The 126235-nt window shown below is 42.6% G+C and overlaps 7 protein-coding genes and 1 long non-coding RNA gene across 13 annotated transcripts; 4 read left to right on the top strand and 4 right to left on the bottom strand.

Annotated features, from left to right (window-relative positions):
* Positions 1 to 9213: 9213 nt before the first annotated feature.
* On the top strand, positions 9214 to 27622 carry LOC109874679 (ceramide synthase 2). Of its 2 annotated transcripts, none has more exons than XM_031810324.1 (11): positions 9214 to 9438; positions 16223 to 16384; positions 17368 to 17485; positions 17833 to 17951; positions 20635 to 20692; positions 21202 to 21252; positions 22315 to 22407; positions 22880 to 23008; positions 25496 to 25605; positions 25898 to 26054; positions 26147 to 27622. In XM_031810324.1, exons 2-11 carry the CDS (start codon positions 16224 to 16226, stop codon positions 26363 to 26365), a joined length of 1215 nt encoding a protein of 404 aa, XP_031666184.1. In that variant the 5' UTR covers positions 9214 to 9438; position 16223; the 3' UTR covers positions 26366 to 27622. The 2 variants fall into 2 exon arrangements, with proteins under 2 accessions (XP_031666184.1, XP_031666185.1); XM_031810325.1 differs by lacking the exon at positions 9214 to 9438 and adding an exon at positions 15099 to 15372 and having other exon boundaries at positions 26147 to 27296.
* An 888-nt stretch (positions 27623 to 28510) lies between these two features.
* Positions 28511 to 30710, top strand: LOC109874682 (ubiquitin-60S ribosomal protein L40-like). Its single transcript, XM_020466708.2, has 5 exons — positions 28511 to 28642; positions 29253 to 29364; positions 29717 to 29803; positions 30187 to 30289; positions 30418 to 30710. Exons 2-5 carry the CDS (start codon positions 29262 to 29264, stop codon positions 30509 to 30511), a joined length of 387 nt encoding a protein of 128 aa, XP_020322297.1. The 5' UTR covers positions 28511 to 28642; positions 29253 to 29261; the 3' UTR covers positions 30512 to 30710.
* LOC109874681 (homer protein homolog 3) lies at positions 30625 to 68339 on the bottom strand. 3 transcript variants are annotated; one of them, XM_020466707.2, is made up of 12 exons: positions 68023 to 68339; positions 67786 to 67926; positions 67376 to 67424; positions 59861 to 60017; positions 58401 to 58532; positions 58125 to 58232; positions 55839 to 55847; positions 44011 to 44144; positions 43138 to 43294; positions 34409 to 34516; positions 33974 to 34054; positions 30625 to 32304 (listed from the first exon to the last, which is right to left on the bottom strand). In XM_020466707.2, exons 3-12 carry the CDS (start codon positions 67396 to 67398, stop codon positions 32119 to 32121), a joined length of 1095 nt encoding a protein of 364 aa, XP_020322296.1. In that variant the 5' UTR covers positions 67399 to 67424; positions 67786 to 67926; positions 68023 to 68339; the 3' UTR covers positions 30625 to 32118. The 3 variants fall into 3 exon arrangements, with proteins under 3 accessions (XP_020322296.1, XP_031666182.1, XP_031666183.1); XM_031810322.1 differs by lacking the exon at positions 55839 to 55847; XM_031810323.1 differs by lacking the exon at positions 55839 to 55847 and having other exon boundaries at positions 67786 to 68319.
* LOC116358613 (uncharacterized) lies at positions 48507 to 64597 on the top strand. The gene is made up of 3 exons (XR_004206367.1): positions 48507 to 48744; positions 62404 to 62912; positions 63655 to 64597. It is a non-coding gene; the product is annotated as an uncharacterized LOC116358613 (long non-coding RNA).
* A 4074-nt stretch (positions 68340 to 72413) lies between the features above and the next one.
* On the bottom strand, positions 72414 to 83540 carry LOC109874537 (regulator of nonsense transcripts 1). 2 transcript variants are annotated; one of them, XM_031810320.1, is made up of 23 exons: positions 83107 to 83540; positions 82423 to 82559; positions 82183 to 82272; positions 81712 to 81879; positions 81360 to 81540; positions 81043 to 81204; positions 80841 to 80925; positions 80485 to 80583; positions 80179 to 80287; positions 79930 to 80089; positions 79705 to 79823; positions 79349 to 79513; positions 78961 to 79075; positions 78680 to 78823; positions 78137 to 78350; positions 77674 to 77791; positions 77396 to 77552; positions 77057 to 77199; positions 76633 to 76807; positions 76371 to 76452; positions 75884 to 76281; positions 75646 to 75765; positions 72414 to 75474 (listed from the first exon to the last, which is right to left on the bottom strand). In XM_031810320.1, exons 1-22 carry the CDS (start codon positions 83272 to 83274, stop codon positions 75649 to 75651), a joined length of 3306 nt encoding a protein of 1101 aa, XP_031666180.1. In that variant the 5' UTR covers positions 83275 to 83540; the 3' UTR covers positions 72414 to 75474; positions 75646 to 75648. The 2 variants fall into 2 exon arrangements, with proteins under 2 accessions (XP_031666180.1, XP_020322078.1); XM_020466489.2 differs by having other exon boundaries at positions 80838 to 80925; positions 83107 to 83538.
* A 205-nt stretch (positions 83541 to 83745) lies between these two features.
* On the bottom strand, positions 83746 to 88250 carry LOC109875363 (pyroglutamyl-peptidase 1-like). Of its 2 annotated transcripts, none has more exons than XM_020467702.2 (5): positions 88079 to 88250; positions 87344 to 87880; positions 86776 to 86892; positions 86257 to 86489; positions 83746 to 84714 (listed from the first exon to the last, which is right to left on the bottom strand). In XM_020467702.2, the coding sequence occupies exons 2-5, from the start codon at positions 87407 to 87409 to the stop codon at positions 84495 to 84497; spliced, it is 636 nt and encodes a 211-aa protein (XP_020323291.1). In that variant the 5' UTR covers positions 87410 to 87880; positions 88079 to 88250; the 3' UTR covers positions 83746 to 84494. The 2 variants fall into 2 exon arrangements, with proteins under 2 accessions (XP_020323291.1, XP_020323289.1); XM_020467700.2 differs by having other exon boundaries at positions 87344 to 87396.
* A 7931-nt stretch (positions 88251 to 96181) lies between these two features.
* LOC109874926 (transcription factor jun-D) lies at positions 96182 to 98392 on the top strand. The gene has a single exon (XM_020466992.2). It carries the CDS (start codon positions 96536 to 96538, stop codon positions 97439 to 97441), a length of 906 nt encoding a protein of 301 aa, XP_020322581.1. The 5' UTR covers positions 96182 to 96535; the 3' UTR covers positions 97442 to 98392.
* A 3741-nt stretch (positions 98393 to 102133) lies between these two features.
* Positions 102134 to 121766, bottom strand: LOC109875097 (ras-related protein Rab-3A-like). Its single transcript, XM_020467286.2, has 5 exons — positions 121441 to 121766; positions 109469 to 109693; positions 104226 to 104344; positions 102738 to 102862; positions 102134 to 102480 (listed from the first exon to the last, which is right to left on the bottom strand). The coding sequence occupies exons 2-5, from the start codon at positions 109691 to 109693 to the stop codon at positions 102290 to 102292; spliced, it is 660 nt and encodes a 219-aa protein (XP_020322875.1). The 5' UTR covers positions 121441 to 121766; the 3' UTR covers positions 102134 to 102289.
* Between the last annotated feature and the right edge of the window lie 4469 nt (positions 121767 to 126235).

Below are 126235 nucleotides of genomic sequence, written 5' to 3'. Positions count from 1 at the left end.
CCACAAAGGACCGCCGCACCACCGGGTGAGTCCAAAAATGTCTTGTATGCTGCTGCATAAATTATGTAATATGCCAGGGAGATGAGTATATGGATGCTAAGAAAGTAATACTGTTAGTAGGCCATGTGCCTCACCCTAATAATTTGGTCTATTTTCACCAATGCGGTATTGTAAACACATCATTCGTGGCCAGTGTGTGCTTGTTTGCAAACTTTTTTTGTACAGCTTTTGTACTGCTACAGATGGTAGTGGTGGCGCTTGGCTTGCACGTGCAAATTCAGCACACACAACATTCTATAATAGAATTGTGTTATTTGATGCATCAAATAGTGTTATGTAACTTGTATATTTTTTGGCACGCAAAGATCCAAACGGTGTTCAATGTGCCTCACCCTAATAATTAGGTCTATTTTCACCTCTTAATTTCACCTACTGTTCTAACTTGGTGGTGCACATGTAGCTTATAATCTGTTTTAGATAAATGTAATCATAGAATATTGTAAGAGCTTTCATTGTCTGTTTATATGCCCCCTTTATTTATCCTACGGTTCTGACTTGTTGTACAGGGAGAACACTGTAAGAACAGCCCTTGTTCGGAATTATGTTGCTGTACATTTCAAAAGTGCTGAACAAAATAGTTATATTGACTACGTCTGTCATCGTTTGCTCATTGTCTTAATCGGAATTACGGATTGCCTCTTACACGCTTGTCGTCCCTTTATGCCATAGTTTGTACATCTCAATTGTCAGTAGAAACCACATTTGTTTAAGCAAGTCAGCCATATCAGCTATGTTTTTTTAAAGGCAGTAAATGAGGCTGAAAGAACTTACGCTGCAGACAGGGCTCCGCTGAAAGCCAGGTGTAGCAGTGGTAAGGTGTTGGAACTTCTGTTAGGATAGCTTTATGTAGACCCTAGCAGGTTGTGGGCACCGTTTGTTGCTGTTGTAGTGCAATTAATGTGTTGTGTAGTGGCTTTGCTAGCATGCATCACACTTTTTTTTTTTTGCCCCACCAAGATTTGCATGATAAAATCAGCACTGATAATAACTACATATAATTTTAATGTAGCACGTGTGGGTGTAAGCACATCGTTTTTGTTTTTCATCTGTAAAACTGACACACATTGTTTGGATTTGGCCATTGAGGCTGATAAATAAGCTATGGATTTGCCAATATAGGCTGATAAAGTTTCAAACAACACACACAGGGCCAATAACAGGGGAGCCTATTCCACTGCTGTCTCCTGTGATAAATGGCTCAGGCCATCAGTGCTACTCCTCTGTCCTCCTTTCTCCTCTACTCTTTTCTCTTACTGATCTCTCTCCGGAGCCTGAGAACACAGGCGCACACACACACACACACACACACACACACACACACACACACACACACACACACACACACACACACACACACACACACACACACACACACACACAGGGAAACACAAAGTAGATGCATTTCAGTGAATACCCACAAACAAAAAGGTTAAACACTTTAGTATGGACTACCGGAGTTGTTCACAGAACTTTACTTTTGAGTAGAGTACACTGACCCTTTTTTTTATAAACATCTGGACTGTGATCCTTTGTGGCCCTGATCCAGTCTTTAGAACGGCACACTGAACCGTAGCGGAGCTGAAAGGAGATTAAGTGCACCAACAGAAAAGTCAAGAGCAAAGTCCTTGCAGCTTAATGTCTTTCATGCGCTACCAGACTATGACTTCAGTATTAGAAGAGACACACTAGAAGGTGCATTCTGTGCTGTGCAGTAGGTCATGTAAAAATAGCCCATAGGGAGAACAGGTGACAGATTGACAGAATCAATGGGGATGTTTTGCTCTTGGCAAGTGCCTTCCATGGCTCGCTCACTATGTAGCTGCTGTCCATGGTCCTGATTGGTTATGGTTAGGTTCTGTTCATTGTATCCAGATTGATTGATTGGATGCAGTCTTGCCAGAAGATTCCGACCCTTCCTTTACCGCTCGTTTACACTGTGCTGCACTAGGGTCGGAAAGCAATCATGGTTAGATTAAGACACCGTGGAGCCAGCACGAGCTATGGGTCAGAAAACGTACCTGAACGCAGGGATGGTATAGGCCACTGTACTCCAAATTTGACCTTTATCCACACTGCTCCATCAAGATGATTGAAATACTGCAGTTTTCCCTGAAAGAACATGTTGCATGTTCTTGAGTCTCAGCTTTTCATAGATAGCTTTTAATAGTTTGTAGCTTTAATACGTTCTCTCATTTTTGTTAAAAAATCTTTTTTTAAAGACCCTTCCCCGGGCCCCTTCCAGATCCGCCCTTGTCTCACAAACAAATACGATGTTACAGAAGTCTGTAGCTCAAACACACAGTGTTTAAAAGGGGTTAAAAGTGTCTTGGGTTTTATAACCACGTCTTAATAGAAATTCAATAATGATGAGACAGGAGTCAGTTCAACCATATATCTGAGACATACAAGGTATACAACATCACAACCCCCATGATACTCTGCGGCACAGCGCCAATACACCACATCTTCTCCCCCTCCTGCTTAAATCATCCACATTATTCACCTAGTAACAGTTCTTGACCACTCATGACTGACTGGTGGTTCTGTCAGTGTTGCTTTACTCAACAGTAACTGATCTGTGTGCTTTTCCAGATGAAGTCTGTAGGCCGTCATTGTAAATAAGAATTTGTTCTTAACTGACTTTCCCAGTTAAATAAAGGTGAAATATATATATTTTAAATATCCACTGCAGTCTGAACAGTGTAGGACACAGGACCAGTCTGAGAAAGGACTGCAGCAGGAACCCACTTTGGTCCTTTGAGGTAGTTCCTAGCTAAGGCAGTTTCTCCAGGATTGAAAGCTCTGTCCTTCACAGCGTTTGACTTGACTCTCCTGTTGACATCTCCTTTGTGTTCTGAGGTAAGGATACTCTTGAGTTGTACTTATGTTAGGCCCTGATCTGGCTATGACATAGGGCTGGGAGCTACACTAGTTCATTTAGCAGATAAGGTTTGCTTAGAATTCTGTGGCATTTTTATTTTATAGTATTTTATAGTATGAAGAATACAATTGAACATAGCTGAATAAAAAACAGAAAGGATATTTTCTTCAAACGACACATGCGCGCTATTCTGTGTTGATCGGTTAACAAAGAAACAGGTCCTCCTATATGCTTAATTTAGAATTGTTCATGCAACTTTAGTTATGATAAAAAAACGTTGCGATATGTTTTGATTTTTTTATACATTCTAAGGCTGCATGATGCGACTAATGATAATTTGAAAAAAGTAACATGAAAGGCATGAGCTCTGCTTTGTTATTTGCGCGTCTCTCATTCACACTTTGACAAGCACTTGATAATGCCTCGAATTTAATAATAATGCCTCGATTTCCCAGCGGCATCCCCTTTGTGTGGCCGTAATGCCCCTAAAAGAATCCATGCCTTTTGCGGCCAGTGGTCATTGTGCCCTTGGGCTGAATATGATCATTATAATTCTCTTCTCCTGGCTGCATGCTCCGAAGCACCTCTCACTCACATGGCTCTCTCAGATAGTTCAATTCTTATCAGCCAATGCCCATCACCTGATTGGGTCTTTCTCACAGGCTACAAGTGAAGACCGACACATCGGGTACGCAACTGCACGTCCTTATCCAATTCCCGAGGCGCATATTGGAAGAACTGTCCACATTTACTTTTCGGCAGCCAACAAGATGAGTAGACCTAACGAACAGCAAAAGCACTAGCCTATCAACTTTTGTACTGTGGGGGATAGTATATAGTCATAGGCTGCCAATGTCAATCTACTATCCCCCATAGTATAAAAGCTGACATTCTGTGCGAGATATTAAATATCCAAACAAGGTCTGGGAAAGTTGTGGGATGTGATATATCCCAAACGAATACAACCACTAGCATCCAAAAAACTTGTTTAAGCAATGAGGCTGACACACAACAGATCGGAACATTTAGCTTAAAATGTTGCTGGCATGAAGAACATGTATTCGCTTTCTCCTCAATGCTTCAATCCAATCAGATAATACCGGGTCATGTCTGGTGTTTCTCCGAGCTTGTTTTGAAGTGACTGATGTGTTTTCCACTTGTCTGAAGTAGAAGATGTCCACTTGGCTTGACTCCAGCTTGAGCACAGGTAGTGGTAACCTGGAAAGATTTGCAGTGCAGCTCAGACTTGCAGTACTTGACGCTGTAGGTGTGTGCAAACAACAACAAAGCCATCGTTGCTAACCTCGGAATAAAGCATCCGTAGTAATTCAGTAACCCCAGGTAAGAACTTTGACTTTTAATTCCCGTGCATCTGCAAGTAAGCTTGGCAGAAGTCGATTTTGCTGAACTTTTGACCTCCAGCTAAGCCCATGAAAAAGATTGTCGATGTGTTGTAGCGGATACTGTTCAGTGGACAACACCGAGACTCCACATATCCTGATTCCACCGTCCTTCTTAAGGACTGGTACGATGGGTGTTGCCCATTCACTCACGTTGACCGGCCCCATGACTTTGTTCTTTCCTAGAGTGTCCAAGTCATCCTTGACCTTTGGTCTGATAGCATAAGGTACGGGTCGTGCTTTCAGAAACTTTGGTTTGCTGTCTGGCTTAGTGCCTAGCTTCACTGTAATGTCTTTCATACTACCCAACTCTCCAGGAAAGACTCCTCCACGTTTCTTTAAGATGGCAGGTAGGCTTATCTCCACGTCTTAGCGTTCACACTGATGGCCTGTCCAGTGTGATTTTCTCCAACCACAAACGTCCCAGTAGTGGTAGATAGTCCCCTTTCACGACGTAGGGCGGCAGCTTGTCAGTTTATTGGCAGCTTATTCAGTTTAACTGAACTGTGACATCAGTGATGCCTGTCACGGAAACGGTTTCACCTGTGTAAGTCTTTAACGCGATATGTGTGCTGGCTGATGTGGAAGGTGTTTCATTGTCTTTTTGTTGACTGTGTCTGACACCAGAGATACAGCTACCCCTGTATCAATCTCCATACGCACCGGCTGTCCCTCTAGCAAGTGAGACATAGTAGCTGTGCGAACCCCGCCCCAGCAACAGTCAGTATATTCAGTGTGACACCCTCGTCTGATGAGTCACTCCCCTCTATGTTCTCTTGCTCAACAGCGTGAACATGTCTCTCTATCTTTTGTTGGAATGTCACTTTCTTGTTTTCAGGCTTTGACGTTTTCTCTGAGCTACTTTTGTTTCTGCAGGCTCGTTAGGAGTTTTTAACCACAGGCTCAGAAATCCATGTCCTTACAGCAGCATGTACAGAGCCTTCAGAAAGTATTCATACCCCTTGACTTATTCCACATTTTGTTGTGTTACAGCCTGAATTCAAAATGGATTGTTGACACAGTACACACAATACCCCGTAATGACAAAGTGAAAACATTTTTAGAAATGCTGAAATATCTAATTTACATATACTACTGTTCAAAAGTTTGGGGTCACTTAGAAATGTCCTTGTTTTTGAAAGAAAAGCACATTTAGTTCTCCATTAAAATAACATCAAATTGATCAGAAATACAGTATAGACATTGTTAATGTTGTAAATGACTATTGTAGCTGGAAATGGCAGATTTTTTTTCATGGAATATCTACATAGGTGTACAGGGGCCCATTATCAGCAACCATCACTCCTGTGTTTCAATGGGACGTTGTGTTAGCTAATCCAAGTTTATCATTTTAAAAGGCTAATTGATCATTAGAAAACCCTTTTGCAATTATGTTAGCACAGCTGAAAACTGTTCTTCTGATTAAAGAAGCAATAAAACTTCTTTAGACTAGTTGAGTATCTGGAGCAGCAGCATTTGTGGGTTCGATTACAGGCTCAAAATGGCCAGAAACAAAGAACTTTCTTCTGAAACTCATCAGTCTATTCTTGTTCTGAGAAATGAAGGCTACTCTATGCGAGAAATTGCACTTACGAAGGTGGTTTGAAATATCTGATTCCATGTGCTTGCTGGTGTTCAGACTGCAGGAAAAAGAACAGATTCGAATCAGATTTGCAAAAAAATAAAGGATTTGAGTCACTTCAAATTGCCAATGTGAACAAGGCTTAATAGTATCAACTATTAGTCTTGTCTTGTCATCTTGCCTCAAATTAGGACAATTGCTAGAGGTGGACAATGAGTTCAGAGCTGGTAGCTGTTTCTATTTTTGCTAACCAATGACCTCATCTGGTAACCTGGGGTACTTACAGCTCCATTTAGTGCCAGTCCTTCGTAGCTTGTTTCATCACCAGTGTTGTTTTGTGGTAATGCAGACTAACAGAAATCCATGAATTCATGACGTGATTATATGGGCATGTAAACATATGTAATGACTAGGGTCAGGAGTTTTTCACTGACCATGTGAACTGACCAGGAAAGACTCTGGGCCCTCACTCATTACATTTCTAGTACTATTATCAATTGCTGTACCTTACTTTTCTCAGGTAAGTTGGTGTACACACAGCAACCTCCCAGGAGTGTAATTCCAATATGTTTCCTGCAATTCCACCTCCTAGTGAGTGAGTGACCTACAACAGTTGACAATGGGCCTCTGTGAACGCATATCCATTGGCCCTTTGTAATTACAGCTTTAGCAATGGAAATGAATGGTGTGTGACCAGTGGCAGAAATTATGCTATTGTAATAAGACAAAGAGTTATCACCAAGTTAAAATTGCATGTGAATTGCTTCCAGTTGACGGGAGCCCAATAGGATGATCTGAATAACAGCCACACCTCCCATCCCATTAGGCAAGCAATTAGCGAGGCAGATTGTGCCACAGTGGGTTCTGACAATGTAGTAACCTGGTAGGCACAAAGCTAATGGGACTCTTCATTCCTACCACGGACCAAAGCGTTGACACTGCATGGAATATCACGTGTTGAACCCTAACCTCGAAACATTTTGGATGGTTGACATGCTTAGAAAATAAATAATCCAGTATGTATTCCCCATAAAAAGAGAGAATATTTGCGGTAACTTTATCAGAGTGATGAATAGAGGATAAAGTAGTGGCTCTCAGGGTAGGTCTTTGTGTAGGGGTAACTCACTCCTTCTGCCACCAATGTAGCACCCTCTGCTGTTAATTCCCACGTCAACTCAGAGACCATTTCCTACATACGTTTTCATCTTTGAATCTACTGAACAAAAATATAAACGCAACAATGCAACATTTTCAAAGGTTTTGCTGAGTCACAGTTCATATATGGAAATCAGTCAATTGAAAAAAATGAGGCCCTAATTTATTGATTTCACATGACTGGGCAGGAGTGTAACCATGGGTGGGCCTGGCTGCCAAGTGGATGCGCCCATGGGTTTTTCGCACCTATGAGTTTTTCCCCACAAAAGGGCTTTAATACAGATAGAAATACTCTTCAGTTTCATTAGCTGTCCAGGTGGCTAGTCTCAGACGATCCCGCAGGTGAAGAAGCCAGATGCAGAGGTCCTTGACTGGCGTGGTTACATGTGGTCTGCGGTTGTGAAGCTGGTTGGACGTACTGCCAGATTCTCTAAAATGATATTGGAGGCACCTTATAGGAGAGAAATGAACATTACATTCTCTGACAACGGCTCTGGTGGACAGAGCAGTCAGCATGAGAATTGCCCTCTCCCTCAAAACTTGCGACATCTGTGCATTCGTGAGACAAAACTGCACATTTTAAAGTGGCCTTTTATTGTCCCCAGCACAAGGTGCACCTGTGTAATGATCGTGCTGTTTAATCATTTTGATATGCCACCCTTTTCAGATGGATGGATTATCTTGGCAAAGGAGAAATGCTCACAAACAGGGATGTAAACACATTTGTGCACAAACTTTGAGAGAAATAAGCTTTTTGTGTGTATGGAACATTTCTGGGATTTTTTATTTCAGCTCATGAAACATGGGACCAACACTTTACATGTTGCTTTATATTTTTTTTCAGTGTATAAGCCGAATCATCTTGCCAGCTCACTGTCATAATATTATGGATCAGATGTACTATCCATGTACACGTGCATAAGAAAAGTGATTGTGGCATCTGCATAACAATGGCGATTACATCTAGTGACAGTCGTCTGGCTCCTTATCACACCAGCATAACTATTTTACCGGCCTGTGTGGCTGGCTGGCAGTAAGTGTGGAGGGTGGGCGGCAGTGTGCACAACTCGTGTTTATGTTCCTTGACTGCTGATCCACTTGAGTACACAGAAGGAGTGGCTGACCAAACATAGACCTATACTTCAAGTTGGCTTGGTTTCTTTTGACATTTTCAAAGGGAAGGCAAGCAAAGCTTGACGATGCCAATAAAAGCTCCATGGTGAAGAGGGGACCAACGTTGACGCTGCAAGGGAGGGCATTTTCAATTTGAACTGATGAAAGTAAATCAACAAAGCAAAGAAGGGTGTGACTGAGTGCCATGTTTGAAAAAGTGAATGTTCAGCAAGTCTGTCTTTCCCCGTCCTCGTACGAACCATCCTGATCTCATGAGCTCACATTCTGTGTCGCAAAAACGGAATGTGAGCTCGCAAGATCAGGATGGTTCGTACGATACTAGTTATTTCCCAGATGGAATAGATTTTCAGTAGCATTGGAGAAATTCAAAAATGTAACCTGTGTTTGGAGACAGAGAGCGAAATGGTCCCTGCTTCTGCAAAATAATATATTTATTAGATCACTAAACTTGTGACCTCACAACACATTCCTTAGCTTAGAGGTTTCATTTACATGCGTGTTGAATACTCAGAGCCTGGATCCTCTCTAAGTTCTCTTCCTAGGTTCCTGCCTTTCTAGGGAGTTTTTCTCAGCCACCGTGCTCCTACATCTGCATTGCTTCCTGTTTGGGGTTTTAGCCAGGGTTTCTGAATAGCACTTTGTGCCATCTGCTGATGTAAAAAGGATAACGTTCATGCATGTCTCAGAACAATACAAAAGAACTCCATACAGGCACTAAATAATTTAATGTCTGTGTCACACAATGGTCAAGTAGCACACTGACATTACATTTGGCCTTGATTCAAGGATGGACAAAGTGCTATCCTCAAACAAGTTATACTGTAAGCATATAGCCATCAATATTCTATATGGTCATTTTCAGTCACATTTCAATTACTGGTAGATATACAAATTTTTTTACTTGGTGGTTAGGGAGAGGAATTTAAGCAGAGCACCTTTTAAAAAATGGAGCCATATAAAACCATGACCGTTTTTCCTTCTGGTCTTCGTTCCTCAGTGGAGCTTAAAAACTTTCGCACACTGAACACACCCCTTTTGTTAAATCGCAAACGCTGTTTTGGCATCAGTGGAATCAAAGGGCACAGCGCAGTTGGATCTTCAATTGATCCCCGACGGAGTTTTACAAAGAAAAGAGAGAGGGAAAACTCGCTGCTGGATGGATTAATTGCTGATTCGTCTTTTTATTTGGCAACGCACCCTCAATTACTCCAGCCAAGCTCCGACAGGTAGGTCGTTATAACTGTTCTTGTTGCAACCGTTTTTACCTAAACTATTAGTTCTCAATATAAATATTATGTTATTTGTATAGAATCAACAGTCAACAAGTCAACAAGTCAACAGTCAACAAGTTATATAATTAATATATATTTTGATATAGGTCAACCAGGTGAAATAGTGTTGCCTATTTGACTTTCCATTAAAATAACAAAATGCATTGATCTCGTTAATTTATACACTTTTCCCCCACAAAGATTATTGTTTCTCATCAAATCAAATCAAAATCAAATTTATTTATATAGCCCTTCGTACATCAGCTGATATCTCAAAGTGCTGTACAGAAACCCAGCCTAAAACCCCAAACAGCAAGCAATGCAGGTGTAGAAGCACGGTGATCATGATCACATGATTAACATCCTCACACTGTAGCCTAACTTTTCAGCAATTCTGATGGGTTTTTCATTATTAAAGCCCCCATGCAGTCTTTGTCATTTTATTTTTTAATCATCACTTTGTCTAATAAATCAATGTGTGTGCTTATTTAATGAAAATAACTCCAAAATATGTATTTTTTAAAATCATTTATTTCCCTGAGCCTCCTTTGGCCCTTGAAATGCTCAGTCTGATCATGTGGGTATTTGGAAACAAATGTGAAGATATTTACATACACATCCCTGATTGGCTGATATGATGGTATAGAGCCCACCCGATTACCCAAATGAACAGCCACTGGTCTATTACAGAGTCATACAGTTGAAGTCGGAAGTTTACATACACTTTGGTTGGAGTCATTAAAACTTGTTTTTCAACCACTCCACAAATGTCTTGTTAACAAACTATAGTTTTGGCATGTCGGCTGGGACATCTACTTTGTGCATGACACAAGTAATTTTTCAAACAATTGTTTACAGATAGATTATTGCGCTTATAATTCACTGTATCACAATTCCAGTGGGTCAGAAGTTTACATACACTAAGTTGACTGTACCTTTAAACAGCTTGGAAAATTTCTGAAAATTATGTCATGGTTTTAGAAGATTCTGATAGGTTAATTGACATAATTTGAGTCAATTGGAGGTGTAACTGTGGATGTATTTCAAGGCCTACCTTCAAACTCAGTGCCTCTTTGCTTGACATCATTGGAAAATCAAAAGGAATCAGCCAAGACTTCCGAAATAATTTTGTGGACCTCCACAAGTCTGGTTTATCCTTGGGAGCAATTACTAAACGCCTGAAGGTACCACATTCATCTGTACAAATAATAGTACGCAAGTATAAACACCATGGGACCACGCAGCCGTCATACAGCTCAGGAAGGAGACACATTCTGTCTCCTAGAGATGAAAATACTTTGGTGGGAAAAAGGGCAAATCAATCCCAGAACAACAGCAAAAGACCTTGTGAAGATGCTGGAGGAAACAGGTACAAAAGTATCTATATCCACAGTAAAACAAGTCCTATATTGACATAACCTGAAAGGCCGCTCAGCAAGGAAGAAGCCACTGCTCCAAAACCGCCATAAAAAAGCCAGACTACGGTTTGCAACTGCACATGGGGACAAAGATCATACTTTTTGGAGAAATGTCCTCTGGTCTGATGAAACAAACATAAAACTGTTTGGCCATAATGACCATCGTTATATGTGGAGGAAAAAGGGGAAGGCTTGCAAGCCAAAGAAGACCATCCGGGGGGGGACTGCATCATGTTGTGGGGGTGCTTTGCTGCAGTAGGGACTGGTGCACTTCACAAAATAGATGGCATCATGAGGGAGTACAATTATGTGGATATATTGAAGCAACATCTCAAGACATCAATCAGGAAGTTAAAGCTTGGTCGCAAATGGGTCTTCCAAATGGACAATGACCCCAAGCGTACTTCCAAAGTTGTGGCAAAATGGCTTAAGGACAACAAAGTCAAGGTATTGGAGTGGCCATCACAAAGCCCTAACCTCAACCCTGGGGCACCAGGGTAGCCTAGTGGTTAAAGCATTGGACTAGTAACCGGAAGGTTGCAAGTTTGAATCCCCGAGCTGACAAGGTACATATCTGTTGTTCTGCCCCTGAACAGGCAGTTAATCCACTGCTCCTAGGCCGTCATTGAACATAAGAATTTGTTCTTAACTGACTTCCCTAGTTAAATAAAGGTCAAATAAATAAAATAAAAATTCTATAGAAAATGTGTGGGCATAACTGAAAAAGCGTGTGTGAGCAAGGAGGCCTGCAAACCTGTGTCAGTTACGCCAGCTCTGTCAGGAGGAATGGGCCAAAATTCACCCAACTTCTTGTGGGAAGCTTGTGGAAGGCTACCTGAAACATTTGACCCAAGTTAAACAATTTAAAGGCAATGCTACCAAATACTAATTGAGTGTATGTAAACTTCTGACCCATTGGGAATGTGATGAAATAAATAAAAGCTTAAATAAATTATTCTCTACTATTATTCTGACATTTCACATTCTTAAAATAAAGTGGTGATCCTAACTGACCTAAAACAGGGAATTTACTAGGATTCAATGTCAGGAATTGTGAAAAACTGAGTTTAAAATGTATTTGGCTAAGGTGTATGTAAACGTGCGACTTCAACTGTGTATATATATATATATATGAGAGAGAGAGAGTTCAGCCAGGTTTAAAACAGCTGCCATGTTAGTGCCTTTATTCTAAAAATGTTGGTGACGTAACAATATGAGAGTGTCTCTGACGCCTCTGACAAAATGAATTGAACCACTGTAAACAAGCAAAACAGAACAGCGAATTTAACAGACATTTTTTTTATTGATTAGCATTCAGGACAATGTGTATCCAAGTCTGTACTGTCTGTTATGGTGTCAACAAATTGCATATCTGCTTTCACTGGACATCTTAAAAGGTTTGGAGACGTCTCCGAAATAGAGAGCACACGCTTAGCAATGGCTGTGGAGGAGAAAGTGTCCATCTCTGAAATGTCTGACAGAAACCGCATTGGCCAAACGCTCTATACAGTACATGTCTCGGATCTATTATAATCAGTTCACATTGTGACGTCATGATGTGGGGCCAAAAGTTCCATCCCACCTGAGCAGACTGATATTACAGAATTGTCTTCTAACAGCTCGTACACAAAAAGGACATCATCATCATTTTCAGAATTTCAGGGTGTCATTTCGTCCTCATAGTGTAGAAATGTACTTTTTTTTAAAGGCAGAGACATTCAAGTTTCTGTTTTTACTCACCCTCTTCTGAACCATCAACCAATTTGATGGACATTGATGTATGATGTAGCCTGTTTCTGCCTCCTATTTCTGAACAGTTGAAATAAAAACTTGGTGGCAATTTGAATGAACATTTCCCCCCCAGAGTACACAGTACCAGTCAACAGTTTGGACACACCTACTCATTCAAGGGTTTTTCAGAATTGTTCTATTTTCTACATTGTATAATAATAGTGAAGACATCAAAACTATGAAATAACACATGGAATCATGTAGTAACAAAAAGTGTTAATCAAATACAAATATATTTTATATTTGAGATTCTTCAAAGTAGCCACCCTTTGCCTTGATGACAGCTTTGCACACCCTTGGCATTCTCTCAACCAGCTTCATGAGGTAGTCACTTGGAATGGCGTGCCTTTCCTTCTTAATGCGTTTGAGCCAATCAGTTGTCTTGTGACAAGGTAGAGGTGATGTACAGAAGATAGCCCTATTTAGTAAAATACCAAGTCCATTATATGGCAAGAACAGCTCAAATAAGCAAAGAGAAACAACAGTCGCTCATTACTTTAAGACATGAATGTCAGTCAATCAGGAAAATTTCACGGTTCCTCAAGTGCAGTCTCAAAAACCATCAAGCGCTATGATGAAACTGGCTCTCATGGGGACCGCCACAGGAAAGCTAGACCCAGAGTTACCTCTGCTGCAGAGGATAAGTTCATTAGAGTTAACTGCACCTCAGATTGCAGCCCAAATAAATGCTTCACAGAGTTCAAATAACAGACACATCTCAACATCAACTGTTCAGAGGAAACTGCATGAATCAGGCCTTCATGGTCGAATTGCTGCAATGAAACCACCACTAAAGGACACCAATAAGAAGAAGAGACTTGCTTGGGCCAAGAAACTTGAGCAATGGACATTTGACCGGTGAAAATCTGTCCTTTGGTCTGATGAGTCCAAATTTGAGATTTTTGGTTCCAACCGCCGTGTCTTTGTGAGACGCAGAGTAGAAGAATGGAGGAGGAGGTATGATGATGTGGGGAAGCTTTGCTGGTGACACTGTCTGTGATTTATTTAGAATTCAAGGCACACTTAACCAGCATCGCTACCACAGCATTCTGCAGCGATACGACATCCCATTGGGTTTGTGCTTAGTGGGACTATCATTTGTTTTTCAACAGGACAATGACCCAAAACACACCTCCAGGCTGTGTAAGGGCTATTTGACCAAGAACGAGAGTGATAGAGTGCTGTATCAGATGACTTGGCCTCCACAATCACCTGACCTCAACCCTATTGAGATGGTTTGGGATGAAAAGCAGCCAACAAGTGCTTAGCATATGTGGGCACTCCTTCAAGACTGTTGGAAAAGCATTCCAGGTGAAGCTTGTTAAGAGTGTGCAAAGCTGTCATCAAGGCAAAGGGTGGCTACTTGAAGAATCTAAAATCTAAAATCTATTTAGATTTGTTTAACACTTGTTTTGGTTACTACATGATTCCATATGTGTTATTTCATCATTTTGATGTCTTCACTATTATTCTACAATGTAGAAAATAGTTTTAAAAAATAAGAAAAACCCTTGAATGAGTAGGTCTGTCCAAACTTTTGACTGGTACTGTAATGCCGTAGCACAAGCAAGACACAGTCTACACATTGCTTTGGGACAAATCTACCAGAGTTTTGAGTGATGTAATCTTCATAGAAATGCTGCTATCAGTGGAGGCTGCTGAGGGGAGGACGGCTCATAATAATGGCTGGAAGGGTATTTGACACCATTCCACTGACTCCGCTCCAGCCATTTACCACGAGCCTGTCCTCCCCCATTAAGGTGCCACCAATCTCCTGTGGCTGACATATAGCCAGAGTGGCTGAAAGAGGAACTCTGCTTCCCAATGGCCAATGTTTGCACATTAAATCGCTATTGACTGCCTGTCTTGCTTGTTGATATGCTGTGTACATACACTGAGTATACAAAACATTAGGAACACCTGCTCTTTCCGTGACATCGACTGACCAGGTGAATCCAGGTAAAAGCTGTGATCCCTTATTGATGTCACTTGTTAAATCCACTTCAAATCAGTGTAGTTGAAGGGGAGGAGTCAGGTTAAAGAATGATTTTTAAGCCTTGAGACATGGATTGTGTATGTGTGCCATTCGGAAAGTGAAATGGCTAGACACAAGATTAAAGTGCCTTTCAACAGGATATGGCAGTAGGTGCCAGGCATACCGGTTTGTGTCAAAAACTGTAACGCTGCTGGGTTTTTCACACTCAACAGTTTCCTGTGTGTATCAAGAATGGTCCACCACCCAAAGGACATCCAGCCAACTTGACACAACTGTGGGAAGCATTGGAGTCAACATGGGCCAGCATCTCTGTGGAATGTTTTCGACACCTTGTAGAGTCCATGACGAATTGAGGCTGAGGGCAAAAGGGGGGGTGCGACTCAGTATTAGGAAGGTGTTCCTAATGTTTGGTGTACTCAGTGCATAGCTTGTCTAAATAGCTGCATGCAGGCTAACTCCCCTCCTGAACAAAATAACATGAAATCGCTAGACTGCCTGTTGTGTGGCGCTTATGTTTGCTTTGATAACTGTTAAGACAGACTAAGAACTACGTTTGTTCGAACAAGTGGCAGCGGAGTCACGGAGTGAGCGAGCGCGGAGCAGCAGCTGAAAGGACTCGGAGGGGGAAGCATGCAGATGATCGTGCACATATTTAGCTTAATAAAATACATGTTTTCCTACTAGGTAAGTCCTTATTAGGTGCCAATTAAAGTAACAGGGTTGATGATTTCATCTTAAATCAGCCATAAATCCCCGTGTGACAGGGGGAATGGAAGCTTGTTGTGTATAACAGGGAGGGACAATTGAATCACTAATCACATGAAATAAATAATAACTCAATGAACTAATCACATGTAATAAATAATAACTCAATCAACTAATCACATGTAATAAATAATAACTCAATCAACTAATCACATGTAATAAATAATAACTCAATCAACTAATCACATGTAATAAATAATAACTCAATCAACTAATCACATGTAATAAATAATAACTCAATCAACTAATCACATGTAATAAATAATAATCTGCAGAAATTACTTTGCAAAAGCAACAAAATAAGGAGGGCTTTACAATGATGGTGAAAAATTGGAGACATTTTGAGGTTATGCAGATACAATTCTTCCTAGGAGTCACAGAGTGCACAGAGGGACATGTCAAAAGGCTGAATCTTGGCACTTAAGCAAGTCTTTATGTTAAAAATCAGATTTATTGGATTTTCCATGTGATCTATATTAAAGGGCACTTCATTTAATATAACAGGCTTTTACAATTCATTACTCGTGTACAATTTCTACTTATAATATCAAAAGGGACTCATTTCATGGAATGACCGAAATGTATTGCTGGTACTACACATATTACCTGCTATGTCAACCTTATCGTAAAGATGACACAAAAATGTTATCTGATTAAGAAGCATTCAGAGCATAGTCACACTGTCAGACTGACATCCACGATTCACAAATTCAACTCAAATCAATGATATATCATTAAGCCACTTATCCCTCTTCACGCCTTCATCCAGCATGGACCTCCTGCCAGATCTGTGGAGGCATGAGTACTGGCTGCCTCCTGGGATCACCTGGAGAGACATGGAGCAGATGCAGGAGTGTCCGCGACCCCGTGACCTGCTGTTCGCCTTGCCTCTGGCTCTAGGGTTCATTGTCCTCCGTCTAGTATTTGACAGGTAACTTTTTTGGAACTACTGTATGGACCACATCTTGGATACGATCTTCGTTTGCAACAATACTTTGGCCAGTAATCAACAAGAATGTGTGTCTGAAATATGAATCAGTGACTTGTAAAAAGGGGAAGATTCAGCTCACATAATGGAACAATCTGATTGCACAGAAATGTGAAACTGAACCCTTTCACTGAAATCAAGGGAAAGAGTGAAAATGTTCGAGTAATGGCATCAAGTATTTTTAGAGTTGAAGAATAGCATGATCTTTCCACAGTGGGACTGTTCCGCAGCACGGGTTTGATTGAATTCCCGATGAGGTCTTGTCATGTAACATCACCCGACGACAAACAGCAGCAGTGAAATGAAATCCGCACAGGTGGAGGCTGTATTGTTGGTTGCCCTGCCCTGTATGCCTGCGGGTGTTGTTGGCGGGTGTTGTTGGCGGTAGTGTAGGCCAGTTGGGAATAGTAGAGGGAGCAGGTGTCAGCACTTTGCTGAAAGAGAAGAGCAGCAGCAGGTAGAGAGGAGAGAGGACGGGCTCTGTTGCTACAGCAGCCGTGTCCTAAGGTAACCCGACTGATCCCCCATAAGCTTTCTCTGGCCTAACAAATGGCTTAAAGAGGTTATTATGGCAACACACAGACAAGTTTTAAGTTAAAGTGTTATTAGTCGTACGTACAGGATACACAATAATAATAATAATAAAATACAAGCACAGCTATTCTGTATAGTACACACACACACACACACACACACACACACACACACACACACACACACACACACACACACACACACACACACACACACACACACACACACACACACACACACACACACACACACACACACACACACACACACACACACACACACCATGTATAGATTATCAAAGAACTATAGAAACACACCTATATTGTCATTAGTAATACTACACCTCTTGCTATGAAGGTCAACATTTGCTCGTATGTTTTCCTCACCGTTAGGGTTGTGGCTCCCCCTCTGGGCAGATGTGTGGGGCTGAGGAACCGATTACGCATGGCTGTCGCTCCCGCCACAAAGCTCGAGTCATTCTACACCCAACAAAACCGACAACCATCTCAGGTTAGTGTCCAGAGACATCAAACTCTGACAATGGTATGTGCCGGTCTTGGCCTCTTACGTCAACATAGCTGCTGGAAGTGTTTGCACTGTGGGAATGGAAGGGTGACGGGGACATGCCTGCTATGATAGTGAAATAGATCGTGCACAAGCATCCTGCTCTACGAGTTCCTGGGAAATGTTGATACAGGTGCATAACCACAGAATTAAGTTACTGTGTAACTACATTGCAATAGTAACAGTTGCAAATAGGTTTGGACATATTTTGGACGAATAAATAATGACTTTTAGCGAGAGCTGTAGTATATTTACAGCGGTAGTAATGTTCTGTCTATATCCTTCATATTTAGAGTGATATCATCAGTCTAATGGCACAATGTGATAAATCCCAGAGACAAATTGAGACCTGGTTCCGTCACCGCAGAAACCACGACAGGCCCAGCTACACCAAGAGGTTCTGCGAGGCTTGGTAAGTCCCGTCTTTACTAAGCAAAGGCTTTTTGCCCATTCATTTAGCTTCATTCACTTGTATGACAATTTTTTCCCCTTATAATTTAATATAACCTTCATTTAACCAGTCAGTTGAGAACAAATTCTTGTTTATTTTACAATGAAGATCTGGTTATCCGGAAGAGGACTGTAAAATTCAATGAAGTTTGATGTCATTCCACTTTCATGTTGCCAATGCAGCTCAAGTTGTAAGACTTTAAGCGGCAATTCCACCACTTTTCAACATTTTCATTATCTCCAGCACAATACCAGTGTCTACATATGTGAAAACGGCAATATTTCTACCTTTTGTAGAAAGAAATATATAAAGTTAAAAAGCTCTACCCGATGACTTTATACATATATATTTTTAAATCACTGTTTAATTACTTTTAATCCTACCCTATGAGGAACTTTCTTATCTTTTTAACCACAGATCATAGAAATGCACTGTTTTCACATACAGTACCAGTCAAAATGTTTCAAACAAATCAAAATATATTTTATTTTCGAGATTCTTCAAAGTACTCGCCCTTTGCCATGATAACAGCTTTGCACACTCTTGGCATTCTAAACTAGCTTCATGAGGTAGTCACCTGGATTGCATTTCAATTAACAGGAGTGCCTTGTTAAAAGTTTATTTGTGGAATTTCTTTCCTTCTTAATGCGTTTGAGCCAGTCAGTTGTGTTGTGACAAGGTAGGGGTGGTATACAGAAAATAGCCCTATTTGGGAAAGACAAAGTCCATATTATGGCAAGAACAGCTCAAATAAGGAAAGAGAAATTACAGTCCATCATTACTTTAAGACATAAATCTGGAAAATGTCAAGAACTTTGAAAGGTTCTTCAAGTGCAGTCACAAAAACCATCAAGCGCTATGATGAAACTGGCTCTCATAAGGACCACCACAGGAAAGCAAGACCCAGAGTTACCTCTGCTGCAAAGGACAAGTTCATTAGAGTTAACTGCACCTCAGAATTTGCAGCCCAAATAAATGCTTCAGAGTTCAAGTAACAGACACATCTAAACCACAACTGTTCAGAGGAGACTGCGTGAATCAGGCCTTTGTGGCCGAATTACTGCAAAGAATCCACCTCTAAAGGACACCAATAAGAAGAAGAGATGTGCTTGTGCCAAGAAACATGAGCAAGGGACATAGACCCTGCTAGGTAAAGCCCCGCCTTATCTCAGCTCGCTGAGTCACCATGGCAGCACCCACCTGTAGCACGCGCTCCAGCAGGTATATCTCACTGGTCACCCCCAAAGCCAATTCCTCCTTTCCTCTCCTTCCAGTTCTCTGCTGCCAATGACTGGAACGAACTACAAAAATCATTGAAACTGGAGACACTTATCTCCCTCACTAGCTTTAAGCACCAGCTGTCAGAGCAGCTCACAGATCACTGCACCTGTACATAGCCCATCTGTAAATAGCCCAAACAACTACCTCATCCCCTACTGTATTTATTTATTTATCTTGCTCCTTTGCACCCCAGTATTTTTACTTGCACTTTCATCAAGTGCACATCTACCATTCCAGTGTTTCATTGCTATATTGTATTTACTTCGCCACCATGGCCTATTTATTGCCTTACCTCCCCTATCTCACCTCATTTGCACACTTTGTAGATAGATTTGTTTTTCTACTGTATTATTGACTGTATGTTTGTTTACTCCATGTGTAACTCTGTGTTGTTGTATTTGTCAAACTGCTTTGCTTTATCTTGGCCAGGTCACAGTTGTAGATGATAACTTGTTCTCAACTTGCCTACCTGGTTAAATAAAGGTGAAATAAAATCTCTAATAAAAAAAACATTAGACCGGTGGAAATATGTCCTTTGGTCCAAATTTGAGATTTTTGCTACCAACTGCTGTGTCTTTGTGAGACGCAGAGTAGGTGAACGAATTATCTCTGCATATGTGGTTCCCACCGTGAAGCATGGAGGAGGTGTGATGGTGCTTTTCTGGTGACACAGTCTGTGATTTATTTAGACTTCAAGGCACACTTAACCAGCATGGCTACCACAGCCTTCTGCTGCGATACGACATCCCATCTGGTTTGCGCTTAGTGGGACTATCATTTGTTTTTCAACAGGACAATGACCCAAAACACACATCCAGGCTGTGTAAGGGCTATTTGACCAAGGAGAGTGATTGAGTGCTGCATCAAATGACCAGGCCTCCACAATCAATCACCTGTCCTCAACCCAATTGCGATGGTTTGTGATTAGTTGGACCGCAGAGTGAAGGAAAAGCAGCCAACAAGTGCGCAGCATATGTGGGAACTCCTTCAAGACTGTTGGGAAAGCATTCCCCATGAAGCTGGTTGAGAGAATGCCAAGCGTGTGCAAAGCTGTCATCAAGGAAAATGTTGGCTACTTGAAGAATCTAAAATCTTAAATATATTTATATTTATTTAACACTTTTTTGGTTACTACATGATTCCATATGTGTTATTGCATAGTTTTAATGTCTTCACTATTATCCTACAATGTAGAAAATAGTCTAAATAAAGAAAAACCCTTGAATGAGTAGGTGTGTCCAAACCTTTGACTGGTACTGTATGTAGACACTGGTTTGGTGCTGGATATGATGAATTGATATGATGGTTGAAAAGTGGCGGAATTGCCCTTTAAATTGTAACTAAAACCTGTGTCATTTTGCAGTTGGAGATTTTTCTTCTACCTCATAGCGTTCCTAGCTGGACTTGCAACTTTGATCAATGTGGGTATTAGTATGAACCACAACCCTTCAGAAATGTGTTCAAATACATGTGTTTTTGATTATGTGTAATTTATATACTTTGAGCATTTTCAAATAATGTGGCCTGAATAAACTACTTCTGTTGGAAGTATTTTCAATTACTTTCCAATAAACAGCCTACTATCTGAAAGAATGTTCAAATACTTATTTCCAAATATATTATTTCAAAACCAATCACACCTGGTTCAAATGCATGGGAGTATATAAATATTTGTGTATTTGAGTTTTTTCAAATTACCTGCCATTACTTTCCAAGTCTATTTCCAAATACATTCTAATATCAAATCAAATGTTATATATTTTTTTAAATATATAACTACTTGTGTTTTCAAATACAAAATATCAAAATACTTACTTCCACATGTCTTTGAAAGTAATTTAAATACCGTAAATAGTTTTTGAACCTAGGTCTGTTCAGGTCACATGGGCTTCATCTCCATGAGAAACTTGTTTAACTCCTTTCCCTTTAGAAATCCTGGTTTTGGGACCAGAGAGAATGCTGGACAGGATATCCACAACAAGTAAGCTCACATGTTCTGTTTTCCCTTCAATCCATGTCTAGGGGTTGAATATTTGTTGATTTAAGACATTTCAGCTTTAAATTTGTTCGTAATTAGAAAAATGACAAAAAACATCATTCCACTTTGACATTCATGGGGTATTGTGTGTAGGCCAGTGACACAAAATCTAAATTTATTCCATTTTAAATTCAGGCTGTAACTCAACAAAACATGGAAAAAGTTTTAGGGGTGTGAATACTTTCTGAAGGCACTGTACCTTTCTGTACTGTTTTTGTCCCTTTAGTGTACATTACATACTGTAGGCTTAACCTTATACCAACAATGATGTGACCTACTACACAATGGAAATATTCTCTGTTAGATCCAATCAAAAACCAGGTGTTGGTATTTGGTGCATATTCGTGATAGAACAAAACCTAAGTATGAGGATGGTCCATTATGGTTTGGAATTCCCACTCATTAATTTCCCCATTCATTTGGTGATGGACAAAGACATTCCCCGCAAAACACTTAGCTCAGAGCAACGGCTCATTGTCATCAGCAAAAATAACATTCTGTACACTTTAACTGTATAATCCCAAGTGTGCTTATTCAAGTACTGTATTTAACTTTTCTATTATGGTTCTAAAATCTTGTTTTTTTTTGCAGATGAAAATGTATATTTTCCTTGATATTCAGCACCGGTACATAGCCAGTGGAAGTGCATATGTTACACCCAATCATAGTCATGCTGTAGGCTAACACTGTGTTTCCCTATCCTCAAATCAAATCAAATACAATTTTATTGGTCACATACACATGGTTAGCAGACGTTAATGCGAGTGTAGCAAAATACTTGTGCTTCTAGTTCCGACAGTGCAGTAATATCTAACAAGTAATCTAACAAATTCACAACAGCTACCTTGTACACACACACACGTGTAAAGGGATGAATAAGAATATGTACATATAACTATATGCATGAGCGATGGCCGAGCGGCAACGGCAAGATGCAGTAGATGGTATAGAATACAGCATATACATACGAGATGACTAAATGTAGGATGTGTAAATCCTCTGCAGCCAATTGAGAGGGCCCACTTTTGGTACTACCAGCTGGAGCTGGGCTTCTACCTCTCCCTGCTTCTCTGTGTCTCTGTGGACGTCAAGAGGAAAGTAAGTCCCTTTCATCTGCCTGCTCCTCACTTCCTGCCAGGACCATGATAATAAGCCATCCCTATTTAGCACACGTGCTAATAGAGAAGGGCAAGGGTCGGGGTGCGGCATTATTTGCCGCTCCCGCATATTTCAGACACGATCAGCTCTACTGGCTGTTCTGCTATTTAAAAGACACTGTACATGTCACTTGTACTCCGGTTAACAATAGACTCAAAGACCTGTCCGGTGAATGGATCATCGACTTCAAAGCTCACATTTCTTCCTCTGAGAAATAAAGGGTGAACAGGGTCTTTCAATGATTGAATCTCTGGTCTGCCGAGTCGTTGAGATCACGTTGAACAAATACGGCATAGCAAAGCATATGGTATTCCCCAGAAAGGGTTTCTTCATGTTTGGATGTACACTACACAAAGTCGTACTTTTGACATTTTAGCGATCACATTACTCTACTTAGCTCTCTCATTTCTAGGATTTCAAGGAGCAGGTGATTCACCACATTGCCACCATCTTCCTGCTTGGTTTCTCCTACTGTTCCAACTACGTACGGATAGGCACTCTGGTGATGCTGCTTCACGACTCCTCTGACTTCCTCCTAGAGGTAAGAGCTGGATCAGAGCCCAGCCAATCTCCCCATAAACATCAGTCTGTATGTTCTAAGATATTCAAAACCATGTATTTCACTTGGGACCGGTGAAATGTACTGCACCTAAACAGGTTAGAGCTTGTCTGACATGTTGGGAAAATGTCTCTTCCCCCCCCCCCCCACTGGTCTCACTATTTTTGTCATTCAATGAGGAACATAATGGTCAAATTAGCATGGCATGTCTTATGACTCACTAGCCCTGTTTATACCTGGTTCTAATTTGTATCCTTTGTCCTGATCTTGTCCACATTCTGATTGTGTCCACATACAGTTGAAGTCATAAGTTTACATACACTTAGGTTGGAGTCACTAAATTTTCAATCACTCCACAAATACAGACAGATTATTTCACTTATAATTCACTGTATCACATTTCCAGTGGGTCAGAAGTTTACATACACTAAGTTGACTGTGTATTTAAACAGCTTGGAAAATTCCAGAAAATTATGTCATGGCTTTTGAGCTTTGGAGGTCAATTGGAGGTGTACCTGTGGATGTATTTCAAGGCCGACCTTCAAATTCAGTGCCTCTTTGCTTGACATCATGGGAAAATCAAAAGAAATCAGTCAAGACTTCAGAAAAAAAAATGGTAGACCTCCACAAGTCTGGTTCATCCTTGGGAGCAATTTCCAAACACCTCAAGGTACCACGTTCATCTGTACAAACAATAGTACGCAAGTATAAACACCATGGGACCACGCAGCCTTCATACCGCTCAGGAAGGAGACGCGTTCTGTCTCCTAGAGATTAACATACTTTGGTGCGAAAAGTGCAAATCAATCCCAGAGCAACAGCAAAGACCTTGTGAAGATGCTGGAGGGAACAGGTACAAAAGTATCTATATCCACATTAAAACGAGTCCAATATCGACATAACCTGAAAGGCCGCTCAGCAAGGAAGAAGCCACTGCACCAAAACTGCCATAAAAAAGCCAGACTACGGTTTGCAACTGCACATGGGGACAAAGATTGTACATTTTGGAGAAATGTCCTCTGGTCTGATGAAACAAACATAGAACTGTTTGGCCATAATGACCATCGTTATGTGTGGAGGAAAAAGGGGGACGCTTGCAAGCCAAAGAAGACCATCCCAACCGTGAATCATGGGGGTTGCAGCATCATGTTGTGGGGGTGCTTTGCTGCAGGAGGGACTGGTGCACTTCACAAAATAGATGGCACACGAGGAAGGAAAATTATGTGGATATATTGAAGAAACATCTCAAGACATCAGTCAGGAAGTTAAAGCTTGGTCTCAAATGGGTCTACCAAATGGACAATGACCCCAAGCATACTTCCAAAGTTGTGGCCATCACAAAGCCCTCAATCACATAGACCTCAAAGACCTCAATCACATAGAACATTTGTGGACAGAACTGAAAAAGCGTGTGCGAGTAAGGAGCCTACAATCCTGACTAAGTTACACCAGCTCTGTCAGGAGGAATGGGCCAAAATTCACCCAACTTATTGTGGGAAGCTTGTGGAAGGCTACTCAAAATATTTGACTCAAGTGAAACAATTTAAAGGCAATGCTACCAAATACTAATCGAGTGTATGTAAGCTTCTGACCCACTATGATGAAATAAATAAAAGCTGAAATAAATAATTCTCTCTACTATTATTCTGACATTTCACATTCTTAAAATAAAGTGGTGATCCTAACCGACCTAAAACAGGGAATTTTTACTAGGATTAAATGTCAGGAATTGTGAAAAGCTGAGTTTAATGTATTTGGCTAAGGTGTATGTAAACTTCCTACTTCAAATGTATTTAGACAGGTGTAGACCATCAAAAGACACATTGTGATCTGATTGTGATCAGATCTTCCTAACCATCCCCGGAGATAGACAGACATGCATTGTGTCTGAATATCTTACAAGTGTAGACAGATATGGACAGAGAAACCATTTGAATCATAATTATTCCGCCCTCTAATATTATTGACAGGTAGCACCATTGACTGGTTAAATCAATATGTGTCTTACAATAAGTAAATATCACTTTGAAAGAATAGCTATGAAATCATTTGCATAAAGGAAGGACCAGGAAATCTGGTCACAATCCAGACACAGTGGATGGAAAACACACGTTTTAATACCATGTGTAGACACGTTTCTGGAGATGTGGGCACAATTAAAGAATGTAGGCAAGATCAGGACAAAGGACCCATGTTAGCACCAGGTATAAACGAGACTTCTTATTCATAGTCAGACATTAGTGTGCCCTTGGTTTACCTGTAGTGCCAAGAATGTGAACCAGTCTGTCAATTATAATTCAACACCAATAGAGAGAGAATTCAAGAGACCAAAAGCTAAGTGTAATGAATTTTATGCACATTCATACATATTAGCCTCATCGCCTAATTTATTCCAATAGAAACATGTTTCAATGTTAAGCATTTGTTTGCATTATGGATCCATCTTAGAATATATGACTGTTTTTACAGTCTGCAAAGATGTTCAACTACGGCACGGGCTGGAGGAAGACATGCGACACGTTGTTTGTCATTTTTGCTGCTGTTTTCCTGGTGACACGCCTGGTGGTGTTTCCCAGCAAGTAAGACCAACTCAGTGGTGTCTCTTAGTTCTAAATGTTTTTTCATGATATTATAATACCATTAACATTGTGTGCAATTGTGAATTTTTTCATAATTGATAGTGAATGCTTTTCATTGGTTACTTAATTGTATCAAATCGACTTTATTGGGCATCTAGTCCACAACAATGTTTGTTGGAGCAACAATTTAATAAACAAAATGTCTTAGAATATAATGGTTTACAACTGGGATATATTGACTCTAATCATTGCATTACTTGCTTCCTCTTCCCCTCCCTGCCCTGATTTCTAGAATAATCCACACAACTCTTGTGTTGTCCATGGAAGTCTTTGAACCCTTTGCTGGCTACTACTTTTTCAACCTTCTTCTGATGGTGCTACAAGCACTTCATGTCTTCTGGGCCATGTTAATCCTACGGATGGCCAACAAGTTTCTATTCCTGGGCAAAGTGAGTATATGAGGTCACAAAATGTCCAGGAAACAAGTAGCCTATCACATGTTTCAAGAGTGTTCATGGTGTGTATCTTTTTGTGTCTTTAGCTGGATAAGGATGAACGCAGCGATGAAGAGAGTGAGCTGGAAGAAGAGGACGACGACAAGGGAGAGGGGGAGGAGAAAGACGAAGAGGGGGAGTGTTGTTGGGAGAGGAGTAAAGATGCCCTGAACTCCAAACTGAAAATGCTGAACAAAAGCTTTGTCTTAAACAACCTGAACAATCACAGAGCTGCTATTGTGAGCAAGATGCGCAAAGCGAGGTAGAATTATGAACCTAGACAGAGTGATTGTTTTCTGTCAACAATTAAGTTACATTATAGACCCGTTCGAATGGAGTACTTTTTCTCCATCTGGCCACTATTCCTCTCCGCATAGTCTACTTGATAGCAATTGGTCTGCCTATTTCAGTCTTTTCAAGACTGGAAAACTCTGTATGAAAGTGTATGAAAGAGATTGCTTTCATATTTTGACTACAGATTATTTGTTAAATTAAGAGATTCATGCTTCAGTATACTGAATGTTTGTCACAAAACGGTTTGATATCTCTAGGAATTGTTTTGAGTGCAGTTTTTGTAATTGTTTTGTAATTTAACATGTCGTTTTTCAACTATATAATTGTATTTCATGGTCAAGATTTATAATAGTGGGCTTATCGTGATGCTCCAGAGCATTAATAATTTAATTTAATTAATAATTTCAGCCAGTAATTTAGAAAGTAGTGCTCGAGAGTCCCCTAAAATGGTACACAATAGTGTACTATGTCATCCAATTCGTACAATATGTTATGAATTTGTAAGTGATACATCTCTTCTCTTAACACGTATGGACCCAGAATCCAGCATCTGACCAATTACACAAGACTTTAGTTCTGGGTTAACCAAGGTTAGAGTAGGCTACACTGTTGTAAATGATAGGGCTATATAACATCTGTAATGCAATTGCAGAAAAACAGATTTGACTAGTTTTGCATGGATCAACAAAATACACTTAACAAATTATAGTATAGTGTGCTAGCCTAGCTGGCCTAGATTACACATGTCCTAAAATGTATCTCCGAGTGTGACTGGTGTTCTTTTCGTTTGACCAATGTATGACGTTTTTACCAAGACATTGGTAAAAAGTATGATTTTGGAACAATACATGATTTAATTCACTGAAGTCCTGCTATGCTAACACTTTGAGTTTTCAATATTTAATGATCTTTTGCGTGTTGTTTAAGTGCGTGTTGTTGGTGTGGTCCCACAGACGAGGCCTACCTGTTTTTAAAACCTCTACAGGATTGGTGGTTCCCCCGTGGGACGGTTGAGCTAACGTAGGCTTATGTGATTAGCATGAGGTTGTAAGTAACGAGAACATTTCCCAGAACATAGACATATCTGATATTGGCAGAAAGCTTAAATTCTTGTTAATCTAATTGCACTGAAATTTACAGTAGCTATTACAGTGAAAGAATACCCTGCTATTGTTTGAGGAGAGTGCACAGTTATGAACTTGAAAATGTATTAATAAACCAATTAGGCACATTTGGGCAGTCTTGATACAAAATCTTGAACAGAAATGCAATGGTTCATTTGATCAGTCTAAAACTTTACACATACACTGCTGCCATCTAGTGGCCAAAATCTAAATTGCACCTGGGCTGGCATAATACATTATGGCCTTTCCCTTGCATTTCAAAGATAATGTATTATATTTTACCAGATCTAATGTGTTATATTCTCCTACATTCATTTAACATTTCCACAAGCTTCAAAGTGTTTCCTTTCAAATGGTATCAAGAATATGCATATCCTTGCTTCAGGTCCTGAGCTACAGGCAACTGTTTTTGGTGAACTCAGTCGGGGTCTCAATTCACTGTCGAGAGTTAGAATACTATAACAGAATACTCAAGGTGCAATTTCGAAATGTGGTTTTGCATCATGCATCAGCAGTAACAATTTTTTGTGGCCTCCAGCCCCATCAAGGTAGCCAATCTCTGGTTTAGAGGGAGAACGTCTTCGAACTGCTTGCCTTTGTCTAGCCTACCTAACGTGAGTATATTTGGATGAACTGGTAGTGTGTACGACTGAAGAAGCACAACTTTACTTTTGACTGAAGAAGTGAAACTTGCGGCACTACCTGAGCTGCATCGGCTTTCTCGGCTCAAGGCCAAGCGTCCACCTGCCCCGCCAGGTGACTGTGATGAGTGAGCTCTGGCTCTGTTGTTGGTGAGGTTCAATTTGATAGAAACCACAAAGGGTAGACATTGCAACACCTATGACATCTGCTTGCTGGATTGCTTTCCAAAGACAACATATATAGAAAAAGACAAAGCCCGGGAGGCATTTGTACACTGATTAAGGCAATTATCTTCCAGCATGGCATGATTTGCAACACTGTGATCAGCCATCCCAATTTGCAATCCTTTCATGTCTGGTGGTCAAGGCGCCAAGAATCCTCCAGACCAGTAGATGGCGATAACTGTGCATGATATGTTAGAAGGAAGAACACGTTCAAGTTCCTGATGTTCTGTTCTCCTGAAGCCAGCAGTGGTGTTTGACGGTGAGTTGTTTAACCAGCTAGTTAAAGCGTCAATATAGCCCCCGTTATGAATATATGTTGAGGATCGGCTATCAGCAGTTATGTGTCTAGATATCTGAAACTGACTGGTTGATAGCTCCACTGTGTGTGAGAACAGGTGGTTGGCTAGTGGGCTAACATTAGCTGATGGCTAGCTTGCTAACACCCGTGGCCCAGTGTGCCATTTCCAAATGAGCTAAGCCAACAGCCATATTACGAATATATAGCATGATAATCATGTTATCTAGGAATAGTTATCAGACGAGTGACTGGTGAAATAAACTACTGTAACGTTATTCAGACACGTAGTTAACTAAACAGCCCGGACCAAGCTGACAATCATTGCCAGTTTTTCATTAGCTAGCTGACGTTAACTAGTAACGTTAACGCTAGATGTATGAAACTAGTAGCCTGCTTATTTCCCAGACAGACGCATGATAAAGCTAAGTAGATATTCTCATTAGAGCATGCATTTTTTTGTTGTCCAGGACTAGGATTAATATTTTTCTAGGAAACTGTCCTTGCTATGTTTGCGAAACAAGCAACTACTGTCAATTTAATAAATGCAACCCCCGCCTTGTTTCTACTACAGCCATCAAATATGCAGATCTTTGTGAAAACCTTGACGGGTAAAACCATCACCCTTGATGTGGAACCCAGTGATACTATCGAGAATGTGAAGGCCAAGATTCAAGACAAAGAAGGTAAATCAATCTCAGCAAACGTTGCTTGGCCCAGATCTAGGATCAGTTTACCCCAGGGCTGTCAAACATGTTCCTGGAGAGCTACTGTACTGTAGGTTTTCACACCAACCCTAATCTAGCGCACACTTCTCTAATAATTAACTGGTTGATAAATATGAATCAATTTAGTTACAACTGGGGTTGGAGGGAAAACCTACAGGAGGAGAGGAACAGGGTTGGAGAGCCCAGGCTTTCCCTCTCTAAATCCTTCTAAAATCCACATGAGATCTTTGTAGATGGGCAACTACTTAATTTGGGGTACATGTGGATGGTTTCTGCCAAACATACTTATGTTTGCTGCTTACCCTTTCAGGTATTCCTCCTGACCAACAGCGACTCATCTTCGCTGGCAAACAGTTGGAGGATGGCCGCACGTTGTCAGACTACAACATTCAGAAAGGTACTACTTGACAAATCCAATGATCAATAATGCTGTTTGTTCAGACCATGATGGACAATTGCTCAGTCTTCAGTGTTTACCCTAATCATGGCATTGAGGCTTATATCATGTCTTCATAGTCCATGGGAACATGTGGACCTTCTGTCTAATGGTATGCATGCTGTAATATTCACAGATCACATATTAGCAGGTTTGTCTCCTACATTATTGAAATGTTTATATAAATACAATGTCAGTTCAAATGTCCAACTTTTAGAAACATATTTTGTGATACTCCATGGAAAACAGTGCCAAGTGTTATGGAGTGGACCATCCTTTATTTCAAATACAATGAAATAAAGAATACTGTGTAATTTTGTTCGTGTCACCACTTTGCTTCCCAGAGTCCACTCTTCATCTCGTCCTGCGTCTGAGAGGAGGTATCATCGAGCCTTCCCTGAGACAGCTGGCGCAGAAATACAACTGTGACAAAATGATCTGCCGCAAGTATGTCTGCTTCCATTTAACTGAGGACGAAATAAAAATGTCCACCAAGTCGCAGCCATCTACTGATCCATGTCTGTGTGGAGCTTGGGGTCTTATCATTGAGGATGTTGGTGCTCTCTGCATTACAGATGCTATGCACGTCTTCACCCCCGTGCAGTCAACTGCCGCAAAAAGAAGTGTGGGCACACCAGCAACCTGCGCCCCAAGAAGAAGCTGAAGTAAACTAGCATTCTCTTTTGTCAATGTTTTCAATAATAATAAAATTGAATTGGAAAGGGGGAGGACTGTCATTCATGCTGCCATAAACCTTGACTTACTATACAGAACGAGGCAAATTTTCTGATTATTCCATCTCCTTTATTATTATTTGTTTTACAATTTCTTTGAACAAGGCTCATTAAAAATGCAACATTTTGCTCCACTTGTGTGCCTTGATCTAAATATCATATGTGCAATTAAACTTGCAATTTCATCAGGCGTTCTTTAACAGTAAATACAAATACAGCCACTCACATAAGGCATATAGTATTGTCTCTAAGCTAAACATTAAGCCCCACCTACTGCTATTACTGGTAGATGCTGGAGGGAAATAACCACTGATCAGATGAATTGATTCAAGTGTCAATGATACATTTCTATCAATTAAATCTCATTACTGGACAATCTGGCTAGAGACAACCGCTCAAATCTTAATTTATACATTGATTTATTGCAAGAGCAAGCACTTACATGTAATTCTTATCGCCTAAATCATCTACCTAATTACCAGGACTAATCTAAGCTTTAGTTTAACATTCTATGAACACAGGAGAAGCTGAGTCAAGCTTTCGAAAGCTCTTTGAGAACTCCACTCTCTTTGGTGTCTTTAGTTCATAGATGGATGGAGCATTCACAGGAATTCAAGATACCCTCATGCTTCATACCTCTTGTATCACACTACTACCAGCATGCCATGGTACCAACACATTTCTATATCTACAACTCAAACCCGGAGACGGCTGACGTGCCAAAACAGTACCGTGAATCCTTTGTTTCTTTACAGATCGCTCATTCTTTGACGCATGGGTTTTAGTTGATTGGATACATGAATCGTTAACATGTCACAGGTCAACTCCACTGCGGCGGCATAACCTTCGGCCTCTTGACACTTTCACTAACTTTGCTCAGATGTATATAAAAAAAAAAGGTGAATAATTTGTCAATTAAGGCAAATTTATTTTCCTCTTCAATACCAATTGTCTTGAGTTGTATTCTAATTGGATGAGGTGATAGCTGTCAACCACATTTAAATAAAATAAATATCTATTTTCTGCATTGTGTACTGCTTCTTTCCAAATACATAGTTTGGTTGCACTGAAAGATCTCTCAAAACCATTTTTTAAATCTCATCTCACGGGAGAATTAAAAGATCATCCACGTTGCTCATTATAGCATTACATTCCCAATTTTGTATAAAATCAGTTGATTTCAAAAGTATGGAAACTATATCTACAAGCACCTAATGATCTTATTGTTCTCATTCATGACAATATTCCTAATCTCAAATGAACAGTCTAGCATTTAGATTATTGCCTTGAATGTTAAGACAGCAACATGAATTACAGCACAACATCGGACATAGCAGACACACTGCCTAGGTAACACCACAACCTACGCTTAACAAGCTGTACAGTGATGCTGCTGCTGCTGTAAGGACCCAGAGCAGCCATCTTCCCACAGCAGAAGTGGTGTTGTGCTTTACAGCAAGAGAGGACCAGCTCGTTCTCTTTTCCAAATTCCTCTCTTTGCATTTGGCCATCCCTAAGAGACCCATCCTCTTCTCTTTCACACTATTTGTCAATGAGCTTGACCAGGCTCTGCCGAAGGTCGTTCAGGTCAAAGATCTTGACGTCCAGGATCTCGATGGCCCTCTGCACTTCACTCTCCGTGCGGTCCCGCTCCTCCAGGGAGGCGGACAGGTTCTGCTCCACGTTCTGCACCCGCCGCTCCAGCTCCAGGTTACGTATCTCCATCTCCTGTGAAACCACAGAGCATCCTACTTGCTTGTTGTTCAAATCAAATTGTATTGGTCACATATTTAGCAGATGTTATTGCGGGTGTAGCGAAAATGCTTGTGTTCCAAGCTCCAACTGCAGTAATATCTAACAATTCATAACAAGCTCCAACTGCAGTAATATCTAACAATTCATAACAAGCTCCAACTGCAGTAATATCTAACAATTCATAACAAGCTCCAACTGCAGTAATATCTAACAATTCATAACAAGCTCCAACTGCAGTAATATCTAACAATTCATAACAAGCTCCAACCGTGCAGTAGTATCTAACAATTCATAACAAGCTCCAACCGTGCAGTAGTATCTAACAATTCACAACAAGCTCCAACTGCAGTAATATCTAACAATTCATAACAAGCTCCAACCGTGCAGTAGTATCTAACAATTCATAACAAGCTCCAACCGTGCAGTAGTATCTAACAATTCATAACAAGCTCCAACCGTGCAGTAGTATCTAACAATTCATAACAAGCTCCAACTGCAGTAATATCTAACAATTCATAACAAGCTCCAACCGTGCAGTAGTATCTAACAATTCATAACAAGCTCCAACCGTGCAGTAGTATCTAACAATTCACAACAAGCTCCAACTGCAGTAATATCTAACAATTCATAACAAGCTCCAACCGTGCAGTAGTATCTAACAATTCATAACAAGCTCCAACCGTGCAGTAGTATCTAACAATTCATAACAAGCTCCAACCGTGCAGTAGTATCTAACAATTCATAACAAGCTCCAACTGCAGTAGTATCTAACAATTCACAACAAGCTCCAACTGCAGTAATATCTAACAATTCATAACAATAAACACATGTAAAAGTAAAATAATAGAATTAAGAAATATGTACACTACCGTCCAAAAGTTTGGGGTCACTTAGAAATGGACATTTTGAACCTGTAATTGAACCCCTAAATGCTGATGCTCCAGATACTCAACTAGTCTAAAGGCCAGTTTTATTGCTTCTTTAATTAGAACAACAGTTTTCAGCTGTGCTAACATAATTGCAAAAGGGTTTTCTAATGATCAATTAGCCTTTTAAAAGGATAAACTTGGATTAGCTAACACAACATGCCATTGGAACACAGGAGTGATGGTTGCTGATAATGGGCCTCTGTACGCCTATGTAGATATTCCATAAAAAATCTGCCGTTTCCAGCTATAATAGTGTTGTAAATGACTAACAATGTCTACACTGTATTTCTGATCAATTGTATGTTATTTTAATGGACAAAAAATTTGCTTTTCTTTCAAAAAACAAGGACATTTCTAAATGACCTCAAACTTTTGAACGGTTGTGTAAATATTAGGACCAGCAATGTCGGAGTGGTATTTGAGTAAAATACAGTAGAATAGAATACAGTATATACATGAAATGAGTAAAGCAGTATGTACACATTATTAAAGTGACTAGTGTTCCATTATTAAACCAGTGATTCCATGTCTATGTACATAGGGCGGCAGCCTCTAAGGTGCAGGGTTGAGTAACTGGGTGGTAGTTAGCTAGTAATGGCTATTTAACAGTCTGATGGCCTTGCGATAGAAGCTGTTTTTCAGTCTTTTTCAGTCTCTTGTTCTTGCTCATGCAAGGTTTTACCAAATGCGCCTTCTTCAGTGTGCAGGTCTACCTGTAATCGGTGTATGGCCTCTTCTCTCTCCTGCTCCATCTCATGGTATTCTTCTTTCTTGTTCTGCAGAATGTGGATTTCCTGGAAAACAAGCATAATCATTCACAAGTTAGCCCAAGGACCTTTGCGTCAGCACCACAAAACAAAGGAAGTTTACAGGTTCACATTGGCCTTTCTTCCATTTAAAGACCACAACTGATTTGATCTCAATTGCCAGCTTTGTGATACGACTATGTTCTCCATCTATAAAATGGTATAAAATCCCATTTAAAACATTTAAACTCAGCTACTTTCGGCCTTGGTCTGATCTAGAAACGTCTCCCCCTACCCTCATCCATAAGCATGAGTAGAACAGCCTTGCACTTATTGCCGGAGGGCATATAAATGTACCTACAATACCTCCCTTTTCCCCTGTGTGTATCTTGCCCCCCTGACCTCATCTTTAGCCTTGAGCAGGGCCTCCAGTTCCTCCAGAGAACGAGTCAACTCGTCTTTGAGCGTGTCACTAGGGCCGTGTCCGCCATGTGCCTCCAGATCAGCCACCTGCCAAAAGACGAGAGGTTTCAGTCACGACCAGGGGAAATGATCATAGACTTGAGACTGCAGCTCCTGTCAGATCTCTACAGGGAGCGGGAATGTTATTGTGACATGTGTGACAGGACCCCTGGGTCCAACTTTCTTGTTGACACTTTATAGATTGCACTCATGAATGGTACTATACTTGAGTCCAGAAAGGAATTATCCCTGGTCTTTACAGCTTGCCCCTGCCATTTTACAGTGTGTTCCCAGTTGTGGTCATTCAAATCCTTCAGAATCTTTTCTCTTTAATAGGGTCTTTCCACCTCAAAAAGCACAAGAAAGAGGATTTCGACTCCCACCATCTCAGATTGTTCTGAAACGGTTTCTGATGTTGGACACAGATTAGCATTACTGCAACATTATTTGGTTGAAATATAAGATAATTGTATTGCACGCTAATTGGCTAGTTTAATGTAAAGGATTCATATAACATTCAATAAATATAGTATCTAACATCTGATTTGGAGCTAACTTTTTTTCTAACAATGAGTTAGACATGAGGAATCCAAAGAAATGGTCAAAAGCTACTCACGGACCTCCCACACCTCACGCCAATCCCACCCCAACAGCACGTTTATAGTATCAGTTCTCTGTGTCTGACAAGTAGTATGGGGCTGCGGCTCGCAGTATTGTTTCTTCATCCTATGTAATGTATTCTCAGTGAATTAGGTGATGTCCCCCCCCCCCGCCCTTTAGAGAAATTTGTCATTGAAGTTGTTCGGTTTGTCCCATCCTACATCCTGATATTTACAGGTTATTGAGAACAATCCATGCGTTTGGCTTTGTTTTACCACACTGCAGGTAAAGGAAAATACAAAACCCTTTCCCCCATCTGTGGATAAAAATGTCCTTGGTTATACAGGAAAAGTGAGGAACCCTGCCATCTTTCAACCTGGATAATTCCCGCAGGATACCCCCCCCCTCCAACCCCCTTATCCCTCTTCAACCCAATTAAGTAACAGCAGTGCCCCCTAAAAATACTGTTCATAGACATGCAAAAAAAAGCAGCATCTCTTGCTAACCAAACAATGAGTCATACACACGAAACATATACAACAGTACAAAGCCCCAAATGCAAAAACTGGCAAGCAACAAAGCTCTAGTACAGAGTAGTTAACAAAGTAAATATCTCTCATTGGATGATAAAGTCAAAGGCATAATGCCTCCTGCGAGGATCAGATATTGTGGTCTCAATAATACACACAGCATACAACATCCCCCTGACCCCCCTTTACCATGGCCAAGGCTGCTGCCTTTATTGCGCCAGCCAAGGACCGAGACACCACCATGATCAGGTAACGGGGAATTGAAACCTCACTGCAGTGTTAACTCAGCCTGTAAAATAGGAGCTAAACTAAAAAAGAGACCTCTAAAAGGTCTCTGCCTTGAGAGAGGCTGGATTATTTTTAACTGTGTATGGTGGTGGGGGGGGGGCAGATAGCTGCCAGCTCCCTCTGGTGATTTTTCATTTTTCTCCTAACTAGGGCATTGAAAGTAGGATATCGCTGTCCTACAAACCCCTCTCTCTGCCACCCCCAGGAGACGTGAACCATTTTCAGCCACCTGGTCGCCCAATTCAGATCAAAAAAAGCGAGAGATCTTGGTCCACTAGACCTGGATGGCTTGCCTTTTTCGAGGACGATTAATGTAGAGACGGGGAGGATTGTAGTCGTCTGGGACTATTGATGTATATCCACAGTGCAGTGAAACACTGCATGAAGTGGTAAAATAATTGTGGAGATCAATGTTCTCTGGCTAGACATTATAAGCTTGCACCACTCAAACCATTGAAGTGGTCGAATCCAAAGGTTGATGAATCCAAAGGATTTCACCAACAGGCTTGGAGCCAGCAAATCCCCTAGTGACTCAGTACTTAGCAGCCAGTGACCCTGAACAGATATTGATGACATAGAACTGGAAAAAATAGATAAAGCTTTTAAATTTACTGGACCCAGCTAGCAATGATGCATTGGAGAATGTCTCATCATCCACTTGTCTAGTCGTCACAGAATATTCACTAAGAACAGTATTATATACTTTCTCAAATACATCTCAGGGGTGAGAGGTAAAATGGGAATCCATGTGTACTCTCTAAGCCACAGATGGATGAGATTCTCTGCATTCAGACTAATAATGCCTTAGAGCAGGTGTTTACAAACTGGGGAGGTCCACGGAAAAATGTAAAAAAAAAAAAAATCTGTCCTTTTATTTAACCCTATTACAGGGGCTGAGTCACTGGCTTGCTGGGGCTCTCTCATGCCGTCCCTGGAGGGGGTGCGTCACCTGAGTGGGTTGATTCACTGTTGTGGTCATCCTGTCTGGGTTGGCGCCCCCCCCTTGGGTTGTGCCGTGGCGGAGATCTTTGTGGGCTATACTCAGCCTTGTCTCAGGATGGTAAGTTGGTGGTTGAAGATATCCCTCTAGTGGTGTGGGGGCTGTGCTTTGGCAAAGTGGGTGGGGTTATATCCTTCCTGTTTGGCCCTGTCCGGGGGTGTCCTCGGATGGGGCCACAGTGTCTCCTGACCCCTCCTGTCTCAGCCTCCAGTATTTATGCTGCAGTAGTTTATGTGTCGGGGGGCTGGGGTCAGTTTGTTATATCTGGAGTACTTCTCCTGTCCTATTCGGTGTCCTGTGTGAATCTAAGTGTGCGTTCTCTAATTCTCTCCTTCTCTCTTTCTTTCTCTCTCTCGGAGGACCTGAGCCCTAGGACCATGCCCCAGGACTACCTGACATGATGACTCCTTGCTGTCCCCAGTCCACCTGGCCATGCTGCTGTTCCAGTTTCAACTGACCTGAGCCCTAGGACCATGCCCCAGGACTACCTGACATGATGACTCCTTGCTGTCCCCAGTCCACCTGGCCATGCTGCTGCTCCAGTTTCAACTTCCACCTGACTGTGCTGCTGCTCCAGTTTCAACTGTTCTGCCTTATTATTATTCGACCATGCTGGTCATTTATGAACATTTGAACATCTTGGCCATGTTCTGTTATAATCTCCACCCGGCACAGCCAGAAGAGGACTGGCCACCCCACATAGCCTGGTTCCTCTCTAGGTTTCTTCCTAGGTATTGGCCTTTCTAGGGAGTTTTTCCTAGCCACCGTGCTTCTACACCTGCATTGCTTGCTGTTTGGGGTTTTAGGCTGGGTTTCTGTACAGCACTTTGAGATATCAGCTGATGTACGAAGGGCTATATAAATAAATTTGATTTGATTTGATTTTGATTTGCTACCAATCGCAGAAACGAAAGCTGGATAGTCAGCGAGCATAGAAAATTCCCAAGACTATGGATAGAGGAAAGTTTACTAATTTGGACGGCAAGGAAATGAACTCAGCAAAAAAAAGATCATTCGTAAAAATCCGAATAACTTCATAGATCTTTGGGAAACCGTTTACACACGGTTTCCCATGTTTGTTCAATGAACCATAAACAATTAATGAACATGCACCTGTGCAACGGTTGTTAAGACACTAACAGCTTAAAGACAGTAGGCAAATAAGGTCACAGTTAAGAAAACTTAGGACACTAAAGAGGCCTTTCTACTGACAGGGTCCCTGCTCATCTGCGTGAGCGTGCCTTAAGTATGCTGCAAGGAGGTATTAAGGACTGCAGATGTGACCAGAGCAATAAATTGCAATGTCCGTACTGTGAGACGCCTAAGACAGCGCTACAGGACGGACAGCTGATCGTCCTCGCAGTGGCAGACCACATGTAACAACACTTGCACAGGATCGGTACATCCGAACATCACACCTGTGGGACAGGTACAGGATGGCAACAACAACTGCCCGAGTTACACCAGGAACGCACAATCCCTCCATCAGTGCTCAGACTGTCCACAATAGGCTGAGAGAGGCTGGACTGAGGGCTTGTAGGCCTGTTGTAACGCAGGTCCTCACCACCGTCACTGGACCAGACAGGACTGGCTAAAAGTGCTCCTCACTAACAAGTCGCGGTTTTGTCTCACCGAGGGTGATGGTCGGATTCGCGTTTATCATCGAAGGAATGAGAGCGGGATCGATTTGGAGGTGGAGGGTCCGTCATGGTCTAGGGCGGTGTGTCACAGCATCATTGGACTGAGCTTGTTGTTATTGCAGGCAATCTCAACGCTGTGCGTTACAGGGAAGACATCCTCCTCCCTCATGTGGTACCCTTCCTGCAGGCTCATCCTGACATGACCCTCCAGCATGACAATGCCACCAGCCATACTTCTCGTTCTGTGTGTGATTTCCTGCAAGACAGGAATGTCAGTGTTCTGCCATGGCCAGCGAAAAGCCCGGATCTCAATCCCATTGAGCATGTCTGGGACCTGTTGGATCGGAGGGTGAGGGCTAGTGTCAAGGATTTCCTCCTCTTCTTCCAAAGAGGAGAGGCGAAAAGGATCAGAGGACCAATATGCGGCGTGGTAAGTGTCCATGGTTCTTTTAATACGTAAATGTGCACATGAACAACTGACTACAAAAACAAGAAACGTGTGAAACCTAAAACAGTCCTATCTGGTGCAAAACACAGAGACAGGAAACAAACACACAAACACACAGTGAAACCCAGGCTACCTAAGTATGATTCTCAATCAGAGACAACTAATGACACCTGCCTCTGATTGAGAACCATACTAGGCCGAAACATAGAAATACCCAAATCATAGAAAAACAAACATAGACTGGCCACCCCAACTCACGCCCTGACCATACTAAATAATGACAAAACAAAGGAAATAAAGGTCAGAACGTGACAGTACCCCCCACCCCCAAAGGTGCGGACTCCGGCCGCAAAACCTTAACCTATAGGGGAGGGTCTGGGTGGGCGTCTGTCCGCGGTGGCGGCTCTGGCACGGGACGCGGACCCCACTTCACCATTGTCTTAGTCCGCCTTATTGTCCGCCTCCGTGGCTTTCTAACCATGGCCACCCTTCTCAATGACCCCACTGGACAGAGGGGCAGAAGCTCGGTACAGAGGGGCAGCTCGGGACAGAGGGGCAGGGGCTCTGGCGCCTCTGGGCTGAGGGGCTCTGGCGCCTCTGGGCTGAGGGGCTCTGGCACCTCAGACTCCGGCAGCAGCGCCGGACAGGCGGGAGACTCCGGCAGCAGCGCCGGACAGGCGGGAGACTCCGGCAGCAGCGCCGGACAGGCGGGAGACTCCGGCAGCAGCGCCGGACAGGCGGGAGACTCCGGCAGCAGCGCCGGACAGGCGGGAGACTCCGGCAGCAGCGCCGGACAGACAGGACCACCTGCAGGGAGGAGACAGAGAGACAGCCTGGTGCGTGGGGCTGCCACAGAAACCACCAGGCTGGGGAGACCTTCAGGAGGCTTGGTGTTAGGAGGAGGCACCTGAAGGACCGGGCTGTGGGGGAGCACTGGAGCTCTGGTGCGCAACCTTGGCACCACTTCCCCAGGCTGGACAACTACTCTAGCCCGGACCCTCCAGAGTGCAGGCACAGGTTGAACTGGGCTGTGGGTAAGCACGGGAGATCTAGTGCTTACTACACGCACCTCTCCCTTAGGCTCCACTCCCAAATTTGCCCGGCACGAGCGGAGCGCAGGCAGAGGACGCACTGCACCCTGCCAGCGCCCCGGAGACACAGCACGCAGAGCCGGCGCAGGATAACCTGGACCAAAACTGCGTACCGGCGACCAGACCCGCTGAGCAGGCACCATACGCCCTGGCTCAATGTCCACACTCGCATGGCACTTTCGGGGGGCTGCCCTATAGTGCACCGGGCTATGGGCACGTACTGGTGACACCGTGCGCTTAACCGCATAACACGGTGCCTGACCAGTAATGCGCTGCTTATAATAAGCACGAGTAGTGAGCTCAGGTCTGCTACCTGGCTTAGTACCACACCTCGTCTGCCCCCCCCCCCCCAAAAAAAAATTGGGGGGCTGCCTCTCGTACCTGTCGCATTGCCGTGCTGCCTCCTTTAATCGCCGCCGCTCAGCTTTCGCTGCCTCCAGCTCTGCTTTGGGGCGGCGATATTCCCCAGCCTGTGCCCAGGGTCCCTCTCCGTTCAGTATCTCCTCCCATGTCCATCTCCTCCCATGTCCTCTTCTTCCGAAGAGGAGAGGCGAAAAGTATCAGAAGACCAATATGCGGCGTGGTAAGTGTCCATGGTTCTTTTAATACGTAAATGTGCACATGAACAACTGACTACAAAAACAAGAAACGTGTGAAACCTAAAACAGTCCTATCTGGTGCAAAACACAGAGACAGGAACAATCACCCACAAACACACAGTGAAACCCAGGCTACCTAAGTATGATTCTCAATCAGAGACAACTAATGACACCTGCCTCTGATTGAGAACCATACTAGGCCGAAACATAGAAATACCCAAATCATAGAAAAACAAACATAGACTGCCCACCTCAACTCACGCCCTGACCATACTAAATAATGACAAAACAAAGGAAATAAAGGTCAGAACGTGACAGCTAGGGCCATTCCCCCCAGAAATGTCCTGGAACTTGCATTTGCCTTGGTGGAAGAGTGGGGTAACATCTCACAGCAATAATTGGCAAATCTGGTGTAGTCCACGAGGAGGAGATGCACTGCAGTACTTAATGCAGCTGGTGGCCACACCAGATACTGACTGTTACTTTTCATTTTGACCCCCTTTTGTTCGGGGACACATTATTTAATTTCTGTTAGTCACATGTCTGTGGAACTTGTTCAGTTAATGTCTCAGTTGTTGAATCTTGTTATGTTCATACAAATATTTTCACATGTTAAGTTTGCTAAAAAATAAACGCAGTTGACCGTGAGAGGACGTTTCTTTTTTTGCTGAGTTTATAACACAACTTTCAGTGCAGCCCTCCGGACCTCAGTGAAGACCAAATGTGGCCCGCAGGCTAAATTAGTTTGACACCCCCTGCCTTAGAAACATAGGTGGGATAGTGAGAACATGCAAAGAGCATGTTTAACATACTGCAAGGGGTGCCCCGTAATCCAAACCAACCAACACACCTCGATTAAAGCTTCAGGGAAAAGGTCTGCAGCCTCTTAAGGCCAGTGTTGTCAAAAGATGACAACGTGAGCTACCAACAGACGCCCTTTTCCCTTTTCTCCAAAGACTAAAACGAAAACCCATTGTCTGAAAAACGATGACCCAATCAAAACTTACATGACCTCCCCGGCAGGGAAAGGTCATGTCGGAGACTTTGAAACGTTGTCATTATCAGCGGCGGTGACTCATCACCTGTTCATGTTTGAATAAGGCTTTTGCTGCTACACTGGCCCCACCGCCTTCTGTCTCGATTCTGGATGCAGCATTTTACAGCACCGGCGCTGATAATTAGATGTGACCTTCACTATCACAATGTGACCTCACGGTCACAGCATGGAGATATTTATGGTGTGAGCGAAAAGTGAGGTGAGGTATTAGGCACGTGAAAATAACTTCAAATCTTCATCATGGTCGTGTATTTAATTGTACTTTACATTCTACAACCGGAAATGTAACATATCTTTACATTCTACCAATGTATTTTTCACAATTCTGTTTTCTTGAACGGTTGTATGCACTTGCGTAATTACATTGAACTTTAACATTTACCCATGATTCCACTGAGATTAGGTCCACTCAGCATTTGTGGGAACGGATATGGGCAAATCCATTTGAATTTAATCACTTCCATACATATTTGCCTATTGTTTCTTTTCATATTTGCATATGTTGTAGTTTAGACCCTATTTTTACTTATTTTATCAGAGGTTTTTGTGTTTTGCCTGCCATCAGACACAACATGATCTTGAATACAGGGTGAGTGTCATGTTTTGGCTGACAAATGTTCAAATGGTACCACAAAGATGGTTTGAGGTCCAGACATCAGAATGTTCAATGTTGACTTGAATGGGAATATCTGGGAATATAGATAGATTACATATGACCATTTAAGTTGACATTCGACGGTGGGTGGCCATTGTGGTAGTCATTAGAAGTTACAATTTCAATCAAATGTACATTTAAATGGTGTACCAGATAAATTACAGTGGTCTGAAGGGATAGGTCCATTCTATGCATCCTATTTCTATGATTGAAATGCACCCATTGTGTATTCAAGAGCACATTGTGTCTCAACCGATGGCGGGCACAACACAAAAAACACAAATGACGTGAAATAGGGTCTAAGCTACAACATATTTCAATATGAAGTTATGAAGTTTATGCGTTTTTAGATAATTGATATTAAAAGGTAAAAATAAAATGACATAATGTATTAAAAAAAAAAATATCAAGAAACTATAAAATAGTTTCACCACCATGTTTAGAAGCTTTTAAATTATATCAAACTCAACCGTTTATCTTTTTCAGTGATGATGAACACACGATATAGTGGCTTTTTTCAAAATGGGTAAACTTTGAGCACCTTTATCTCCTTAATGTTCTGGCATTCAGGTCCAAAAAGTCCCTTTCTGACCACTTCTTCCATGGGCAAACGTGTATGGAACGTTTTGTTTGAATCAAAAGGGCTGCTGTCAAAAAGTGATTGAATTTAAATGGATTTACCCATCTGACAATGGCGTCCATAGTACTAGATCAAAGAAAGCAAAGCGATCTGGTGGATCTTTCATCGTGACAACACTCACCTGGTCTCGTAGCCTCTCGGTCTCCTCCTGGTAGGCAACTAGCTGCTTCTTCCACTGCTCCACGTTATTGTTAGCTTCATGTAGCGCCGCCACCAGCTTGGAGTTACTGTCCTGCAGGGTGAAGAGCTCTGCCTCCAGGTTCATCTCGCAGATAGACCTGCAAGACATCGTACGAGACCTCAGGCAAACACCATCTGACCTCTCAGGAATGGAACAGATTTGAGGGGACATTCACTACACAGTGGAGAAGGGCTTAATGATAACGCTCGGTAACCAAGACTGTCCGTACTTTACCAACTCTTGGGTAAAATTTGTGAAATTGGTCCATTAAATATGTTCCTGCTCCATGATCCTGTGCCCTTAGATGCCATGTAATTTTACCATTAGAAAGCGAGAGATTATCCAATCGTTAGAACTCACCATAGCAACCATAAAAGTTGCATTGTGTAGTGATAATGTACAACAGTGTAATGGGCAACAGGGACAAAAGCAGAGTGAGTAGAATGGGCCACTGAATAGCAGGGTAATATGCAACCTTCTCTCTCTTTGTGTGAGTCAGCACATTAGCTTTGCTACACTCCCCCTTGCTCTTGTCTGGACCATGTGTCCCATAAGCAGCTCTATTCAATGGGGAAAGTGTAATCAAAACAGGCCATCAGAACTAAAGCAACGACTGGAAAATCCTCTTTACCAAAGCTCTGTTTTCGTGTGTGAACCTTTGAGATCCAGACCAATTATCTTACCTTCTAAAATGGAACAGTTGGGTTTGAGACCAAGAACATTTCCACAAAATATTCGGTGTACTTTCAGACAATGAAACGAACCCTGGCTTGAGTGAAACGTTGAGGACAAGAGCGTGTATAAGTGGGTTACCCTTCAGAAAGCATCTTTTTAATACGCTCCTTCTCAGAAGACAGTGTGATATCTGCGCTTTGGCTCCGGAACATCTTCTCCTCAGGACCGTTCACACACATCACCGGCGGCGACTGGAGCTCATCGCTGAGGTCCTAACACACAACACAACACAAACAACACACTTTAAACCAATACCAAAGTCCTGAGGGGTACAGTGTCTGCTGGTTCTCTTTCAGTCGGTCAACTCAGTACAACACATCTATGGGGAGTTTGCACATGCTTGCACCCTTTACTGAAAAACATTGGAATCACACCTGACAAGGCCAATAAACACCGTGCCTCACCGGAAGCTCCGCGTTCCACAGGTGATAAACCCAAAGGGTTCATTCCTTCAATTCTTCCTCTCTTCACCACGAGATGAGGAGAACAAGTTTCACGCACTCTTTAAAATAAACATGGGAACGCAAAATCTATCAGGCTTTGCTCCAACTTAACTATTCCACTTAAGGAGGGCATCCTCTTCCTGGATGTTGTGTGTTAAATCTTTGGAACTGGTTTTGTGAGTTTTGTACTGATTCTGTTATTCTTCTGCCTGTTTAGCCTGGCTTACTACGATGGCTAACGCAACCAAAGCAACGAAGGCTATACTGGCGTTTTGTTGTCTGGTATGTCTCGACGCCGTGCATGCTCCGACTGCCCCCACTCGGGTCAACTTGTGTGCGAGAAGAAGGGACGGTGTCAGTAACAGTGGCTTGCCCACGGCTGACACTGTTCCCCTAGTCCATGGTGTATGCAGGTTCCCTTGGCAAACATATGGAATTCTTATGGCTTCCTCTCACCTCAGCTGAGTCTGAGTTACGGGACCCGGGGATGAATTGGGGCTTTGGTCGTATCAAATGTCTTGTCTGCCTGGGCTGAGGCATGTGGTAAAGCTTCCCCAGCTAAACCAGGTTGTTACCAGCTAAGGGAGGCGACTTGAAGGGGCACTCCCTGCCGCCTGTGTCTGCCACAGTCAGACACCGTTTTCCTCTCGATCTAGACTTGGTTGTTCTAAATGGACAGTGCTGCGATCAGAGAGATTCCCGACACCGAAGGAAGATACCACACATTTTTCTTTGGTTAGCTCTGTGCTGGCAGTGAGCTTGGCAAGTGCTAGCCCACGGGGATAATGCAAAGTAGCTGGCTACTGGCTTAGCAAGACTGAGAAGAAGTCGCATGGCTGATGTAGGCTTGCATACGGTACTGTGACAACAGTTGGGCCATTGCTGGAGCTCCTGTACTCATATAAGGGCGGGCTTCAGGCGGGGCTATACAGTATCACAGCGCTCTCTGTCCACAAGTGGGCACCCCTCCCCCATTGGTGGCTTATTACTGGGATTCATTGCTGATTCCTCCCTGCAGCTCACCGGTTCCTATGAGGTGCTTAGTGATACAGGTTATGGACTCGGTAGGCGATTGGCAGTCATGCTATTATCCTACATTACTGAGCTGTCGGTCTCCTGCTCAACACGTTTAGTTCCTGGTCTCCTGCTCAACACGTTTAGTTCCTGGGAATCAGATTCAAATTGGAATCGCCCTGTCTGTTATCACATATGGGGTCCGTTTTTCAGCGCTCTATCTCTTTTCAAGCTGGGATTCAAGATGCAGTGTCACCGGTAGCTATGACTGGTGGGCCTGATAACCTCCACAATCATTTTGTTTTCTGAGTCTATTTTTAATGTGTGCAGCCCCCACGCACATAGCGTGAAGATAGGGGAGGTGGCACGGGCTGGGGTCCCCCCTTTCCCCCTCCCCAGATGTTCGCTGTGACAACGGCCAATCAGGGTTCGTCACTGTTAGGCTAAGCCCCGGAACCCAGAGTGGACTTGTCTTCAGGCAAATGTTGGCACTTAAACACATTGTTTCTACCCAAATTTCCACGGTGTCAAGAGTGTCGTGTCCTCCACATGGGAGCAGAATTAAAAGAGCCCCTTCCCCCCCCCAGTCAGATACACAGTTGTCGAGAATGGTGGAAATGAAATAATAACCATGTTCCCCCAGTACACACTTTATGGGAGACTTGCTGTCTGTGTCGACCAGTGGCTCGCATGTGCAGTGTCACCCTGGAATATGCAAACAGTGACATTGGGGTACAGGCTACAATTACGTGTGCATCCCACACGTTTTTGTCAGAGTGGTTCCTACGTTCTATTTTAGACCTGCGTGCCCTAAACAAGCACCTCAGAGTCCACAAATTCCGAATGCTCAGGAACAGCCGGTTATTACAGTCAGTGCGCCCAGGCGATTGGTTCACCTCCATTGACCTGAAGGACCCGTACTTTCATATGGCCATATCACACGAAGTTCCTTGAGGTTCCATTTCAAGGCTGTAGCGTACGAGTTTCTGGTCCTCCCTTCCGTGCGTTCCCTCTCGCCTCACACTTTCACCAAAGTTGTGGAAGCAGGTTTGGCACCTATGTGGTGTCTGGGGCTGATGGTAGCATAGTCGAGGTAGCAGGTGCTGTTACACACATCCATGCTGGTTTCCCAAGTTCATAATGAATCAAGAGAAGAGCTGTTTATCTCCATCTCGCATTCCATTTCTGGGTCTCGAGTTAGACTCAGTTGAGAATCGCTCATTCTTGTCCACGAAAAGGGAAGCCGGATTCCGATTTTGCTTGGCCCAATTTCAGCTAGGTCACACACAGTGCCTGCGCCTATAGTGGATGACGGCTTCTATGAAAGCCGTGGTTCCCCCCGGGCTGTTGCTGATGCAACCTCTCCGGTGGTAGGTGATAGATACCCACATGGACGCATCGCGCCACCTAAACCGGTCACAGGGACCCACGGCTGTTGTTGCTGGGGACCTCCATGGGTCCAGTTATATCCCGCAAGGAGATAAAGACAGACGCATCTCCCCGAGGGCGGCGTGCGCTGTGCGTGGGCAGTTCAATTCTGGGGTTGTGGACAGTGTCGCAAAACTCAGTGCACATCATTTACCTGGAGCTTTTGACAGTGTAGATAGAGTACTCAAGTGCTTTCTCCAATTGTTGGCAGGCCGGCATATGCTGGTGAGGACCGACAGTGGGACAGTGGTGGCCTACATCAACAGACAGGGAGGGGTGCGGTCTCGCACCCTCTTATCCTTGGCTTGTTCCCTACTGCTGTGGAGTGCAGCGCACTTTCCCTCGCTCCGGGTGATGCATCTCCCCGGGCAGGGCTGACAGATCTTTCTGTATCACGAGAAAACGCACATTGTTTGGCTGTTTTTCGCAATAAGGGACCTGAATACTCAATTGGGAACGGATGCTCTTGTGCACCAGTGGCCTCGGAACCTCCTTTACGCATTTCCCCCGTGGAACTGATTCAGCCCACGATAGGGAGGGTGCGGCGTTGATCCTTATGGCTCCCGTTGGCCCAAAGAACCTTGGTTCGCGGAGATCATTCGCCTTTAGGCGGGGACCCGTGGCAGCTCCTGGAGCGCAGGGACCTGTTGTCCCAGGAGCAGGGACAGGTCTGGCACCTGAAAGATCCAATCTGATGTCAAGGGGTTTACCTCTGAACGTTATGCACCCACAAACTCCCCATAGCTGTGTTGTACCTCCTTTCTCTCATTCACGGAACAGTATTTATAGTCACTGTATGTTTTTGTTTATTTTTCAACTTTCTTTCTAGCTGAGGCTACATATATAATGTCCTGAGTTTACCATCCTTGATGGAAAGTATGAGTATTATATCAATGTAGTCTAGCGTTATTTAGCTAAATATTCCCTACCCGTCATGGTTTATACGGCATCCTTTCAGTTACATCGCTCCCATCTTAATTTCCTGTTACACTATAGGTTTGGCATGGGAAGTGAATTACATCTACCCCCTTTTTTCCTCTGAGAGTCCACACTGTGGATCTTCCCAGGCTCTGTAGCCCTCAGTCACAACTGGAGTGTCGGAGAGGCTGCGGTCACCAGAGGATATTACCAGCGAACAACAAATGTTACCGCAGCTTTAGATAACGTTCCCTTAAAATGAGATTTTTATTTTTTTTACAACCGTAAATGGCATGCTATAGAAGGTACCAGACCTTTTTTGTGATTTCAATAGTTTTTGAGAAACTTACCGCAAACAGAAAATCACTTCCTCATCCTTGTTGTATAGTATGGGGGCCCTGAAAAAGAACCTGAACAAAGGATACAAAAACACTCAAATACGTCCTTTTAGAAACGGCAAAGCTCTCAGTATATAGTGATGCAGGTCATTCCGAACCCTATCTGCAAGTTATATTCCATTTTGTTGCGACTCGAGCGATCCCTCTCTGTCCATTAGACATGTAGCTGCCAAAATAAAGGAAACACTTGGGCAAATAAAGGATACAAAGTATATTGAAAGCATGGGGTGCTTCCACACAAGAAGTTCCAGATGTAAAATCTACGCCAAGGTGCCTTGAACCTGTTCTGTAGACTCGTGGTGGCCCAACCCTATTAAGTCTCTTTATGTTGGTGTTTCCTTTATTTTGGCAGTTACATGCAGCAGCAGGCTAGATGAGAATGGGACAGCTGGATAGGGGAAACGGCTCAAGTCGCAAAAAAAGGAATATAACGCTGCAGAAAATGGAATGACACAATTTCATGTGTACAACATCTAAAGACCTGGATCACAACACTGAGTGCTTTGACATTTCTAAAAGGATGTATTTGGGTGTTTTTGGAGCCTTTGTTCATGTTTTTTCAGGGCCCCCATACTACACAACGAGGGTGAGGAAGTGATTTACGGTTTGGGGTAAGTTTCTCAAAAACAAGTGAAATCACAAAAAAGGTGTCTCTAGAACCTTCTATAATATCCCATTTACATGAAAAATGTAGATTTGGTTGTTAAAAAGAAAACTTCTCCTTTAAGTCTCATTAGGTTATTACCTAACATTTTCATTGGAATGTTTCAGTGTTGTGCAAGGACTGTGTCTAAGAGACCATTCCCTTAAAGGCCCAGTGCAGTCCAAAACGTGATTTTCATGTGTTTTATATACATGTCCACACTATGAGGTTGAAATAATACTGAAATTGTGAAAATGATCATTCCCATTTAGTGTAACAGCAGTTTGAAAAGACTGCCTGAAACTTCAGCCTGTTTTGGTGGGATGGAGTTTTGGCCTGCCTGGCGAGGTCACCATTATTCTACAATGTAGAAAATAGTACAAATAAAGAAAAACCCTTGAATGAGTAGGTGTGTCCAAACTTTTTACTGGTAATGTATATATATATATATTCACACTATGAAGTTAGAAATAATGTGAAATTGTGAAAAGTATGACAAGTTTAGTGCAACAGCAGTTTCAAAAGACTGCCTGAACTATCAGCCTGTTTTGGTGGGATGGAGTTTTGAGTTTCAGTTTCAGTTTCTCTCCTCACTCTTAGACACTTCAAGCTAAATTCTTGCTTGAGAAATTGCTCTTTGCTAAGAAGCTTTGTTTCTTTTTTTTGAACCATTTTAATTGAAAACAATCACAGTAAAGTACTTCATTGTTACCCAGAAAGTATTTGATATTGAGATAAAAACAGTTGCATTGGACCTTTAATGTCAAATAGAACTTAACCAGAATGTGGTTACCATGTTTTCAAAAAATTCCATATTAAATGTGATAGACACGTTTCATGGGACGTTGCAAGAATATTAACGTGCCTTGTTTTCTGAGGGTAAGTCACACCTAAACATACTGTACTGATACTGTATTAATGTTCCAGACACGTTTCATGGAAACATTGTGTCCAATAACGTTTAAAAGATTGGGTGTTCTGTCATGATCCCCTGGAGGTTTTTGTCTCGTTCCAAGCTTGTTAAGGAGACATCCCTGAAGGCGTTTTTAGGACTTTGCCTGATGTTCCCAAATAACCCGTCACCCTTGTTACTGTTGCGAAGACAGACAAGGCTCTGATTGGTGAGCCACTAATCTATGTATCGTCCTTGATCACTATGATAAAAAAATACATATATTCTTGAGTGTACTTTTAACAGAGCTGAGATTTACTTCAAAGTGCAAAGTGTAGCAAGTCAGGTGAAATCAGAAATTAGCTAGGTTTCTATCCAATTAGTAACAGATTTCCATGCAAATATTCAAAAATCGACAAAGAAAACATTAGCATTTTCCACCAGTGGTGCGTTTCCACCAAACGGACTTGTTGCAGATATAAAGAAGTGTGTGATGACGTAGTGCACATAAAAAGGTACTTTTTCGCTTTAGTTTTCACGTAACGAATAAAAATCTAAAGTTCAATGTATTTCCATCACATTTTCAACTCTACTGGTGATTTGGTCACAATGGTAAATGTGCCCACTCTGGTCTTGGCACGTGTGCTCTAGCCAACAGCTTGCAGATACAAGATTAGCTAAGATTAGCCTATTAAGATTAGCTAAGATTAGCCTATTAAGATTAGCCTGATAAGATTAGCCTATTAAGACTAGCCTGATAAGATTAGCCTATTAAGACTAGCCTGATAAGATTAGCCTATTAAGACTAGCCTGAAAAGATTAGCCTGATAAGATTAGCCTATTAAGACTAGCCTGATAAGATTAGCCTGATAAGATTAGCCTGATAAGATTGGCCTGATAAGATTAGCCTGATAAGATTAGCCTGATAAGATTAGCCTGATAAGATTAGCCTATTAAAACTAGCCTGATAATATTAGCCTGATAAGATTAGCCTGATAAGATAGGCCTGATAAGATTAGCCTGATAAGATTGGCCTGATAAGATTAGCCTATTAAGACTAGCCTGATAAGATTAGCCTGATAAGATTAGCCTATTATGGATAAGAGCAAGATCATTTTTATTTGTCAAACTTCAGCCAAGCATCGATGATCACGTCACCAGAATAAAACTCTCAATATTTATTGGAAAGCAGCATCAAGCTCATAACTGTGTACTTTCACCACCCTGTGAAGTTCAACATAACTTATTTCATCTGCAGCCTAATAAACTGCATGCGTTCCTGAATCGTAGTGGGAGGACCATATCGCGTGACTCCAAGTTTAGAATATGATGGTTAAACCATGCAGAACGAACAAATTGTCTTTAGACAATTATGTAATTGTACTGACATTTTCTGTTTCCATCAGCCCGGTCATGACTTTTTTCATGCGTCAGTTAATTCATCCACATCAAATGGTTGATGGAAGCCTGGTTACAGACATGGTGGGGTAGCTGGATGATCGGATGTTTTTATTTTATTTTACCTTTATTTAACCAGGTAGGCTAGTTGAGAACAAGTTCTCATTTGCAACTGTGACCTGGCCAAGATAAAGCAAAGCAGTTTGACACATAAAACAACACAGAGTTACACATGGAGTAAAACAAACATACAATCAATAATACAGTAGAAAAATCTATAAACCGCATGTGCAAATGAGGTAGGATAAAGAGGAGGTAAGGCAATAAATAGGCCATGGTGGCAAAGTAATTACAATATAGCAATTAAACACTGGAATGGTCGGGTGTGCAGAAGATGAATGTGCAAGTAGAGCTACTGGCGTGCAAAGGAATGCCGTGAACCAAGCGGTTGTGGGGACATGTTGAATAATAATGACTGTATACATGCACAATGTAATAATGAATGGCAAATATGTAAGTTGAAAGCACAGTGTGGGCGCCCCTAACCTTGCCAACAGACAAATAGCGTTCAATGGATCAGTGGTTCACAAATCAGGGCCTTGATGGGCTCGGCATCAGTAACAAGGGGTGCTGTGTAATGAAACATTTTTATTTAACACATTTTCATTGGGACCATCAGGCGAAAAACGTCTTAAGGGACGTCCCCGGAAATAGCCAGGAACTAGACAAAAACCTCCAGGGGATCATCACAGAATGTCCTATGTTTTTTTAAACGTTCTTGGACACAGGAATGTCATTGCAGCGTTCCAATGAATCGTGTCTAGAACACACACACAAAATATATATATATATATATATATATATATATAGTACCAGTCAAAAGGTTGGACACACCTACTCATTCAAGGGATTTTCTTTATTTTTACTGTTTTCTACATTGTAGAATAATAGTGAAGACATCAAAACTATGAAATAACACAATAAAAGAGTAACCAAAAAAGTGTTAAACAAATCTAAATATATTTAGATTCTTCAAAGGAGCCTTGATAGCAGCTTTGCCCACTCTTGGCATTCTCTCAACAAGCTTCACCTAGAATGCTTTTTCAACAGTCTTGTAGGAGTTCCCACATATGCTGAGCACTTTTTGGCTGCTTTTCCTACCCTCTGCGGTCCAACCCATCCTAAACAATCTCAATTGGGTTGAGGTCGGGTGATTGTGGAGGCCAGGTCATCTGATGCAGCACTCCATCACTCTCCTTCTTGGTCAAATAGCCCTTACACAGCCTGGAGGCTCATGTTTTTTGGCCCAAGCAAGTCTCTTCGTCTTATTGGTGTCCTTTAGTAGTGGTTTCTTTGCAGCAATTCGACCATGATGGCCTGATTCACGTAGTCTCTTCTGAACAGTCGATGTTGAGATGTGTCTGTTACTTGAACTCTGTGAAGCATTTATTTAGGCTGCAATTTCTGAGGCTTGTAACTCTAATGAACATCCTCTCCAGCAGAGGTAACTCTGGGTCTTCCTTTCCTGTGGCTGTCCTCCTGAGAGCCAGCTTCATCATAGCGCTTGATGGTTTTTGCGACTGCACCTGAAGAAACTTTCTACGTTTTTGACATTTTCCGAATTGACTGACCTTCATGTCTTAAAGTAATGATGGACTGTGATTTCTCTTTGCTTAGTTGAGCTGGTCTTGCCATAATATGGACTTTGTATTTTACCAAATAGGGCTATATTATGTATACCACCCCTACCTTGTCACAACACAACTGATTGGCTCAAATACATTAAGAATGAAAAAAAGTCTACAAATGAACTTTTAACAAGGCACACCTGTTAATTGAAATGCAATCCTATCTCATGAAGCTGGTTAAGAGAATGCCAAGAGTTTGCAAAGCTGTCATCAAGGCAAAGGGTGGTTACTACATGATTCCACATGTGTTATTTCATAGTTTTGAAAACCCTTGAATGAGTAGGTTGACAAACTTTTGATTGGAAATGTATTTAAACTCAGCAAAAAAAGAATCGTCTTCTCACTGTCAAATGCGTTTATTTTCAGCAAACTTAACGTGTAAATATTTGTTTGAACATAAGATTCAACAACTGAGACGTGAATGGCCCAAGCCCTCACCCTCCGATCCAACAGGTCCCAGACGTGCTCAATGGGATTGAGATCCGGGTTCTTCTCTGGCCATGGCAGAACACGGACATTCCTGTCTTACAGGAAATCACACACAGAACGAGCAGTATGGCTGGTGGCATTGTCATGCTGCAGGGCCATGTCAGGATGAGCTTGCGGGAAGGGTACCACATGAGGGAGGAGGATGTCTTCCCTGTAACGCACAGCGTGGAGATTGCCTGCAATGACAACAAGCTCAGTCCGATGATGCTGTGACACACCGCCCCAGACCATGACAGAACCTCCATCTCCAAATCGATCCCGCTCCAGAGTACATGCCTCGGTGTAACTCTCATTCCTTCGACAATAAACACGAATCCGACTATCACCCCATGTGATACAAAACTGCGACTTGTCAGTGAAGAGCACTTTTTCCCAGTCCTGTCTGGTCCAGCGACGGTGGGTTTGTGCACACCCGTTGTTGCTGGTGATGTCTGATGTTGACCTGCCTTACAACAGGCCTACAAGCCCTCAGTCCAGCCTCTCTCAGCCTATTGCGGACAGTCTGAGCACTGATGGAGGGATTGTGCGTTCCAGGTGTAACTCGGGCAGTTGTTGTTGCCATCCTGTACCTGTCCCGACGGTGTGATGTTCGGATGTACCGATCCTGTGCAGGTGTTGTTACATGTGGTCTGCCACTGCGAGGACCATCAGCTGTCCATCCTGTCTCCCTGTAGCGCTGTCTTAGGCATGCCACAGTATGGACATTGCAATTTATTGCCCTGGCCACATCTGCAGTCCTGATGCCTCCTTGCAGCATGCCTAAAGGCACGTTCACGCAGATCTGTGAAGTTTTTTGGATTTTTACAAATTATCTTTGAAAGACAGGGTCCTGAAAAAGGGACGTTTCTTTTTTTGCTGAGTTCATTAGCTGTCAGAGTTAATCAGTTAATTCAAGTCAACGTTTTGTAATTTTAGGGCACAATACATTTTTTCCACCAATAATCTTTTTTTTTTTAAACATACAAAATACATATACAGCTAAAACAACAATGTCAAAACAAGTTTACATTAAGGTTAAAGATAGTGTGCTTTAGTAATCTGCCAGATTTGGCTTACCATTATTTTAGACAAAATCAAGACATCAATATTCTTGTGCTTTTTGTATAAAAACTATTAAATTATAACAGCTCAATTTGAGCAAATTCGGAATTTGAGCAAATCCTCCGATTAACTTGTTTAAATGTTCTAATCATTTGAGAGTTCTACTTATACTGAACAAAAATATAAATGCAACATGTAAAGTGTTGGTCCCATGATTCATGAGCTGAAATTAAAGATCCCAGAATGTTCCATACACACAAAAAGCTTAAATTATCGCAAAAAAGAAATGTCATCCCTGTTTGTGAGTATTTCTCTATTTTGTGAGTATAATCCATCCATCTAACAGGTTTGGCATATCAAGAAACGAATTAAACAGGTGCACCTTGTGCTGGGTACAATAAAAGGCTTCTAAAATGTGAAGTTTTGTCACACAACACAATGCCACAGATGTCTCAAGTTTTGAGGGAGCGTGCAATTGGCATGCTAACTGCATGAATGTCCACCAGACTAGTTGCCAGAGAAATTAATGTTCCTTTCTTTAGCATAAGCCGCCTTCACACATTGTTTTAAGATAGTCTGGCAGTATGTCAGATAATTTGTAACCACTCAAGCCCAGGACCTCCACATCTGGCTTCTTCACCTGTGGGATTGTCTGAGACCAGCCACCCGGACAGCTGATGAAACAGGAGTATTTCTGTCTATAATAAAACAATTTTGTGGGGAAAAGCTAATTCTGATTGACTGGGCTTGGCTCCCCAGTGGGTGGGTCTTGCACCCAAGTGTGTGGGCCTGTGTCCAGTCATGTGAAATCCATAGATTAGGGACTAATTATCTTATTTCAATTGACTGATTTCCATATATGAACTGTAACTCAGTAAAATCATTGCATGTTGCGTTTATATTTTTGTTGAGTAGATATTCTGATAATATGGCAACCATGTTCTGTGTTTGTTTCATGTGACATTGATGGAATGTTCTCCTAAACCTCAGAAAACTGGACCCATGAATGTTCTTCCAACGTTGCCATGAAACATGTCTTGAACAATAATATATTATATTCTGAGAACATAGCAACCATGTTCTGTGTATGCTTGGAGTGATGTTGATGGAATATTCTCCTAACCCTCAGAAAACTGGACACTAATGTTTTTGCAGCATCTCATGAGATGCATTAATACTGTATATTGTGAGAACATGGTAGCCGTGTTCTGTTTGACATCAAGGGAATGCTCTCCTACCTCTAAAACATGCTAAATAGATTCTCCGGAGGTTTTGGCTAACATTTTTTCAAACATCACAGGAACATTACGGGTAACATTACAAAAACGTTCTCTCTCCCTACAATTGTTAGCTGGGTTAAAAGGATATCAATTTCAGCAGCAAGAACAGTTTGAGGAGTGACTATTATCCTGTAAATGTTCATCAAACTCAACCTCGCAAAGATAAAGACACAAGATTTTCTGTTTGATTTACTTTCTTGTCATAGCACATTGGTACTGGCCCTTCTTAGACGTAAACGGCGAAGGTTGGAAATCAAACACACGTGAGACCTACCTGTGAGAACTGGAGAATAGTCGTCCGATAGCAAGAGAATAAAGAACACAGCAATATCAATTAAACATACTGTATATCAGGGCATCTCATACTGTATATCAGAGGTTCCCATGAAGGTACCGATGGGGGTCCGCAGCCAGATCTCAAAAGATACAAATAATATGGCGTCTTCAAAAAGTATTCATACCCTTTGACCTATTCAGCATTTTCTTGAATTCAAAATGGAATCATGTAGTAACCAAAAAAAGTGTTAAACATATCTAAATATATATTTGATATTCTTCAAAGTAGCCACCCTTTGCCTTGATGACAGATTTGCACACTCTTAGCATTCTCTCAACTAGGTTCATGAGGTAGTCACCTGGAATGCATTTCAATGAACAGGTGTACCTTGTTAAAAGTTCATTTGTGGAATTTCTTTCCTTCTTAATGTGTTTGAGCAAATGTGTTGTGACAAGGTAGGGATGGTATACAGAAGATAGCCCTATTTGGTAAAAGACCAAGTCCATATTATGGCAAGAACAGCTCAAACTGCCGTGTATTTTTGAGACGCAGAGTATGTGAACAGATGACCTCCGCATGTGTCGTTTCAACCATGAAGTGACACTGTCTGTGATTTATTTAGAATTCAAGGCACACTTAACCGGCATGGCTACCACAGCATTCTGCAGCGATATGCTTTCCCATCTGGTTTGCGCTTAGTGGGACTATCATTTGTTTTTAACAAGACAATGACCCAACACACATACAGGCTGTGTAAGGGCTATTTGACCAAGAAGGAGAGTGATGGAGTGCTGCATCAGATGACCTGGCTTCCACAATCACCCGACCTCAACTCAATTGAGAAGGTTTAGGATGAGTTGGACCACAGAGCGAAGAAAAAGCAGCCAACAAGTGCTCAGCATATGTGGGAACTCCTTCAAGACTGTTGGAAAAGTATTCCTCATGATTCTGGTTGAGAGAATGCCAAGTGTGCAAAGCTGTCATCAAGGCAAAGGGTGGCTACTTTGAAGAATATAAAATATATTTTGATTCGTTTTAAAATATATTTTGATCACTTTTTTGGGTTACTACATGATTCCATGTGTGTTATTTCATGGTGTTCATGTCTTTACTATTATTCTACAATGTAGAAAATAGTAAAAATAAAGAAAAACCCTGTCCAAACATTTGACTGGTACTGTATATATATATATATATATATATATATATATATATATATATATATATATATTTATTTATTTAATTTATTATATATATATTTTTTTTAATGAATATTGCTCACAAATTAAATGAATTTTGGCCAATGGATCCGTGGAATACGTTTAGAGTGTGTAAATACAACACAACTTAATATTATTAATCACAGTACTCCACATCAATTATACATTTCTCAACTCAATAGTTATTGTACTCCCCCCCCCAAAATGTTACATTTTTAGATAAATGCACTGTAATTTAAAGCTGGAATCTTTCATGGTAAAACTGACGTTTTTCGATATTACAACAACAAAGAAGTTACTCCCCTTGGACATCCTTGCACGTGCGATAAGAAGAGCACAATATGTAGTGCAATTCTTTTTTTTTACCATGCTTCACCACGCTCCTCAGCTCTGCAACAAAAACAATAACGGTGGCGAGGCAGCCGGTGGAGCAGCCAGTGGCACCGTTTCCTCCTACTGCGGATTCCATCTTTACACTTTAAAACTGTAAACTTCTCTCTGACGCATGGAAACATTTGTAGAATTGCAGGATATTCGCTTTTAAAGCTGCAAAAGGTTCTCTCCGATGCCAAGAGGCGGGCCTTTAAAATGTTCCTTCCCGAGACTTGGTTCGTCCGGCCATGCACTGCTGAAGTCATAGTAAAACTCCTTGCATGTCATTTTATATCTCACTCAAGTTGTGTTCTGAATTTGCTACCACAAAACGGGTCCCAGGCCCTGCTGTATGTTACACATTTTGTTAACATGTGACCATCATAATCAAAATAGCCTATTGATCAATGCAATTAAATCATTTCAGAGGCTTCTGCAGTGAGCAGACATAACCAGCCAGGCAGAGCACTGGGCTGCATGGGATAATTTTACCATCGCCCTAGATTTCCTCCCACTTTCCTCAGAGACGAATGACCCAGCTCATACTTCTTACGCCTTCCTTCCCATCCCGTTTCTCTTTCGCAGCCGGCGGGAGATAGCAATACCTCGATGTGTACCACAGAAGTTCCGCAGACATTCAAAAGTTCCTCCTCAGAAGCTTTTCTCTTAAAAGCATTCTGTCTGAGCTCACCTGTGGGGCAGCAATGCTGAGGGCTGTGTTGGCCAACTCCATCTTATCCTGGGACTTTTCGCGTGCAAGACGGGCAGCCTCTTTGACCTCCTTAAACCGCTCAGAAAACTGAGGACGAACAAGAGCGAAATGCATTTAGTTTGACATTGCAGTAAGCCTTGGATAATGTGCCTAAAAATGATGATCGCACAAGATAAATGAGTTGTCCATAATTCAACAACTGAATTATTTTGGGACGCCAGACCCTTGTGTAGAGTGAAGTTAGAAGATCTTCACCTGATGCAGCTGCTGCTCTGTAGCGAAGCCCAGGCCGTAGACCGTGTTGGCCCTGCTGTCCGCCCATTGGCCAAACTTCTGCGAGGTCCTGGTGAACGTCATGCTGGGTGTAATGGTGCAGTTGATAATGGCCTGGGGATAGAGGGAGGAGGACATCATTGCTTACTGCAGTAGTAGTTCCTCACCTCACCTGATGAACCTCAAAAGCTATCATGCACAACAGATTATTGTTCACGTTGGTGCCAACGTGAGGACTCATTCTCTCGGACTTTGAACAAAGAGAAGTGAAACATCTACGATCATAACGGAAGCATCCGTTTGCCTTTTCATAATATCCAAATGGATCGTTTCAAATCCATTGTACAAACAGATGGTTATACACATCTTCTCTGTAAACAGTTATCTCCTTTGGAAATGTCTTTTGAGCTTATTCTGATAGCATGACATGCCCATCTTTTAGATTGGACTGTGGGTGCATGGCAATCAATGGCTTGCATTATTTTCAGGACGTAACAAACAAATGGCATTTATTTGACTGGGCGACCCTTTAACAGATTAACAAACATTGCATCGGGCAGTGCGGAGAAGTGGCTACAGCCCCTCCATTTGGTTTCACGTCACATGAGAAAACACATTAAGCAGACCCATTTATAAACTTCTGCATCAGCTGCAGAATTACTCTAATATGACTGACGTAAAACCCCACACTCAGAGGGCAAGGGCAGCTTAAGGAAGAGGAGCTTTTTAAACAAACGATTACAAGAGTCAGGGGCAACATGTTTCACATGACGTGGTACAAAAGATTACCACGTTGCCAGACAACAGATGCGTGGAATTAAGTTGCTGACCACAGGGGTCTGCTGGGAGTGGGGAATGTGGGTCAGACCAGAGGTGTTAAGAAGAGATCAGATAAATTACAGGGCAGCATTGGGGAATCTAAATTCAAAACATGTGAGGAATCTGTGCCTTGATCTTATGAGCGCTGTTTGGTGACATTGGGTTTCTGTTCACACTCCAGTTCTTACTGACTGAACAATGGCTCAATTGTTTTTAAATTAATAAAAGCCTACAACCACTGATTTTATGTTTAGCCTCGTGAACAACCAAGGTCTTTGGAGATGGAAGGATAAATGAGAGTACGGGCAAAAGTAAGAGTGAACACAATCTTAAAACATGCCCATGCTGATCTGCTACTCATACCAGACCCATCTTTATCTACTCTCTTTGTCAAACTGTAAATTGCTTTTTTGTTGTTGGCTAGAAGCAAATGATTGAACTGAAAGCACCTCTGGAGACCATATTTTCAACCGTCCCGCAATGTCCTAAGAACATCTCTCGAAAAGGATGTTTCCCTAAATCAGAGCTTTCGACAAGACCACACGTTCACATACTCTTAACTGTGGTCTGCATTCATGTTCCAGAGAGTCACTGTACAAGGACAGCACAGCTGCCTGGCTCACCTTGGTACCGCCCACGCTGATGATGCGGTACACATTCCTGTTGCCGTCGTAGAAGAAGGAGACGGTGACGGCATGCTTACTGGCAGGGATCCAGTTCCTCTTGGTGTTCGGGTCAATCTGGAACACATGGGCCCTGGCGCTGAAGATCGGTTGCTCCCTGGGGCAAGGAGGGGACATGGAGCTAAGCATGTGAAGACAAATTGTGGCCAATAATTTTATATTCCTTAACATGGCCCAGCAAATGAGAGTATGTGAAGACTAATGCAAAGACAACTTGACCACGGCTCACATTTTTCTAAATAATTATGATTCTTCTCAGTTTACATTTTTGAATGAACACAGTTCACTAAACAAATTGACAACTCATGTTTCCGGACAACCCTCATATTCTAATCAAGACCTACTGTTCATTTTCTGATGAATACGAAATGTCTGCAATTTCTTTGTGCTTTCGCAGAGGAAAAACAACCTCCTATTCCTCCCATAATGGAGCATAGCTCCCAAACTTGACTGGCTGCCATAATGCTACAGACGTTGGCGTCACCTTTGGCAGCTCTTTATGTCATATTCTCATTTGCCAGTGGGTTGTGGTTGGCACAAGACCGTTGACTAAAAAGCTCAGAACCTTTGCACAAGTCCCCTCCCAACCCCTGCTCCTGCCAGTGTGACCATGCTAGGTATCCTAGAAACTAGGTAAATATTTCAAAGCAACAATGCCACTGGTGTTCGAGTTTAGTTTGGCAACTGTGGCACGGAAAATGGAAACCCAACCAAATCTGAATGACAGCAGTGGAAAGATCGTACACAGAGGGGGAGTTAAAGTCCAGTTACTGTGCAATGCAATTAGACAAAGTGGAGAGGCTGTGCCTCATCTATAGCCTGGGAAGACAACCAATCTCTGCAAGAGTAGCCTAAGTATCTTTTCTTTTTCAATAAGTTGTTGTTGTTGGTATAGTCTGGCTTGGGCAATTGTAGTTAAGTGTTGTCTCTCTACCAAGTAGCCTGCTAAATTATTGCTGTTTGAACTGCAGAATGCTCAGTACTTGTGGCTGTGAAGGGTTGAAACATTGACTTGAACTGGTTTCAGGTCAATTTGAGTAGTAGCTTTTGTGATAATTGGTGGGTGTGTCTTTTGGAGGGGGTATCTTGCTTCATCTTTGCTAGGTAATCATCAATCAGTGCTGAGCGGCGTGTTGTCCTTCAGTCCCCACACTTTTTGACCTTAACGGAGACATAGATTACCTCAGAGAGCACTGCTACTTCGTCATCTGACTATGTGTTCTCTCATAGTCGAAGAGCATCTGGTCGTGGCGGTGGTGGCGAAGGGATACTCATTTCTCTTCAGTGGAGATTTTTTATTCCCCCCCCTCTCACCTGTCCATCTCCTCATTTGAATTCCATGCTGCCACTGTCACTTGTCCACTCAAGCTGTCGTTATCTATCACACGACAGGAGGGATACACTACAAAGCAGGATCAATAAATTAATTAGCTAGCGAACTTCCACAAAATATTTAAAACTAGATCTTTTGAGAAAGATAACCTTGAAATGGGCATGGTCCAATTGACTCAACACCAAAAACACATACGTTTAGATTTCTTAATGAACCAGAAAATCAATAGTTATTTTGGGTTGTTTATCAAAGTTATCTGGTTAACTCATTGAATCTTCTTTGTAGAACACCCCTCTGGTGCCCTTGGAAAGTTCCTCAATGTTGTTTGACACCTTGATAAACTAAATTCCTGACGATGGCTCACCACTCATTGTACTGGGCGACTTCAACCTCCCGACGCCTGACCTCAATTTCTTTCCACCTCTTTCTTTCCACAACTTTACTCTTTAGACCTCACCTTTTCCCAGTCCCCTCCCACTCACAAGGCAGACAATGCGCCTAATTTACAAGAGGCTGCTCGTACTAATCTCCTTGCAAACCCCCTCACCCCATCCTCCAACCCTACCTACTTAGTCCACCTAGCCCACTCAGCCTTCCCAGATGGGCATGCGCCATCACATTCTTCGCCCTCTCTCTCCCACCACTCTCTCCTCTTCTATCATATCATCTCTCCCTTCTGCTAAATCCTCTTCTTTCCTGTTTCCTGTCCCTTTGACCATACTCTCCTCTCCTTCAGAATCCTATGACTCTCACTATCCCCTTTCCTCCAGGCCGGCTCGGCCCTCCCCTCCTGCTGCGTGGCGGAGTGACTCACTGCGAGCTCACAGAACAGGGCTATGGGCAGCTAAGCAAAAATGGAGGAAAACTAATTTCCGGAGGACCTATCATCCTTCTACTCTACCTTTTCTTCCTCTGCATGCGCTGCTAAAGCTGCTTTCTATCACTATACATTTCAAGTTCCTGCCTCCAATCCTCTTCCACCTTCTTCTTATCCTTAATCCTCCACCAGCTCCCCTTTCCTCTGTGCGAACGACTTTGTCAACCACTTTGAAAGAAAGGTTGATGACAGCCACTCAGCCAACTGAGTCCACTGGTCCCAATTACACAGAACTACCCTATGTCTTGACCTCTTTCTACCCTCTCTCTCCAGATTAAATCCTTATACCCGTGATGTCCAGCTACCCAACAACCTTCCCACTCGACCCCATCCACTCCTCCAGATGATCTCTGGAGACCTCCCATTCTTCACTTCCTTCCTCCCTGACCATTGGCTCAAGACGGCCAGAGTCGCTTCCCTCCTCAAGAAACCAACACTCGACCCCTCTGACTACAGACCAGTATCCCTTCTTTCTATGCTTTCCAAAACACTTGAGCATGCTGTCTATGACCAACTTTCTTGTTATCTCTCTCAGAACGACATTCTTGACCCTAACCAGTCAAGTTTTAAGACGGCTCACTAAACTGAGACCACTCTCCTCTGTGTTACGGAGGCTCTCTTCTCTGCAAAAGCTGACTCTCTCTCCTCTATTCTCATCCTCCTAGATCTACCCGCAGACATCAACACTGAACCATCACATCCTCTCCACCATCTCAAGGATAGACATCTCAGACTCTGTACACTCCTGGATTGCATCCTACCTGGCAGGTCGCTCCTACCAGGTGACGTGGAGAGGATCTGTGTCTGCACCACATGCTCTCACTATTGGTGTCCCCCAGGGCTCATTTCTAGGACCTCTCCTCTTTTCTCTATACACCAAATCACTCGGCTTGGTGTACACCCCACTTTGCCATACCCACGGTTAGCTGAACTGACGCCACTGTGTTCATCCTTCCCAAGTTATCCAATGTCACTCCGCTCCTCAGCACACTCTACTGGCTTCCATTTTAAGCTTGCATCCACTTCAAGACCCTGGTCCATAACTTCAGGCGATGCTCAAACCCTACACCCCAACCCGAGCACCCCGTTCTGCCACCTCAGGTCTCTTGGCCCTCCTACCCCTACAGGGGTCAGCTCCCGCTCAGCCCAGTCAAAACTATTTTCTGTCCTGGTACCCCAATGGTGGAAGAAGCTTCCCCCTATCCCTGCCCATCTTCCAAAAATGTCTGAAACCCTACTTCTTCAAACAAAGAGTATCTTAAATAAGACATCTCAGTCTTATTCCCCCACTAACAAAAAAAACGTTGCCAGTTTACTAACCATCGGTTCTGGCAAACAATCTGCGTCCCATAATTAGACACACCTCGACTTTATCAATGCCCTGATTACTCCCTCTTTATTTAATCCTCAGTTGTCATCAGTCCTTAGGTGTTATTGGTTTTCTCTCACGTTCAGTACGCTTCCCATGTTTGTTCTTTGTATCTGTTCAGTTTTAAACTCACCTTCTGCACCTGTACGTTACAGAATGACACCTCACAATATGGAAGCAGCAGAAGATTCAACGCTCTTCCAGACGGTTAACGAACAAGGTTACAGTACGTTCTCTAGTGCCTCGACACCGCCAGTGAGGTTCTCTATACCCCTATCAGAGGGCCTCCTACCATGGGTTGTTACAGTGAGCCAGCCCACCACACTACCCATTCTTCCACCCAGGTCGGGGATGCCCGACTGTCCCTTCCAGAGAAATATGACGGTACTCCATCGAAATTCTGTGGCTTTCTACTCCAGTTCTCCCTCTATTTCGCCTATCAGACGAGAGCTCCCACCACCGAGAGGTCCAAGGTTGCCATGGTAATATCCCTGCTGGCCAGACGGGCGTTGAAGTGGGCTACGGCCGTCTGGGAGAGAGAAAGAGCTGGGTTCCTATGAGAGGTTCATGGCTCTGTTCAGGGCAGTCTTCGACCATCCTCCAGAGGGCAGAGAGGGAGGTGAGCGACTTTTCCAGCACCGGCAGAGGGCCCAGACTGTTGCGGAGTACGCCCTCACCTTTCAGACTGTGGCAGCCTCCAGCGGATGGAATGAGCCGCCACTCCACCCTCTATTCCGCAGTGGACTGCGCAAGGAGGTACTGACGGAGTTGGCATGTCGGGATGACAACATATCCTTGGACACTCTCATCTCGATGGCCATTAGTCTGGATAACCTTCTTCGGGAGCACCGGTGTACACATCGCCACTCTCCTCCCTCCTATGGCTGTCCTGGGGCAGAGCCTGAACCCATGGAGGTAGGGGCCACACACCTCTCCGTGGCAGAGCGGCGTCGCCAGAGACAGCTGGGGCTCTGTTCCTATTGCAGCCAGGAGGGGCACCAGCTTCAGCGGTGTCCGCTGCGCCCTAACCCAGGCAGCCCCTTGATTGGGTTTGTTCTTTTGTGTCTGTTCAGTATTAAACTCACCTTCTGCACCTGCTTTCTGACTCCCAGCGTATACGTTACACACCTAGTCATTTTAAGATGAACACACTATGTTGCTCTGGATAAGAGCGTCTGCTTAACAACTAATGTAAAATGTGAGGAGACGACTATAGGCTATAAAAAAAAAACTTTCATTGAAAAAGCCATTGGATTACGTACGCAGTAAGGTCAAAAGGACTATACCTTGACACGTAGCTGCAGATTGATAGTTTGCCTTTTTCACCCTCATCGTATTCAATTCAAAGCTGTACAAACTATTCAGGACATACACTCCACTGCAGTTAGAGGGTTGATGGTATAAAGTACCCACTAAATCTCATACTGACATGTACGACATGATATGGGTTTAAGTGTCTGATTTAATGTGTATTGGATGAGTACTAGTGTGTATTATTACAACAACATATGGTAGTGACGATCCCGTCCATTTCGTTGGCTGATGATTGCGATAAGTAAAATAAATCTAGCACAAATATCAACTAGATCATTTATGGATGATTTAAGACATGGCAAATACCAGGTCACTGGGCACATTAAACTGTATTCAAATGAACTCTAGTCTGACCTCTTCGGTGATGAAGGTAAGCAGACACAGGATCAGATTTAAGTTAATGGGTGTTGAATCTTTGCTCTAATTCTATGTGCCAGGATCTCTAAATCTCATGAGTTTTGGTGTAAATTAGCGCAGGACTAACATTCCAACCTCAAGAATCCCAAGTATACAAAAACAATTAGCTTAAAATGACAACTATTGGTTGCTAGCCAGCGTTATTACTTTCCACGTCAAGACTTTTCTTCACATTAACCCTACTGCTAATAACAACTACCACCATCAAAGCAGACCCACAGACTCTCTCTCCCCCTCTCTAACACACACACACCCCCCTGATGGGCTTGTGGACCATGTTTGGCAAACTCCCTGATAAAAACCCTGAGCTGTAATTCTCTGTCTCATCACACAGTAATCCCACTCTTGTCAGCTGATCTCGTGCTTAATAACCAGCTTCTATAAGGCTGGCAGTCACCCCAGGCTGAGACAGACACTGATCAGAGGGTTGGCCAGGCAGGGGACGGAAGCAGTGCCGTGGAACAGAGTCGGACAGAAACGGTAGGCTACAAAGTTCGGCAATCTCACTTTGAGACATGGAAATTCAGCGACTACCATGTTGGCACCGAAGCTTCCCGATTATTAGTTTACATATGAGAAAATTGATTGACATTCTGGGTTAGATTGTTATTACCATGGAGCGTTTGGTGCCGAAATTAGGGAAGGGTTTGTTAGCCCAACTTTGACCAGGCATGAGAAATGATCCTCTATGGGGACTGAGCTACACCCTCCATCCATCTGATTGGTCTTTTGGTCAGTTGGGTTTGTCCTTCAGTCCTCTATTATCATAGGGAGCAACATTACTGGCTCCCGACTCCACAGGGATCACCCCAATGCGATGAGATCACCCTGCAGAGCCTGAGCCACCGGGACGTCAGGGAGCTGCCTCTTTAACCTCCACACACATTACTCCAGTGCCAAGGAGGTGTGGCGCTACGAGAGACCTGAGGGCTTGCATCAGGCACAGCGCAAGCCAGAAGTTTCAGTGTTTCATACGACTGTCTCTCTGTTGGAGCTAAATGGATAACGGATCTCTTTCCAGGATCCACTATTCATCCTTCATGTTAAACAGATGGACATGGCTTAGTGGGATGTGCGTACGTGTGCTGTGTGTACATATGCTGCACAGACACACACACACACGCACACGCACGCACACATAGTATGTGCACAGTCGCGCGCGCACACACATAGTCACAATTTCAGGGGGGTGCTCACATTTATATTTGAATTGTTATAGGGGGCCCTAATTTGTACCCTGCACACGGTTTGAAAATATTGATTGGTTTCATTAGATATGCTCCAGCTGTTAAATAGGTGAGCTGAATTCCACCAGGATAGAGGTAGGGAGAAGAATCCGATTTCAGATAATGAAAAACAAGCTTCTGGTGATGGAAATTCCACAACGATGCTTTTCCTATATCTATTATGATTAACAACCACTTTAATTCATGTTCTCTTTTTGTAGAATGGTGTACCACTCCCACTATCAGTTCTAACGGGTTTCTTGGCATAGTATTACAGTAGATTCCTCAACACGCTGTAAACAGAACAATTTACATGGGTGCTTCTGTAGAGGAGATTCTGGTGGCATACTGTGCTGGGCGAGTACTACTCTCCCTGAATGAGTACACAGCAATAATAGCCCAACAGTGGCCTTAGAGCAATTACATAAATGTACTGCTCAAATAAGGTAGTGCTGGTCTCTGCAGTACCACTAACATAACATGAGATAAACGGATAAACAGCATAAACACTAACTGCTTTACTTTGTAAATCAAGTTTGAAACCACATATTATCAATATAACATCAAGAAACAATGAATCTAGTGCGATATTCTCAGATGCAACATCAACATCACTCCAAAGCTTGTAAATGTAATTCCAGAGCCATTTGACCTACTTGCGTTGTGATCACAGATCCGTGCACTATCAGACTACTACTCCATAAGACACAAGAGAAGACTCTCTCTCGTCCTGTTGAAGTAGAGGTCCTGTAAGAGTCATAGGCATCCCAAGGTCATTACACCAATACGTTTACTGACAACTGTTGGGATGGATCTCTTTGGACTTTGTGGTCATTATGCCACCACCGACAACAGACAACAGGGGCTATTGAGTAGGTGTTCAGGAGAGGATATCACCACTGTAATGACAGCCACTTACCTTTCTCGATGGTGTGGATACATCTTATTAAGCAGGAGATGTGTTCTTTCTATGGAAGAAGGAAATTAACACACACTGATTAGTGTTACAAAATGTTTCGGGTGAAAACGTCATCTTGATGTATGCACATCAAGATAATGGTTTCAACAACAAACCATATTTTGACATTAACAGACAACTGGACTAAATAATAAAGACCGGGGGAAAAAAAGTGATCGGTTGGTCAATGTATCAATAGCCTTTCAATTTACAGATCAAGGTTTGTGTACACCAATATTAAAACGAATTGTCCCGACTATTGAAATATGGTCCTGACTGCAGCATAGCCTAAACTTTTCTCTCATAGCAAATTTAGCAGCGGTCCAATGCAATAAGTCAGTGAGAGTTGAATAGTTACTCGAAACACTCACCTCATGTCGTTGTAAAATATTAATGAGATGTATTGATCCAGATCTAATATGGGCTCCTTTATGTTTTAGAATAGTGGCGCTGAAATCCTTCCTCTCCTGTGTCCGGATACGGATGCTTCCCAATTTACCACCGGAATTTCACTGCAAAGGGCAAGACTTGACTGTGAATAGGCTACTGTGGACATTAGCTGCCAATGAAATGATATGCGCTCTGTCCCTTCACTTGGAAAGGCTTACCACGACGTTGGACATCGATGGCATCACTAAACTGGAGCAACGTGTATCAGTTGCCACAGTCCGGGCGGTCCATCATGTGCATATTTCTCCGATTTTCTTCTCTTTGGCTGTACTTCAGTAACCTTGTTGTAGCGCAGTGCCCGGCGAAGCTCTGGTTCTAGGCTATACTCCTCTTGAATGCTCAATGTGAGACGCAAGCATACAGTGTCATGCACTGGTAGGCTACAAAGTATCGCTACTTTTATATTGGTTACATTTCTTATCCCGTCAAGAACCTCGCGCGGTGCAGCGCTTCATGGTAACGATTTCCTACAGTTGTGTTTATAACCAGTCGATATACCACCACCTGCTGGTTACAGTTTGGTGGTGGGTCAAATTCCATTTCATTTTAATGACAAAACTTGTGCTGTAAACTACTTCATTGTTGACCATAGGCAAATAAATATGGCCTACTTAACACTAATTAAGGCCATACACTATTTCATTTTCATATTGCTCACATTAAAACAAATTCATTAACCCTTGTGTGGTGTTGGGGACTGTGGGACCCATTTTCAAAGTTGACTAAAATAAAAATGATACAATTCATTATTGTTTTCAACCTGAGACTCATGGGCCTTGGCACATTTTCTGTAAAATAACACATTTTTATTGAGTGCACACTGTGTACCCCCCTACACATTTATATTACATATGTGGTATTCGGGTCCACTTGACCGGAGGGTATTAAAAGTGTGGAAAAGTGTGTGTGTAGGTGAAAACAAGTAAAAACTAAACAAAAAGGTTTGCTGTGTGCCTTCACTTTGTCTTCCTCCTCCCTGGGCCTGCTGTTTCAACATAACACCAAGAACCTGTCTGTCTCCCGCTTTTCTCGCACTCTTTACCCTTGGTAGTGTGTGAAACTACATAATGTCTTGCGGGATCCTGCACAATGTTATTACAATACATTATTTCAATTTTTTATAAAAAAAAAATTTACAACATAAAAAATAATGTGGGAAATAATGTATTTTCCCACATTCGACCCCAGCCAGGTGCAAATTGGGGGAGGGACATAAATAAATAGCTTTGCATGTGTGGCTCCTTACCACAATCAATCAGTATGGCAAAAATAATCGCTGCTCAGAGGGCCTTAGAAATATTTTTTTGCAGAGAGAGAAGCTGGTGTGGAAGGAGCGTCCTTTCTCTTTGGAAGATGAAAAATCTTCCAAATATGAGGATCATGTCTCTGTCAATTCGGAGTCTGACAGTGAGTTGGAAGGAGAGGATGAGATTGACCCTCAGCCTGTCCAGGACCAGCCCGTTAGCAACCAGATCATCAGCAGCCTGAAGGAGGAGAAATACAGATGTAAACAAAATAGTGAAATTGAATGGTCTTCTTGCTGAAGGAATGAGCCACCCCGCATGGCTGCCAATGCAACCAGGACCGACGCCGATGGAGGTTACTTATGTACAGGACATAGTCTTCTTTTGAACTGTTCATCCCAGAAACCATCCAGAAAATCATTCTGGGCTGCACTAATATGGAGGGAAGGCGTGTTATTGGGGAGAGATGGACCAAACCCATTTACATGCATACTTTAGGGTTGTTATCCTTGTTGGTGTTTTCAGATCCAAAGCGGAATCCACAGAATCCATGTGGGATGCAGAAACTGGCAGATAACTTTTCCATGCAACGTCTCTGGAAAACTTCCACATTATTTCCAAGATTATCCGCTTCGATAACCGAGACACCAGACCAGCTAATACAACGTGCACATTTGTCATCTGGATGATGTTGAACCCAGATTGGGACGGAGGGAAGCTCCAGAGGAGACAGCTTTCTCGAGGAGTTGGGCAAGGCATTGGTAAGACCTACAATCCAAGGACCCCAGCTTCTGCAGCCATCCTGAGGAGGATTCATGAGAAGGATGCTGGTGCCCCATCCACCCGGCCCGCAGAACCAACAACTCCAATACCGGAAGTAAGTGTGTGATGTTTCATGTGTGTGTGTCTGACTCTCCTACTTTGGTCTGCTGTCACTACAGTTCAAGTCGGATGTTTACATACATCTTAGTCAAATACATTTAAACTCTATTTTTCACAATTCCTGACATTTAATCCAAGTAAAAAATTCCCTGTTTTAGGTCAGTTAGGATCACCACTTTATTTTAAGAATGTCAAATGTCAGAATAAAAGTAGAGAGAATGATTTATTTCAGCTTCTGTTTCTTTCATCACATTCCCAGTGGGTCAGAAGTTTACATACACTCAATTAGTATTTGGTAGCATTTCCTTTAAATTGTTTAACTTGGGTCAAACATTTTGGGTAGACTTCCACAAGCTTCCCACAATAAGTTGGGTGAATTTTGGCCCATTCAGAGCTGGTGTAACTGAGTCATGTTTGTAGGCCTCCTTACACGCTTTCTCAGTTCTGCCCACACATTTTCTATAGGATTGAGGGCAGGGCTTTGTGATGGCCACACCAATTCCTTGACTTTGCTGTCCTTAAGCCATTTTGCCACAACTTTGGAAGTATGTTCAGGGTCATTGTCCATTTGGAAGACCCATTTGCGACCAAGCTTTAACTTCCTGACTGATATATTGAGATGTTCCACGATTTTCCTGCCTCATGATGACATCTATTTTGTGAAGTGCACCAGTCCCTCCTGCAGCAAAGCACCCCCACAACATGATGCTGCCACCCCCGTGCTTCACGGATGGGATGGAGTTCTTCGGCTTGCAAGCCTCCCCATTTTTCCTCCAAACATAACACTGGTCATTATGGCTAAACAGTTCTATTTGTGTTTCATCAGACCAGAGGACATTTCTCCAAAAAGTATGATCTTTGTCCCCATGTGCAGTTGCAAACCGTAGTCTGGCTTTTTTATGGTGGTTTTGGAGCAGTGGCTTCTTCCTTGCTGAGCGGCCTTTCAGGTTATGTCGATATAGGACTCGTTTGACTGTTGATATAGATACTTTTGTATCAGTTTCCTCCAGCATCTTCACAAGGTCCATGCTGTTTTTCTGGGATTGATTTGCACTTCTCGCACAAAAGTACGTTCATATCTAGGAGACAGAACGCGTCTCCTTCCTGAGCGGTATGACGGCTGCGTGGCCCCATGCTGTTTATAAGTGCGTACTATTGTTTGTACAGATGAACGTGGTACCTTCAGGCATTTAGAAATTGCTCCCAAGGATGAACCAGTCTTGTGGAGGTCTACAATTTTTTATCTGAGTTCTTGGCTGATTTCTTTAGATTTTCCCATGATGTCAAGCAGAGGCACTTAGTTTGAAGGAAGGCCTTGAAATACATCCACAGGTACACCTCCAATTGACTCAAATTATATTAATTAGCCAATCAGAAGCTTCTAAAGCCATGGCATCATTTTCTGGAATTTTCCAAGCTGTTTAAAGGCACAGTCAACTTGGTGTATGTAAACGTCTGACCCACTGGAATTGTGACACAGTGAATTAATTAAGTGAAATAATCTGTCTGTTAACAATTGTTGGAAAAATGACTTGTGTCATGCACAAAGTAGATGTCCTAACCGACTTGCCAAAACTATAGTTTGTTAACAAGAAATTTGTGGAGTGGTTGAAAAACGAGTTTTAATGACTCCAACCTAAGTGTACGTAAACTTCTGACTTCAACTGTATATATGTGAGTGAGTGAGATGTTAGTAAAATTCCTGAACTAAGTGTTTTCGTCATTCTAAATGAAGCCGGTAGCAACAAGAAGCAGCGCTGTAATGTGTGTGGACCCAAGGACAGGAAGACACAGTACACATGCATCAAGTGCAAGAAATACATATGCAACACACACAGTAAAACTCTGTCCCTCATGTGGTGTAGGCAGGCCTTCATTTGTGGTGTAGACCGGCCTGTGTTCAATGGGGCTCATTTATCATTTCCATAAAATACAAAAATGTGTCCTTCCAATTTGTTCAGTTCAAAGCAATACACATTCGTGATGAAAACCTTGTTTCACTTATATTTGTTCAAGATAAACATGATTTATTCCACCCGTCATGATTTTCATAGATGTTTGCCAAAAAATGTGCGCTTTTATTGATCAATGTGATCTAGCAGATGTAAATATGAACCATGTATGCTGTCTATATTGCTTGTAATTTATATAAGGCAACATCTAAGTATTAAGTATTTTTACGTAAATTGTTATGGTCCATCAGACCCGCGAACATTAAGTGAATATCAAGAACATGAACACCACAAGGGTTTACAATGATAGGCTAACGAGGACAACCATTCTGAAGTCCACATGTAGGCCTAAGCTTGAGTTTTGGGTTCCGCAATAACCTATGGGGCCTAGATGTCAAGCCTTTAAAGCTCAGTGCTGGTAGTAGTTGAGTTAATCATAATTCCAGTGATTCGTTAAAGAAGTTAAATCACTTAAAATGAACGAAAAGAAGCAACCTTTTATTTTTCAAAGATTTTACAAGGATGATATTTCAGTGAGCGACACAGATGACCAAAGAACTACAATCATATTCAAACTATTTCCACAGAGAAAGAAATATCACTTCGCTCACTTCAATACAAACCCCCCTCAGAGGCAAATAATACTAAGATCAGACAGGCAGGGGGGGGGGGGGGGTTGGCTATTTTGTCCTAATTGAAGGTTCTTTGCATTCTAAATTCCCTGTACCTCATGGGGCACTCAAAAGTTATGTTGTTTGCTCATCTTCAAACACAGCTCAAAGGATCATTTGCTGATAATTAATCTACTTGAATTTCAATGCTCTGCATTTAGTTGTGGCAACATTTCCTTTCTCTTCAGTAGTTCCCCCTTTGAAATTATAGACCGATTTCATAAAGGAACAACAAAAATACATTGTTTAGTGATGAAACCTGCCAATTGATGTGTACTATTGAATGGCACATACACAGTTTGTCAGATAGGGATAGTTGTCACGGGAAAATAACACATTTTCATCATTTATCTGAGGGTAGTGGTTAATGTCTATAAGATACAGATATCAGATATTTTGGTAAGTACAAAGATTTAGTCAGAATGGGTGGCATCTTAAACATCTTTCCACAGGTGTTCATAACAGACTGTTTAACCACGTCACTAGCATACAACTACGACTTGTGAAAATCGTAGCCTCTCACGACTCAGCAAAATGACATGAAAAATGTCAAATGATACTTAATTATCACAAGCATGGAAGGAAGGGTACCACAATTACTGAGTGATGGTTACACACATTTCATCATATCAGAGTGAAAGATCTCAAACCTAAAAACGAACATGGCAGCAGCGCTAGACTTGGGCAGGAGCTCACCGGAGCGGAGACCCGGCACCTAAAATGTTCTCCTGCTTGAACTGCTGTACCTCTTATAGAATATTAGCTCAAAAGGATTGTGGAGTCCTGCTAGGCTTGGGCGATATACCGTATACCAGGATATTTCAAAATACAGACAGTATGATTTTCAATACTTTGTGGTTATTATTGTTTTGAAATAGCGCCCCTTGTGTGCACTTCCGGTAATACCGCATACCCCAGTATGGTACAGAAACTGTAAGAAAATCTGGATACCGCCCAACCCTAGCTCCTGCACATAAATATAAGCAGTACCGGCACACAAAATAAGTACCGGTACCTATTTCTGTCCAAGTCAAGCACTGCATGGCAGGGAAGTGACAGAAATAGGACTTACACAAAATACTACTTTACACGTGGGAAACTTGACCATCAATGATACAAATGACATCAACATCTTCTCTCTGTGTGAGACAGGGTAGGCCTACTACATGTTTGAAGATGTAAGTATTGGCGTTTTCATCAAAACTAAAGGACATTCAGAGGGCAAAAGTCAAATGTCAACTTCAACTGGAAAATACAGTTCACGCAATCTACTACATCCCCCAACATTTTTTAAAGGGGGCAAGATGTGGTGGGGGCTAGACAAATCTACACCACACCCTTTAAAAATGGGCACTAAATAAAAACTACCTGTGTCTACAACACCAACGTGGACCAAAATGAATTCAAGTCCTCTGGCAGACAGAAATGCCTCCCATCTGTCAAGAAACTCATACATTTCAGTTATCTTTTTCATATGGGGCCAATGATAGCCAGCAATGAATACCTACATTTAGCAGGTGCCAGACGCTTCCAACCTTCCTTTGTAGTCAGTTATACTTCAAGACTTCCAGTCTTATGACTGTAGTATTCGCAAGCTTCATGTCTATAACCTCTCGGAACATAATTTCATGTTCCCTTGTGAAGCACCTCTTATCTGAAGCTAAGCGAATCATGACCAATAAAAGGAAAACATGATTTAATACAGAATTTCATGTTTAAACTTAGGGCTCTAGAGATAACTTCCCCCCCTTACTGTGGGGTTAATGAATTGTAGCCATGGAAAAGATACGTGTCCTACAAGCGCTTTCATGTCTGTGGAGCTGTGATGCTTTTTAAACTAATAACCTGGATGTCATTTAGAAGATCAAGTGATAGCTGCTTCATTCAATTACAATCAGTTGGTTATGATATTCTTTTTACTCTTTTTGTACTACAGAACGATACACAGCAGGGAAAAATGAAAACGTCTCGCAAACTACCACTTTGGATCTCGAGACAATAATGTCTTCCTTTAATAGTTTCCAAGAGCCATTCCACCACTTTTCCTTAGTAGACCACCTTGAGAAAGACCCAAGCGGAAAGCCAGCGAAATTCACAAGCTTCTTATTTCAGAACCTCTGCGACGACAGACCTCGTGTAGAAAACTTTCCAACTCAAAGCTGAAAAAGATGAAGGGTCAGAATCCTTTCCCGACTCCTGCACCATTTGATTCCGCTTGAGATGTTCCACCAAGACCTCTTGGTCCGCACGAGCCCTTTCCTCTCTCCCCCTCTCTCAAACATGTTCAAATGCAGAGCACGGTTCAACTTTGAGGCTAGAAATTTTCCCAAATCGACTGACTGCCTGCCCCCCCCCCCCCCCCCCCCTCTGGCTGGCAGGAGACGGTTTTGTGGATTGAGCTTGAAGGGTTGTGTTAGAACTCCTCTTCTCAGTCTCTCTGCTCCAAGAGCAAGGAACTCAGCCAACTAACTGGTGGTCCCGGGAGGCGGGGAGATGTGACTCCTGTGTCCCCCAAGAGGATCCACAACCTTCGTCCCTCAAATCATCACCGAAGGTCCCGTCTCTCCGATGGCGCTACTTCCGACGTATGCTGCTTCTCCTTTTTCTCCATGTCTCCGTGTGCGAGCAGGGCCTCCTCTCTCCCTCCCTCCCACTCGCTCGGCCTGTCCAGCTCAACCCCCATTTTGCTCTCACTCTTGTGATTGGTTGGTCTCTCTCGGTCTCTCTCCTGTTGCTTTCACACAGTGGTGCTTCAGTTGTAGCCGTGGAAAACGGGTATCCATGTTTCTTTTTTTGATTTTACCCAGATTAAAATGCAGGCGAACTAAGCTCAGCACAGGCTTAGCTCCTTTTCCCACGACCTAAGAGTAAAATAAAAACAAAAGATAATTGTAATACCCTGATAGAGAGCTTCTGGTATCCTACTTACTCCACCTGATACTATGATATTACTAAATAACATCTTACAGTAACTGTTGGCTTAGCTCATAGAATGTACAGTGCAAAAAGTTCACAGATAACTGTCGTCTTACACTCTAGTACTGGGACAGTCCAGTCACGCCATGTTGATAGGCTCGTTCACCCTGGTAGGTGGAGTCTTGGGAGAGGGCCACGTCAATCTGGGACTTGAACTCATCGCCAAGGTAGCTGTCCTGTAAGGAAAACAACAAGGGAGAAGCTTTTAGCCTGCCGACTTTCATGCCTGTATGTCTACGTCAGACCTATAAAGTCTGCTAAAAGATGAATATGTAAAGGGTTCTGCTGACTTACCTGGGAGAGTTCAGGCTGGGACAGGCCAGGCTGGCTCATCTGGGAGGGCTGGCTCATGGTGATGTAGCCCTGTGTGAGGGGTCCCTGGGAGAAAGGCTGGGAGCCCAGGTCCTGGCTGGCCTGGCTGCCACTCATTTGACCATGCTGCCCGTTGCCCCCGCCATGGCTCGCCATACCACGGCTCCTCTGGCGCCCGCCTCGTGCCCCTCCGCCCGCTCTACTCTTCATACCTCCGCCACGGCCTGCTTGGGGGCCGTTGACCTGGCCCAGGTAGCCTGGCGGGGGCATGGGGGGCATGACCAGGTTGAAGGGGATGGGGATGTTCAGAGAGGCCATGGGGCCTGGGCCAATCATGCCAATCTGGTCGTGGGTCTGGAAGTACATGTTGGATGTACGTGCTGAAGGGAGAATAAAAAGAGACCATTTTTAGACAAAGGCAAAACAACTACAAAGACACACAAGTTTACAGTTTGACGTCACCTCTCACCAGTGCTGCTGCGGTCATACACAGATCCAGGAATAAGAGCTTCCCTGGCATCATACATGGCTGTGCTCATGAAACGGCCCCCCTGAAAAACCCACACATAGAAAAAAACACTTCACTAAGTCGAAACAGAAGCTGACGCACGTTCTTTTTTTAATAACGGTGTACCGTCTACACTAAAGTAAAATCGGGAAAAACAGCGCACCGCGTAAACATGTACATGGTCAGACACACGCGCGTGTTCAAGGGGCCGGACAAGACTCACAGGGTTGACGGCGTTGACCAGCTTGCGAGGCTTGCTGAACTGCATGAGGCTCTCCCTCAGGTTGTTGAGGGGTCCCTCCACCAGAACCTTCTGCTCCTTGTAGTAGTTGAGAAGGTGGTTCCACAGAGGCTGCTTGGACAGGGCCTTGGGGTTGCCCACGATGATAACCCCATACCTACACACACACACACACACACACACACACACACACACACACACACACACACACACACAGTTCCTTTACTGTCAGAGTAATGATCATTTGTGAATCCTCACAGCAAAAAGTTGAAATAACGCCAAAGACAAACATTGAAATAGTCTTGCAAAATATATATATTTTTTAAAGACAGGATAATAAGATGTTTCAAAATATCTGTTGAGCATCAGGAGACAGAGGGACTGCACAGGTCCTGGTGTTACTTACCTGGCCCTGGTGAGAGCCACGTTGAGACGTCGTGGGTCGTTGAGGAAGCCGATGCCCTGGTGCTCGTTGGCTCTGACACAGGACAGGATGATGAAGTCCTTCTCTCTGCCCTGGAAGGCATCGACACTGGCTATCTCCACCTCCTGGGGAGAGCCAAGAGACAGAGAAACTATGAACTAGTACTGTTCCAATCACCATCTGGCCTCCACTTAAAACAGTAAAGGTAGCCATTATTCTTTTTTTTTTAAGGTCACTGCAGAAAGCACTACAGACTTGAGTGCCACAGTGGCGTGCCATTATTTTATGTTCTTTCTCCCTAACCCTGTGAGCATGCTGTACCTGATAGAGCTTGGTGTGGAGAGAGCCACTGAACTGCATGTACTGCACCAGGTAGGACCTCTGGCCCTCGTAGGGGGTGATGATGCCTATCTGGTCAGGCTTGGCCCCGGCCTTTAGCAGCCTAGTGGTGATCTTCTCCACGTTGGAAGCCTCAGTTCTGTAAACAGAGAGAAAGAGAAAAGAAAAGCTTATTCATTAAAAAATAATAATAATAATACACTTTTTATGAATGAAGTCTGTCTGGTCAAAAATGACAAATGCTTCCATTTGTCAAATACCTGTTTAGATAGGAGGTTCCGGAGCTTGCGATTTCCTCCTGGCCCTGGGTCACATAGAAGAACATGGGCTTGTCTGGCTGTGGCCACTGGAAGTCAAAGCCTTTCTTGATGCGGTCAGCTGTATAAATAAAAGAAAGGGGTCAAGATGGGGAGAGTTAGTGCATTTACATGAAGGTTAATCCAGAATTAAGTGTAGAAGCCAGTGACATGTTTTAGCTTTGTTTTCAGTGTTTTCCACCTTGTGCAAACTTAGTAAATCTTGCTGTTATAAAGCAATACACGATTGTTCTGTTTTCTTGGTCTTTTCGAGACAGATTATGTAAACTGCCCATCTAGCTAGCAGACAGCAGGGAGTCCATTCCCCGCTTGATGGCCAAGCACATCAGCAGAACAAGCTAACCCTAACCTCTGTTTGTGAGGGTTCTACACACTGGCCCCGATCCCTTCTCCCTCAGTGACTTACCCGCGGTGACTCCGTTCTGCAGGGAGCCCTCGTAGAAGATGTTGGAGGGGAAGGCGCTGAGGGCCGGGTGCATACGGTACTGCACCTGCAGACGGATGGGCCTGATGCCCAGCACCACCAGACGCTCAAACAGGGACTGGGACAGGCCCGCTTTGGCTGCCTTCTTACACATCACTACTGGACCCAGCTGGCAGTGGTCTCCCACCAGAATCAGCTGGAGAGAAACAGACCGAGAAATCCTAGATTTACTATGAACAGAAAGATCATTCCAATTCAAATCCAATGTCGTGTGGTTTGGGAACTAGCATTGGGTGTAGGTAGTGTGCCTCACTCAGTGTTCTGCACCTGCAACAATGTTGAATTCAACCAAGCACAGACACCTGCAGGCAATAAATGGCACTACACGTTTCCATCAGCAACAACTTTTGATAAACATTCTGTACGAGAAACAGAGAGAAGTTGGGGCCTGTCATTGAACCAAGTGGCTGGGCATAATTTTTCTTAGAGGTTTGAGATTTCTTAAGAGACTGAGACGTAACGTACCTGTTTGGCCCCCAGTATGACAGGCACCATGCACTCGGGCTCAGTGGCCTGCGTGCTCTCATCAATGAGGATGGAGCGGAACTGCATCTTGGCCAGGCGGGGGTCTCCTGCCCCCACACAGGTACAGCAGATCACATCAGCATTCTGAGGAGCAGAGATGGGAGTGAAGGGAGACGTGGTCAGTGATAATCAACTTGAGGAAGTAGATATTTATTCACAGTGGAATTAAGACATTTGAAGGACTTTGTTTTAAGGGAGTGTGGAAAAGGAGCAGGCGTTACCGTGAGTAGTTCCCTCTCGGCGGTGCGCTTCAGGGCCCTGTATCGCTTCTCATCAGAGGAGGACAGCTCCCCAGTCTCGTCCTTCAGCTGCTGCAGCTTCTGAAGCTCTGGTATACTGCACACAAATACAGAAAAACACAAACTGAGAAAACAGTGCTCTTTACTGTGCTGAAATGATGTAGCCTATAATGAAGGCTAACGTGCAGAAAAGCTGTAAGACAGAGGAAAGACCTCGGGAACATGACCTGCGCATCTATGCTTCCAAACTGAGGCAACTCTCGTGGCCCATAGCCAAGTTCTCAAGTGGAATCGATCCTTTGTCTCTAGTTAACACTACACCTGATGAGATAAAGATACCATTCCTCCCCGGGTAGCAGTCCCAGGTTACCTGTCCATGTTGCGGATCTGGTTGTGCAGAGCCAGGAAGGACACGGGAGAGTCGATGGCCTCTCTGCTCTTGGCACAGAGCCTCACCACCTTCAGGCCCGACATGTGGATCTTCTCAGTCAGCTGGTCCACCGCGATGTTGCTGGGAGCGCACACCAGCACTGGCCTGAGGAAACACACACAACTGGTGTTAGGGACGGATAAAAGGGGCTTTTATTAACCCTTTGGTTGCTCAACTGAGAACAATGTGTCATTTGCAATGATGACCTCTACCAACACTAATGTAGTCACTATTGTAGTGGAAGTTGTTTACTAAGTACTGTGTATAGTGTCCCCTATTAAGTGAGCACATCTTACCCGTTGCCCTGTCTGGCCAGGTGGTAGACTACAGTGGCAGAGGTGACCGTTTTCCCCGTGCCAGGGGGCCCCTGAATGAGACTGAGAGGACGCTGCAGCACGGTCTTCACAGCATACACCTACGTGACGACACACGACGTTGGCATCTGGCAAACGGTCAGCGAACGTGATCGTCGAAGGAATAACTCAAATATACTCATAGATTCTGTCTATGATAACACCCACCTGTGAGTGGTTGAGGTCAGGCAGGCCCTGGGCGGTGAAGCGTTTGGGCAGCTGACACTTGATGACCACGTCCTCCACCTCGTGACCCAGCAGCTTGTGGTAGATGTACCCGGACACAGAGGTCTCGTCCACGGCAAAGGTCTTCAGGGCACTCTGCATCCTGGAGGAAAGTTGAAACAAGTCCCCGTGTCAAGCCAGCTGAGCCTAACCCATTGCATCACATATTGATTTGTGTCAGAGGATTCCTACCTGTCAAAAGAGGTGGACTTCCACACAAAGTCAACCTGGAAGTTATGTGGTACTTCCACGGGAGCCCCAGCACTGCTCCTCAGCTCGATGGCTATCTCGTCGCCATAGTCTATTAGGGAAGGATTAAGGACAATACACCACAAAACCTTACACCTATTCCTCCCAGAAACTAATGTGACGATACTGCGGTGCTATTGAAAGGATAACGCCAAACAAAGAAACAATTACGTCAATCAATTGCGCGGGCAAACAAGATGCTGAAGAGTAAAAGATAGCAACGTTACAGGATAGCAATGAAAAGGATACTGTCTGGTACTTTGATGACATGTCCAATACCCTTCCAGAGTGGGGCAAGATCTCCCTTGTACCTCAGGCAAATTTCATCACCCTGCATCAGGCGCATGTCTACAGAAATACAGAGAATGAAAAGAGGGACAGCAAGGGAAAGGGTATTAGCTTATGAAAGGCACAATATAGAATTGATAGATTATGGAACATTCATCATACAAAAATGTAATCGTACATGCACACACATTCAGACTTAGACTAGAAGACAGGCCAGCATGCGCGTCAGGGAGAATGTAAGGGGAGGTTGTGGCCGGAATGGAATGGACATGGACCACGTGACGTTGATGGAGATGAACAAAAAAAGGAATTACCACCTGAGTCCGTCTTGGGAAGGCTGAAATAAGCAATCCGCTTTTTATTGAGTCCCAAGTCCCACCTGACAGTTATATTGTCTTGGGTCTGTGAAACAAACAGACGAGAGAACGATCAATCATACATGTAAAACCAAAACTGCTTTTACATCCAAAAGCAGCAAGAGCTAGCCTGAACAGTCCGGCAGAACACAGTTGGTCTTACCTGGGACTCTTTGAGTTTCTTATCGTAGTCGGCCTCCAGTTTGACCAGGGGGCCAAATATGTTCTGGTACTGGTAGGCATCCTCATAGCGCAGCAACACGTGCTGAGGCTCCTCGTCCACGCCGGGCTTCTCAAGGTCCTCCAGAGTGGCTGTCGGGTTTTCCTGAAGGCACCAAGACAGGTAGATACAGTCAAACAACAACAACTAAAGGAGTGCTGCTCTATAATTGGCTTTTATATCAAAAGGACCAAAGTAGTAGGCCACTGGCCTGTAGCAAATTGCTGGTTAACTTATGCTAAATAAGGCATCTCATAAACCTTCCAGAGCTCCTCCAGCTTATTGATCTGCTGGGCGGTGATCTGGCGGGCCCGAAGCTGCTCCTGTTCTGAGGGGATCTTCACCAGCCAGGAGAGGAAGCAGCGGTCCTGGATCAGCGGCTGCCACTGGGAGCTGTCCCAGTTGATGTCTTTCAGACTGCTCTGACTGGCACATGGCTGCCTGCATTACCAAAACACACACATTACGTCTATCAACACACTATTACAAAATCTATTTGATTCAATGATTAGAGCCACTGGATCTGGGTCTGAGAAGGCCTAAGAACAGGGCATCTGATCATTGTGATACAGAACGGTATCAAGGTTAACAAACACCATAGATCTGCATTACCTGCAAAGCAGTACCACCACAGAGTCGGCCTTGGCGGGGATGAACCCGAGGAGAAAGACGTTGCGACAGCCACAGTTGTAGCACTCCAGCACCGTCTCACCCAGAGGACCGTCCTTGTGCAGAGTCACCTCCTTGGACTTTGCTCTGACCAGGTGGTTCACAATGTGACTGAGATGGTAGATGAGAGAAAAAGCACAAAAATGTATGCGCTCACTACCGTAAGTTGCTCTGAATAAGAGTGTCTGCTAAATGACTCAAATGTAAATTGTGAAATGTAGGTTTATCAACATTTCAGGTAAATGTCTTTCTGACCCATGTTAAAATGGTCCAAGTCAATTCAGTCTCCATTTGCATCACATTCCTACTTCATGTGTGCAGCCTCCCACATCGAGTAGACAACAACTACATTTAGCTAAATACACCACAGATGGAGGGTCAACAACCGCCCGTTGGTTGGTCTTTGAAGCCTACCTGCCAGACGTATTGCCGCGTCCATTGCAAAACCACTTCTTGCTGGTGTTGCAATACACCACGCATGCCGGATCATGAATACCACAGTAACTGGGCAAAAGGAAAGAAATAACACAATGACAACTTTAATATTGGTGTTTAGAGCAAGGTAACGTCGGATAAAACAAGCTATCAACACTTCAAACCTCTTTTCTTTTCGTTATCTGTCCGACAGAACTAAAAAGTAGTTCTGAACATTACCTGCATGCATGGACTGGGAGGTCTTTAGTATAATAGGTGTCCTCCTCGTCTTCTTCAAAGTTCAACTCTGCAAGGAGTTGACTTGTTTTTACAACAGAGTCTTCCCCATTCTGCAGAACTCCATCAGGTCCATTCACCTGGAGAGTAACGTGGACATTTAAAGACAGTGGCAAAAATAATGTAAATAACCTGGAAAAGGACACACCACCACAAATAAAAAGGTTTTAGCTACAAGTGCATTTGACAGCTAGTTAGATAACTTGCTATCACATGCACTTGCTGTAGCAAACTCGCAGCAGCTAGCTAGTAACGTTATGCCTACTATCTAAAGCATGCCAACTACCTGTTGTGACTGTCATGCAGATAAATGGTTCAGTCATGGCTACCTTATCAAGAAAACGACAGACTGCTCGTCAAATACTCCTGGTGTCCATCTCAGAACGCATATTTACTCATGTTAGCATGCTAAATCATTATGTAAACATTCTGGCTAAGCTAATTCGTTCGCCAGCTGCGTGGCCTGTGGGGCAGATGCATGTGTTTTCTATGTAGCTCGAAAGCTAGCTATGTTAACCTAGCAGCTTCTGCTAACTAACTAGCTAGCTAGCTACCTCCAAGATCCATATTAAGAACGCTGTTAGCGAGCTAGTTTGCCACAAAACAGGCAACAATTACTCCACGAACCTGGTTGTCCAACTGACTCTGCGTCTGGCCTGTTTGAGTCTGGCTCGGTAGGGTAAAATCTGTGAACTCATATTCCGAACCCTGCGTATCTGCTCCAAGCAAGTCGGCTTCCTCGGTGTCCAGGAACGTGAGAGTCTGCGAGCTCGGCCCGTACGCCTCAACACTCATGTTCTCCACCAACAGTGATATTTCAGAATGATATTTTAGGTACAGTAGCTAACTCAGCAATGTGTAGATATCCCTGGCAAAAGTGTACTTGAACAAATGTCGAAAAACCTGCGCAAATGAATAAAGAACTGACGAGATCGAGAGCCTCAACTCCCACTCGAAATAATGACGTATCACCTTGCACCGCAGAACAAATGCATAGAGCACAGGAGTGTCCATGACGTTTACACAAAAGTCTATATTTTTCACCATCCTTGATTAGGCCCACTGTACAGTCCACGGAGCTTTAGGGCACAGTCAGAAATGGTTTAGCACAAGTGCTTACCCTTCCTGCTAATATTATGTCAGATGGCATTCAACTGAATGCTTTTCATTTGCAATAGATGTAATGAAGAACAGCAAGTACTCTACTACCGTATACACCACAGCAATAGTTATTTTGTGAATTTCTTACAAAAATACAGAAGAGGCTAACTCTGACATTAGTGATTTAATCACAGGATTAGACCTGTTCTGAAGTAGAGAATACAGATACCGAACACAAGATAAAAAACGTCATATCATTATTCATCACATTATAAATATTGATTGTATATGCAATAAATTACCTGAGATATTAACACATGATTGAGGTACATTTATCAAAGAAAACATATTTTTTCCTCCTTATATTGTACACTATAGTAATATACAGATATTGTACAATTTCACAACAAATATTAATGACAGACAAAGGGGGAGCTGGAGCTGATCCAATAAACGGCACACTACATTAACCATTATGTCAAAGCGAGAGTGATTGGTGAGGTGAATAAGGAACTAAAAGGGGAACTATTGAAAATAGTGAGAAGCAGCCAATGGTATGGCTGTCAGGAGGACTTGGCTTAAAAGCACACGTCTGTGCACACTGGATATACAAAGATGTTTCTCTCATCTACAGCGCCGTTCATTGGACCATTACTCTGTGAAATTCAGTCAAACATCCACACCCAGAGCCATAGATATACTATCCATGGATAGAGCCATGGCTCTGCCTATGTTTATTCACATACTCTTCCTTTCTCTAGTTTCTACAACAGTGGAGTGCCGATGACGCCCCTCTCTTTAGCTAACGCTCCCCAGACTACCATGGGTAGATGCTGATGATGTTTTAAGTGCTTTATCTGTCCATTGAGGACAGCAGCAGTGAGTTGAGGACAAAAGTCACCGGAAGTCTTTCTTTAGTGAGCATGCTGATGGTGCTGGTGGCTGCAGTGGTGGCGGTGATGGTCATCACCCTCAGCTTGACCCACAAGCTCCAGCATCTCCCCCACTATGGCCTGCAAGGCTCTGCCTAGGTCCTGGGCATTGTAGGGCTTCCCCAGAGGAGGAACGTGAACGAACGCTGACCTGCCCTTCCCCAGGTACAGTGACGTGTAGTAGGTGTAGTCACATAGGTATCTGACAGGGACAGACGTTGAGTTAGGGTAAGAGAGACAAAAAGAGGCATTAGCTTTTATCAGAATCAATGGATTTGCCATTCAGGTGAATAGGATTTCTGAAGCGGAAACTAAAATTAGAAATTCAGATTATAAAGGCATACACCACCCAAATTTTGGCATAGCACTATCTTATCAATACCTAAAAAGTATGCTACAATTACAGATTTGGATGTTCCTAGATAGAATACATTTGTAATTTGAGTAAACTATCCCTTTAATGGAGTTTCATTGAAAAAAATTAAGGGATCATAAATAGTGCAGTATTTTTTTTATTTCACCTTTATTTAACCAGGTAGACCAGTTGAGAACAAGTTCTCATTTACAACTACAACCTGGCCAAGATAAAGCAAAGCAGTGCGACAAAAACAACACAGTTACACATAAACAAACGTATAGTCAATAACACAAACTAAAACATCATTGAAAAATCTATGTACAGTGTGTGCTAATGTAGAAGAGTAGAGAGGTAGGCAATAAATAGGTCCTAGAGGGGGAAATAATTGCAATTTAGCATTAATACTGGAGTGATAGATGTGCAGATGATGATGTGCAAGTAGAGACACTGGGGTGCAAAAGGGTAAGTAATAATATGGGGATGATGTAGTCGGGTGTGCTATTTACAGATTGGCTGTGTACAGGTACAGTGATCGGTAAGCTGCTCAGACAGCTAGCTGATGCTTAAAGTTAGAGAGGGAGATATAAGACTCCAGCTTCAGAGATTTTTGCAATTCTTTCCAGTCATTGGCAGCAAAGAACTGGAAGGAAAGGAGGCCAAAGGAAGTGTTGGCTATGGATGACCAGTGCAATATACCTGCTGGAGCGCGTGCTACGGGTGGGTGTTTCTATGGTGACCACTGAGCTGAGATAAGGCAGGGATTTACCTAGCAAAGACTTATAGATGACCCGGAGCCAGTGGGTTTGGCGACGGATATATAGTGCGGGCCAGCCAACGAAAGCATACAGGTCGCAGTGGTGGGTAGTATATGGGGCTTTGGTAACAAAACGGATGGCACTGTGATAGACTGCATCCAATTTGCTGAGTAGAGTGTTGGGGGCTATTTTGTAAATGACATCGCCGAAGTCAAGGATCGGTAGGATAGTCAGTTTTACGAGGGTATGTTTGGCGGCATGAGTGAAGGATGCTTTTTTTGTGAAATAGGAAGCCGATTCTAGATTTAATTTTAGATTGGAGATGCTTAATGTGAGTCTGGAAGGAGAGTTTACAGTCTAACCAGACACCTAGGTATTTGTAGTTGTCCACATATTCTAAGTCAGAACCATCCAGAGTGGTGATGCTAGTCGGGCAGGAGCGTGCGGGCAGCAATCGGTTGAGGATCATGCACTTGGTTTTACTAGCATTTAAAAGCAGTTGGAGGCCACAGAAGGAGTGCTGTATGGCGTTGAAGCTCGTTTGGAGGTTTGTTAGCACAGTGACCAAAGAAGAGCCAGATGTATACAGTATGATTGGTTGATTGAGAGTAGAGTCTAGCACATCACTCACCGGCCTGCGTCCTTTGATACCGACACTGCCACACCCAGCCTTGAGGAGTTGACCCTCTTGCATACCAGGTCCATGTCTATGACTGAATCGATGCATTCAGGGCCCCCCTCCATACAGCACTGAGAGTCTGGACAGAAGCTGCAGTTGTCCACCCGCTTGTAGCCGTGGTTGCGGCCACATTTCTCCAAGGTGACCGTGGTGGCTATGCCAGAGACTCCGACATGGACCACCAACTGTTGACCAGCGGAGAAGAGGATGTGTGGGGTGGGGGTTGTTAGCGGGAATTTAAAGAGATGATTGTATTCACTGTAACATGAGATACTGAGTAATATCAATAAAGGCAATAAATTATGTCATTATGTTTACATCATAGAGTAGAAATAAATAGCCTACAGTATGTCATACAGTAAGTGTGCAGACTGTGCACCTAGACGCTACGTCAGGGCTTTTATGCCATGCCATAAATAAATATAAAGTGAGGAACAACACTTGACTCTTGCCATGATTTCTTTTGGCTACCTGTGGCTGGTGCTGTTTCCATAGAGATGGAAGCAGACTTTGAACTGCCTGGTACTCCACTGGCACCTCACAGATGTGCAGATCCACATTCTGAGCCAAGCCTAACCGCTCCAGTTCCTGTACACAGAGGAAACAGGAAGGGTGCGAGAAACCACAAAACCCTATTTTATTTGCTAAAGCTTTATTATACCTCTTGAGTTGCGCATCGTTGTTTTAAAAACCTGTTGATTTTATACCTGTGTAGTGTGCCGTGATAACACTAATAACTGTAGTAACAACATTCACACATTGTTAAATAGGTATTCGTGCTATTCTTTATTCCACTCGTGTAATAAAGAAAAACGCTAAACTCCATTACTATGTAATTACTAAATGACATTTAATGTTATACAACTGTGTTACTAAATAATAACAGTATTACTAAGTAATTACTAAATTACATTTCATGGGATACAATTTTGCTACTAAATAATAGCAGTGTTACTACTGATGTACACGTGCAATCAGTGTTACCAATAAGATTAGACCTCCTAATGATGCGCCATGCAGAGCACTCAAACTCACGTACCTGTACTGCCACCCAGCTAGCATTGATGGTGTGATCTCCAAAAGGTTCAAACCCTAAAAAAAACATAGATGATATTGATAGCCTTTTAAAGTCATCGCATAGCAACACCAGTATACCCCAACGCCGGTGGGAAACACTGTTTTTTATAGGTAGCTGCTTTATCACTCTTGGCCTATGTAAATGAGAGTGGCAAGACTCTTAATTCAAAGTCTAAAGGTTAGATCAAGTTAAATATTATCCATTACAACAGCTGACACCTACAGTCAATTGTCAAACAATATATGCCAAACAGTGCATGGGTTTTATAGATGAGGTGACACTATAGGCTGCTATAATTTTCATTTTAGTTGTATAGGAGAAGACCAGACTTCTTGTCAATACATAATTCACAGGAGTATCACACCGCAACAATGTATCCATGAATGGCTGAATGGCTACATTGCCGCCTCTGTCTTGATATGCTTGTCATTGGTTGGTTTGCTCTTCTGCTTCATCACGGAGTTGAGTTTCGTCGGCGATCTGACAGACAGACATTTCCTGAATGGAAGATGACAATACTGTACACTAGTTTAAAAATAATGTAGTTTTCAAGGTGTAGAAACAACATTATAGGTTAAAGTCATTCAAACCTAAAATGGTTATTCTTATGGCTCAAATAGTGCAGGCAACTAATTTCAATCAACAGTTTGGTGAAAACTGACAGCAAACTATCAGCAATTTACATCAATTAATTACCTGTCACTATTACCGTGCTTTTAGTCGCCATAATTTGTAAGTTATTGTAAATTCTGCAAAGATTTCATCAATTATTTCTGAACGCCGTTGAGTTGAGAATTCCTCCTCGATTCTCTTTCGCTATCTATTGATTCGTAATTTTTGCAGGAGCTCAAGCGTTCTCGTTCTTTCTTCGACGCTTTGACAACACTGTACACCTCAACATCCAGCGGTCTATCGCCATCTACTGTAATGGCATGCATGCAGGGCCGGCTCTCTCGACCAATAGGGGGCCACCAACCCAATAGATAAATAAAATACAAACAAAAAAATATGAGTAATTTAGCAACGCAATTTGCTATTGAGAGTAACAATAGTAGAATACATCAGGATGGCATCATTTGGCAGTTTCTCTCTTGTTTTGTCAGTCACATACAAATGACCTCAATTACCTCAACTAACCTGTTTTTCATTTCTTTATTTCACCTTTATTTAACCACATAGGCTAGTTGAGAACAAGTTCTCATTTACAACTGAGACCTGGCCAAGATAAAGCAAAGCAGTGCGACATAAACACAGAGTTACCCATGGAATAAACAAAAGTACAGTCAAAACACAATAGAAAAGTATATATACAGTGTGTGCAAATTAAATAAGATTAGGGAGGTAAGGCAATAAATAGGCCATAGTGGTCAAATAATTACAATTTAGCAATTAAACTCCGGAGTGATTGATGAGCAGAAGATGAATGTGCAAGTAGGGATACTAGGGTGCAAAGGAGCAAATAAATAAATAACAATATGGGGATGAGGTAGCTGGGTGGGCTTTTTACAGATGGGCTATGGACAGGTGCAATGACCTGTAAGCTGCTCTAACAGCTGATGCTTAAAGTTAGTGAGGGAGATATGAATCTCCAGCTTCAGTGATTTTTGCAATTCGTTCCAGTCATTGGCAGAACTGGAAGGAAAGGCGGCCAAAGTAAGTGTTGGCTTTGAGGATGACCAGTGCAATATACCTGCTGGAGCGCGTGCCACAGGTGGGTGCTGCTATGGTGACCAGTGAGCTTAGATAAGGAAGGTGCTTTACCTACCGATCGCTGCCTGCACCTGCCCGCCCGTCCAGCATCACTACTCTGGAAGGTTCTGACCTAGAATATGTGGACAACTACAAAAACCTAGGTGTCTGGTTAGACTGTAAACACTCCTTCCAGACCCACATTAAGCATCTCCAATCCAAAACTAAATCTAGCATCGGCTTCCTATTTCACAAAAAAAGCATCCTTCACTCATGCTGCCAAGCATACCCTCGTAAAACTGACTATCCTACCGTTCCTCGACTTCGGCGATGTAATTTACAAAATAGCCTCCAACACTCCACTCAGCAAATTGGATGCCATCTATCACAGTGCAATCCGTTTTGTCACCAAAGCCCCATATACTACCCACCACTGCGACCTGTATGCTCTCAGTTTTACGAGGGTATATTTGGCAGCATGACTGAAGGATGCTTTTTTTGCGAAATAGGAAGCCGATTCTAGATTTAATTTTGTATTGGAGATGCTTGTACCCCGCACATTGACTTAGTGCCGGCACCCCCTGTAAATACCCTCGCTATTATTCTTTGATTGTGTTACCTATTTTCTTCTACTTTAGATTATTTAGTAAATAATTTCTTAACTTATTTTTCTTAAAACTGCATCGTTGGTTAAGGGCTTGTAAGTAAGCATTTCACTGTAACGTCTACACTTGTTTTATTCGGCGCAAGTGACAAATACAATTTGATTTGACATGGATAATTGAGTGACTTTCAATGTAGGTAATGTGTAAAGTGACTATGCATACATAATAAACAGCGAGTAGCAGCAGAGTAAAAAAAAAAAGGGGCGGATAATGTAAATAGAGTAGTCATTTGACTGTTCATCAGTCTTGTGGCTTGGGGGTAGAAGCTCATAAGGAGCATTTTCAACATAGACTTAGGTCCAGCCTATGACTAGGGTGGCTAGAGTCCTTGACAAGTTTTAGGGCCTTCCTCTGACACCTCCTGGTATAGAGGTCCTGGATGGCAGGAAGCTTGTCGGTGATCAGACCTACCACCGTTGTGTCATCGACAAACTTAAAGATGGTGTCGTGCTTGGCCACACAGTTGTGGGTGAACAGGGAGTACAGGAGGGGACTGAGAACGCACCCCTGAGGGGCCACCATGCGGAAGATCAGCATGGCAGGTGTGTTGTTGCCTACCCTTACCACCTTGGGGCAGCCAATTGGAATTCCAGGATCCAGATGCAGAGGGAGGAGTTTAGTCCTAGGGTCCTTAGCTTAGTAATGAGCTTTGAGGGCACTATGGTGTTGAATGCTGAGCTGTAATCAATGAACAGAATTCTCATGTAGGGGTTCCTTTTGTCCATGTGGGAAAGGGCAGTGTGGAGTGCAATAGAGATTGCATCATCTGTGGATCTGTTTGGGCGGTATGCAAATTGGAGTGGGTCTGGGGTTTCTGTGATGATGGTGTTGATGTGAGCCATGACCAGGCTTTCAAAGCACTTCATGGCTACAGACGTGAGTGTTACGGGTCGGTAGTCATTTAGGCAGGTTACCTTGGCATTCTTGGGCACGGGGACTATGGTGGTCTGCATGTAGGTCAGGGACAGGTTGAAAATGTCAGTGAAGACACTTGCCAGTTGGTCAGCGTATACACTGAGTACACGTCCTGGTCATCCGTCTTGTCCTGCGGCCTTGTGAATGTTGATCTGTTTAAAGGTCTTACTCACATCGACTACGGATAGCGTGATCACACAGTCGTCCGCCACAGCTGGTGCTCTTATGCATGCTTCAGTGTTGCTTGCCTTGAAGCGTGCATGGAAGTAATTTAGCTAGTCTAATAGGCTTGTGTCACTGGGTAGCTCGAGGCTGGGCTTCCCTTTGTCAGCTAACAATTTTGAGATTGGTAGTTAGTCTAGCCAGCTATCTAAACTTGTAGTAATCATGGCCGATCATTTTGTTAGTCATTCTCACTCAGATATCATATTAACATGGCATAAGTCATGGCAAAATGTGTAGAATTGCAGGAAATTAGCTTTAAAACTGAGAAAACGAATATCTCTGTTCCATGGCAAAATTAGTAGAATTGCATGTAATTTGTTATGAAATTGCAACATTTTCTCTGTGCCCAATTATATTTAAAACTTGCTTTGCCGCAAGGTGGGGGGATACCCAACCAAATTTTGCTCAGGGCCCCCAAAATGCTAGAGCTGACCCTGCATGCATCCTCCCATAGTTCATTCTCCTGAGTTTATTGGCTTGACTAATTTGCTTTGCCTGTTGTTGAAATGACACATGCGATGAATCAATTTGTAAAGGCTGTCTAAAGCCAGAAGATAGCAAATGTATATTAATAAATGTTTGTATTTATAAGGCATTTCAAGTCTTCTTTTCACTATCAGATGTATTTTCCTTGTGCATTTATAATCTCTTCACTTGGTAACATTGGCACTTTGCATATAATAAAATGTAGATACTGTTAAAAAAAATCCCAACTTCCAAAATTAGGACAGGTTCAGCAGAATAGAGCAATGTCAGCTGTAGAGGCCTTTACATTCATAGGACCTGATAGGGTTTGCATTTAGCCATTTATAAACTTCATTACAAAAAAGGTAAATGTTGTTACATCTCACTTCAGCTATCTTCTCAGCTTTATCACATATGTAAAGCAAAATATGAATCCATTAATTGAATTTGATAATAAAGGCACTCCCATCATCTGTTCACCATAATAACATGGTTTGTGTTCAGGCCACACCCCTGTTTCGGGACATGACTCATACATTCTAGCCTGATTTTACATGCCATGCTGATTCTGGATGAATAAAGAAAAAAGGCAGTTGTTTCTGACAAAAATAGGAAACTTTTGGTTGGTTTGAGTAATCTATTCCAAGAAAGAGACATCAATGGGAGATGATTTCACTAAAGGAACATATTTTAATTGATGACATCCTAACCATATGTATTTTTAATGTATAATATTCTGAAGAATGCTGGAAGACGTAAATCTGGAGATTATGTGTGTGTGTTTATTGGTGAGAGACAATCACACACACATACTGCCCGATCCTCCATTCACCACCCACGCATCATCCTGTACTGCAGTCTTCAACAACCTCGACCCCCCCTCCCCCCCATTCATTCACCTGCTCTTGCGTCACAGCCTATGTCAATGTTGCCATGGAAACAAATGATGCCCTTGCTATTATGTGGTGCTGATGCAGCCAGTCTATGGACGTCATTACTTTTTACTGGGGGAATTTGGCTATTTTGGCTGCCTATCACCCCGCTGCGCTAGGCTATTCATAGGAACAGCAGACAGCCATCACCCTTTACAGTGTTATTGGCCTAGAGCTTGAAACCATTTTTCATCACTCCTTATTTCTCACTCGGGCTTTCTGGTCTGAGGTGGCATATCTCTCATGCTTAACCAGTCTAATATTGTGTTTCCGGGCAGATAAAATATCCTTTGCAATAACCAACAGAAGAGCTATAAGCTAACCATTCAAATTTTTTTGGTTGAGTTCTTAGAAAATAACAGCAGATGTTTGACTAAGAAAAAACATGGTTTCCTTTTCTCTCTGCAGTATTTCCTTCCTCTTTTCTGTTAAAACCTATAGGTAATTGCATCCTCAATAAAAATGCCCCTTAATCTATTTGGCGAAGCTGTGCCGTCTCTCTTAGAAATGTGCTTGGATTGAAAGACACATTATTAAACCATTTTTGAGATTAAATGTTTCCACTCAGTGTTTGACTGCACACCTATTACTGAGCCCATGTTAATGAATTCTTACAGGGCAGGGTGCCTTGTAAGAACGTGCCGACGAGTAGGTAAACCACCACTTCCCTCCGTATTATTGGCCAATGTGCAATCATTAGAAAACAAACGAGACGATCTAGGATTAAGACTATCCTACCAAAGGGACATTAGAAACTGTAATATCTTATGTTCCACCGAGACTTGGCTGAACGACGACGCGGATAATATAGAGCTGTCTGGCTTCTCCGTGCATTGGCAGGACAGAGCAGCTATGTCTGGTAAGATGAGGGGTGGGGGTGTGTGTCTATTTGTCAATAACTGCTGGTGCGCAATGTCTAACATTAAAGATGTCTCAAGGTATTGATCGCCTGAGGTAGAGTACCTTATGATAAGCTGTAGACCACACTATCTACCAAGAGAGTTCTAATCTATATTATTCGTAGCCATCTATTTACCACCACAAACTGATGCTGGCACTAAGACCGCACTCAACGAGCTGTATAAGGCCATAATCGGCACTCCTAGTGGCCGTGGACTTTAATGCAGGCAAACTTAAATCTGTTTTACCTCATTTCTACCAACATGTCACATGTGCAACCAGAGGGTGAAAATAACTAATTCTAGACCACCTTTACTCCACACACAGAGACGCATACAAAGCTCTCCCTCGCCCTTAATTTGGGAAATCTGACCATAATTCTATCCTCCTGAAACCTGCTTACAAGCAAAAACTAAAAGCAAGTAGTACCAGTGACTCACTCAATACGGAAGTGGTCAGATGGCGCGGATGCTATGCTACAGGGCTGTTTTGCAAGCACATATGTTCTGGGATTTATCCAATGGCATTGAGAAGTACACCACCTCAGTCGCCGGCTTCATCAATAAGTACATCGGCGACATCGTCCGAACAGTGACGGTACGTACATTTCCCAACCAGAAGCCATGGGTTACAGGCAACATCCGCACCGAGCTAAAGGCTAGAGCTGCCGCTTTCAGGGAGCGGGACCCTAATCCGGACACTTATTAGAAATCCAGCTATGCCCTCAGACGAACCATCAAACAGGCAAAGCAACAATACAGGACTAAGTTTGAATCCTACCACACCGGCTACTACACCGGCTCAGTTGTGGCAGGGCTTGAAAAATATTACGGACTACAAAGGGAAACACAGCCGCAAGCTGCCCAGTGACGCGAGCCTACCAGAGGAGCTAAATTACTTCTATGCTCGTTCAAGGCAAGTAACACTGAAGCATGCATGAGAGCATCAGCTGTTCCCGGACGACTGTGTGATCACGCTCTCCGTAGCTGACGTGAGTAAGACCTTTAAACAGGTCAACATTCACAAGGCTGCAGGTCCAGACAGATTACCAGGACGTGTACTCCGAGCATGTGCTGACCAACTGGCATTCACTGACATTTTCAACATGTCCCTGTCGGAGTCTGTAATACCAACATGTTTCAAGCAGACCACCATAGTCCCTGTGCCCAAAAAACACTAAGGTAACCTGCCTAAATGACTACCGACCCGTAGCACTCACGTCCGTAGCCATGAAGTGCTTTGAAAGGTTGGTGTTGGCTCACATCAACACCATTATCCCAGAAACCCCAGAGCCACTCCAATTTGCATATCGCCCCAACAGATCCACAGATGAGGCAATCTCTATTGCACTCCACACTGCCCTTTCCCACCTCGACCAAAGAAACACCTATGTGAGAAAGCTATTCATTGACTACAGCTCAGCATTCAACACCATAGTGCCCTCAAAGCTCATCACTAAGCTAAGGACCCTGGGACTAGACACCTCCCCCTACAACTGGATCCTGGACTTCCTCATGGGCCGCCCCAGGTGGTAAGGGTAGGTATCAACACATCCGCCACGCTGATCCTCAACACGGGGGCCCCTCAGGGGTGCGTGCTCAGTCCCCTCCTGTACTCCCTGTTCACTCATGACTGTATGGCCAGGCACAACTCCAACAACATCACGTTTTCCGATGACACAATAGTGGTCGGCCTGATCATCAATAACGATGAGACAGCCTATAGGGAGGTCAGAGACCTGGCCGTGTGATGCCAGGACAACAATCTCTCCATCTGTACTGGGTACGGCCTAGTACATCACTGGGGCCAAGCTTCCTGCCATCCAGGACCTCTATACCAGGCGGTGTCAGAGGAAAGCCCTAGAAATTGTCAAAGACTCCAGCCACCTTAGTCATAGACTGTTCTCTCTACTACAGCAAGAGGTACCGGAGTGCCAAGTCTCGGTCCAAAAGGCTTCTTAACAGCTCCTACCCCCCCAAGTCATATGACTCCTGAGCAGCTAATCAAAGGGCTACCCAGACCCCTCTTTTACACTGCTGCTCTCCGTTTATTATCTATGCATAGTCACTTTAACTCAACCTACATGCACATATTATCTCAATTACCTTGACTCTGTACCGGTACCCATGTATATAGCCTTGTTATTTTACTGCTGCTCTTTAATTATTTGTAACTTTTTTTGTAGGTATTTTTCTTAAAACTGCATTGTTGGTTAAGGGCTTGTAAGTAAGCATTTCACTGTAAGGTCTATACCGGTTGTATTCGGCGCATGTGATAAATACAATTTGATTTGAAATGGCGTGTGAACAATGGGCGCGTTCGAGTGGATCAGTTGTCATGGTCACCGCCTTTCACCCTGTTGCATTTTGGGGATAAAAAGTGTCTGACTGTAGTCGACAGCAAGTTTCTGCAGTTGCTCTTCACCAACTTCATCCTGCAGCAATCGCCTACACTGTTGGAGGTTCATTTGTCAACCAATCATTAGGGTGTTTTTGTTTGACCCACGCGAACGTGACCAAAGACGTGACTGAACCAGGAACCAACTTTACTGTAATTCAAATGAACGTGATATTTGAGGAACTCTCAACAATTGGTTTACAATGCACACATATTTTTTCAGCTTGTGAGTGTGTGATATTGGGGTTGTTTATTTCGGCATTATAAACAATGGCAACACTGCCGTGTCGCACTAAACCTAGATTTTGGATAACCACGTGTCCGATTTTCGGCTGTCACAGATGCACCTCCCCCAACTTCACTCGTCGACTTCAGTCTGTTGCTTTCGCTTTACCACTCAAAACGACCCCATTGTCTAAATTCAAATTGAGTGAGCTGAATATACCTTATTTGCGCCTTCCTAGTTTCCAATAATGCCCCGCCCAGTCTCTTTTTGCGACCCCGAGTATTCTATTTTATGACATCAAACCACAATGCACTGCACTGTTTGCAGTTTACCTAAAGTCTCCATGGTAATAATGACTGGTTCAGCCCATTATTTAAATCAGACCGGAAGCATACGTCATTTTGGGCCAATCTTAGCGCGCTGAAGTGACATAATGGAATTTTTAGGGTTAGGAAGCAAGCAAGCAAGCAGAGGGTTGGGTGTGTGCATAGCAGTCGTTCCATTGGGAAAAAGCGCTGGAAGCGGGCGAGAAGAGCAGGAAAAGCTAAGCCACTACTATTGTTTTAGCCTCAGGCATAAAAGGTAGGCTAAAGGGGGACAGTCGATTAACTCGATCAGAGTTTGAAGAGAGGAAAAATACAGGAAATTAACCTGAACTGTGTTTTATTGCCTGAGTTTAACTGTTGAATCGTCTTAGTTTATGCGTGAAGCTCAACAGACCCTCATGTGAAGGGTTATAATGGAAATAACCCTCTACCCTGGTAGTGTGCTGAATACTCGAGGGATCGCAAGCCTCCATTCCTACAACAGCATGATGAAAAAAGACATGAGTCTAAACCTGGACGAACAAAGCTCCAATCTGAAACCGAATCTCCGGGACGCAGACGGAATTCTGAACTCTTCGGACTTGGGACTCTTGAAATTGGCCACCCCGGACCTAGAACGGTTGATTATCCAATCGAATGGAATGGTTACGACGAACCCAACCTCTCAGTTCCTCTACCCGAAGTCAGCCAGCGACGAACAAGAATTCGCGGAAGGCTTCGTGAAGGCGCTGGAGGATCTTCACAAGCAGAACCAACTGAGCGAGGGGACGTGCGCACCACCGGACAGACTGGACCTAATCGGCTCCAACGCAGCCCCGGTCGGCTTGCCGTCAGATCTGCCAGTGTACACGACTTTGAACGGCTATGGAAATAGCCCACTGGGCACCACAGTGAATTATTCCACGGATACCATTCCATTCCCACCGCCACCTTCTAATCTGATGAGCGCCCATCAACAGGCGGCTGCGGCAGCGCTGTCACGACTCCAGGCGTTCAAGGACGAGCCGCAGACGGTCCCCGACATGCAGTGCTTTGTAGACAGCCCGCCGTTGTCTCCCATTGACATGGACAACCAGGAGCGCATCAAAGCAGAGAGGAAAAAGCTGCGCAACAGAATAGCGGCGTCCAAGTGCCGCAAAAGAAAGCTGGAGAGAATATCGCGTCTTGAAGACAAGGTCAAAAACTTGAAGACTCAGAACACTGAACTGGCCTCCACAGCCAGTGTGCTCAGAGAGCAGGTGGCCCAGTTGAAACAAAAGGTTATGAACCATGTCAGTAATGGATGTCAGCTCATGCCAAAGCAAGTACAAGTTTACTAGAGGATTGTTTAGGCCTTTGAGGCAACCAACATTATGGGGTTAGTTATCCTCTGAGGATATTGACTAACTGAAACACAGGCTATTTGCCTTTTCTCATATAATAGAATACAAATTCACATCTGAAAATCCATTAGAACTGGAACACTATGGGTCTCTTAAATGTTGGCTATAAGCCCGTTTTGTAGCAAACAGACCATTTTTGCTGCCCTCTGTCGGGCAACATGCATATCAGCTCTCCAATGGACAAATTCAATACATAGCCTACCTACAAGGATAGCATTATCTGCATGTAAACTGGACAATCTCAATGAGTGCAACTAAACACCAGGATGTCATTGAGTGCCTGTCATCCACTGTGTAATATATGCCTTACTTGTTTACAAGCACTTACCAATGACAAATTTATATTTTATTTACCAAAACGTCTTATTTTGCAAATATGAATTGTGCATGTCTTGTAAGCTCGTGTACAGTAATTCTGTTCATTCTGTTGTGCAGTTCTGTGTTGTCACCATGAATGTAGCCTTCATTGTTGTTGGCCCCATGTAGCCATTTTTAATGGGATTTTATCTCTCAAAGATGTTTATTAAATTCACTGAATTATTTAATCTGTCAAGTCTTATTGTGGGCTGACTGCCCTATCACACACTGTGCCAGCTATTATTAGGGCCTCTCCCAGAGACATTAGTATAGGTGCATATGTCCCCCCCCCCCTCCTATTATCCTGTTGTATTACATTAGTACAATACAGGTCACCAGAATGGAAAGGGGAAAAAATAATGCTTGAACTGAACTTCATCCCTAAATGCATTTGATGTACTGGGAGCTCTACACTTATGCCACTTAGTGGCTCGATGAGGGTGATACAATTATCATTTTGGACTAAGGGACATCGAAAGCTAAAATGTGGAGTTGCCTCAGATTCAAATAAATGTTAAGTTTATACAAATACTGCTTTTATATTTTGTTTATTAATTCCTTGGTTTTAGCAAACCTGTAGTTACAGTATTACAGCACAATTCAAGACTAAAACCCAACAAAAAAAATGGTTATTTACAGGGGGAAGGAAGGGAGGAGAGCTAAGAAAGCTGAATTGGACACATACCTAAGTCAGAGGCAAGTTTACAGCAAAACACAAAATCAACAAAGAAAACTAAAGTTGTTTAATAGGAAGTGATTAGGGGCGGCAGGTTGCCGAGTGGCTAGAGCGTTGGGCGTGTAACCAAATCCCGAGCTGGGCCAGTAATCGAATCCCCGAGCTGACAAGGTAAAAATCTGTCGTTCTGCCCCTGAAAAAGGCAGTTAACCCACTTTTCCCCGGTAGGCCGTCATTGTAAATATTTTTTTCTTAACTGACTTGCTAAGTTAAATAAAAAAGTACTGATTATACTTTACACACTTCTCCCTTATTGGAAACTGCCACAGGGAGTAGGCATACATACCAAATGCTTCTCTTGTACTACAGTACTACAGGCCTTTTACTCAGTGCAGCTCCAAAAACATGTCAAACAAGTCTTGTCCCAGTGGGTGTCATTTTTGGCTTGGTAGTCTAATTGGGACATCTTTGGAAAAAACATTAAAGCAAAGCTGCCTTAAGACTAAACACAAACAGTATTTGTAACAGACATGACCTTTAGCAGGTTTGTTGGCAGTTAATATTGGAGAACCAGGCTGGCCAATGACACAGTATTTCTCTGAGAGTAATACAGTATTCACACTGGTACTACACCCACCCTAAAAGGTTCAGTTGGTTTAGAAACATGGAAAATGGAAGGAAAAGCAGTTCCTTGAAACAGCTTGTACAGAATCAGGAGAACATACAGTGGAATGTAAGGTGTTTTCGGGCAGGAGTATGACAACCCAATTCAATCTCAAAAAGGACAGCCTGGTTTAAACCAACCACCCCACACAATACTGATAAGTCTTTTTTCCAACCATGATAGAGCGCAGCCCGCAAACAATCTATGAAGAACCTCATCTAAAAAAATAAGACATAATACTGTGTAAATATAGATGGTCGTAACATAACTGACCAAATACCTTCATGTGCCTGAGTGTATTTCATTGACTACGTTATCCTCATGTATATACCAACAAGCAATTATCTCTACACTGAAACAGACCAAAATCACACAAACATGACGTTGAACATGCAAAAAACTAAACAAAACAATCTATCCAAAAAATTTATTAAAAAGTCAAACGGACAATGGGAAAGAGATTGGAACGTAATGTTAACATTGGTCAGTGTTGTAGTATATGGGTGCAGTAGCCCAGTGTTGTCCTGACTGTGTGTGTGTGTGTGCTCGCGTTATACACATGAATTAGAGGCGATTGTGCTGTAGAATAGCAGTGATGCACACTGACAAGGAATAAGAAGCTACATTTTCAACTGTTGTTCACACGACCCTAACAACGAAACAAACAAGCCAGTTTGATTCAGCAGGATGTGGCCAACAGCTCTTAGACGTTCCATGGTAAAAATATATATACATTTAAAAAACACAACATGCACCTCTCACAAAGCACAGCTATTTTTACACCTTAAATTATTGTAATTTTACACTATTTGTTTATATATTTTTGAATTCTAAAATGCATATTTATTATATTACGAAGTGGAACATTTATATATACTCTTCTACTTAAAGACACTTTTCTAGGTTTGCTAAAAAAAACAAAAAGATGAGTTAAAAAAATAACAATAAAAAAACTGGGACAGGGACCAGTACCACATCATCAAGTTCTCTTTTTCTTAAATCCAGCAATGATAGAATATTAGGAAATGACCATGACTGATAACTGATATGCATGGGATTTTGGTCAGATATGTTTGAAAAAACAAATCTCATAAAAATATTTGTTATCCAAAATGTGGACTTAGAACATACAGTGCCTTGCGAAAGTATTCGGCCCCCTTGAACTTTGTGACCTTTTGCCACATTTCAGGCTTCAAACATAAAGATATAAAACTGTATTTTTTGTGAAGAATCAACAACAAGTGGGACACAATCATGAAGTGGAACGATATGGGTATTTCAAACTTTTTTAACAAATCAAAAACTGAAATTATTTAGCCCCTTTACTTTCAGTGCAGCAAACTCTCTCCAGAAGTTCAGTGAGGATCTCTGAATGATCCAATGTTGACCTAAATGACTAATGATGATAAATACAATCCACCTGTGTGTAATCAAGTCTCCGTATAAATGCACCTGCACTGTGATAGTCTCAGAGGTCCGTTAAAAGCGCAGAGAGCATCATGAAGAACAAGGAACACACCAGGCAGGTCCGAGATACTGTTGTGAAGAAGTTTAAAGCCGGATTTGGATACAAAAAGATTTCCCAAGCTTTAAACATCCCAAGGAGCACTGTGCAAGCGATAATATTGAAATGGAAGGAGTATCAGACCACTGCAAATCTACCAAGACCTGGCCGTCGCTCTGAACTTTCAGCTCATACAAGGAGAAGACTGATCAGAGATGCAGCCAAGAGGCCCATGATCACTCTGGATGAACTGCAGAGATCTACAGCTGAGGTGGGAGACTCTGTCCATAGGACAACAATCAGTCGGATATTGCACAAATCTGGCCTTTATGGAAGAGTGGAAAGAAGAAAGCCATTTCTTAAAGATATCCATAAAAAGTGTAGTTTAAAGTTTGCCACAAGCCACCTAGGAGACACACCAAACATGTAGAAGAAGGTGCTCTGGTCAGATGAAACCAAAATTGAACTTTTTGGCAACAATGCAAAACGTTATGTTTGGCGTAAAAGCAACACAGCACATCACCCTGAACACACCATCCCCACTGTCAAACATGGTGGTGGCAGCATCATGGTTTGGGCCTGCTTTTCTTCAGCAGGGACAGGGAAGATGGTTAAAATTGATAGGAAGATGGATGGAGCCAAATACAGGACCATTCTGGAAGAAACCCTGATGGAGTCTGCAAAAGACCTGAGACTGGGACGGAGATTTGTCTTCCAACAAGACAATGATCCAAAACATAAAGCAAAATCTACAATGGAATGGTTCAAAAATAAACATATCCAGGTGTTAGAATGGCCAAGTCAAAGTCCAGACCTGAATCCAATAGAGAATCTGTGGAAAGAACTGAAAACTGCTGTTCACAAATGCTCTCCATCCAACCTCACTGAGCTCGAGCTGTTTTGCAAGGAGGAATGGGAAAAAATGTCAGTCTCTCGATGTGCAAAACTGATAGAGACATACCCCAAGCGACTTACAGCTGTAATCGCAGCAAAAGGTGGCGCTACAAAGTATTATCTTAAGGGGGCTGAATAATTTTGCACGCCCAATTTTTCTGTTTTTGATTTGTTAAAAAAGTTTGAAATATCCAATAAATGTCGTTCCACTTCATGATTGTGTCCCACTTGTTGTTGATTCTTCACAAAAAAATACAGTTTTATATCTTTATGTTTGAAGCCTGAAATGTGGCAAAAGGTCGCAAAGTTCAAGGGGGCCGAATACTTTCGCAAGGCACTGTACCTCACTCACGCCACTTAAATGGATTTGATTGTTAACCAGCCAATCGAGGACATCGAAAAAAACAACAAAGCTATCAACAGTAAACAGATAAGCAGCAATGTGGCCCTTCGAAAAAATACATGAAATCCCTTCAGGTTCGAGGCCGCAGTAAGGGGAGTCCGAATATGAACTTTGGACTCTAAACACCTATGGATGGACGGGGGACTGAAATATGGAATAACGGAGTTTTCAGCCAGGCTCTTCCATCTAAAACACAAACCCATCACAGACCTCTTCCACCAGCTGAGGAGGCTGTAGGAAGGGGTGTGTGAGGGGTCAGGTGTGTGTGGTACGTGTGTAGTGGGTGTTTAGCAAGCACAGTCCTGGTGGGGGCGTTCGGGCTGCTCGGTGAGCTGGGGCCCCTGTTTGGCCCCTGTGACGGCAGGGTCGGCGTTGTCTAAGCTCTCCGACATCTTCTCACAGATGATGTCCACCAGCCGCTCAAACGTCTGCTTGACGTTGATGTTGTCCTTGGCACTGCACTCAAAGTACTCAAAGCCTGCAGAGGAGAGGAAAGACAGATGTCTGATTAATTAAGAGTCCTTTGAATGTAACGCAATGTGTATTTGTTGTAATGAGCAACACTTTACATGAACTTGTACTTTTGGCGTGAAGTTGCTCAATAACTACTCCGGCAAGCAGAACGTAATTACTCAGCTGTACACAGTAACAGCAGAGTAGGCACATAAAACAATGACTCATTTTCTAGGGAAAGGACACAGGATTTATTACTATATTACTGGGTAATTAACTCACCCAGTTGGTCAGAGAGCTGCCGGCCCCTGTCTGCTGCCACCACCCTCTCGTCTTCCATGTCACACTTGTTTCCCACCAGCAGGACCTGGGCGTTGTCCCAGGAGTACGTCTTGATCTGGGTGGACCTGACACACACGCATTCAACTGTTGTAGTTATATTACGGATCCAATCACAGCTAAAGAAAATTGAGTTCCATGCATTGACCCTCATCCTAACGGGCAAAGCAAGTGACGATTGACTGGTACTGCCATTGTTTCACCCAGTCGTCAAATTATTCACATTTTGCAGTACATACACTACATGACCAAAAAAAAGAAAGTGTGGACACCTGCTCATCAAACATCTCATTCCAAAATCATGGGCATTAATACGGAGTTAGTCCCCCCCCCCCTTGCTGCTAAAACAGTCCCCTCTTCTGGAAAGGGTTTCCACTAGATGTTGGAACATTGCTGCGGGGGACTCGCTTCCATTCAGCCACAAGAGCATTAGTGAGGTCGGGCACGAATGTTGGATGATTAGGCCTGGCTCGCAGTCGGTGTTCCAAATCATCCCAAAGGTGTTCGATGGGGTTGAGGTCAAGGCTCTGTGCAGGCCAGTAAAGTTCTTCCACACCGATCGACAAACCATTTCTGAATGGACCTCGCTTTGTGCACGGGGGCATTGTCATGCTGAAACAGGAAAAGGCCTTCCCCAAACTGTTTCCACAAAGTTGGATGCACAGAATCATCTAGGATGTCATTGTATGCTGCAGCATTAAGATTTCCCTTCACTGGAACTAAGGGGCAATGCCCGAACCATGAAAAACAGACCCAGACCATTATTCCTCCTCCACCAAACTTGACGCTATGCATTGGGGCAGGTAGCGTTCTCCTGGCATCAGTAAAACCAAGATTCGTCCGACGGACGGCCAGGTGGTGAAACATGATTCAACACGCCAGAGAACACTTTTCCACTGCTCCACTGAGTCCAATGGAGGTAGCTTCACACCACTCCAGCTGACGCTTGGTATTGCGACACCATTCGCAATACCATCTTAGGCTTGTGTGCAGCTGCTCGGCCATGGAAAGCCATTTCATGAAGCTCTTGACGAACAGTTATTGTGCTGATGTTGCTTCCAGAGCCAGTTTGGAACTCGGCAGTGAGTGTTGCAACCGAGGACAGACGATTTTTACTCGCTACCCGCTTCAGCACTCGGCGGTCCTGTTCTGTGAGCTTGTGTGGCTGAGCCGTGGTTGCTACTAGATCTTTCCTCTTCACAATAACAGCACTTATAGTTGTTGAACGGTGCCACATTGAAAGTCACTGAGCTCTTCAGTAAGGCCATTCTACTGCCAATGTTTGTCTATGGAGATTGCATGGTGGTGTGCTCGATTTTATTAACCTGTCGGCAACGGGTGTGGCTGTCCACATACTTTTGTATATCGTGTAAATACCGATACAGACAGACAAACATGCATACAGTTGTTTCACACACACAGGTCCCGTACCAGTCCTGCACGGCGTTGAAGGAGTCCTCGTTGGTGATGTCATACATGAGGATGAAGCCCATGGCTCCTCTGTAGTAGGCCGTGGTGATGGTCCTGTAGCGCTCCTGTCCGGCAGTATCCTGGGAGAAACACACATATCACACAATGAATCATTATCTTACACACACATAATCACGCACAAAAATAGTCCTGCAGCAGAAAAAGCACTCCAAATCCCAATGTACTACAGCATATAAGAAGAACGCATTAAGTTGAACCCCACATCCACGTTTAAACATTGTAGCTGCATATAACAATGTAGTTGTGGATTTAAAAAAAAGACAAAATACTAACATCAGAATATTCTATGTGATGTCAGAAGTTTAGTTATAGTATCAATTTATAGCCAGCACATGCCGCAGTGCAGTATATCAGGGTAAAACACTGTTTTATACCTGAAATATGTCACTTTTGGGGCGAGCCGACCACATTCACATTGAAATGCGAGATATAAATCTGCCACTCTCCTTGAAGTGAAAGGAGCTTGTTTAAGAAGTGGTAGATCGGTTCTATGTGCTCTATTTCTATGCTTCCCATTCTTAAGTTTAGTTTGTCTTTTACATTCGGTTTTGAACACCAGCTTCAAACAGCTGAAAACAATGTTTTTGGTTTAATTAAAAACATATTTCACAACGGTTTAGATGGTACAATGATTCTCTACATTATCCATTGCTTGTTTTGTCACAAACTGAAATTAGGCGAACTATTTGAATTTTAGCAACCCGGAAATGGCGGAGCAATTTATGCATATTTCACATTTAAACAAGCAGTGAGATAGATGGGAGTCATTAGCCCATAAATGATTCTACACTTGAGAGACAGCAATGGCAGCCGCTTTGGCAAATGAATCGAGGCGATTTAGGAAACCACACACATTTATCAGCATCTCTGTTCATTTTTTCCGTCTTCAGCTATCTTATGACACAGGGACGTGGTCGTCCTCACAAGATCATATGAAGAGAGTGACAGCATATAATCTTGATTTATTCCACACGTCAAGCATCATATAAATCAAGATTATATATTGGGTGTGGATGTACCCTCCTTATTAAAGTCTTGTGATGAGAATAGCTACCACCACCTTAGATCTGAGCAGTGTGTGTATTGCTTATGTGAGCTGTTCTTTGACCAAATAGGGCTATCTTCTGTATATCAACCCTACCATGTCACAGTACAACTGATTTAGTCAAACGCAGTGAGGAAAGAAATTCCACAAATTAACTTTTAAATATGGCACACCTGAAATGCATTCCAGGTGACTACCTCATGTAGCTGGTTGAGAGAATGCCAAGAGTGTGCAAAGCTGTCATCAAGGCAAAGGGTGGCTACTTTGAAGAATCTCACATATAAAATATATTTAGATTTGTTTAACACTTTTTTGGTTACTACATGATTCCTTATGTCTTCACTATTATTCTACAATGTAAAAATAAATAAAAACCCTGGAATGAGTAGGTGTCCCCAAACTTTTGACTGGTAATGTATGTGTTGTTCGACAGCGAGGTCTACTCTGCTGAAAGGGGTGGATGCAGACGACCCACCATGACGCATGTGGTGTCACAACCAATCTTCTTCAGAACTAAATGTATTCCTCACAGGAGCCACAGACAGAGAGAAAGAGAGAGAGATAGACTGGCACTAGAGACACAAACCTCCTGCCAGTGTACCGATACTGCGGATACTGCTCCTCTCCGCCCCCTTCCCTCTCCAGGCACCGCTGTCATAGGCCTCTAATGGAGATGTGTGCATGAAAGCATAGGGGTCTGCCAAAATCCTAAACAAACTCGCCCCCTAAAAAGCCAAACTTTCGTACGGAAAAGCATCTGCTAAATGGCATATATTACTATTATAGTATGAGTCTAGCCTATTGTCATGCGATATTTCCCATCTTTCCCCCATTACTGTATAGCCTATTGGTATCAAACTTGGAGAACTGGCCTGCATGCCAAGACATTTGAGCATATGAAAATAAGGTAAAACAGTAGTCACCAACCCTGGTCCTGGTGTGCTACATACAGGTTATGCAAGCCTTTGTTCCAGTCCAACACTAACACACCCGAGTCAATTAATCACGCTCTTGTCGAGCAGTTATTCTTTGGATCGGGTGTGTTAGTGCTTGGTTGAAACAAAAGCCTGTACATTTGCTCTCCAAGGCCAGGGTTGGCGATTACTTACCACTGTGGTTAAATCTGTCAATGTCAGTTTTTCACCTAAACCAGGCGACTATGTATCCATAAGATGAGATACATTTGTCATTTGGGGGAGCAATCCCCAGTGCAGTCAAAACCCAGACTGTTCTGTGTTATATACAGCACCAGTCAAACGTTTGGACACACCTACTCATTCAAGGGTTCTTTATTTTTACTATTTTCTACACTGTAGAATAATAGTGAAGACATCAAAACCATGAAAAAACATGTATGGAATCATATAGTAACCAAAAAAAGTCAAACAAAATCAAAATATATTTTAGATTTGAGATTCTTCAAAGTAGTCACCCTTTTGCCTTGATGACAGCTTTGCACACTCTTGGCATTCCCTCAACCAGCTTCATGAGGTAGTCACCTGTAATGCATTTCAATTAACAGGTGTGCCTTGTTAAAAGTGAAATAGTAGAATATCTTTCCTTCTTAATGCGTTTGAGCCAATCAGTTGTGTTGTGACATGGTAGTGGTGGTATACCGAAAATAGCCCTATTTAGTAAAAGACCAAGCCCATATTATGGCAAGAACAGCTCAAATAAGCAAAGAGAAGCGATCATCCATCATTATTTTAAGACACGAAGGTCAGTCAATATGGAACATTTCAAGAACTTTGAAAGTTTCTTCAAGTGCAGTCGCAAAAACCATCAAGCACTATGATGAAGCTGGCTCTCATGAGGACAGCCACAGGAAAGGAAGACCCAGAGTTACCTCTGCTGCAGAGGATAAGTTAATTCGAGTTACAAGCCTCAGAAATTGCATCCCAAATAAATGCTTCAGAGTTCAAGTAACAGACACATCAACATTAACTGCTCAGAGGAGACTGTGTGAATCAGGCCTTCGTGGTCGAATTGCTGCAAAGAAACCACTACTAAAGGACACAAATAAGAAGAAAAGACTAGCTTTGGCCAAGAAACACAAGCAATGGACATTAGACAGGTGGAAATCTGTCCTTTGGTCTGATGAGCTCAAATTGGAGATGTTTGGTCCCAACCGCAGTGTCTTTGTGAGACGCAGAGTAGGTGAACAGATGATATCTGCATGTGTGGTTCCCACCATGAAGCATGGAGGTGGTGTGGTGGTGTAGGGGTGCTTTGCTGGTGACAGTCTGTGCTTTATCTAGAATTCAAGGCACACTTAACCTGCATGGCTACCACACATTCTACAGTGATACCACACATTCTGCAGTGATATGCCATCCCATCTGGTTTGCTCTTAGTGGGACTATCATTTGTTTTTCAACAGGACAATGACCCAACACACCTCCAGGCTATGTAAGGGCTATTTGACCAAGAAGGAGAGTGATGGAGTACTGCATCAGATGACCTGGCCTCCACAATCACCTGACCTCAACCCAATTGAGATGGTTTTGGATGAGTTGGACCACAGAGTCAAGGAAAAGCAGCCAACAAGTGTTCAGCATATGTGGGAACTCCTTCAAGACTGTTGGAAAAGCATTCCAGGTGAAGCTGATTGAGAGAATGCCAAGAGTGTGCAAAGTTGTCATCAAGGCAAAGGGTGGCTGTTTGTCCCTATTCGGGAGTATCGTCGGACGGGACCACAGTGTCTCCCAACCCCTTCTGTCTCAGCCTCCAGTATTTATGCTGCAATAGTTTGTGTCAGGGGGCTAGGGTCAGTCTGTTATCTGGAGTATTTCTCCTGTCTTATCCGGTGTCCTGTGTGAATTTAAGTATGCTCTCTAATTCTCTCGCGCCATCTTTCTCAGAGGACCTGAGCCCTAGGACCATGCCTCAGGACTACCTGGCCTGATGACTCCTTGCTGTCCCCAGTCCACTTGGTCGTGCTGCTGCTCCAGTTTCAACTGTTCTGCCTGCGGCTATGGAACCCTGACCTGTTTACCAGATGTGCTACCTGTCCCAGACCTGCTGTTTTCAACTCTCTAGAGACAGCAGGAGCGGTAGAGATACTCTGAATGATCGGCTATGAAAAAGCCAACTAACATTTACTCCTGAGGTGCTGACCTGTTGCACCATCTACAACCACTGTGATTATTATTATTTTACCCTGCTGGTGGTCTATGAACATTTGAACATCTTGGCCATGTTCTGTTATAATCTCCACCCGGCACAGCCAGAAGAGGACTGGCCACCCCTCATAGCCTGGTTCCTCTCTAGGTTTCTTCCTTGGTTCCGGTTTTACTCTGGAGTTTTTCCTAGCCGCCGTGCTTCTACACCTGCATTGCTTTCTGTTTGGGGTTCTAGGCTGGGTTTCTGTTCAGCACTTTGTGACATCAACTGATGTGAGAAGGGCTTTATAAATACATTTGATTGATTGGCTACTTTGAGGAATCTAAAATATATTTAAATTTGTTTAACACTTTTTTGATTAATACATGTGTTATTTCATAGTTTTGATGTCTTTACTATTATTATATACAAATAAAGAAAAACCCTTGCATGAGTAAGTGTGTCCAAACTTTTAACTAATATATATATATATATATATATATATATATATATATATATATATATATATATATATATATATATATATATATATATATATATATATATATATATATATATATATATATATATTCACACTATGAAGTTAGAAATAATGTGAAATTGTGAAAAGTATGATAATGCTCTTTTAGTGTAAGAGCTGTTTCAAAAGACTGCCTGAAATGTCAGCCTGTGTTGGTGGGATGGAGTTTTGGCCTGCCTTGTGACATCACGGTTCCAAACCGCTCTGCCAATAACAGGTCGTTTTCAGTTTCTCTCCTCACTCTTAGACACTTCAAGCTAAATTCTTGCTTGAGAAATTGCTCTTTGCTAAGAAGCTGTGTTTGTTTCTTTTTTTTAAACCATTTTAATTGAAAACAATCACAGTAAAGTACTTCATTGTTACCCAGAAAGTATTTGATATTGAGATAAAATCAGTTGCATTGGACCTTTAAAGCCAGAACACCCCTAATAACAAACATGACCTCATTTGTGGTTAACAGAGGGATGACAGAATCAGTTAAGGTCAGTGTCTCACCCAGATCTGCAGCTTTATCCTTTTGTCGTTCCTGTAGATGGTCTTCACCTTGAAGTCGATGCCCACCGTGCTGACGAAAGCCGGCGTGAAGGAGTCATCAGCATAGCGAAACAGGAAGGAGGTTTTACCCACACTGCTGTTGCCAATGATCAGGATCTTGAACATGTAGTCGAAGTTCTGGTCGGAGGACTCCTTCTGTCCATAGGTGGCTGTTGCTGAGGCCATCTTTGAAGGGAGAAAAGCAGAGCGCAAATCACACCGGGACATTCGGGGTCTAAATTTCTTTCCCAGGACTTTCAGTTTGTGATTATTATTATTTTTTAAATGGGACTAATAGTAAAGACATGCATTTTAATGGTAAATATGCATTACCTATTAATGTGGCATGAACACAACCTGCCTAGAGGTTCTCTTCCGATTGTCAAACAAATCACTTAGTAGACCTGCGCACGTTGTTCCACTACAAAATAATTTGTTTTCAAACAGTGCATTTTGAGCCCGCTGTAGGAGCCATGAAGCTTATAGACTGCATCTCTCTGCACCTTTTGTATGGGAATATGTGTATTGGAGCTATTTATATTTTATATGCCTAATATAAAAAGGTAACTTCACCTTAAGGCCCGTAAAATGGTTAAAAACTCCAGCCACCTAAGCCATAGACTGTTCTATCGGCTTCCGAACGTGCATCAAGTCTGACACCAACAGGCTCCTGAACAGCTTCTATCCCCAAGCCATAAGATTGCTAAATAGCTAACAAAATGGCTACACGGACTATCAGAGTTGCCCCTTGTATTTTATTTTTGCACTGTTTATGCACACTGACACACCAACACACACACACACACACACACACAACACACACGGGTTGGGCGGTATCCAGATTTTCATATCATCATACCGGAATATACGGTATTACTGGTTTAGTACACAAGGGGGCGCCAAAAATGCAAAAAAAAAGCCCATTGGGCGTCTATTACCAGAATGTTAACAAAAAAAGCACAATAAGGGATTTCCATGGAGGCTGCTAGCTAAATATGCTAACGAGCGCAAACAAAAATAAACTAATTGCAAAGACAGGTAATCCAGCTCATAAAGTCATACATATATAGTTAGGAGCTACCGAATGTCATTTTTGGTGAGCTTGGATAAGTGAATGAGAGAAACTGTGCAAATGAACAAAATTGACGCATGATCGTCTGAAGGATGAACAGTACCGGCTCTGAAGTAGCATGTGTACACGTGGTGTCTGTGTGTAAATCTTAAATCGCTAGGGCAACAGGCCTGCTCTGCTCTAAGAAGAGAGAAAACAGCAGAGAAGTGAGAGGAGAAAAAAAAAAACTAGGAAATCTAGATATTTGTACAGCTGCCACCAACTCACCTTAATTCAGCCACTTACTTCGATTAACTAGCAAGTCAAATTTAGGGGTTGGGTTAATGCAGAATTCTGCATTTTTCTTACAGGAAAATAAGACATTTCTTATGCGTTGTATCTTTCTGCGTTTTGTAAATGCAGATCTGAAATGCTTCTTATTGTCATTTCTGCTCGACATCAAGACACATTTGGTGCTTCAGCTACACTTCTCCACTGAGAATTCCCCTTACGGGCTTTCTATCCGCAGACAGCGCTCTGACTGATGTGTAGCTACTTTTCTCCGGTAAAAATGCAAGATTATATTTAAGCAAAACCTTAGGAAATGTAGCTGGCTACATTATTTTTATAATAAACATTAGAAATCTGATGGCCATGCATAGTTTTTTTCCCCAAAAAGACCAGGCTTTTTCATTGTAAGCTCATTTAGCCCACTTGTGTGTCATCTGATGAAAATTAAGCTATTTTCTCATGAATGTGTTGCACTAATGTATTTTCTGTGAAGTAATACTATAGTTGCACGTCCCTGATTACTCTATTGAAGAAAATAAAAAACACTTTACTTGCGTTACAAAACACGACCCCCGTCTATACACAGCTGGACCTGCTCCTGCTTTCTCCCGTTGTGCCATTTACAAACAAACACATGACTGTCTCAACTGTTCTGGGGAACTACGGTAAGCTTCCTAATGTGAAATAATGTGACAGGAGAAAAAGAAAAGCGATCTGCTTTATTTCCTAACGTATTGCACAAGTTGACTGCCGGTATTTATTACTTTAAAAAGTAGCTACAAATATGACAATTTATTGAAATACTTCAAAAGAAAGAGTTTCAAATGGTATTGAAGGTAGTGAAAATCATCCCATGGCTATTTCCAAATAACTCAGTAAACGACATACCGCCCAAGCCTAATGCACACACATTTATACTGACTCCACACACACTGCTGCTACTCTGTATATCATATCCTGATGCCTAGTCACCTTACTCCTATCTATACATATCTACCGCTCTCACTCCAGTATCCCTGCACGTTGTAAATATGGTATTGGAGCTGACCCTGTATATAGCTTACTTAATTCCCGTGTTCTTATTTTATTTCTTGTGTTGTTTTACCTTATGTTATTTTTAGTACTACATTGATTACTGCATTGTTGGGTTTAGATCTGGCAAGACAGGCATTTCACTGTACTTGTGCATGTGACATTAAAACTTCAAAAGAGTAACGCTTGGAAAGCGGTTTCTTGTGGAAGCGTGATTGACGGCTCTCTCCTCTGCCAGTGGCTTTTCATAGGGAATCGCCACTACACCTGCCATTTGAGGAATGGAAAGAGACATCGGTTACAAAACACCAAAAACTGTAATGACATTCGGCGATTGTCATTAGGCCTACACTCTTGTAGCCCGAGTTAATTGATGCGTCTTGCTGACAAATTGACCTTCTTTGTCAAAAGGAAAGCTGGGAGACCTGAAAAGGGTCTGAAATACAGGAGGCAAATACAGCTGTCCCGGGAAGCTGAAGGGCCCATTTGAAACAATGTTGCAAGTTCACTAGCTGGCTGGACCCAGTCAATAGAATGATGTAAGTTTGCTAGCGAAAGACAGTGGAAGTAGAGCGATGAATGCGATTGAAAGAACATGAACCAACTGAGCTCCCTGGGCCCTTTAATTTGCACACTGTAGAAGAGGATGGATGACACAAAAGTATTAATGTCTTCATTCAAAATGACAGAAGTCCATGGAGGAAATGTGCAGTTAAGTAGGCTGATCTAGAGGCGAAAGAAACGCACACCTCTTTAGGCTGGCTAGCGGAGTGGAACACTTAAAAAATAAATCAAAGGAGAGCCACACACTCTAGGAGCTCAGATGCAAAAATATTTATGTCCAACGTTTCAACAGATAAGCTGTCTTCATCAGGGTATAATGACAAACACTGTGGGATGACTAATTTATATAGTGCAGTTAAGTAGACTGACCTACCAAATTATTATCACTCATGTCACCAGTATTGCACTTTATGAAAAATAGTTTAATAAAAAGTATAGTTTTAATAAAAGTCAACATGTTTCTGGCATCAAACTAGTTTTGAAATATTTCAACAGCAGTGGCCAATAGAATGAGAAGTTTACTGCTGAGAAAGGGACAGATAACTTATGTCAAAACTGCAGTACATTAGTCAACATCAATCAGTATGATCTATGTTCAATGAGCCGTAAAGCCTTTTACTAAATTATTGACTTGGGAAGTTACACAGAGAAAAAACGTCAAAATGTATTTAAATCAACTGAAGAGAACGAGGTCTTAAAATAACCTAAAGCAATATATTTTTTGGGAATGCTATCAGGGCTTGACTTGGACTGAAATAGGTGCCGCTACTCATTTTAAGTGCCGGTACTGTTTACCTTTAGGTGCAAGAACTCTGCAATACTTTTGCGCTAATACTCTATAAAACGCCTCGATCACACCGTTAGCGTTATTTCCTTTTGGTACACCAGAAGTGCATTCATTTCCAATGGAACGCTGAGCTTTCCTTGCAGCATCGCTATATATCCAGATGATGCCTCGTACTATTTTGCTCAATGACGCTGTCGGTGTGATCGAGGCGTAAGAGGTGCAGGAACTCTAGCTGTGGAAAAACTGTGGTGGTGGTACTCAGTTTGTGATCCCACGCATGGTTTCCGCACAGATTTGTGCCTACGCATTGTCGTGACGTGACTATCATTTACTTCTTGAGGGCCAGGGGCAGTACTTGGAAATTCAGATGACTGACGTGCCCAAAGTAAACTGCCTGTTACTCAGGCCCAGAAGCTAGGATATGCATATAGTCGGCAGCATTGGATAGAAAACACTCTGAAGTTTCTAAAACTGCTAAAATAATGTCTGAGTATAACAGAACTGATATGGCAGGCGAAGCCCTGAGGAGAATCCATCCAAGATAAAAAAAAAAAATTTGAGGTGTCTGCCCATTCTAATCCTTATTATTGGGAAAATAAATGGAATTGATGGAGCCTAGGGCTTCCACTAACTCTTTAGAAAGAGTTTCAGGCTTGGTTTTTGAAAAATGAGCTAGAATTTGTAGTTTTTCTAGGTGGCTCCCATTTTGACTGCAGTATTGTGGCACGCGTGGATGAGGGCACGCACTTCGTTATTTATCTCCGGTAATGAACATACTATTCGCCGTCTTAAATTTGATCATTTATTTACATATTAGGATACCGGAGGATTGATTACAAACGTTGTTTGACTTGTTTGGACGAAGTTCATTGGTAACTTTTGGGAGTCCTTTGTATGCATTTTGAACGAGGGAAAGAGGTGGATTACTGAATCAAGCGCCAACTAAACTGACTTTTTTGGGACATATAGAAGGACTTTATAGAACAAAACGATCATTTGATGTGTAGCTGGGACCCTTGGGATTGCAAACAGAGGTAGATCTTCAAAGGTAAGTGATTTATTTTAATCGCTATTTCTGACTTGTGTGACGCCTCTGCTTGTTTGGAAAATGTTTGTTATGCTTTTGTACGCGGGGCGCTGTCCTCAGATAATCGCATGGTATACTTTCGCAAAGCCTTTTTGAAATCTGACAAAGCGGCTGGAGTAACAAGATGTTAAGCTTTTAAATGATGTAGGACACTTGAATTTTCATGAATGTTTAATATTACGATTTTGTATTTGGTGGGGTTTCAGCACTAAGAGTTAATCTGATGACTTACTTATTTTATCAACTAACTATGTTTAAATGTTACTCGATTAAATTCATGTAACGACAACTCATTAGGAAGTTGGGGCGCCACGGGAAAAGTTGTTTAACAAGTTACTATCTCCTGACTTAAACTCTAAAGATATAAAGATAAAGATATACATTTTCCATATTGACTGACCTTCATGTCTTAAAGTAATGATGGACTGTCGTTTCTCTTTGCTTATATGAGCTGTTCTGGCCATATGATGGACTTGGTCTTTTACCAAATAGGGCTATCTTCTGATCACATTACTCCAATGCTAGCCTCTACACTGGCTTCCTGGTAAGACTAGGGCTGGGTTTTACTGCTAACCTACAAAGCATAACATGGGCTTGCTCCTATCTATCTTCCCGATTTGGTCCTGCCATACATACTTACACGTACACTATGGTCACAAGACGCAGGCCTCCTTACTGTCCCGAGAACATCTAAGCAAACAGCTGGAGGCAGGGGCTTTCTCCTATAGAGCTACATTTTTATGGAATGGTCTGCCTATCCATGTGAGGCGCAGACTCGGTCTCAACCTTTAAGTCTTTATTGAAGACTCATCTCTTCAGTTGGTCCTAGTAGTCTGGCCCATGGGTGTGAAGGTGAACGGAAAGGTACTGGAGTGACGAACCACCCTTGCTGTCTCTGCCTGGCCGGTTCCCCTCTCTCCACTGGGATTCTCTGCCTCTAACCCTATTATGGGGTCTGAGTCACTGGCTTACTGGTGCTCTTCCATGCCATCCCTGGGAGGGGTGCGTCACTTGAGTGGGTTGAGTCTCTGACGTGATCTTCCTGTCCGGGTTGGCGCCCCCGGACGGAGCCACAGTGTCTCCTGACTAGAGGTTGACCGATTATGATTTTTCAACGCTGATACCGATGCCGATTATTGGAGGGCCAAAAAAAGCAGATACCGATTAATCGGACAATTTTCAAAAAATTTATTTGTAATAATGACAATAACAACAATACTGAATTAACACTTATTTTAACTTAATATAATACATAAATAAAATCAATTTAGCCTCAAATAAATAATGAAACATGTTCAATTTGGTTTAAATAATGCAAAAACAAAGTGTTGGAGAAGAAAGTAAAAGTGCAATATGTGCCATGTAAGAAAGCTAACGTTTAAGTTCCTTGCTCAGAACATGAGAACATATGAAAGCTGGTGGTTCCTTTTAACATGAGTCTTCAATATTCCCAGGTAAGAAGTTTTAGGTTGTAGTTATTATGGGAATTATAGGACTATTTCTCTCTATACCATTTGTATTTCATTAAGCTTTGACTATTGGATGTTCTTATAGGCACTTTAGTATTGCCAGTGTAACAGTATAGCTTCCATCCCTCTCCTCGCCCCTACCTGGACTCGAACCAGGAACACATTGACAACAGCCACCCTCGAAGCAGCATTACCCATCGCTCTACAAAAGCCGCGGCCCTTGCAGAGCAAGGGGAACAACTACTCCAAGTCTCAGAGCGAGTGACGTTTGAAGCGCTATTAGCGCGCAACCCGCTAACTAGCTAGCCATTTCACATCGGTTCCACCGGGCTAATCTTGGGAGTTGATAGGCTTGAAGTCAAACAGCTCAATGCTTGAAGCATTGGAAGAGCTGCTGGCAAAACGCATAAAAGTGCTGTTTGAATGAATGCTTACGAGCCTGCTGGTGCCTACCATCGCTCAGTCAGACTGCTCTATCAAATCATAGACTTAATTATAACATAATAACACACAGAAATACGAGCCTCAGGTCATTAATATGGTCGAATTGGGAAACTATCATTTCGAAAACAAAACGTTTATTCTTTCAGTGAAATACGGAACCGTTCGGTATTTTATCTAACGGATGGCATCTCTAAGTCTAAATATTGCTGTTACATTGCACAACCTTCAATGTTATGTCATAATTACGTAAGATTCTGGCAAATTAGTTCGCAATGAGCCAGGCGGCCCAAACTGTTGCATATACCCTGACTCTGCGTGCAATGAACGCAAGAGAAGTGACAATTTCACCTGGTTAATATTGCCTGCTAACTTTTATTTTAGATAAATATGCAGTTTTCAAAATATATACTTCTGTGTATTGATTTTAAGAAAGGCATTGATGTTTATGGTTAGGTACACTTTGGAGTAACGACAGTCTTTTTTCGCGAATGCGCACCTCATCGATTATATGCAACGCAGGACACACTAGATAACTAGTAATATCATCAACCATGAGTAGTTAACTAGTGATTATGATTGATCGACTGTTTTTTTATAAGATAAGTTTAACGCTAGCTAGCAACTTACCATGGCTTCTTACTGCATTCGCGTAACAGGCAGGCTCCTCGTGAGGCAGGTGGTTAGAGCGTTGGACTAGTTAACCGTAAGGTTGCAAGATTGAAACCCCGAGCTGACAAGGCAAAAATCTGTCGTTCTGCACCTGAACAAGGCAGTTGACCCACCGTTCCTTGGCCGTCATTGTTAATAAGAATGTGTTCTTAACTGACTTGCCTAGTTAAATAAAGGTGTAAATAAAAAAATAAAAAGGCAAAATCGGCGTCCAATCGGCCCCAATTAATCAGCCATTCCGATTAATCGGTCGACCTCTAGTCCTGACCCCTCCAGTCTCAGCCTCTAGTAATTATTCTGCAATAGTTTATGTGTCGGGGGGCTAGGGTCAGTTTGTTATATCTGGAGTATTTCTCCTGTCTTATCCGGTGTCCTGTGTGAATTTAAGTGTATATTATTCTCTCTCTCTAACTAACTGATCGGCTATGAAAAGCCAACTGACATTTATTCCTGAGGTGCTGACCTGTTGCACCATCTACAACCACTGTGATTATTATTATTAATATTTGACCCTGCTGGTCATCTATGAATGGTTGAACATCTTCGCCATGTACTGTTATAATCTCCACCCGGCACAGGCAGAAGAGGACTGGCCATCCCTAAGAGCCTGGTTCCTCTCTAGGTTTCTTCCTAGGTTCCTGCCATTCTAGGGAGTTTTTCCTAGCCACCGTGCTTTTACATCTGCATTGCTTCCTGTTTGGGGTTTTGAGCTGGGTTTCTGTATAGCACTTTGTATAGCACCTTATCTTCACATAATCACTAGTTAACTACACATGGTTGATGATATTACAAGGTTAACTAGCTTGTCCCGTGTTGCATATAATCAATGCGGTGCCTATTAATTTATAATCGAATCACAGCCTACTTCAACTTTGCCAAAAGGGTGATGATTAGACAAGACAAAAGCGCATTCGTGAAAAAAAGCACATTCGTTGCACAAATGTACCTAACCATAAACAACATTTTTTAAACCTGCATATTTAGTTAAAATAAATGCATGTTAGCAGGCAGAAATTGTGTCACTTCTCTTGCGTTCAGTACAAGTAGAGTCAGGGTATATGCAACAGTTTGGGCCGCCTGGCTCGTTGTGAACTGTGTTTCTTCCTAACAAAGACCGTAATTAATTTTCCAGAATTAGAATGTAATTATGACAACATTGAAGGTTGTGCAATGTAACAGCAATATTTAGACTTAGACATCCTTAACCGTGTTGCCCAAAGCTAACATTATAAGCAGCCAGCTAGCTTCATCTGGCTAGTGAGGCTCGACCGGACCGGGTTGTGTTATGAAGGATTAGGCACAATAGCGGAATTTGCGGTTTGCCTTCAAAATAAAAGTATGTCATTGACAGCGAATACAAATAGTAGAATTATGCTATACTTTTATTTTGAAGGCTAACCGCAAAGTCCACTATTGTGGCTAATCCTTATTGTGGTTAGCTTCACATAGATGGGTCCGCCCACCGTTAATCAAATAAGACATTTCTTATAAATTAGGGTTATTTTAGATGATGATACCAAGCTATATAGTTAGCTAGCTAACTATAGCTACTGAAAAAAATTATGTCGTTTTGCTATGTTTTTGGGGAAGAACATTGTTTGCATCCATGAGCTAGCTAGCTTTTTTTAATGACCAGCACTGTAGGTGCAACTTACCAGCATCATTGCATACATATCGATGAATCATTGTGACATATCAAATACAAGTGATAGTGTAATCAATGTGTAATAACTACATAAAAAATTTATGAACTAGAGGTCGACCGATTAATTAGGGCCGATTTCAATCAATCGGAAATCTGTATTTTTGGATGATTTTTTATTTTATTACACCTTAATTGAATCTTTATTTAACTAGGCAAGTCAGTTAAGGACACATTCTTATTTTCAATGACGGCCTAGGAATGTGGGTGGGTTAACTGCCTTCTTCAGGGACAGAACGACAGATTTTTTACATTGACTGCTCGGGGATTCAATCTTGCAACCTTACAGTTACCTAGTCCAACGCTCTAACCACCTGATTACATTGCACTCCACAAGGAGCCTGCCTGTTACACGAATGCAGTAAGTTGCTAGCTAGCATTAAACTTATCTTGTAAAAAAACAATCAATCATAATCACTAGTTAACTACACATGGTTGATCATATTACTAGTTTATCTAGCGTGTCCTGCGTTGCATATAATCGATGCAGTGCGTATTCGCGAAAAAGAACTGTCATTGATCCAATGTGTACCTAACCATAAACATCAATGCCTTTCTTAAAATCAATACACAGAAGTATATATTTTTAAACCTGCATATTTAGCTAAAATAAATCCAGGTTAGCAGGCAATATTAACCAGGTGAAATTGTGTCACTTCTCTTGCATTCATTGCACGCAGAGTCAGGGTATATGCAACAGTTTGGGCCGCCTAATTTGCCAGAATTAAGGTTGTGCAATGTAACAGGAATATTTTGACTTATGGATGCCACCCGTTAGATAAAATACGGAACGGTTCAGTATTTCAATGAAAGAAAAAACGTCTTGTTTTCGAGATGATAGTTCCCGGATTCGACCATATTAATGACCTACGTCTGTGTGTTATTATGTTATAAATAAGTCTATGATTTGATAGAGCAGTCTGACTGGGCGGTGGTAGGCACCAGAAGGCTCGTAAGCATTCATTTGACAGCAGCTCTTCGCAATGCTTCAAGCATTGCGCTGTTTATGACTTCAAGCCTATCAACTCCCTAGATTAGGCTGGTGTAACCAATGTGAAGTGGCTAGCTAGTTAGCGGGGTGCGCGCTAATAGCTTTTCAAACGTCGCTCGCTCTGAGACTTGGAATGGTTGTTCACCTTGCTCTGCATGGGTAACGCTGCTTCGAGGGTGGCTGTTGTCGATGTGTTCCTGGTTCGAGCCCAGGTAGGGGCGAGGAGAGGGATGGAAGCTATACTGTTACACTGGCAATACTAAAGTGCCTATAAGAACATCCAATAGTCAAAGCTTAATGAAATACAAATGGTATAGAGAGAAAATAATTCCTAATTCCTATAATAACTACAACCTAAAACTTCTTACCTGGGAATATTGAAAGACTCATGTTAAAAGGAACCACCAGCTTTCATATTTAATTGTTATTTTTGCAACATGTCTGAAAGCCAGTTTGTCATTATGGGGCAGTGTGTGTGGATTGAGAGAAACAATTGAATCAATTTTAGAATAAATCTGGGGGGGGGGGGGGGGAATCAAGGGGTCTGAATACTTTCCAAATTCCCTGTAATTGCGTGCTATTCTTTGGGTGCTGTAATCAGTCGTTTTTGATTAAAAACTATTGTGTGACGTCAGCGCTGCAGCCCGCCCACACTAGTCGCCACTCAACCCCATTGTAAATCGTGGAGTTGAGTTTAATCAGCTAACCTACTTTCAAAATACATCTTTCCACTAAAGCACAGGATCAAAACAGATTTACCCCCCCCCCCAAAAAAAAAAAAAACGTCCATAACCCCATCTTGGGGAGGTGGAAATTTCCTTAGCATCTCTTCCCAAATGTAGGGTATTCCTAAAGGAATGTGTATTGCACATTATTCAATTCACCCCCCCCCATCTTCAACAACATAGGGGAAAACAGTAAAGTGAGCGTCCCATGTCGTGCCCTGGGGTGCTATAGTCTGCCCCTGCATATTATAGTGCGCTTATAACGTTTAACCAGAAATAAACGATGCTGCGATAATCTTTTTATTATTCACAGTTTAGCAATTCAATATTCAATTTAAAAAACATGTTGTTATAGATGAACGTATATAGTTACTGCTTTACATTGCTTGGACATTTCAGACACTAAAATCGTCTATGGCACACCTGTCTTTGCCAACGCACCCGACCAAGATCAACAAGGCGGAAACGTTGCGGCTTAGGCAATCATTGGCTAAACTGGCTAACAAGCTATGGCTGGGTGTCTTGAGAATAGATTTTAGCGCATGTCTAACATTGAATGGACATGCAGTTACATCAGGCGGTTTAACTTGACATTTGCTATAGTCAACGTATGTTGGTAGCTAATTGCATTTGCATGGGTTAGCCGTCTTGGTCACAGGGAGATCAATTAGGCTAAGACCATCCCTTTGGGTCACCACTGTTTCCTAGCTAGGTCCACAAGCTGGATAAATGGTACAGGGTCTCGCGCACAACTCAATCAGAAGAAAAAAAAATAACACTTCTACCCAATAATAGCTGCTCACGGTCAATCAAAAGGACTGTTGCTTTAATGACAAAATGTCGCTATTCTTCGTTTTAAAGAGCCGCATTGACAGCATAAACATTATTTCACCAGAAAATACATGTCTCCCTGCAATTAGGTTTAGCTAGCATACTAGTCTATTATTGATGCTAGCGAAGCATCCTTGTCTATATGTCAAATGAAGGTTACTCTTCCTTATTTTGCGACCACATTTGCCCTCTCCATTATTTGATTTACATCTGCCAAAATATTCAAACACTTTTTGGTGCAACTGTTATTTGTTTAAATGCCTCGCCAGACGATACAGGTTGCGGCTTACCGTGAATTGTCTGTTTTATCTGTAGCTCCGTTGCAGTAGTACCCAGTGTTGCACCTGCAGAAACTAGGGCGTCACTTGCGTGATAGTAGAGCTAGACAATGACTGGCAGACTGGTGGACCAATCAATACTGTTACGCTTGCTGAGCAACCTGAGGCACTATTCAACCAATCCAGTAAATGTGGTGGAAGAGTTAAGATGGAGCGTCTTTCTACCGGTTCACAGTAGTTATTACAGCCACAAAGTCAGGTCCAACTACGTAGTAGAAATGTAAAAACATTGTGGGTTGCTTTAAGGTCTTAATTTAAGGTTAGGGTCATCTTAGCGGTGTGGTTAAGGTTAGGGTTAGGTTTAAAATACAATTTTAAGGAGATACATTTTAAAAATAGGCGGGGTTTATGACGTTGTGGCTGTGGTAACTAGTGATGACCCTTGTTAATGTCCAAAAGCAGAAGTCTCGTCACAGGCTCTCTTTCCATTTCCTCTGAAATCCAGAGCATCCAGGTTGTTGGGGACTTGGCCACTGAGGTATAATGCCTTGATCACACCTATTGTGTTTTTATGCAGCATCATCTAGATATGTGTGCAACAAAAGTTCAACATTCACCTTCTGCTACCATTTCGGTCAAGCCTACATACAGTTTGACGCATACACTACCGGTCAACATTTGTATTTTTTATTTTTTTTGCATTTTCCAATTAAGAACATTCCAAATAAAATAAAAGTGAAAACATGTTAGACAACAATAGGACAAAGTGACAGTAACAGACGAGAGTAAAACATTTTTTTTTTTTTATTATAAACATACAATATATATATTTTTAATAATGAGACATTGGATCATATGGTCACATATTATACATTACGTGTGAAACATTATGTGAGGATTATATAGAGATTCAATCAATGTGATGTGGAGGGAGATTCTCGTTATAGTCAATAAAAGGTTGCCAAATTCTGTAAACTGTCTTTAACTTATTCCTCAAGCAGTAAGTGATTTTCTCCAGTGGGATACAACTATTAACTTCCGATAGCCACATTGCAACTGGCAGGGAGGAATCCAATTTCCATTTCAAGGCAATACATTTCTTGGCAATCGCTAGCAATATTTCTGTTAGCTTTATAGTATGGCTTTGCCTAAGATTGTTGTTAGTAAAGTTGCCCAGTAGACAGACCTCCGGGTCTGAAGGGAATGCAACCCCGTGAATTGAGGATATGGTATCGCATACCCCACCCCGTCAGAAACCGTGTAGTTTAGAACACTGCCAAGTGGAATGGAGGAATGTTCCTTCATCTGAGCCACATCTAAAACATAGGGAGGAGATATCTGGGTTGAACCTGTGCAGTCTAGAAGGGGTGATATAGAGCTGATGGAGGAAATTAAACTGGATCAATCTGTATCTGGAGTTCAATGTGGATGTAACACCATCCCTGCATAGGTCACTCCATAGATCCTCATCAAGATCAATACCCAGATCTTTTACCCATCTAAGTCGGGGTCTATCTAGCCCAGGCAGTGTTAGTCCTGACAAAAGAGCATCGTAAACACGGGAAATGGGCTTGGACAGTGGTTGGTCTGCGTGGCAGAGTTGTTCAATAGGTGACATCTTAGGTAGGTTCCATTGTCCCTTGAGAGTCACCCTAATAAAGTTTCATAGTTGTAGGTAGCTAAAGAAGTCCCTGTTAGGCAAGTGGTATTTCTGTTTCAGCTGATCAAAAGACAGAAGAACTCCCTCCTCATAACAATGTTCCAGAAGAGTGATCCCCTTATCAGACCAGGGTCTAAAGTTACTATTCTGGAAAAACATAGGAATCAATCTATTGTTCCATAAAGGGGTTTTATGGGAAAGGAATCCCCCTGGTCCGAACAGCTCATACAGTTTGCACCATGCCAGGACAGAATGTATGATTAAAGGGTTGTCTGTGATGGTTTTTACAGATTTTCTGTCCCATTTGTAAAACAATTCTGCCCCAGTGTCATCATTTACCTCAAGCTTTTCAATGTTCAACCATGAGGGAGAGGGACCATTGTCAAACCTCTGAGCCAGAAACCTAGACTGTGCAGCCCAGTAGTACATTCTAAAATTGGGGAGGTTTAAGCACCCTTGACTGTAATCAAGGGTCAGTTTATCCAGGCCAACCCTAGGGGTTTTGCCATGCCAGATAAACCGTCTGGTCAGCTTGTCGAGAGAGGAAAAGAATGCTGCGGGAACAGGGATAGGGAGAGATTGAAACAGATATAGAAATCTGGGCAGGACATTCATTTTAATGACATTGATTCTACCCAGTAGAGTGATAGGTAAGTCCATCCATTTACAAAGGTCACCCTCCACCTTTTGCAACAAACTGGCCAGATTGAGTTTATAGAGGTTGTTCAGATTACCATCCACCTTTATGCCCAAATATGTGAAGACCATAGGCGACCATCTAAAAGGAACCTTGTGCTTGATGGTATGATGGTCAAACTGGTCAACAGTTTAAGACCACCTACTCATTCAAGCGTTTTTCTTTATTTTTACTATTTTCTACATTGTAGAATAATAGCGAAGACATCAAAACTATGAAATAACACATGGAGTCATGTAGTAACCAAAAAAGTGTTAAACAAATCAAAATATATTTTATATTCTTCAAATAGCCACCGTTTGCCTTGATAACAGCTTTGCACATTCTTTGCATTCTGTCAACCAGATTCATGAGATAGACACCTGGAATGCATTTCAATGAACAGGTGTGCTTTCTTAAAAGTGAATTTGTGGAATTTCTTTCCTTCTTACAGCGTTTGAGCCAATCAGTTATGTTGTGACAAGGTAGGGGGGTATACAGAAGATAGGCTTATTTGGTAAAAGACCAAGTCCATATTATGGCAAGAACAGCTCAAATAAGCAAAGGGAAACGACAGTCCATCATTACTTGAAGACATGAAGGTCAGTTAATACAGAACATTTGAAAGTTTCTTCAAGTGCAGTCGTAAAACCATCAAGCGCTATGATGAAACTGGCTCTCATGAGGACCGCCGCAGGAATGGAAGACCCAGAGTTACCTCTGCCGCAGAGGATAAGTTCATTAGATTTACCAGCCTCAGAAATTGCAGCCCAAATAAATGCTTCACAGAGTTCAAGTAACAGACACATCGCAATATCAACTGTTCAGAGGAGACTGCGTGAATCAGGCCTTCATGGTTTATTTGCTGCAAAGAAACCACTATTAAAGGACACCAATAAGAAGAATAGACTTGCTTGGGCCAAGAAACAGGAGCATTGGACATTAGACCGGTGGAAATTTGTACTTTGGTCTGGAGTCCAAATTAGAGATTTTTGGTTCCAACTGTGTCTTTGTGAGACACAGTGTGGGTGAACTGATGATCTCCGCATGTGTTTCCCCCACCATAAAGCATGGAGGAGGAGGTGTTATTGTGTGGCGGTGCTTTACTGGTGACCCTGTCTGTGATTTATTTCGATTTCAAGGCACACTTAACCAGCATGGTTACCACAGCATTCTGCAGCGATACACCATCCCATCTGATTTGCGCTTAGTGGGACTATCATTTGTTTTTCAACGGGACAATGACCCAACACACCTCCAGGCTGTGTAAGGGCTATTTGATCAAGAGGGAGAGTGATGGAGTGCTGTATCAGAGTACCTGGCCTCCACAATCACCCAACCTCAACCAAATTTAGATGTTTTGGGATGAGTCGGACCGCATAGTGAAGGAAAAGCAGCCAACAAGTGCTCAGCATATGTGGAAACTCCTTCAAGACTGTTGGAAAATAATTCCAGGTGAAGCTAGTTGAGAGAATGCTAAGAGTGTGCAAAGCTGTCATCAAGGCAAAGGGTGGCTATTTGAAGAACATAAAATAACACTTTTTTGGTTACTACATGATTGTTATTTCATAGTTTTGATATCTTCACTATTATTCTACAATGTAGAAAATAGTAAAAATAAAGAAAAACCCCTGATTGAGTAGGTGTTCCAAAACTTTTGACCGGTAGTGTACGTTCGATTAATCCAACGTATGCACCACACAGAACGCACTGCAACTGCCTCTGCAATGCAATGCGACAAGGCAAACTCAGCGTTCCCTTGAAAAGTAATGTATTTCTGGTGTACCAAAATGCCATTACGCTGTCGATGTGATCGAGGAGTAGGAAGTACTGGACTGCATCCAAGATGTCTGCCCGTTGTTTTCAAGGTAATCTATTCACGTTTGCGGGTTCATGGAAGATCTATATCCATCAGTGGAGGCTCCTCAAAGGAGGAAGGGGAGGACCATCCTCCTCAGTGAATTTCAGAAAAATACAAATAATGAAACATAAAAAAGTTATCATTTTTAGATAAAGCTGTACTAAATATGTTCACGTCACCAAATAATTGATTAAAACACACTGTTTTGCAATGAAGGTCTACAGTAGTCTCAACAGACCTCTGTAGGGTAGCACCATGGTGTAGCCGGAGGACAGCTAGTTTCCATCCTTCCCCTTCCATAGACTTAAACAGTAATTATGACAACTTCCAAAGGACGTCTTCCAACCTATCAGAGGACTTGCAGCATGAACTGACATGCTGTCCACCCAATCAAAAGATCAGAGAATGAATCTAGTACTGAAAGCATAAGTTAATGTGGTGAGTAGATGACCGCAAAGAGAGGGAAAGAAAATAGTTGAATAGTTTTGAACAATTACAAGCGAAAGATAGTTTTTTTTCAAGTTCACTTACTTAACCAGCGAATGCAGCTAGCTAGTTTGGCCTACTCAAATACCTGGCTCAAACAGAGAGGAATGCAGTGTTAGCATAA

This window comes from Oncorhynchus kisutch, linkage group LG30 (assembly GCF_002021735.2).
Source record: "Oncorhynchus kisutch isolate 150728-3 linkage group LG30, Okis_V2, whole genome shotgun sequence".
Taxonomy (NCBI): domain Eukaryota; kingdom Metazoa; phylum Chordata; class Actinopteri; order Salmoniformes; family Salmonidae; genus Oncorhynchus; species Oncorhynchus kisutch.
This window is presented reverse-complemented; position numbering and strand designations above follow the sequence as displayed.

Bases quoted from the DNA above. Each gene is read 5' to 3' on its own strand.
- LOC109875097 (XM_020467286.2), bottom strand. From the start codon at position 109,693: ATGGCCTCAGCAACAGCCACCTATGGACAGAAGGAGTCCTCCGACCAG. The intron at 102,863-104,225 runs GTACGGGACCTG...CGTGTGTGTCAG, and splicing joins TTCAACGCCGTGCAGGACTG to GTCCACCCAGATCAAGACGT. The intron at 102,481-102,737 runs GTGAGTTAATTA...TCTCCTCTGCAG, and splicing joins GCAGCTCTCTGACCAACTGG to GCTTTGAGTACTTTGAGTGC.
- LOC109874537 (XM_020466489.2), bottom strand. From the start codon at position 83,274: ATGAGTGTTGAGGCGTACGGGCCGAGCTCGCAGACTCTCACGTTCCTG. The intron at 79,824-79,929 runs GTGGGTGTTATC...GTCGTCACGTAG, and splicing joins CTGACCTCAACCACTCACAG to GTGTATGCTGTGAAGACCGT. The intron at 79,514-79,704 runs GTAAGATGTGCT...GTGTTTCCTCAG, and splicing joins CTGGCCAGACAGGGCAACGG to GCCAGTGCTGGTGTGCGCTC.
- LOC109875363 (XM_020467700.2), bottom strand. From the start codon at position 88,109: ATGGCGACTAAAAGCACGGTAATAGTGACAG. The intron at 87,397-88,078 runs GTAATTAATTGA...TGTTTTTTTTAG, and splicing joins AAGCACGGTAATAGTGACAG to GGTTTGAACCTTTTGGAGAT. The intron at 86,490-86,775 runs GTAGCCAAAAGA...GCTGGTCAACAG, and splicing joins GGAAACAGCACCAGCCACAG to TTGGTGGTCCATGTCGGAGT.
- LOC109874926 (XM_020466992.2), top strand. From the start codon at position 96,536: ATGGAAATAACCCTCTACCCTGGTAGTGTGCTGAATACTCGAGGGATC.
- LOC109874679 (XM_031810324.1), top strand. From the start codon at position 16,224: ATGGACCTCCTGCCAGATCTGTGGAGGCATGAGTACTGGCTGCCTCCT. The intron at 17,486-17,832 runs GTTAGTGTCCAG...CTTCATATTTAG, and splicing joins AAAACCGACAACCATCTCAG to AGTGATATCATCAGTCTAAT. The intron at 20,693-21,201 runs GTGGGTATTAGT...CTTTCCCTTTAG, and splicing joins GACTTGCAACTTTGATCAAT to AAATCCTGGTTTTGGGACCA.
- LOC109874682 (XM_020466708.2), top strand. From the start codon at position 29,262: ATGCAGATCTTTGTGAAAACCTTGACGGGTAAAACCATCACCCTTGAT. The intron at 29,365-29,716 runs GTAAATCAATCT...TTACCCTTTCAG, and splicing joins CAAGATTCAAGACAAAGAAG to GTATTCCTCCTGACCAACAG. The intron at 29,804-30,186 runs GTACTACTTGAC...TTTGCTTCCCAG, and splicing joins AGACTACAACATTCAGAAAG to AGTCCACTCTTCATCTCGTC.
- LOC109874681 (XM_020466707.2), bottom strand. From the start codon at position 67,398: ATGTATCCACACCATCGAGAAAG. The intron at 58,533-59,860 runs GTGAGCCAGGCA...CTCTATCCCCAG, and splicing joins TCAGCGTGGGCGGTACCAAG to GCCATTATCAACTGCACCAT. The intron at 43,295-44,010 runs GTAACCCACTTA...GATGTCTTGCAG, and splicing joins AAAAAGATGCTTTCTGAAGG to GTCTATCTGCGAGATGAACC.